The sequence below is a fragment of the Lytechinus pictus genome, chromosome 15 (genome assembly GCF_037042905.1).
Source record: "Lytechinus pictus isolate F3 Inbred chromosome 15, Lp3.0, whole genome shotgun sequence".
Classification (NCBI taxonomy): Eukaryota; Metazoa; Echinodermata; class Echinoidea; order Temnopleuroida; family Toxopneustidae; genus Lytechinus; species Lytechinus pictus.
This window is the reverse complement of record NC_087259.1, coordinates 25,258,056-25,380,158: the sequence shown is the minus strand read 5'-3', so window position 1 is coordinate 25,380,158 and position 122,103 is coordinate 25,258,056. Positions and strand designations below refer to the sequence as shown.

Sequence of the window (122,103 nt, the reverse complement as noted above, 5' to 3'; positions counted from 1 at the left end):
TCTTCAAAGAATGCATTGCTCCATAAATATGTGCAGCTTTGGTGCTTAGAAACATATTCCAAAAGTTAAACGTAAAACATGGATTTTCATTTTACTTTTTGACACATTTATCATATTCTATAATAAAAACAAATACATGCACACACATATCTATTTCAAATTCATTCATAAGAATACTAAAATTCCACGCACCTTTTTTTCATTTCATTACATGGTTCGTTATAAATTATATATCAGAAAACTGAACAACAAACACTGACTGGAAACAATATATATGAGAAATCTTACACAGTGTAATACACTCTCATTACTCCAGAAAATTAGAATGCTCATTAAAAATCAAAATAACAAAGGTAACTACCATAATATCTGCATAAATCAGAACACCACCTTGTTTTGATAGGTAAATCTATAAAATCTATCATGTGATTCATTTAGTACCACTTGGAAAGCTAAATCTGGAGTATATGGAATACAAATAAGGTCAAAGATTCTCCTCCTTCCCCCAAAATGTGACATATAATTCTGCATTTGTATTATTCTAGTGATATCATGATAATATACACATTGTATCTTATCTAGACTGGTAAAAATGCAAGGTGATCAGATCAAGGAAGGAAAGTTATATTGCATTGGAAAATTATCAAAATATACCCTTTTAGATATTTACAAAAACTTTCAGCATAAATGTTCAAGGTGCGAAATACGAAAGAACAATATAATGTTAATTCCATTCAGCGAGAATAAAAAATATCATACAACTCACTCATAGTTCATCATCATCAAATAGTCAATTTAGTGCTGTCGTGTGTAATTCATTTTGTTTAACATATTGCACATTTTTCTAATCTAAAAAGCATGTAATGGCTTGCAGCCACAGTTATTTGTGTACATACACTTTTTACAAGGATGTACATTGCAAGGAAGATCAATATGATCTTCATTGTACATGAAGCTTATCACACTAGAAAAGCAAACTACAGCATCCATGACAATGTGAAACTCTGAGGAAGTAGAAAAAAATGTGGAACAGAACTGTTTGGCAAGAATTCACAAATGTGGTTTTTAAAACCAGCGGTTGAACCCATGGTTTATGCAGATTTCCTGTATAAATTATGCTTATTTACCACTTACATTTTAAAATGCCCAATGCTGATGCGCGCTTTTGTCACATTGCGCCAAATTGATCCCTGTTGCCATGGTTATCCACGCTATATTATTCATGAATCCACTGTTTTTAATCAATGATTCTACTCTTCAAACAGTGGACTCATGATTAAAAAAGTGTGGATAACCATGGCAACAGGCATCAATTTGGCGCACTGTGACAAAAGCATGCATCAGTATTGGACATTTTTTAATATACGCGGGAAATAGGCGTCATTTATACAGGAAATCTGCATAAACCATGGGTTCAACCGATGGTTATAAAAACCACCTTTGTAAATTCAGGCCTTTATGTTTATGCAGTTAATGGCATACACTATAAGCCCGACAGCTCGGTGCTAGTTCACATGCACACAGCCTCAAAATATTGAGTTTGTACGACCTTTCAACAGAACACTTTCAATGTGGGTCATACACCAATGTGCAAAATGGCTGCCAAAGACTATACATGTATGTATATCAATATTTTGTGAAGGTCATCCAGTATTTTGATACAACACAAACAGGTACAATATGTTAATGATATGCACTAGTATCGCATTTGCTGGCCTGCGGGAGCCCTGCTTGCAATCATGAAGAAAAATTTGTGCCATGTAGAAAATTACTTATTTTTAGCCTTATGATTATACTATTTTTTTTCTCTGGAAGGGTGGCATCTCTGTAGATCATGATATGATATTCACTTTATAAAAATGACAACTTAAAAAAAACAACTTTCACCACAGTTTTGTTGGATTTCTGAACCCAAAATCAAGAGCTAAGAGAGATGACTGTCACTAATCAACTGCCAAGTCTACACACTGTAACAAATTGTCTCTAAATTATGATGATGAAGATAGTGAAGTTGTGATGATGATGATAATGAAGACGATGATAATAATATTAATAACTATAATTATAATAATACTAATAACAATAATGATAATAATAGAATAATAATAACAACACTAATAATAATAATGATTTATTCAAATTCAATTGAACAATTTGACAGTGCACTATCAATGACTAATCTAACAAATTACGGATATGTACAAAAAAAGAACAAAATCAATAATCATATTGACTTTTTGAAGCAGAGATAAAGATACTTTTTCCTCACTTGTAATCTATTCATACTGTATTCACAATTCCATTTTCTATTTGAAATTACAATTCCACCAAATAGAAAATATTATAAATTCGATGGAGGCAATTTTATGCATGAAATTTAAAAGAACACCGAGTATAATGGTTCTCAGATCCATTACTACAGACCAACAAAGGTTGTGAGACCTTTATTCAAATACAATTCGACTACATAATAGCAGGGTCCGCTGGGAGAACAGTTTTCGGAACTGAAGTGGCTACCCTGGGTAAATATGCCGCTATTATTATTATTATTACATGCATTATCTTCAAAGTCTACCATCAAACCTTTCCAAATTACTGTTTTAGAAAAGACATCATTGTCTTCATGCAATCAATGATAAAAAATATCAATCATAGATTAAAAAAAAAAATTAGGGAACATATTATACTGGCATCAGCTGAATTTAAGTCCTTTTGGCAATATTATGTGCCAGAGAGGTAAACGAACCTGAGGGCATATATGTTTATTTTTTTTTCTTCCAAACTCATAACGGATGGTGTCAGTTAATATAAAGTTATGCATAAAAATTATCTATTAAATCATAATTGACAAAAATTGGAATGCAGTGCAAGTTACAACTGTGAAAAGGTTTTTTGCATAAACCATAATGTTTGATCACACCATACTTACGCAAGTTTAGCTTTTTACATCTAAACTATGAAAATAATACCAAAGAAATTAACATGTTCATGGCAAAATGTATTAAAAAACTACAATTGATCATCAGAATGGTTGTACTGTTTTAGATTATAAAGTCATTATTATTTTTTTAAATTGCTGGTATCATTATATAAAAAATTCAACAGACTTTATCAACAATAAATCTATAAAAAATGATCACAAATTAAAAAATAATTGGCATTGAACACCATTGCTAAAATAATTATCTAAATGCTTTCAATTGGTAGATTTCATTGAAAATATCATAGAAATTGACTGCAATTTAAAAAAAGTCCCTGAAGTCTATACTATGTGATAAATGCAGTGTTAGCACCAGGTGTTTGAAGTGGCATACACACAAACACTGAACATAACACTTAATTATGGTGTAAATAAACAAATGAATTCAGTCATAATTTCATTGCATCTAGTACAATATCATTCAATCTTTACTCAAAACCTATCACTTGGCTAATCTGTACCAAAGATTAAACAGCATAAATTAAATACCTGAATGCGTAGTGAGGACCTACATGTAATTATGAAACAGTATATTTAACAGATATGACTTCACATCATAATAAAATGACATTCTGGTATTCATTAAAAAGAATAATAGGCCTACTTTATAATGTACATTTAATCCTTTAAAGAAAAGATTTGAAACAAATTTGCACATTTGATTTGCTATGGGGTTCTTTGTTCAGTGGGCTCATTCTCTGTTAACAAATAACATGACAAATATGAAGATAAAATATGAAAATAAAAAAGGAATTAATCTCTCTCTCTAGTTTTTATGTCAAAAACATTCATGGAGCCTGATAAATAGTACGAAAATCTAATACAGAAGTTTAAATCGATTGGAGTCTACAACCAGAAATTCCATAGTGTTGCTTGACTTGTTTTTAAATGCTTCAGCAATGACTCTGGTAGACTGGGAATGAGAGAGGTCATGGAGAGGTCGGTCATTGACCTTTATGATCACATGTCCAACTTTTAGGTTGCTGTTTTGATACGCTGATCCACCAGTCTGAAAAGAAAGAAACAAATAATATAACATATATTACAATGGTATGGCAATGTCCTCTGCCATAGTATTGAGTTGTATGCCGCCCACTTACAGGCTGTGTTATACAGGCTTGTTGATATTTTAAAACGGCGTTAGATGTTTATTCGACCAGCTGTTGCATTGCGTGAGTATGTATTGAATAAATGCTAATATCTTAACCACTGTGACAAGTTGTCTTTAGTATTGTCTTAATAATGTTGTGGTGGCAGCAGGAGGATAAATGAGTGTGTCACCATAAAAGGGTCAAATCTAAACTACAGGATTATGTCATAATAAAATGCTTAAACCTTAACCACTCTGACTGATAGTCTATCTTTAGTATTGTCCTAATAATGCTGCAGTGGCAGCAGTGGGATACATGAGCATGACATAATACCAGGTGGGTGTATCACAAAGCTGTTTGTAAAGTCATGCTTGACTTTACGAACAACTGGAACATGTTCTTAGTTGCTAGGTCAATTACATTGGGATATACTGTACCATTTAGCACAAAAGGGATCAACAACCATACATGACATCGTTCTTCAGCTATATGAACACCCATCAGACTATCTCAGTTCTATAGGCCTCTCAACAGGAGAGGGTCTGATAAGTAACTAACCTGGATTTTGATGATCTTTGGCAATGGCTGTCTGGTTCTTGCGCCTCCTTCGACTGCCAAACCAAGGCTAGATGCAGTTTTCTTCACCAGGATCCTTTCACAGTAAGGCGGTCTGTCTAGTCTTGTATTTACAATGAGGTCTTCACTCTGCTTGTCTGGAGTGGATGAGCCCTACATATATCAGAATGGAATTAATAAAATACTAGTGTAACTTCTAAAGCACCAAATCGACTCTGTAGAGTGCTCACGACGCATAGTGTTAAGAAGAAAATATAAAGGTTTTGAGCGAACACCTTGAGATTCAACTGAGATACATGTTCGCTGTATTCAAGAAGGCTATTCTGCAGAGTGGGGCATGCATAAGCAAGGCATCTTTACTCTTTACCACATATCAATTTTTTTAAACAAAATATCATAACAAAATTCATAAAATCATACAAAGTAAAGCAAATGTATGGAAATGAGGGGTTCACTAAAATGCAAAGCTAAGCTTGTAGAATTTGGTTCCCGCCCTGATGATTATAAACAAATATAGTACTTAACATACAACCAGTCTTATGCTTTGGCAAATCCTGCACGTGTCTTTATCACTATTCCCATTGGATTACATGAATGTGTATGGCCTAAGACAGTCATCAAATAAATTCAAAGTGACCCACCTGGGGTTTGAAGGTATTCAAATTGGCCATTGGAGTACGACTGGTAGAAGTGGATGGAAACGATGACGGATCTGGCAGGATAATTTCATCCTCATCTTCATCCTCTGTCTGAAATTCTGGTGGAGGAGGAGGAGGCGTGGTAGGTGGAAGAGCAGGTGCCTCATCTGAGAATCTATCAACAGGTGGAGAGGGTAGAGGGGATGGTAGGTCAAAGGGCGCAGCGGAGAGAAAGTCTGTAGGAGGAGGGGGTAAAGGAATGTCCTCTATTGATTGAGCTGGTGATGGATGTGAAAGATTCAAGGATAAACTAGATTGTATTGAATCATCTTTTGCAGAAGGCGGAGGAGGAGGAGGCATGTTGGGTCGCGGTCTCCCTCCTACACCTCCCTGAGATGATGACCTCTGGTAAGATGTTTCTTTTGATGATGTTCTCTCTGACTGAGGTGATGTTGGTGTGTTCTTCCTCAGTTCATACAGAGTTTCACTAGCTTTCTTGGTTTGGTCTACACTGCGTCGCTGGTCTTTCGGTGTGTGCTGAAAATATAAATGAACAACAGAATTGTGTATTATCAAATATCAAAATTAATCAAATTATTAATTATTTTTATCTTCTTCTTCTTTTCCTCCTTCTCCTTCTTCTGTTATAGGATCCCACATATGTATAAATGTCTCGTTGGTCACATATACCATGATGGTAGTGGTCATTAAACCCAATAAAGGGAAAGCTCATAATACCAGCATATTAACGTCAAACGGAAAATATAAAAAATAATCAAATTATTAATTATTTTTATCTTCTACTTCATCATCATCATCATCATCATTATCATCTTCATCATCTTCATCATCATTGATCATCATCATCATCGACGATCATCATCATCATCATCATAATATTGTATGTAGACTTACATGGGTAGGATCACTTATCCTCCGGGGAATGCCATGCTCACTGCTACTATTCTGTCTGCTGATCAGTTCTCCAATCTGCAAAAAGATTTTAAAAACAATATTCACATGAAAAAACAAAAACATGCAGCACTCCTTTAAAGAGAATTGGAATTCAGGAATGAACATATAAGCTAAGTCATACCTGTTTACATATGACAATACAAATGTTGCAGCTTTGGTTATGTACGTGCTCGCTCTATATGCTGGATAATTTCATTTGCTACTTAATAATTTCCTTTGTGGCACACTTGCTGTGGAGATTAATGCTTTTAGGCTGACCCTCACTTATTAAAGCCTCAGTTAAAATACAATATTGCAGCACCAGTATATGTATCTACAGTTCTTATACATGTAGTGTTATAGCGCCAGCTTGTGATGGTTCATTGCATGTTGACTAATGTAAACATTTGCCCCTTCTGTAATGCCGTGTCAAATCTTGATATTACTTCAATAAATGGCAGGCACGTATTCAACAAAATGAGATCTTAGCTGTATTTCTAACTATCGTGGTGGCAGCGGTGGGATAAAAATCCATGTCATTAAAATGACTGGTGCCTGCAATATTGCAATATTCTGAACGGGGCTTAGACAACTGCTTACAGATGGGTATTGATGATAGTGCCATAATAATAATAATAACAATAGGTATTTAGATAGCACCATCTATCTAGAAATATTCTATTCCAAGGCGCATATTGTTATTATTATTACCCTGGCTTTAGGTCGAGCTGCCTTCCAGCCCACAGTGCATTCAAGGAATTATTCCTACTGAGTGCAGCACAATGCTGGTAAATTTCTTGCTGAAGGAAAACATGCCATGGCTGGGATTGGAGCCCACATCCCTCTGATTGAGAGACAGGAGTTGTAACCACTCGACCATGGCGTGAATATGAACAGGATACATGATATACTTTCATTTTCCACTGTCGACACCATATAAAAAATGAGAGGGCCATCAGTTGTCTGTATAACATGGCTTCAGATTATATCAAAAGTTGCAAAATTGTATTTTGTTGTCATGATAAGGTTAAGCTGAGAAAATTTTGCAGATCTATAAGCAACACATTCCTGGGTATTAACTTCTCATTGGATACACACTTTACAGACAAATGAGATATGAAATTGAGCATCTGACCTCTGATGGCATTTTTTTTATTGACTTGAATCTGAATTGTAAATGTATCAACTATGGTTTATTTTTTTTATAACAAGTTATGGATAAGAAATATTTACAGTATATATAGAAAAAATCAAAAGTAATCTTAGAGGGCACAATGATTTGCAGTTTTTAGGAAATTCCTTTGTTGAGAAATATAAGTACCAAAATACATACAAAAGTGAATAAAAAATTAAAACAGGTTCCTTTGGTTTGCAGTCATGTTGCCCGTTTTCTGAAGTCCGGTTTCACTGAAGTCCGGTATCACTTTGACCACTGTCTAATTCTATGCTAAAATTATGGGAAGCCAAAAAATCCCTAAATCTGTTGATATTGTATATTTCCTTTGTTTTATTATTTTGCTTCTCCTTGCTTTCATGATGTAGACAAATATTTCAGCTATCATTCCAAGACATGAATGATTTGAGTGTCACATGAGTTGATAGATTGAAATTTTACTTACAGAGATTTGTGCCACAATTGGCTATCCATAGTTAAACCATAACTCTAGACCAGTGTTTGAATTAAACCCGACTTCAGAATACGAGCCATTGGGGCCAATCCCTTCACTTACCAATGAAGCAGAGCTCTCTGTGGACACACTATCTAAACTCATCTTCCTTTGTCGGCTTCCCGACCTATCACTCTGATGATCAATGCTATCATCCTTAGTCTGAACTTTCTCTGTATTTTCTTGCTGCTGTCTGCTTGGCGAGGGTTCTGCACTGCTATCTGGGGTGCGGGGGCTGTCTTCTGAAGAGCGAGGGCTGAAATCCGTGTCACTGGTCATATTGTGGTAGTTGCCATGGGTATTTGACATTTTGTATCTTCAAGATTCAAGGAAAGATAATATGGTTAAGCAGTTGTTTTTGTAATCTACATAGCTTTGGGTGTTTTGAGGAATATATAAGAAATCATGCAATGGAAAATTAATGGTTCTTAAAATACAATGACAGTACGATAAATGTATAATCTAAATTCTAAATTATTTTTTCCTAATAATTTTTCAAGTTCATTTTCCAGATCTCCATTACATGTCTTTATCATTAAGAAAACATATCTCTTTAAAGGAAGAAGCTGAAAAAATTATTAACACAAAATAACACACTATTTAATGTTTAAAAAGTAATGTTTCCATGGCCCAAAACATGAAATTATTTCAGCATATTTTGGCACCCTCGTGCTGTCCTATATAGTCTAAAATAAACAATAACAATAGGCAACATTTATACATGTATAGCGCTTACTACGTTTCTAAGCGCTGCATACTATTACACAATATTCAATGGCAATTAACCCTATAAATGTCATTATGATCACCTCCAAGTATAATTGCAGCAAAATTAGAATTAGTTATAATACATTTAATACAGTCTAGTACACATACTAACTGCAATGCATTTAGCTGGTTAACTACATTTATATCATTTTGATGTCAGAAATATACTAACTATTATGTCAACCACAATCAGGCCATGAATAATTTACCAACATACATAATTTTTTATTGAAATCCATAAATTCATCATATAAATATTATTAATCTTCTGAATCTAATGTTATATCAATTTTGGTTCAACCATGTGTACACCATGCATAAGGAATTATTTTGTTTATTTATCTTTTTGTCAATTCACCACATCAAGTAGTTTGGATATCTGGCATTTCACCATGTAGTCCTATATAGTTTTGTGGAATAGACTTGAAAGCATTATTAGAGATATAGACTGTCTAAAGTAGAGTCTCAAGTATTATCGCAGGCATATTACAGAAGTCTTAATATTTTCCTTATATCTATGTTATGACTTTGATTATGATTGCATCCCTGGTTTTTGTTTCTCATACTGTCTATGTTGCGCCTTGAGAGATGATTCATCCGAAAGTATGTATTAGAAACACATTATTAATAATATCAATGCTGTTATTATTATTATCATTATTTTCATTATCATTTATTATTATTATGCTTATTATTATTATTACTATTATTATTGTATTTATTACTATTATTATTATTATCATTATTATTACTATCATTATTATTATTACCTTTCAAGATTAGCAAGACTGCTTGTCAGGTGCACATCCACACCACTGTCTTCACTGGGACTCTTTGTTCCTTGATACATAGACTCCAAACCAAGCAAATCAACTCCTCTCCTGCTGGTAGAAGGTTCTTGGTTGAAACGGTTATGGTGGTGAACGTCCACAGTCACACGCTTGAGATTCGGAGAGTCAAAACCATTGGTAGGAGTGTATAGAGAGGAGGATTTGAGGATGGAGTGGGATTTGTTCTTGTTGGGGGTGATTGTGCTGTTGTTGTTGCTACTTGGTGAGCCGATAGCATAGTCCTAAACACAGACAAAGGTAAAGAGGTACAATAGATGAGTCTAAATCAACCATTTATGCAGAAATCGCAAGATGAAATTATGAATTTAAAAAAGTATCATAGAATTATCAATGCACGAATAATGAAAAAAGACACATTTCAGAAATTTGCGATTCTCCTAAATATATGTTTACATTTTTTTAAACAAATCATCACAACCAATACCACTGCTCGGCATTAAATACATTGAGAGGCATGCCTGTCATTTGACTAAGTACGCATTTAGTGTTATAAGACATATTTCTTCGTTCTTCTTTACCATACTTAAATATGGAAATCAAATGGATAGAGTGAGGTAAAAGTTCAAAATAATGATATGAGATAATTTATCGATAGGATAATATGGTACTATATTTGTTTTTTGCCTACAGTAATAGAAAAGTGTTTTAAAAAAAATGTGATGTGATGTTAGACATTATGTGTACTTACAGGTAGAGCAAAATCTGGAAGACCGTTTGTATCATCATTAATCTGTCTGGTGTCTATACCCTGATATCTCTCTTCTGTTTCATTGGATACCTGTAAAAAATAAAATCATATAAACTTTACTTCTGCCACATTCTGATGAAACAATGTTTAATCAAAGTACATGATGCTCTTGTCGAATTCCTACAACTTATTGTTTTAAATACCACGTTGCAAGCTCTCAAATAAATCTACAACCAAATATTTTAAACAAGAAACAGTCACGACAATGTGATGTCATTGATTCTTTGATAAAAAATGAGTGTTGTGCAATGACCTGTGTCTTTTCACAACATCAATCAGAAAAACCACAGTACTCTAAAGCCTGACTAACACAATTAAAGCCACATGGCAGGAGGATTTCTTGGCAATATTGAATTATATTTTGACTTTTTTTTCTCTTTTAAATCATTTTTTTCTCAACTTTAAAGAAAATTTTGCCTATCTGGGTATCATAGAAAACAATGACTAGAAGATATAGAAATCAAACTTAATAACTGAGCAAAATATGTATGATATTCCCTTCATGCCTAAGAAAATATGTACTTTCCAAGGCATCACAGTCTACACTAAACGAATAACAGAAGATAAAGATGGGACTGAAAGCACCTCAAGGGTCCTGTTGCAGAAAAGTTATTACCATGGTAACATGTCGGCCAATGGTAATTACCACCGAATCCTTCTGATTGGCTCTTGGGCACTGTTACCATGGTAATTACCATAATATAAATTCTGATTCAACGAATGAGAACACTTGGACTTACCCTGATGTTAGGTGGAAGATGCTGCGGAACTCTAGGAGGAGTAAGGGGCCTGGAGTCAATTGAACTACAGGAGTTATAGCGACTGCTGTTTGATAAGGTATCTGTAAAAGATGTCTCGTTCATAAAATACCCTCGCTGTCTGGCCTGAAATATCAAATAACACAATAATTACTCTATCTCTGCATGATCTCTGTTCACGTTGTTTCATCTAGATAGTAATATCAATTAGCAACACAAAATACATTTTCCTCTTTCACGAGGATGCCATCATTTCAAGCTTAACCATTCCAGATGGAGGTCTCCTGCATTCAATAATTACATATTTCTTTAAAGAAAACTATATACTTACATCCCTATTTTGTATTCTTTATGCATCATGACTACATTGGTAATATATGAACCAATCTTTTATATATATATATATATATATATATATATATATATATATATACATATATATATATATTGTATATGTAACTTCTCAAGGTTTCCATGGCAAAGAAAAAGAGTGTAGTGGTATCACGGTACACCATGTATTATTGGTTGCCCACAAAAAAGTATATTGTATATGCAAACATATAATATACATGTACTCATGTAAATGTTTTAATTATATCATTTGAATGTAGAAATAAAATAAAATAAAGTATAGCAAAATAACAAACATAAAGCTATAATTTGCCATGACATTCATATGTTGCCCTTTATTAAATGTACTTTTTACAAAACTTGACATTCTTTCATCTCCGTATTCAAATGAATATAAGATGAGGTCATTTGTGCAATGAAACTAATAATAACTCTAAAACTCAGCAGAAATTTTGAACTTCAACTATATTTTTATCAAATGTATGCCAGGATACTTGAAGGTAAAAGGATTCTAAGATTTGCCAATAGTGCATAGGAAGTATAGATTTGTCATTTGCACTGATATTGTCTTTTTTGTTGAAGCGGACTTAAAAGCCAGGGGGGGGGGGGGAACTAACTATACTGCTGTACACATGCATAAGACCAGAGGTTTTACAAACACACCCTAAACAAGTTTTGTCCACTTATCAAATTTATACCCTATTCACATATTTTTCCATACTAGTCCAACAATTTGCCCCCTAAAGAATTATAACCTGTAAAACATATATATGTTTTACTCTATAAATTTACCCTTTTACACATACTTTTGGTCGCGTGTGTACAGCAATGTAGTCAAGTTCCCCCCTCCCGGGCTTAAAAAGCATACAAAATGAACTTCAAAATTGATAAAATATTAAGTTTTTACCTTCATTGCCTCAACCTCTCTCTTTAAGACAAGACTATCAAACCTGTCAATGTCTCGGGGGAAGATAAAGGCACGGATTTCAGACAGAAGAGAAAACTGTGAAAAGAAAAGATAATATATCATTCAAAGATAATCATTATGAAACATATTTAGGATAATCGTTCTTTAAATGTGGGATTCTCGATTAGCATCTTGCTATTATGTTAGCTCCAATTACCAAATGTTTTGTTTATTATGTGATGTAGTATTCCATGTAATTGTACCGGACAGTGAAATTTGGTAATAAATTCAATTCAATTCAATTCTAAAAGCACTCTAACATATATCATTATCATTATTAAGTGTATCATTAACATTGCTCTTGTTTTTATTAATTTTAATCTCAATATGCCAATATATTTCTATGAGCAGAATCATTTCCTGAAATTATTCAATAGCAACTTCTTTATGTTTAAAGGCAGACTATAAATAAATTTACATATTAATGCAAGACAATAAAAGGTTGAAGTGACTTAGAATTTAAGATAAACAATACCTTAGCATGAGTATCGAATAACTCAAATAGGGCCATGACAAGACCTTCAACGGTGATTGTATTGTGTTGATATTCCTCTAGGTAATACATCATGGTGCCTCTTTCGTTCTCACTGAGTAGAGTCTTGGATTGATCTTCCAGCATGCTCCAGTTCTGTACTCCAGCCATACTCTTATTGTACATTACTTGAGATCCAATGCCACGACTGAAAGCAGACTGCAAAGAACAATCAGATATAATCATACTCTATACTGCTTTAATCAAATCATCATGCAAACACATGATATCTGAGCCAATGAAACTGCTTAACAATAAACCTTTCAAGATTCATTAAAAGATAAGATTGCAGCTTGACAGCTGGATTGACAAATGTTTCACCAAACAGATTAAAAATACACATGAAATAAACATATAAGCAAAATTATATCTGAATTCCTACACTGTAATGGGTCACTGTATGAATAATTGCATACGTGGTTGCCCACGGAGACATAAGCATCCATGAACCGAAATAAATATGTGATTCCCCCTTTTTCAAATTTGAAGGTTATTGTTTTCATTCCAAAATGTAGCTTATTTCATCCACGCAAGCAGTTCCCCCATATGTCGCATGCCGTGCAATATTTTCTTAAATATTGGAAATGATTTTACCAATGTTTAAAGCATGCTTACAAGTTACATAACAACAAAAAATATTACCAGTCACCTTGAACCACAAACAAATGGAAATATATGATAAATGGGGCATCTAGGTGTATGTGATGTAACAAATTAAAAACTAAAGAAAGTCATAACTTTGATACCATTTGTTTGATTTTAGTAAACTTTTATTGATATGTTTCTGCTATTTACTGTTCTCATCAAATTAGCTTCAGTTGTATAGGCCTACCCCCTCCCCAAATAAAATAGATAATTGGTGAATGGATATTCTGAAGTCACACACTTAACTATGAACTTACCGAAGGCCTCTCTGGGATATCACTATAGATGGAGTCTGTCTCATCCAGTTCATCTCTGCTAACCCGTCTGGAGGAAGGAGGAGAGTTCTTGGCTTCATTCTTGGTTAACCACTGTGTTCGATCAATTGTTGTTCGACCATAGGGTAACTTGCCGACATCCTTGATGGTCATCATCATCAGTTTGGATGATTTCAGTATGTTAACAGCATCCTGATGCTCAATATCAAGGAAGTTTCGAGAGTTGACATCGAGGATTTGATCACCAACCTGAATTCATAGATTACAAAGATTCATTTAGTCTGAATTTCTGGAGATTTGTAAGTACCGAAAAATGACATTAGGTTTGAAATTCAAAAGGTTAGTTCGGGAGGGTAAGGATTGTATAGTTATATTCTCTTATTTACGAACCTTATTTTGTTTTCTCGGACTTTAAACTTTTTAAATTCTTTTTGGATCAACCTTTTAAATAATGCCACATATATGTATAGATCTACATACCTCTTTTCCAAAACCTAGAGAATGGAATTTCAGAATGCACAAAAATTCTATATTTTGATTGCTGCGATTGGAAAGACAAAGAAAAAGCCTTTTAAGCATATATTTAAGACAGAATTCTGATAAAGCTTTATTATTATTCATCTTTAATCTAGCTCCCAAGTGTCTTTCATCTGTTTCGTTTCAGACTTACCTTCAGACCAGCGTGTTCTGAGACAGAGTAAGCATCAATTCCAGTGATGTAGATACCAAGACCAAACTCTTTACCTCCACGGATCATCAAACCTAGACTCTCGCCTTCATTCACTACAACATTAACCTGAAAATAAACAATACAAAATCAACCAGTCACCTAATAATATATCAATAAGTGTTTTGACATGTTCATCATTCTGCCTTGTCTGACGTCTAACCCTTCTATGGTGTTGATCCCACCGCTGCCACCATGCCATAGAAGGAAGAGATGTCAGACAAGGCATGCTGTTAACTCTTTCTTTAATACAACCACAGCAGGTAGGTGAAGCTACCAAAGTACATGAACAACGCAAGCAAACGATACTAAGCTTCCAAAAGCCAATGTGACACAAGGTGGAGCTATAATATATATGACATGTAATGATATTGGAATTGGCAACTGTTGTACGAGGAACAAAGTGAAAAACATTACATATTCAAACTGTTTAAAAATGAATCCTTCGTTTCACGATTTTAATCTTGAGACTTGGTATTTGGACTTTGAGCATGTAATATGAACCTCCTGAATGGAACATTCACATTCATCAGGTGGATAGATTATAAAGGAAAAGAATCAAAACGCTTCTTTAGGCAATTGTGACAGTTTTGGGTATGTATTATGTAATGTACGAAGCCCCAAACCGGACATTTTTGACAACGAAAAAAAAAAAATTATTATTACGTACGTACGTAGTAATTATTACGTACGTACGTGGTATTATTACGTACGTACGTAGTAATTATTACGTACGTACGTGGTATTATTACGTACGTACGTAGTATTATTACGTACGTACGTGGTATTATTATGTACGTACGTAGTATTATTACGTACGTACGTGGTATTATTACGTACGTACGTAGCATTATTACGTACGTACGTAGTAATTATAACAAACGTACGTAGTATTTATTGCGTACGTACGTAGTATTATTACGTACGTACGTAGTATTTATTACGTACGTACGTAATAAGCACCTCGCCGAACCTGTCGAGGAACCTGTATATAGAGTTTGGATTAATATATGGATGTCAAATTTTTCCATTCATTTATTTCGATTTCCCCGCCTTTTGTGACTCCTGGGTGTGACTACATATTCACATTACAGCACATTGAATGATCGCTATGTGAGTTTGCTGGACGATATGGAATCAAAATTAACTATATTGTACGGTCAAAGAAACATCGTCATAAAAATCCAGGGGCCAGCATAGGCAGATCCACTACGTGGTAAAGGGGCCGCCCCTCCTCCATTGGCGACGCGAAAATTAAGAGGGGGAAAGAAAGAAAAAAAAAGGAGAGGGAAGGGAAAGGAAAGAGGCAAATAACAATAGGGAGACGAGTGAATGAAAATAAGGTGAGGGGAAAACTTTGAAAATAAAAAAATCTTGATCATGCAGCTACATAGTATATCATTTTTTTGCTCTTGCTCCACGCTCTCGTTGCCTGTTATGAGATAGGCCTATATATCTTGCTCAACAGGCTGAAATGGAGATAAACAAAACATATTCAGCTCAGACATCGAGATTTATTTATTTTGTGTAATTTACAAATTCATTTTTAAGTGCTCTGTATTTTTTTAATGGTCTGCATCTCGAAATATCTCAGTTCGAGCTTCGCCCACGCGCATTATTCATGTGGGAAAATATATCCTTTTCATGAAAATACGACTAGAGAATATAGGCCTATCCTATTTTGGGATTTAAATTTCAAACTTTGCGCACGCATCAATCTGCCTATATCGTGATCATAATTATTTTAAAAAAGTGCTTAGAATGTCCAGTTTTTAGGTCCGAATATCAATTTTTTGCATTTTTTTCGGGCACTTTAATCTTTAAAAGGGCACCGACAAAAGTTTAAGATTTAGATAGCAGTATAACTAAACAATTTATTGATGCGAGCGGAAAAAGTTTGAGATCGAGATCTAAAAACTGAAAATTATATTTTTTAAGTATGAAAAGGATAGTTATCTTCCTTTATGAATAATGCGAGCGCGAAGGAATACAAAATATGCAACTAAACAATAATTGATGCGGCGAGCGCAAAGCACGAGCGGAAAAAGTGTGAGATTTTAGAAAACGGGATACTCTATTTTGTTACTATATTTATTTAACCTAGAAACGGGACATTCTAACTTTCTAAGCACATTTTGTCATCATATGAAAAGGATAACTATTATTAGTTCCTCTACCCAAGGGCGAGCTGAAAATATTGTTAATATTCCGATCTGAAAAAAGAGACAATAAGGATTATGAATTCATAAAAAGGATTTATTACGTACGTACGTAGTATTTATTACGTACGTACGTAGTATTTATTACGTACGTACCTAGTATTATCACGTACGTACGTAGTATTATTACGTACGTACGTAATATTTATCACGTACGTACGTAGTATTATTACGTACGTACGTAATATTTATCACGTACGTACGTAGTATTATCACGTACGTACGTAGTATTATCACGTACGTACGTAGTATTATTACGTACGTACGTGATATTTATCACGTACGTACGTAGTATTATCACGTACGTACGTGATATTTATCACGTACGTACGTAGTATTATCACGTACGTACGTAGTATTATCACGTACGTACGTAGTATTATCACGTACGTACGTAGTATTATCACGTACGTACGTAGTATTATCACGTACGTACGTAGTATTATCACGTACGTACGTAATATTTATCATGTACGTACGTAGTATTTATTACGTACGTACGTAGTATTTATTACGTACGTACGTAGTATTATCACGTACGTACGTAGTATTATTACGTACGTACGTAGTATTATCACGTACGTACGTAGTATTATTACGTACGTACGTACGTAATATTTATCATGTACGTACGTAGTATTATCACGTACGTACGTAGTATTATCACGTACGTACGTAGTATTATTACGTACGTACGTAGTATTTATCACGTACGTACGTAGTATTTATTACGTACGTACGTAGTATTTATTACGTACGTACGTAATAAGCACCTCGTCGAACCTGTAATCTTAACAGATCAATGACAGTCGGACTATAGATTTTGACTACTTTTGATGGATGTCAATCTTTCGATTTCCACACCTTTTGTGACTATAGATCTGCTGGACACTTAAGGGGGGTCACCCCTCCCATAATAGTGTTGGCATTATAATATTGATACATTATGTGATCGAGCTAAGTCAGTTTGTGGAGTAACAAGAACATAAAGATTAGCATAATGTACGTTCATAGAAACATTGCTATTATCACCAACATCCTAAAAGATTTTTTTTTAAGTGCAGGGGTCAGCAAAGGCGGATCCAAGAGAAAAGGACAGCGCCCCCCCCCCTTCCCCCTATTGGCGGCGCAATAAGAAAACTTCGGGACTCAAAAAGAAAAAAAGGAAAGGATCGATCGAGAGGGTAAAAAGAAATAATGAAGACGGGTCACGAGTGAATAAAATGAGGGGGGCGGTCGAAGACTTTGAAAAAGTAATCTTTCATGTCAATTTATAAAGGTTGATATGGAGCTTAAAATATTCAATTTTAAGTCAGTACACAAACATATTCCATTTCAGACATAGAGCATTCATTATTTTGTCTGATATGCACTCGCATTATTTGAAACGTGAACTAGGTCCTTCTTCGTGTATTCCATAAAGTTCTCAAGATGGTCTATTGTTCAGGTCTTATTGTAAAAAAATATCAACTAGCACTGCGAGCTCGTGTCTTTGTTAGTGAGAATACTTCTGTATGAATTCCAAAATTTCGCGTTCTCATTCGGCCTGTCATTACATTAAAAACTAGGTTAAAAAAATATATAGTAACAAAATAGAGTATCCCGTTTTCTTAAATCTCACACTTTTTCCGCTCGTGCTTTGCGCTCGCCGCATCAATTATTGTTTAGTTGCATTATTTGTATTCCTTCGCGCTCGCATTATTCATAAAGGAAGATAACCATCCTTTTCATAATTAAAAATATAACATTCAGTTTTTAGATCTCGATCTCAAACTTTTTCCGCTCGCATCAATAAATTGTTTAGTTATACTGCTATCTAAATCTTAAACTTTTGTCGGTGCCCTTTTAAAGATTAAAGTGCCCGAGAAAAAAAATGAAAAAAATTGATATTCGGACCTAAAAACTGGACATTCTAAGCACTTTTTAAAAATAATTATGATCACGATATAGGCAGATTGATGCGTGCGCAAAGTTTGAAATTTAAATCCCAAAATAGGATAGGCCTATATTCTCTAGTCGTATTTTCATGAAAAGGATATATTTTCCCACATGAATAATGCGCGAGGGCGAAGCTCGAGATGAGATATTTTGAGATGCAGACCATGCATTAAAAAAAATACAGAGCACTTAAAAATCAATTTGTAAATTACACAAAATAAATAAAAGCTCGATTTCCGAGCTGAATATGTTTTGTTTATCCCCATTTCAGCCTGTAGAGCAAGATATATGTAGGCCTATCTCATAACAGGCAACGAGAGCGCGGAGCAAGAGCAAAAATTGTATATACTGTAGCTGCATGATCAAGATTTTTTTATTTTCAAAGTTTTCCCCTCACCTTATTTTCATTCACTCGTCTAGCTCCCTATTCTTATTTGCCTCTTTTTAAAATCCTTTCCTTTCCCTTCCCTCCTTTCCTTTTTTTTTCTTTCTTTCCCCCTTTTTTCGCGTCGCCATTGCAATGGGGGAGGGGCGGCCCCTTTACCACCTGGATCTGCCTATGCTGGCCCCAGTGGATTTTTATGACGATGTTTCTTTGACCGTACAATATAGATAATTTTGATTCTTGCCACGCCATTAAACTGACTACGAAGCTCGATCACACGTGGGAGAGGTGACCCGGCCCCGCCCCCGCTCTCCCCATATCGTCCAGGGGCCGATTGCACGAAACGGTCTTTGCAAGGACCGTCTTTCGTGTCGCCCATTTTTTATGATGCGCCATGTGAAACGCATTTCAAATAAATTATCTGCAAACATATTTTATTCGTCCGTTAAAATAAACAAAATATTTGTTTATAAAATGATGTATAGCTCATGAAATTGTATAAAATTTGATTTAAAAGCAAGCTTACGAATTTTATTTGTTTATCATAAATTTCAGGAACACCCCGCTTATAGCGCATCATAAAAGATGGGCGACACGAAAGACGGTCCTTGGAAAGACCCTTTCGTGCAATCGGCCCCAGCAAACTCACATAGCGATCATTCAATGTGCTGTAATGTGAATATGTAATCACACTCCGGAGTCACAAAAGCCCTCAAAAGGCGGGGAAATCGAAATAAATGAATGAACAAATTTGGCATCCATATATTAATCCAAACTCTATATACAGGTTCCCCGACAGGTTCGGCGAGGTGCTTATTAAAAATAATATTACGTACGTACGTAATAATACTAAGTACGTACGTAATAAATACTACGTACGTACGTAATAATTACTACGTACGTACGAAATAATTACTACGTACGTACGTAATAATACCACGTACGTGCGTAATAATTTTTTTTTTTTCGTTGTCAAAAATGTCCGGTTTGGGGCTTCGTAGTAATGGCCTTTAACCTTGATACCCTCAAAGTATCCTATTTGCATACTTGACAAAGTTTAAGGTTGATCAGTTAAATGGTTGACTTCAGTTATCACGCAAGAACAAAAACAAGACAGAAAAAACAAAACATCCCCCACCCCAGCAACAACCTGTGGGTGGGGAGACATCAAAATGCACAGGTCTGTATGTCTTTTTTTAAACACATGTCAAAAGCCTATCCAGAGAGTTTGTTTTTTCCTTTAGTTTTAATACACGTGGGTTCATTATGCTTGTTTCAAGTTCATGAGCACACAGTAAGTAAGCGTGTACTGTCTGTCTTGATAACACCTGTTGCATAAATCCTGCTTGGCAAACACTCTGACACTCCATACTCCCTAGGCCAAATATTGACTCTTGAAGTGAGCTCATTCCCTAAAATACTAAGTTAACACCACTGACATATCAATCTTTTTGCTACAATTAACACCCTTGTTACCTCAATCTTTTCCATATTAACACCATTGACACCTCACCTTCTTTTCATCGCCATTTTTGAGGAGGTTAAGGCTGCTCTTCTTGGTATCATTCATCATCCTTCCATCAAGAGGATCTATGTCTGGTGGAGGGGATACACTGCGCCCCTCTGGGTTCACCCATGTATAGGTTTGATGTGAGAAGAATGAACCTGGTACACGCCCAACACTCTTCACATACAGGACCAGCTTCTTGACTGTCTTTAATATCTGTGAAACAAATAAATATTATTTAGTTTTAGTTAAATCAAAGTTGCATCTTTTAAAGTAGTACATGTAGGCTAAAGGACTTTTTTGTCTTTAAGGAATTTATTTTTGTACTCACAGTAATATTGTTTGTAGCTATTTTTCTGTTCTTTATGGAAAATCTTGTTAAAACTTACAAATTCATAAATTTACAGATATATAGACACGTATGTATAACCATACATCCAACATAATATGATACAATTTGATAAAATTTGTCAAATATAAATTGATGAAGAGAGAGAGTAAGACTGAGATGTTTTCTTATTGTTACTCTGTCAATTTTTTTTTCATCCAATGAAAATAACCCTTTAATGTTAACTAACTACAGAAAGGTATTTAAAATATATTTTCTAACAGGTTCTTCTATTAAGTCTGTAATCTGCAATTATTTACAACTGTTTGAAAATGCATTACCACATGGGATCTGGGGCTTGGTCATAGACTTTGTATACAAAGTAAATTGAAAGCCCCCATAAACTACAAAGCAACACGATGGAAAGGAAATAAACATATTCTTTTGTGAATAAAAACCTGAGAATTTGCATTAATATTAAACATGTTTGGGTCATTCTCCTATGGACTTCATGACTATATACATCAGACCATTTTTTCTAGACATAATTTGTATGAATTAGTTAGCATGAATACCATTTGAAATTGAATGTCAAATTTCAATTAGTGTGTAAATACTTTAGACATTGTATTGAAGTTCAATTTTTTCATGAAGACTTATGTGAAAATACAGAAAAATAAAAACATGAAGAAAGACAAAGATGTAAACTGTAATCAGTCTACAACTGAGAGAAAGAAGAAACATTACATGTATATAATGTAGATTGTATGCACAACATTTCTTAATTATACAGTGTACTTTAATAATCTGCATTATGTATGAACTTGTTTGCATCATCTTTATTTATCAAGGATGCCTATGAATACTAATGAGTCAGTAAGCAGCATGAAAGATTATTCAACAAGAACCCACTAGGTAGACCTCTCATTATTCAACTACACACATGTACCACGCTTTGTTAAGTTAGCTATTCTAGTGCTAGATCTTCTTCCATCTACATGTAGTATTGATTTATTTCAGATAGGGGGTCTCTGGATATTGAAGAACAACAATAGTAAAGAGAAACCACAGACCATAACAGGCCAGTTTGCATTATGACAAAAGGGTTTTAAGAATAGGATCCGACCTGTTCAATTTACATCACAATTAAGCAAGGTTTTACTGAGAAAGCAAACAGTTGTGATCTGAGGATTATGATGGTCTGCAAGAGGAGTAGTGATGTCAACTGATCAGAGTTCAGACACAAGTCTCTTTTAAGTTTGGGTAAATCCCCGAAAGTGTCAGTTTATTCCAGTTATTTAATATATGAATATATGTACAAAAATGCTTTGAATTTATCAAATTAAAACACATAATAGAGTGTACATTTTCCATGAAAAAACTTGCATTGGTTAGAACCCTGACCATAATAAAAAAATAACTGCATATTTTGTTTTTCTTTTGGCCTTTTGGGGTTAAACACTTTCTCAATCCTCAATTTTTTGTGCTCCTTTGTCCTCGCCCTTAAAATATCAAAATTGAAGTTAATGAATTGTGTATAATGGATTAATTAATGTGTTTACACTGTCCATTTGTTATTTAAATGTTCAAGTGATTGAACAAAATTGCAGTACTGTTACTAAAAATATTTCATACCGTATCTTAAAAATGACCATCACCCCTTATGCGATCAAGTATTTACATCCAAGGGTGTTCCCTCTTAAAATTTGTTGGCTCAAATTATAGCCGTACATGTTCACTCCCTCACACTTGTTTAAACAACCTGGTTGGTTAAAATATTAACCAACTGTTTGGTAAAACAGAATAGCATGCAATAATTTTTTTTTTAAATCTACAGTTGGTGGGTTCACACTTGAACCAACTTTTGTGTTGTTTAAAATAATTCTGAATGTGTACTGTTTTCATAATAGGTTTTGTTGCGTCTGAACACGGGATGGTCACACCAGATGCTCTGTCTATTGATTCCGTTTTAATGAAATATTTACACAACTGAGGTCTTGTGACTGTATTCATCACTCCTATTGACTTAACGGCAGGCAGATGTATGGAGTTCGAACACAATCCAAATTCACTTATCATCAGTATTAATATTGCATGTAGAAATAAAAAGAATAGAGTCAAAATCATACTGTGAACAATTATATAGGAGTATAACCTAGGGGTGTATCATGGATTTTCAAAAGGGGCATTTTTGTTCCTAAGAAAAAGCCTGACAATAAAAAAAGTCTTTACTTTAATTATATGCCCAACATTTTCCACTTCAAATATTTTCCTGGCTCTAAATGGGAAGGGGGGGCAGAACTGGGTGGATGGTGCCCCTAACCCCTGGATCCACTACTGGTAACATGTCTAAGATACCAACATGTGAAGTGTAAATCAGCCCATTGATTCTACATGAAAAGTGAGTTTGACTTTTGAGATCATTAAGCACACACTCTATGTGATATTTTATTGTAATTTTAAAGGACATTTGAACACTTACAAATTTAGTTTATGTACTTGTATCAGAAAGCTACTAAGATTATAAATCTTTAGCCCATTCCATGACTGAGAAGAGGTTTTATACAAAAAAAAGAAGAAAAGATCAGGATCCTGACCAAATATGTAAAATCACAAAATACTGTACATCTCCGAAACAATGGCCTTGCTTTCTTATTCAGACATCATAACAGTTTTGACATGTACAGTACAAAAAGTAACCTGAATAGTATCAGACACTTTGGGGAGATAAAAAGCAAAATTTAAGTCAATATGTTGACTTGAATAACAAGGGAAAATTCTTACAAGCATAACTTATAAAAGGAATCCATTTTGAATGTAAAATACGAAACTAATAACAGCATTTCTTATATTACATTTTTGTTTAAAAAAAGTTACTAAACTAAATAACACTGTCAATTTCATCATTTTCTGATACAATATACATGGATGTAAACTTAAAGAGAATATTTTGGATTTCAGCTTTGTTAAAGAAACAGTTACACACTCACTATTTCTTACCTTATTTTGTGAAATATGACATTTTTCCTTATTGTCCTATAAAATGTATATATACAAATGGTGTCAGATTCCAGTCAATGAAGGCAAAATTAATTGTTAGGCAAAATGCATCTTTAAGAACCCCTAAGTCTAACTTGTATCTCATCTGTAGGCCTACCTTTGTGTAAATGTATGATGAATAATTATAGACCCTATATTTAAAATGGCTACATGTATGTGTTAAATTTGTAAGCATGCACTTACAATTCAGCATAATTGCAAGGTTTCTGACTGGTATACTTATTGGTTGAAAGGCCACCAATGGTTTATTAAACCATGGACCTACTACATCTATGATTACACACACCATGACTGTGTGGCGGCATCGCCATAGCAACGTGTGACTCATAAAAGGCTACGAGGCTTTCATCATGTCGCTTTGTGTGCAAGCTCTCTACAGTAGCACTGCTGTGTTTTCTTTGTATGGCGGCAGTACACGAACCAGTGAGCAGTGCTGTCTATTTCAAATGATAGTTTCATCCTTGGGTTATTATTTTCTCTGTTTACGTTTGGAAATTGTCCTCTAGAACCTGGCAGGCAGTGACATATCTAATGAATTTAAGCTCAAGTGGCAAATGAAATGGTTTAATCAATTTGATGGAGAGTGTATTATAATGTTTGAGATGAGTTTATAAGCCTTTGTGAAACTACATTTCAAATACTGCAAGAATCTTCAGGATTGAAGGAGGCAGTCAGTGTAGCTTGAAACCTACATTATGAAATTTAAATTTATCAAAACAACAAAAGAGTTGTTTATTGTGCAGTACGATGTTGAAAAACTTGGGACTTTTTCCCCTCAAACATTGATTGTAGGATGTACATGTATGTAATTGGACAATAAAAGTAGTAGTAGTAGTAGTAGAAGTAGAAGTAGTAGCATCTTCTTATATGTTCCAACATTAGAGATAAATTATTATATCATTGTAATAATAATTTTATTTTCACATCTTGATCTGCCATCAAAGAAATTATTTGTAAAACTGTTCTCTGTAGGCTAACATGAACTGAGGTCTATATTTTCAACATTGTCTTGTATCATTAGAGATAAATATACCATTATTTATAACATAATATTATCGTTATTATAAAAACAATATTAATAATAATAATAATAATGAATAATAATAATAAAAACAATAATAAAAATAATAATTATTATTGTTATTATTAATAATAATATTAAATTATGCATCATTGTCTTCATCATTATTATCTTGATGAGATTCTACTTCTTCTTACCATCACCATCATCATCATTACTATCAATAAGAGTAAAAGTTGTAGAAGTAGTAGTAGTAGTAGTAGTAGTAGTAGTAGTAGTAGTAGTAGTAGTAGTAGTAGTAGTAGTAGTAGTAGTAATAGTTGTAGAAGTAGTAGTTGTATAGTAGTAGTAGTAGAAGAAGAAGTACTTAGCATCTTCTTACATTTATTGAAGATTGTTAAAACTACTACTACACTGTACCTGTACTTTACTATTACTACTACATGTACTACTACTACTACTACTACTACTACTACTAACTCTTCTACTACTACTACTACTACTACTACTACTACTACTAACTCTTCTACTTCTACTACTACTACCACCCACCACTACTACTTCTTCTAGACACTAAGGCCTGTATTCTGAAGTCAGGTTTAACTTAGACCACGGTCTAACTCTGTGCTAAAATTATGGGAAGCAAAAAGTTAAAAAATTCTGTTTATATTTTTTTTCTTCTTATGTTTACTATTTTGTTTCCTTTTGCTTTCATAATGAAGAAAAATACTTCAGTGATCATTCCTAGACAATTAGGAAAGATTTGGGTGTCATACATGTATGAGTTAATATATTGAATGTGTACTATCAGTGTTAGGGATTTATGCTCCTATCAGCTCTCCATACATGTACATGTAGTTCAACCACAACTTTAAACCAAGGTTTAATTTAAACCAGAGTTCAGAATACGTACCAATAGGTATAAAACTCATCTTTTTTATGTGAGTTTTCTCAACATACTCGAAATAATTGTGAAAGTTTATGTTTGATACTTGTCTTGCATTACTTTCAAACAATTAATGAATTTGATTGCAAAGTTCTTGAAAGTGGTCTTGTACTAGTACTACTTCTTTTGCACTTCCAATGCTACTTCTACATGCATAATACCAAGGGTGTGGGGGGGGGGGGGGCACAGGTGCCCCCACTTTTTGAAGCACTGAAAACGTGCCCTTTTTAGGCAAGAAAAATACCCCCCCCCTCACGAATGTGTAATGTACCCCTTTCACCTGAGGAGGAACCGTTTTAGGTGTTACCAAAGTGCCCTTTCTCATATAAGTGCCAATTCTTACCCCAAAAGTTTATGTTTGATACTTGCCTTGCAATACTTTCAAACAATTAATGAATTTGATTGCAAAGTTCTTGAAAGTGGTCTTGTACTAGTACTACTTCTTTTGCACTTCCAATGCTACTTCTACATGCATAATACCAAGGGCAGCACAGGTGCCCCCACTTTTTGAAGCACTGAAAACGTGCCCTTTTTAGGCAAGAAAAATACCCCCCCCTCACGAATGTGTAATGTACCCCTTTCACCTGAGGAGGAACCGTTTTAGGTGTTACCAAAGTGCCCTTTCTCATATAAGTGCCAATTCTTACCCCAAAAGTTTATGTTTGATACTTGCCTTGCAATACTTTCAAACAATTAATGAATTTGATTGCAAAGTTCTTGAAAGTGGTCTTGTACTAGTACTACTTCTTTTGCACTTCCAATGCTACTTCTACATGCATAATACCAAGGGCAGCACAGGTGCCCCCACTTTTTGAAGCACTGAAAACGTGCCCTTTTTAGGCAAGAAAAATGCCCCCCCCCCCTCTCGAACATGTTCTGTGCCCCTTTCATCTGACAAGGAACTGTTTTATGTGTTTTATGTGTTAGCAAGTGCCCCTTGACTTCTTGCAATAGCCCTTTCTAGAATCAGTGCCCCTTTTTAAAAAGAAAAGTGCCCCTCACGAACGTGTTCATTCTGTGCCCATTTCACGTAAGAAGGACCCGTTTTATGTGTCAGCAATTGCGCCCTTGCCTTCATGTAGGCCTAAGTGCCTAGCTTTCTTGAATCAGTGCCGCTTTTTAGTTTTTACCCAAGAAAGGTGCCCCTCACGAACATGTTCTGTGCCCCTTTCATACCCATTTTATGTCGTTAGCAAGTCCCTCTGTGCCTTCTTATAGGTGCCCTTTCTCTTATCAGTGCCCCTTTTTACCCAAGAAAAGTACCCCTCACGAACTATTCTGTGCCCCTTTCACCTGTGAGAAGGACCCGTTTTATGTCTTAATGAGTGCCCTTTGAAACAAGAAAACAATATTCTCATTTTAGATGTTTCTACTAATGAAGGAAAAAACTTGTAAGGATAATCCTACATACATGTATCTTATTCATGAGTCATGTGAGTGGGGTAGATAAGCAGTGGCCTAAAGATGGGGGGGGGGGGCTTGGGGGGCTCTCCCCCCATTTTTTTTTTACGACCAAGAAAAAAAGGGAAAAGAAAAGGAAAGAGAGATGGGTAACATATGATATCATTCTCTGAATATTATGTCGAAATCTATCACAAAATTGGATTTTCGTTTGAAAAATATCAATATATATCTAGCCCCCTCAAAATTTTTGGTTCATTACACCACTGTCCTGGCTTTGTTTTAAGATAGTGCCCTTTTGAAAAAAAGTGTCCTTTTTTCCCTGTGCCCCCCCCCCCACTTTCAACTTCGCTCTGCCACCCATGCATAATACCACTACTCACAGGTACCTCTTTTAGTTCTACTACAAAGTATCTAAGTACTACCACTACTACTACTTCTAGACACTTATAAAAATAATCTTTTTATGTGGGTTTTCTCAACTTTTGTCAGTCTTGCATTACTTTCAATTAACGAATTTGATTGCAAAGTTCCTGAAAGTGGTCTAGTAGTACTTCTATACTACTTCCAGTGCTACGTACACGTATACTATCACTACTGATCTACTACAAAGTATCTACAACTTCTACTACTGCTGCTGCTACTATTTCTACTACTACTACTACTACAGATTTCTATATGACTTCTAACTGCTCCTAAATAAAAACATGAAATATTCTCACCTTTACAGCATCAGAGTGGAGCACCTTCTCAAATGGAATGTCGTTGACCTGCATAATCTGATCTCCTTTAACCAAACCTCGCTTCTCTGCCAAACTATTAGGTTCAACCAAAGAAACAAAGATCCCCACAGAATGTTCTGCCCCGCCCCTAATACTGAATCCCAACCCAACACCATCCTGTTCGGACTTCCTCAGAACTATTCTCTTCAGGTCCCTGTTCTGGTCCACGGGAAACTGTGCACCTGATGTTTTCCTTGCAACCTTTCCATGTAACTCCTCACCTCCAGGCTGAAGATGTTGAAGGTGATGATGAAGATGGTTATTTTCCCGGTAGTCCTGGTGGTAGTTTTCATGCTGAAAGCTTGTCTCTGAGTTTTGGTTAAGATTTGATTGATGCTGGTTCTGTAACAAGGAAGGTGACCTTCCTGTAGTCCTTGTAGATTGCTGGTAGAGTCTTGATTCAGGTCTGGACATTGATCCATTCATAGAGCTAGTTACACTTGGTCTTTTGACCCCACCAGGCCCCATACACAACGTATCAACATGTTGCCAAAATAGTGTTTGATCAGAAGACGGAATTACTTTCCCCAATAAAACGAACAGTTGTCTCTTCTCGGGGGTGTTAAGAATACCCCTGAGGTTCTGCACAAGGGTGTAGACATTTCTTTTTGAGTTGTAATCGTTGAGTGCACGAACGAAGTACGTTTTGTCCTGCTCATCCAGGAGATTGGTCAAAGATTCATGCAGGCGAAGAACATTCGCTGACATCGTTCTCGATGCCGAGCCATGTCCAGAAACCCGAGAGCGAGAACGCGGGGGTGCAACGGGCTGATGAAGCGACATATTTTCCCTTCTAATTACGCTGCTTTCACATGCAGAAGACGTTTCTCAACTTTCTTGAGCTAAAGGTTCCCACTACCACGATAACTTATTATCAGAATACGTTGGTATATATCCAATGATAATCCATGATTTAAACAAGATGAGTTACAGGCATTATAACCAAAGTGATAAGTGAAAAGAGACTCCGAAAGAAACCACATAAGTCCAGTGCTTTTATTACCCCTTAACATAACACGTAATAGTATATCGGTATGTTCTTTCGCAGACGGCAGACCATCGCATCGAGAGTCGAGCTGGAAATTTAACGGGCTCTGATTGGTTGACTGAACATCGCGTCCATGACAACTCGGTCCAGCTCCAGCGTAGATTTTGCGATTTTCGTGAAATGTGTACACCATATACCTTTACATGCGGCGTAAGTTGTGGTGTAAATAAAATGTACGTCTATTTCTCTATCTCTTTATTGCAATGTAAATATGAATATCAAACTTTCCTCAATGATCATTTAAGCCTAAAACAGATCAAGCTCAACAGTAAACAGAAACGGTCTGTTCTGGGGATGGTTTATAAATATATGTTTTTTCAAGTGTACTAGGCAGAGGAATTACTGATGCGACGGTAGAAAACCGTATTTCATATCAGCCGATGAGCAAATGAAAACAGATAAACAACAAAAAACGCAAAGGGAGAAAAACACGGTATAATCACCGTGGGAGAGAAAAATCTGAGGTTTTACCTGGGAATTTCTTTCATTCCTTATCTACAAAAAATGGGGTTTAAAACCCCCCATATGTCGTATTTTAAAGGGGATCAAACACAATTCCATATGCATTGCGCTGTCGTCTTATTATAACCAGCAACCAGTCTATTATTGAGTTGGCTAGACTATAAAGAAATCTTATCCTGTAACCAAAGCTTGAATCAATCAACTTGCATGGTCATGCGTTCAGCTCTGGTGAGATCCGGGATGATGTCACCCGTGATGTCATAACCGAACAAAGGGGCAAAATTTGCCCAAGTAGGTGCGCTTTGTTCCTTCCATGACATGCGATTCAGAATCTTTGAGTTTAATTTCAAATTCGGAAGTCCACTGTTTAAGAGGTCTAGTAGTACGGGGGGGGGGGGGGGGGGGGTATAGCCATGGTCCCTAGGAGAAGGGGGTCAGATAGAGAATGAAGAAGGGAGAGGAAAAAGGGAAGAAAAAAAATAAAGAGGAGAAAAGGGGGGAAAGGAATGGGGGAGATAAAAAAAGAATAATGAAAACAGACAGAAGGGGAAAAAGAATAGAAAGACAGAGCGTGAGATAGAAAAGAAAATGGGGGGGGGGGGGTAGAAATGAGAGGAGTTGATTTTACAAATTGATGTTCGACCTGGGAGCACAAAATTGAATTTAAACCGAGGGACGCCATATTTCTCTCTCTCTATACCACTTTGTCACTCTTTTCATCCCTTTGTCATTCTCTCTATCCCAATCTCTCTGTGTTACGCTCCTTCTCATGACTAGGCCACAATGCCTTCCCCATCTCTTCACTAGTCATAATTGATGATAACCACAACTACTAACTTTTGAATAAATACAGCAACATAATACACAGGCTTGAAATTTATTTCAAGGTAATTCATGATCTTCTTAAGATAAATGACAATGTATCTTTAATATAAAAATATATCATCTTGATTAGCGTAATGACCACAGAAATACACCTGCATTTTTGTTTTCTTATTTTTTTATGTCATCTTAACATGTAATAATATATTCTAAGGCCAAAAATATATCGCTAATAATCTACAAAATACAACAAATCCAGTTTCATGCAATTTTACAGCTTACCAGATGGATATTTCTTTGAGAATGTTCCAATTCAAAATCACAAAAATGGGTATCATTATGCTTTTCACCTGTAAAGATTCTCTGACGTCATCTTATGTGGATGGAGTTGTGATGTAGAAAAGTTATATTATTTTCTTTTAATCCAGATTAAAATTCAATTTGCAAGAGAACGTGTTTTGAATTATTTAGTCCATAAACGTTAACCAACAGCTTTGAACCAAATCTTTTGTGGTGATATTTTCTTCTCTTTTTGCTTATTTGGTCACAACTGCTATGTGCGGTAAAGGTCTTAAACTACAAACTCAATGCAGATAATGATGAAAAGCAGCAACAAATAAGCAGCAAATAGAAAATGGCAAAAAATAAGTTCGAGAGCTTTCTGTGCGTATGGTTCTTAAAGGAGAATGAAACTCTTGGAGCAAGTAAGCTTTTATGAAAGCAGAAAAATCAAAGAATAAGATCAACAAAACTTTGAGTAAAATAGGACTAGCAATAAAAGAGTTATGAGCATTTGAATGTCGAGATCACTAATGCTATGGAGATCCTCCCATTGGCAATGCGACCAAGATCTGTGATGTCACACACGTACAACTCTCCCATTCGGACACTGAAAATATACCCCAAAACATCTCTTTTTGCTCATTCTAATCATATGACAAACGATTCATCAATGATATAATGTTGTGAAACCTCTGTACTTGTCATCTCATAAAGAAAACACCTAACCTTGTGATAGACTCTATAAAAGTGAGAATATAAGTGAAATAAGTACTAAAGTAATGAGGGAGTTGTACGTGTGTGATATCACAGATCTTGGTCGCATTGCCGATGGGAGGATCTACATGGCACTAGTGATCTCAATATTCAAATGCTCATAACTTTCTTATTATTCATTCAATCTTCCTCAAACTTTCAACAATATGTTTCTTTGATTTTTCTCTTTAATATGGATTCGGCTAGTTTCAAGGGTTTCATTCTCCTTTAAACATTTCCAATTCATAATTTGGAGAAAAAAAATATTGATTTTGTCTACATAACTATGCAGGTAATCTGAATTGGGACCACATAGGATGTCATATAATTCATGCCATTTAGAAACGATATAACGCCCATTATCAAGAGTATCATATTCAGGTGTTTTATACCTACCTGGTATTGCTGTATTCTAATCATTCACAGCTTTCAAATAATAAATAGTTGTTTTGGCTTCCAATATTGTCATTAAAAGATGTCAAACATAACAAAAAAGTAACTCTCTTCCCCCTTTCAAAATACCCGAACTTTTTTAGCGACATAATTCGTCATGAGAAAACTGTTTGGCAGAAATGTTCCCTAACATCTGTGTAAGAATGTATTTATTGATGGGGGGTCCTAAAGTTACGCACATTTCTTTTTACAAATTATACAAACTATAACAATTTGAATATTTGAACAGATTATCTTACTCTAGTTCATGGTAAATATTCTAAAGATCTTTTTTATCCATAACAAATATCACAGTACTCAACAAAACAAATATTCTAGAGTGTTTTCCAAACACTATATTGCTTAATTATACTTATCAATAATGGAAAGTAACTGGCATTCTTAATATTTGATTGGCTAAGAGAGAAAAAATACATATATATAATTTAGATTTGTAGAGTGCACACACCGTCCAAAGATGCTCATGGCGCTAGCTCAGCAAGAGTTCTCTTGTAAACAAGCTACAACAGGTTGGTGCCCTCCTATGTGCTGCTCCGTTCACCAAAAATTTAAGGGACAAGCCCGGTCAGCTCACTACTCACAGGAGCTCTAGCAAACAAGGGCACAAACCCTACATAGACAGCCAAATAGCCATTCAGTCTAATAAGTAACAAAAACAGAATCAAGATGTGTATAGTATGCTAGAATATTTCACTTCATTCAATTTCTTACACTAGATCTTAGTTTACATGGAAGCAATTGGTACCATAGAAAGTTTTATGAAACCAGACACTGGACTACCTCAAAATATCTTAATTTTTTTGCAGGAGTAAGTCCTGGGTCAGTATTCAATTCAGTGTACTGATATACTACATGTAAATAAATTACTTAGCACTTAACTTGCCTAACCAAATGCTTATACTCGTATTAAGATTTTTCTTAGTATTTTACTTTACCAAGCCAACTTTAAGCATAATACTAAAAACCATTTTTATCTCAAAGTCTAAGCCAAAATCATGTGAAATGAACCTTGCAGAAAAAATAATGTCTCTCTTATTGAGTTGCGATGTCTCCTCCATCTTACTGAAAAGGATAGATTCACCGCTTTAACGCTCTGTTGGTCACTGTGTATACAAACTTGCAGTAAAGACAATGTCTCTCTTAATAAGTTGAGACGCTTCCTCCATCTTACTGAAGAGGATAGGATCACCAACGATTCTAGCAGCATTCCTCACATCACGACAGACTTCATCTAATCTTTGGATAGTCCTAACAATGATCCCTTCAGTAACATCTGTCAGGCTAGTGATCTCTGAAAATTCCTATAAGAACAAGAAAGGAAACTTCAATCTGTAAGAATGATGCCGACTACATGCAGTTTTGTAAAAATCAGGGGAAAAATACATGGGGGCTTGACGCAATATTAGGCAGTAGGTTCTGAAAAAAGTGCCTGGTTAATATCATAGAAGGGAATGTTTGAATACGAATATATGATCTTTCCAATCTTGAGTCAAGGTTTTGTTTGTAGTGTAATGGCTTTGTGCAATTGATTTAGAACAGACTCAACAAGGGCATATGGATTGTATAATGAACAAATGAATGAATGCATCATTTGCCTGAAACGACATCACTTCTTGATTCTGTTTATATGATTTAAAGAGAAAAACGTATGTTATTAACCCACAACTTTTTTCTCTAATGTTAATGCCAGATGGAACATTTTCTTCCCATGTGAAAGCAGCTATTTCTTTCCTTTTAGACGCACAATGACTCAAACATCTAAGCACGTGCGGTCAGCCAAGCAGACTAAAAAGTGGTAAGAAAAGAATGCCATGAAATGAACATTAACTCACCAAGCCTTGAGCCCACTGATAGACCACCTCAGTGAGTCCAAAGCGATACTGTTCAACAAAATCTTCTGCAGGCATCTGTACTCCACAGCTATGTTGCAACACCCCTATCCTAAGAGCTTCTTCCTTGATCCTCTTCACACCCTGAATGTAGAGAATTAGGATAATTATACTTTCTTTAATACTAGTACACAATAATAACAAAGATAATAATAATCATAATGATAATGATAATGATAATAATAATAATGATAATAATAATAATAAAATAATAATAATAATAATGATAATGATGATGATGATGATAATTATAATGATGATGATGATGATGATAACTATACTGATAATGATGATAACTATACTGATGATGATGATAATAATAATGGTCACATTTATATAGCGCTTTCTAAGCACTTTACATGTTCTTATTATTACTCTAATCATAGGATCCATCACTGTTCCACACATAAGTGCGTTATCTCCACTCCCTGGGGAGCATCTTGGCTGTTTTCATACCACAGTACACAAGCCAGTCTAATAGACGTTAACATCCTACCGGGTACCCACTGAACACCTGGGTGAAGAGTGACCAATGTGGACAGGTGCCTTGCCAAACGATATAATCGCAGGGTGGGATTTGAACCCTTGCTTTTAAGAGCTCAAGTGACTTAACCACTACACCACAACATTTACTTTACCAGAAGGTCTCTTACCACTCCGAAATAAAACATCATAATTACCCAGGCCTATGAAAGCAAAGCAGTTGTTACCCGCTCAATAAATTCCTGTCAGGTGCCTGTTCCCTCATATGGGTTTAGTTTGGCACACTGCATATTTATTTCTTGCAGAAGAAAATTAACCACAGGAGTAGAATTCAAACTATTCTTGGGAGATTCCTGACTTTCCCCAGAATCAATTCCGGTTCTGATTCAAGCAATTTGTTCTAGATTAGTCGAGTCCATGAACATGAATTACCACATTACACACTAAGCATTTTTCATGTCAATTCAGTGAACGGAGCTTACGTGTACACAGCATGATATCCTACTCTCTTTCCTTTCCTTTCTCTCTCTCAAGCACAAACTTAATCTGTAGTGTGCTAAATTGGGCACTAAATCTTTGAAAACAGAATTATTTTTCAATGATTAGATTATAATTCCAATGACTGGAATACTCACATTTTCCAGACTCTCTGTCAGCTCTGGTTCGCTGCACCTCCTCTCCTGAAAGACCATACAAGATAGCAATGCAGCAATCTCATCTGGTGGGTACAGCGAAAGGATGTTTTGAAAGACAAGCTCAGTGATGAGTAGTTCATGGTTGCTAATTTCACAGGCTACTCGGCCTTTTAGTTGGATGGTTTTAGACTTGTCAATGTGATTCAGCTCCATCAAGACCTAGAAGAACATAATAAAATTATGGCTGCTCAATAATATAATACACAAAGATCATGATAACTTCAGAAAATAACATTTGATTTTGAAATAACATATAATTTCCAATGATAGTAAGGAAAAGGTTATAAACCTATTACATATAAATGATGTAACAAAGCACAGTAACTCTTTTCATATTGTTCATACATGATGAGATATATTGCACTGGACACTTATGCTATAATAAATATGGAAGACAAAATGAAAGAATGAAGTGTAAAAAAACAGTCCAAAGATGCACAAACGAACTCATAATATTATAAAGATTCAATTATGGTGTCATAACTATATGCACAATGATTTCATTATTCCACACGAGTTATTTTTAACATAATTTTTGAGCTGTCTAAGATGTCTGTATATAGATTTTTGTACACAAAGTTGGTTTTTGCATGCAAAAATTGTTCCTTTGTGGCGGCATGTTTGAATGAATGAGCATTCAGACAACCAAATTCAGCGCAGGAAAGTCATGAAGACCTTCATCCAATTAACATTGGAACAGAACGACTCATAAAAATATCAACTCCACCTGCGTGTTGATGCTCAAGAGTGTGAGTGATCACAAATAAAAATAGGCTTAAAAATGAAGAGTGTTGAATAGGCTGAAACTGAGAGAGCTCTCATACCAGAGCTGTCAAGTTTTTTTTTGCGATTTCAGTATTCTTCCACCTAAAATTCAGTATTTTGGCAAAATAAAATCTGTATTTTTCCAGGTGGCCAAAAAAACCAGAGGCCACATTCCTGTCTTGTTGTCTTTAACAGAGACAGAGGTAAGAAATAAATGGTCTTTTGGAAAATAAATTAAGGTGGATTTAAAATGATCAAGGATTACAACTAGGAGAAAGGTAACACAAAACAATCACAATATACTGGTAAACACGGACATAACACAAGATGCAAAATTGAATTTTTATATTTCTGTATTTTACCACATAAAAGCGTACTGCCGTATTTCACTTTGATTTCCGTACGAAATAGGGAAAATATCCGTACTACTTGGTAGGCCTGCCAAACTGTAATACAGAGGAAAGCTAAAGCTGAAACTGAAAAACCAAAAAGTGAAAGCTATTACTCTCACACCCATGGAAGCTTAATTTTTTTTCACCAGTGTGTACAAATATTGTTGCTTTCTTTATAAATACCAGTTGAAATTAACACTGCATCTTGAGCTAATTATGGCACAATGTAAAAGAGAGACCAACCTGTATTCTCTGATAGTATTCAGGAAGGAGTAGAAGACTTCTATCTGATAGAAGATATCGGTAGTGCTTCAGGTCTTCCTTCACTTTCATCCTATAGCACATGTCAGCATACTGTACAAGGAATAGAAAAAAAATACAACACATCCTGGATCCTGATTGGATACATGGGGGTCACATGACATTCAAAAGAAAATCAGCCATGCCAAAGATCCCCTGAGAATGCTATGTACCTTACACATTAACTGTTTTAATTGCATGTGTATACATGTATATTGTTTGCAAAAACAATTAATTGGGCGTTGTGGCGTGCGCCTGTAATCCAAGCTATGTGGGGAAGTTACAAATTGATGCAGAGATTCGAGGTTCGATCCCTGGTCACGTCTTTCGGATGGTGACGTTAAAGGTCGGTCCCAGACGTAAATAATCATATCTGATTGATACACGTCTGACAAAACTCAAATACACACAATTATTTTCGTCTTTCGGACGGTGACGTTAAAGGTTGGTCCCAGACGTAAATAATCATATCTGATTGATACACGTCTGACAAAACTCAAATACACACAATTCAACAACAATGAAATATAAGTCATAAAGCTATCAAAATATGGTAGAAACAAGAAGAGAGGCACAGTCTGGTGCTTGAAAAAGAGAGTCCAATGTTCTTCTTGAGCACTGGCTTTCAACTGAATTGAACTAAATGGATCCATCAATTATGCCTCTGCCATTGCCAGACCAAAAACTTATTACAAATCCCACTTCTAACTCATGATCTCTATGACCTTTGACCTTTAAACTTATGACCCCAATGTCTAATCAGATAATTGCAATTCTTACATTCAGACAAGAGCTTAGTGAGAATCCGATCCATCCATCAGGTTTTTTTTTTGTTTATTTGGTTAAAGCAAGAAAAAGAAATTTCATACACTGTATGTTAAGACCTATGTCAACTTTAACCCTGTGACCCTCAAATCTAATCAGATCCTCATTCACGAGCAAATTAAGAAATTGATCCCACAAATAGCTCTTCAGTTACTTGCAAGTAAAAAACAACAATATTTTCAGGACCTTTGTGTGGCGTAAATATTTATAGGTGATGAAATAGGGAACTTGAGAAGAATTTGATTGTATATTTATCATCTACATCATGCATGATGATATAAGTAGCCTTTTGTGTAATCCAAGATTAAAAGGATTCACATCATAATTTAATTTGTGAACCCAAATGTAATAATAATCTGATATGACTCACATGCTGCTGGAAGTTGAAGCAAAGCGTACAATTAAATTTATCCACAGTTTTCTCTACATAGTCTCTGGTGGTAAACTTGTCAACAAGATCAATGTCCCTTATATTCAGATCCCTGACCGGGTCAAGTGTATCCAGACCATCTGGATATGTCTCAATCAGTCGAAGAAGTTCCTGGGTGGCTAAGACAGCTGACTGCCCTGGGGGATCATTCCTAATCAACAATGCATAAGATATTTTTGTTTAAGTATGAGTCTACATGTTTATTCAGTCACTATGGCTGGAGTCCCTCAGAGTAGGAAACTTCTTCAACAAAAAAAAAAGTATTCATAGAAGGAACAAGAGTGTCGCTAGGGAGAGCACATAATACGCCCGCCTGTAACACGGAAAATGGAGTTATTGGTCAAGCAAGAAAGGTGGAAGGTGGCGACTTCACCCTTGACCTTAAATCAATAGAATTGCTGGGATCTATGCTAGTATCATACACACCAAATTAGATGAGCCTAGGTTAAGTTCAACTAAAGTTATTGCGTTTATAAGGACTGTAGAAGGGTAGGATGAAAACACACCACTTTGTCCTTGACCTTTAGACTTCAAAATCTAAAGGCTTCCTGGGATCCATGCGAGTATCTTACACACCAAATTATATGAGTCTAGGTTAAGTTAAAATGAAGTTATCGCATTTACAAGGACTGCAGAACGGTAAGATAAAAATATGTCACTGTGACCTTGACCTTTGGACCTCAAAATCAATAGGCTTCCTGGGATCCATGCTAGTATCATACACACCAAATTATTTGAGCCTAGGTTAAGTCAAACTGAAGTTATCACGTTTACAAGGAAAAGTTAACGGACGGACACCGAGCGTGATACCAGAATACATGTACATGTATGTCCCGTCTAGGAAGGGTGTATAAAAAAGGAGTTTATTCTTATGATACATTTCTCTTACTGTAATGATTGCCAGACAGTAGCTGTCAACTGACAAATCAAAATAATATGTGTCTGGTCACTGCATAGGCATTGTGGCTCTGTCAATGATAACCTTAGCAGATTGTGCATAATGCACTGCCATTGCACACACTCCATGCCCAGATATTTATAGTAATAATAATAATAATATATTGTATTTATATAGCACTTAATGTTTCTAAGCGCTTTACAAAACAATTAAGTAACAAATATAATTGACCAATTAAACAAAACATACACAAATTTATTGCCTTATTCATAGGAAAAAAAAGAGGAACAAATATGCAACAACAAAAAAGTTGGCATTTCTGTCTACTGCTACCAAATCAGAAAAAAAGATCAATCAAGAGCTCCCCCCCCATTTTTTTTTCAACCAACCAAGGCCAAGATTATTTAATGACTTTATAGTAGAAATTTAAGCCTCTGCGATTGCCATATCAATAATATATTACACACATAACTTCTAAAACTTTAAAATGACCTCTTTGAACTTGTCACCTGAAATTTTTTTTTTCAGGTCTTCATCACTCATATACGCATACAAGGACCAACTCAGCCAAGTTTGAAGTTGAACCTTCAAACAGTTCTTCAGTTTTCATGAGAGATATTTTCAGGTTAATCAGGTATATGACCTATGTGACTTGACCTTTGATCTTGTGGCCCCAATCTAAACAGATAATTTTTCCTTCCATATGGATGAGCTAAGTTTGTAGTTAATCCCTCAAACAGTCCTTTTGTTACTGGAGAACATAATAAAAAGTTATGTAGTGACCTCTTTAAAGGACAAGTCCACCCCAACAAAAAGTTTATTTGAATAAAAAGAGAAAAATCCAACAAACATAACACTGAAAATTTCATCAAAATCGGACGTAAAATAAGAAATTTATGACATTTCAAAGTTTTGCTTACTTTCACAAAACAGTTATATGCACATAATCCTGGTCGGTATGCAAATGAGGAGACTGATGACATCATCCACTCACTATTTCTTTTATATTTTATTTTAACAAATATGTAATATTCTAATTTCCTCCTCATTGTCAAGTGAAACAACAATAATTCCTTCCTGAACATATGGAATTTTAAAATGTTATAACTTTCTTATTTTACATCCGATTTTGATAAAATTTTCAGCATTATGCTAGTTTGATTTTCTCTATTTATTCAAATCAACATTTTCTTTGCTCTATTTATTCAAATAAACATTTTCCTGTTGTGGACTTGACCTTTAACCTTTTACCTCTTTGACCTTTAACCTTTTACCTCATGACCCCCAAATCCAATCAAATAATTGCTGCTCCTATATGCATACATGAACCAAGTTTGAAGTCAAACCCTCAAACTGTTCTTTAGTTAATACAAGAACATATTTTCGGGTATAAGATAATGATATTCTTGTGACCCCAATATCTAAACAGATAATTGTCACTCCTATACTCATAATTTAAAATTGATCTGTCAAACGATTCTTAAATTATTGTGAGAATGAAAATAAACAGAAAAACAAATAGAAAAAAAACTTCCAGAGGCAGACTTGTTGGAGGGCAAACAATGAACATTTGTGCATCAAACTGTGTCAAATCATTATTTTTCTGGTATGTTGCACCAATTTCCCTTTGTTATGCCCTTCCCTGTGACGTCATCTGAGAACGCTCTACAATGCTTCTGGAAAACATCAACCATGGGTGGGACATAAGAAAATTAGTATTCGTAAAATGGCCTACCTGAATCTTGGAATCTGCCTCTTGTTAAAATTCTCTACAATCTTGTTTGCATCTAGCTTCATTTTGTCTTTAGTAGTGATGCTCAGTATATCATCTGCTAATAAGTCTTTCACTGTATGACTTGGTTCCCCCTCAGGTCTCCAAAACGAGTGCTTCAATATCGGCGACATGTGATGCTCTGTTTCATTGGTAATGGATTCGTCATTGTCCGAAGGATTGCAGAGAATGAGTGTCTTGACTTTCCTGTCATTTGATGTACCTGAAGAGCTTAGAACAACTCCAAGGGTGTTCTTCTTGTAACGTTTGTTCCTAATGATGATGATACGACCTGGTGCCAGAGACTTCACACCAGACGGGTGGGACAGGACAACTTTCTACATCACAAATAAACAATGTACAACTCAAATTACTCTCTGAATTGTACATAAACAATATACAACTCAAATCGCCCTCTCAATCGTAAATAAACAATATACTACTCAAATTACTCTCTAAATCATAAATAAACAATATACAACTCAAATCGCCCTCTCAATCGTAAATAAACAATATACTACTCAAATTACTCTCTAAATCATAAATAAACAATATACAACTCAAATTACCGTCTACATCACAAATAACAATGTAAAATTCAAATTACTATGAAAATGGTCTATTGTCTAATGTTAGTGAGGCAGTAGTGACCTTCACATTTCAGTGAACCAAGGCTGGTGCTACCGGAAGGGAAGGAAGAATATTAACAGGAGTTATAGACTGTATAACTTTATAATACTCCTATTACTTTATGAAGGAAAAAAATGTTCGTCTTGCACTGATCATGCAGTGAAAACTGTCAATGAACATATCTTGTCAATCATATTCCAATTTTGTGCTGGTACCAGTACATCTATCATCACAAATACATTTTCCAAGCCGAATAAATTATTTTACACAGTTTTGTAACTGTACATAATTCATAGAAAATATAGTTGATGTTCAAAAGCTCAAACCCATGACAAGTTGGCCTAATTGAAGCTTGATATTTGATATATTTTCAAAAAGGCAGATTCTCAGCTTTAAAGGTTAATTCCAGTTCTGGTAACGATCTCAAAATGATTTTTTTTTAAATGTAATATAATGCCCACCCAAGTGTCTGTTTGTATGAATAAAAAATATGTGCCAAAGGATTCTGGAAAAAAATTGTGTAATTGCTGAGAAATAAGCAAAATAAGCGCGGATTCGGTCACTTCCGTCGGGTCTTTATTCCAGCAATAATAATACACTGTCCCACGTGTGCCTATCTGTGTTGGCGATCTTCAGTGTGATCGTATTTCAGCTTAGATTTTATGATTTCACAAAGTTCAGTTTATGTAACTGTACCAGATCTAGATCCACGATGATATAGTCATACTTAACCTTGGTTTTACAGACTTTCTCACGAAATTAGTGTTTTACTGCAATTACTGTAATTTAGCTTTAAAATGGTTGATATCTTGCCATTACTAATCACCAATTGGCCAAACAACTACTTACTTGAACGTAGGAAAATTTCAGAGTAATATTCACAGAATAAGGAGAGAATAAAGTTTGAAGTTTGTGGTTCACTCAAGAATGACATGTGAATATGTGCTGCAAGTTCTACTGAAAGTTGCAGCACTTCTTGACTTATATTCAAACTACATGTGGATAGAATAATAATAATTATACTTCCTTTATAGCACTGAACACCTCATTATCAGAAGTCTCTAAAGCACTCTACAATAAATGCAGCTAAATCACCCTGGCTTTAAGCACTTAGCGTTTCAATGAATAGATTCCTGCCAGGTTCCCATTTACATGTACATGTACCTCAACTGGGTTGAGTGCAGCACAAAGTGGAAGAATTTCTTGCTAAAGGAATTTGAAGCCAAGAGTAGGATTTGAACCCATAAACCTCTCATGAAGAGATGGGAGTCAGAACCACTAAACCATGACACCTTGATGCTCACTTTACAGTAAAGCTGACCAACTAAAATAAACCAAACGTCAACTAACCTGAGTTTCTTCTCTGAGTTGATGAAGTTCTTTACAAGTACGGTAGTAGGATTCCAGATCAGAGCACATGTAGCAATCTATGTCACGAATCTTAGCATGAAAACAAGAAATAAACCAAATCATTTGACTTGTTTAAGATAAAATTTATCAATTGATCACTATTTAATTTGAAAAAAAATTTGTTACAATTGAGAGATCTTTTATACACATATATGCGAAACTATGAAATGATTTTGATGTCATGTAATGAAATAAGAAAAAGGAAAGTGGAGACATGACATCATCAAAATACATATTGCATATAATTAATATTCAAGACAGAATGCATATAACAATTTTCACAAATTATCGCTAAATTTTTAAATTCAATAACTTCATTGTTTGTATCCAATTTTGATAGAATTTTCAGCATTTTGCTTTTGAATGTTTCTCTAGTTATTTAGACTCATTTTCAGCCTGGAGTATTCCATTAAAATCCTTAGAAACCTGTTTGTCTTTCTGTTGTAGGTCTTTGATGTGCTTCCTGTGCTTATCTGCATCCTTTCTGGTTGAAAACTCTGAGAAACTCCTCTTCATCATGTCTTCAACTCGAAGCTCTTCAACCCGTAATAGGTTGAGAATCATGGGGTAGGTCAGCCGGAACTGGGATTCTAGCTTCGTTGGACGACCCTGCCAGAGAAAACAGAATAAGAACTTTCAATTCCAATCATGTTTTGGTAATACGTTATGCAATGATGGTATCAACAGGCATGATATCGACATTGATATTGAGAGTTTTTGGTGTTGCCAAGAAGTGGAAGGACAACCTCCCATATCAAAAGAAAAGTTCAAGTAAATAAGGCCAAGCTTGAGCTTAAAGCTAAATGAACGTAGTTGCAGTAAAACACTGATTTCGTGAGAAAGTCTGTAAAACCAAGGTAAAGTATTGGTATATCATCGTGGATCTAGATCTGGTACAGTTACATAAACTGAACTTTGTGAAATCATAATATCTAGCTAAAAAACGATCACACTGAAGATCGCCAACACAGATAGGCACACGTGGGAATAAAGACCCCACGGAAGTGACCGAATCCGCGCTTATTTTGCTTATTTACACAATTTATTCCAGAATCCTTTGGCACACATTTTTTATTCATACAAACAGACACTTTGGTGATCATTATATTAAATTCTGTAAAAAGTCATTTTGAGATCGTTCCCACAACTGGAATTTACCTTTAAACTCACTAGTGTAAACCTGTAAGGTTGATGTGGTTTAATAAAAGTTTACAAAGCTTATAAGGCTAGTAGATACTTCTATCAGCTTTTTCAAAAGATAATCTTCTATTCTATTAGATAGATTGTGGCAGATTAAGTGGTAAAAGATTAAATGACTAAAACCACAGTTGTATTTATAAACGATGACGAAATAAAGAGTAAAGATTAATAAAGATTAAATGACTAAAACCACAGTTGTATTAAACAATGACAAAATAAAGAGAAAAGATTAATAAAGATTGACTGAAACCACATTTGTTTTAAACGATGACGAAATAAAGAGTAAAGATTAATAAAGATTAAATGACTAAAACCACAGTTGTATTAAACAATGACGAAATAAAGAGTAAAGATTAATAAAGATTAAATGACTGAAACCACAGTTGTATTAAACAATGACGAAATAAAGAGTAAAGATTAATAAAGATTCAATGACTGAAACCACAGTTGTTTTAAACGATGACGAAATAAAGAGTAAAGATTAATAAAGATTAAATGACTAAAACCACAGTTGTATTAAACAATGACGAAATAAAGAGTAAAGATTAATAAAGAGTAAATGACTAAAACCACAGTTGTATTAAACAATGACAAAATAAAGAGTAAAGATTAATAAAGATTAAATGACTGAAACCACAGTTGTATTAAACAATAACAAAATAAAGAGTAAAGATTAATAAAGATTAAATGACTGAAACCAGTTGTATTAAACAATGACGAAATAGAGAGTAAAGATTAATAAAGATTAAATGACTGAAACCACAGTTGTATTAAACAATGACGAAATAAAGAGTACAGATTAATAAAGATTAAATGACTGAAACCACAGTTGTTTTAAACGATGACGAAATAGAGAGTAAAGATTAATAAAGATTAAATGACTGAAACCACAGTTGTATTAAACAATGACGAAATAAAGAGTAAAGATTAATAAAGATTAAATGACTAAAACCACAGTTGTATTAAACAATGACAAAATAAAGAGTAAAGATTAATAAAGATAAAATGACTGAAACCACAGTTGTATTAAACAATGACGAAATAAAGAGTAAAGATTAATAAAGATTAAATGACTGAAACCACAGTTGTTTTAAACGATGACGAAATAAAGAGTAAAGATTAATAAAGATTAAATGACTAAAACCACAGTTGTATTAAACAATGACGAAATAAAGAGAAAAGATTAATAAAGATTAAATGACTGAAACCACAGTTGTTTTAAACAATGATGAAATAAAGAGTAGAGATTAATAAAGATTAAATGACTGAAACCACAGTTGTATTAGATGACGAAATAAAGAGTAAAGATTAATAAAGATTAAATGACTGAAACCACAGTTGTATTAGATGACGAAATAAAGAGTAAAGATTAATAAAGATTAAATGACTGAAACCACAGTTGTTTTAAACGATGACGAAATAAAGAGTAACTGGGAGTAAACCAAGGGTTGAGTTAGTATGGAATGCTAACCTTCATCATGTAGTGAAGATCGGATGTTTCTGGTACATCTCCTTTACACAGGATGATAACCATACCGGTGGTATCTAAACCTCTACGCCCCGCCCTACCAGCCATCTGGATGTACTCCCCAGGATGCAGATGACGTAGGTTAGTACCATCATGTTTCTTGATCGAATCAAAGAGGACGGTCCTGGCTGGCATGTTGACTCCCATAGCAAAGGTTTCTGTGGCAAAGAGTAGCTACATGAACAAGGGGGGGGGGGATACAATAGCTGATTCTCTATATGTTATATACATGTACAGTTGTATGCAAAATTATTCAACCCCCCCTCCCAGCACATTGTTAAAATTGAATTGCAGCACCCAATATTTGAAACAATATACCAAAAATAACTTGTGAAATTTAAAGAAACCCCTAATTTCACGTAGGGTATACACTTTCAACGTATACCCTATATTGCCGACCTGTCTTTATATTAAACAAAAAAGACAGTTTCTTCCTGTGTTGGCCAAAGCCAATATACTAATTTAAAAAGTAAATTGTTGATAATGCATGTGCCATGCAGCATGCACATTATCACTTGCACTGACTTAACTTTGTGCACTTGAAATGTTGTAACACATTCACAAACAGCTCTTTGTTTGTATTCTACTAAATGAAAATGAGATATTCTGTATTCTATTTACATGAAATGACCACTGACCTTGATATTGAGATCTCAAAGTAATGTCGCATGATTACTGATACTTGATGATCCTTAATCAAATCATATACCTTAAAACTCTGATGTTAACATTTAAACTATATTTAAACTATATTGTACATTCATGTATGATTTTGTATATATTTTGGTTTGTATATTGATTTTTTAAATGATTGAATTGAATTGAACACAGCAACCGTCAATACCCATGTGTGACTTCTGCTATGCATGTGAGACAAAAACTGATAAAAACACTATTCCATCACAATATCATTAGGGCCAATAAGTTTTGACCTACCACTGCACAGCGGAATTAAGTATACAATAAATACATTGTACCTTGACTAATCCTTTTTGGAACAGCATTTCAACGACCTCTTTGAGAATGGGTAGGATTCCAGAGTGATGTACTGCAATGCCACGCTTTAACAGCTCAGTTAGAAGAACAACCTGATCAACATGATAACGAAAAATCAAATAAGAAAATGACAAAAATATTAAATGACAAGTGGAGCGCCTCTGGCAGTCTCACCTGCATCGCAGGATTCAATATAGTAGCAGTGCTGACTTTGGAAACTACTTTAAAATAATTATTCACAAAAAACACCATTCAAATAATGATACAATTCTACGTTCATTGAATTTTGACTTTGATCATGTGACCTAAAACTTGTCAGAGATACTTGATCACCCCTATATCCACATTTTATATCCACTATATCTATACACTTTGAAAGTTATGACAGCAATCTAATAATTACCTCAAAAATGGCCAAAGTTTAATGACCTTTGACCTTGGTCATGCGACCTGAGACTTGCACAGGATGTTCAGTGATACTTTATTACTCTTATGTCCATGTTTTATGAACTAGACCAATACACTTACATAGTTATGATGGTAATTCAACAAATACCCCCAACATGGCCAAAGTTCATTGACCTTAAATTACCTTTGACCTCGTTCATGTGACCTGAAACTCGCACAGGATGTTCAGTGATACTTGATTACTCTTATGTCTAAGTTTCATGAATCAGATCCATAAACTTTCAAAGTTATGATGGTAATTGAACAAATACCCACAACTTGGCCAAAGTTTGTTGACCTTAAATGACCTTTGACCTTGACCATGTGACCTGAAACTCGCACAGGATGTTCAGTGATACTTGATTACTCTTATGTCTAAGTTTCATGAATCAGATCCATACACTTTCAAAGTTATGATGGTAATTCAACAGATACTCCCAACATGGCTAAAGTTCATTGACCTTTGACCTTGGTCATGTGACCTGAAATTCGCACAGGATGTTCAGTGATACTTGATTACTCTTATATCCAATTTTTATGAACTAGATTAATATACTTTCAAAGTCATGATGGTAATTCAACAAATACCCCAAACTTAGCCAAAGTTCATTGACCTTAAATGACCAGAAAAAAATCATGCTAAAAATCATTATTTAGTGCTTAAAAAAGAGAAAAATATGGCAAGTGAAAACATGATCTTAATGTTACATGATTTTTCAGTCACAGATATCATGAAGGAATCTGCACGAATTTGCCTTTTTCTTCATCCTGGGTGTTTTATTTCATCCATATGAACAATATCAAGTACAACATGAATCAAAGTTCAGTATTTTTTAATAAGACCTTTGTAATGTTAGCCTACGCCTTTACAAAGAGATTAGAATTTCTAACAACTGGATGAAAGTCATGTAGGTTTGGGTTTCAAAAATAGGTACCGACTTAACATGCTTTTTCAAAGTGAATTCCAAATGTGGAAAAGTAGTAAAGAAGCGACAGTTACCTGTGGAAGCTTCTTATCAGACCCTTTGAGCCTATCAACAGACTTCTTGATAAACACGGTGATCTCACTTTTCTCTGAGTTTGTCGTCAGGTCAAGGTTGGACAGCTGAGTTGAGTTATCATTGCAACGTTTCTTCGAGAATGTGAAGCAAACGATGGGTAGCTGCTCTTTCTTTCGAAGCATCTCCACCACCGACATGTAGACATTTTTGTCCTTTAGAAAATAAATAAAGAAGAGAAAATTGCCAATAATCTGTTTTTTTGAAGGAATGCAACAAATACTACATGGACAAAAAGTGTAGTCCAACATTTATGTCTGACTGTTCTCCCACACACATGTAAAGTAGATGTGTGAAAATCAAAGAAATAAATAAGTTAACAATGAATCACAAGCAGCGAGAATAAGAACCAATCAGTATATGCAACAAGCTGTAAGATCCAAGGAAACTCATGAAAATCAATGAAAGAGGAATCTCCAATTTCAGTCTCTCTTTGGCACCAGATACATGTAGTTCTGTTATTTCATTTTTATGATTTTTTTATTATAAATATCATATTTGCTTTCTAATGTTTGCAAGTTCAGACCATTGCTGAAGTTTGATTATATTGATGAAAAGAAGCTCCTTACACTCTTGAAATGCCCCTCTCTGATTCCTTTGGCACCAAAACCAGTGCTGCTCTTTGTTGCTCTGTCTTTCTTAGCTTGGACAGCTTGCTTGTACCTTTATTCATTGAGATAAAGAAAACATAGCTGTTTACATTAACAAATACTTGTGATGCATAATCAGCATCATCTTTACCACTATTATTATCCTTATCATCATCATCATCATCATCACCATCATCATCATCATCATCATCACCACCACCACCACCATCATTATCATCATCACCATCGTCATCATCCTCATCATCATCATCATCACCATCACCACCACCGCTACCATCACCACCACCACTACCACCGTCAACATCATCATCATCATCATCATCATCATCACTATAATGTCTGTTTACGTACCCTTGCTGTAGGAAACTTTTCTTAGCATCCACAAGAAGAAATAGTTCATTACTTGTCTTATTACTGTTTCCTGTATAGAGGAAATGCTCCAGCGGGACAGGTCTCTTCAATGTACTGATAACGTAGATGTGTTTTCGCTTGATTCTCCTACCAAAACAAACAAATGGATGCATATATGATCTAGATGGATTCTCAACTGCAAGCAATCAGATATATACCTCTGCCATTGCCACATCTAGAATATATTACACACCTATTACTTCTATAACTTTTTATATTTTCATGTAGGTCAAGACCTGTGTGACCTTTGAACTGAGGCCCCCAAATCTAATAAGATAATTACTTCAACTTCATAATCACTTCAACATGCCTATTTTAGCAGAGTTAGAAGTGAATCCCTGAAGTAACTCTTTGGTAATCATCAGACGGGCATATTTCAATGCATATGACCTTTCACATCAATTGCTTTAAAATTTAAGCAAAATATGTGTACAATATCAAACCAATTCAATAAACTCTGCATGATAACATTAAATCAAAAACATACTTTAATGATCAGGAATGTAACATGAATGTCTTACCCAACCCAGTCTGCGAATTCCATAGTGTTTGGTACAGTAGCACTCAACAAGATGATGTTAACATGCTCTGGTAGCATGATTAGGACTTCCTCCCAAACCACTCCTCTCTATCACAATTAAAACAATAAATGTTATATACTTGCCGGATCATTAACAGTAATGTATTTCTTAAGGATTGATTGTGCTATATCTATTTTTTTCATTGCATGTGTATGTTTCCATTGAATAAGCAATTAATTCTTCCCCCATTTTGGGGGAGGGGGTTTGGAGTAGAAATTTATCTGAGAAGTGATGGGAGAGAGAAAATATAATTAAGAGTTACATTACATAGAGCACTTGTGTCTCAAAATCATGGTCATGAAAAAAAATCCAACCAGAGAAAATTTGAGCAAAGATATTGAGCAAAGACATTGTTCAATTCATTAAAACAAAATATACATACAGACATGAATTATATCATGTACTCTTGACAAATGTTTAGAAAATTAGAAAAAATCATTAACAGTAGCCTACAGAACTTTTCAGGGCTACTTTTCGCAACTTACTGCCTAAATATGCAACATTGGATAAGCTGCAGTGAATGAGGATTTTCAAATTTCCAAAGCTCTTTTGAGCATTTAGAGAGCTCGATCGCCCCGAGCCCCCATGCAATTTGTTCTCCCTGTAATATAAAAAAAGCATGTACTTAGACCAAATTGATCCCAGTTGAAAATTGCTCTTAGATAGAATGGACATTGCATTACATTAGACCAAATGGTTAATAGAGTAAATAGTCATTAGACCAACTGGTGACTGAAATAAATAATAATGGTTTCTCTAGAGATAGTTGGAGAAAGAGTTGATAATATGAATCTTACCTCTGAATCATTGATGTAATGGACCTCATCAAATATCACCCATTCCAGGTCTCTTATAACATCCGAACCATTATACAGCATAGATCTGTCAAGAAATGTAAGGTAGTCTTGAATCAATGATCTGAAGCCATGGTTTACTCACATCCCATGCATAAATCAAATTTAATTCAACATGTATATAATGAAGCAGTCCAATACTGAATAAAATAATAATAAACAGTTCTTAGAGACGCATAATACCATATAAATAGTCTCTATGCGTGTAGAAGAATTGTTGTTTTCTATAGGGCTAATACATGTGTTTCTTAAGGAGATATGTTTTTAAAACAGATTTGAATCTGTTGAAATCTGTTATTGATCTTATATTATGAGGCAGATTGTATATATCATATTATATTATGATGCATGCTTTTATCACATGGTGCTCAATTCATGGTTGTTACTAAGGTTTAAAGCATTGGTGAGTCAAATGTTTATTACGTTAGTTAACTTTTCATTCATTAATGCCCATGACAAGAATCACAAATCCCCAAAAGCAATTTCTTGAATCACATTTGCTATTCAAACTTAATTCGAAGGGTATTTACAAACTTCCAGTGGTTATGGTATTCAATTCATCTTACTGTAAACGAGTCCATAATTGACTGATGATAGGTACAGACATTCACTAGTCATAAAGTGATGATGATTCACAGCATTTACATTGTTCCATATTTCTGTTTAACACATTCATAGGTGCATGCTCATCCAATTAAGCTAATTACTACACATCTGCTGAAGTAAGTGAGTTTTGAGGGATGATTTGAAGAGTTCAATACTGTCAATTTCACAGAGCGAAGAAGGGAGGGAATTCCAAAGGCGTGGAGCAATAGATGAAAAGGCACGGTCTCCATATCCCTTTAGGTGTGTGAATCCATGAAGAGTGACACCAGTACCAGATGAGCGCAAGCCAGGACGTAGTGTTGTTCTATGAGGGAGGTCACATATTCTGGACCTAAACCATGGACAGCCTTGAAAGTCAGGAGGAGGATTTTGAATTTGATCCTGTACTTAAATGGTAGCCTAGATCCAACTCTGTGAGAACAGGGGTGATGTGGTCATATTTCATACATAATTGATATCAATAAATGGAGACTTACCGTAATATTTCAGTTGTCATTACAAGGCATGAAGCTTCAGGTTTTATCTGTACATCTCCAGTCAGGAGACCCACATCACCAAAAGTATTCCTGAAATCTCGGAACTTCTGATTGGACAAAGCTTTGATTGGAGATGTATACACTGTTCTGTAATAATAAGAATTATATATAGGCTCAACATCAATATTTCTTTAACCATACCTACACGTAATGGCAAAGCAAGAATATCTTGCTGCGATGTTTTATAATTTTCTATTGGTACATCTTTAGACAGTTCTAAATTTCCAAAGTTCAGACTTTGCACTTGCACATTGGACCACAAATTGCTCACATGATTTTCAATGCCGATCAAACACAACGTTTTTTCCAACCAAACTTCTTTTTTTTGTGATTAAGACCAATTAATTTCATACTGGTCATTACAAAAGTATTGATATTGAGTGCAAAAATAGAGTCATACCCAGAAGAAGCAATGATCAGAATGTTTTATATGTTTTCAAATATCTTAGGATAGAGATACGCAATCGTCTTAGACACCACTTTAATCATGGACTGCTTCAAAGTTTCAGAGAGATTACATAGCGTACACATCTAATGCAGGAGTAAACCCAAACTTCAAACCTTTTTTTTCTGGTTATACTCGAAAGCTCTTGTAAATATCATTGAATTTCTTCAATATTCAATCATGTACTTGTGTGAGTTATTATGGTATCATGTTAAAGCTTAGGATGTGCTTTAAAAATGTCAATAAAAATGTTTAAAGCGACATACCAGTAGTTATTGTAGGTTTGGGGATGGCAGGTGACAAACATGTGTTGTGTATCCGGTGGGTGTTTCATAAAGCTGTTTGTAAATTCAGAGCAACTTTACGAACAACTGGTGAACTTTTCTTAAGCGCTATTGAAATAACCACCAATTAACATTTAATGGTGAATATCGTTTCCCAAAAGATAGGATCACCAGTCGTTCTTTAAGTCACTCTTAACTTACAAATAGCTTTATGAAATGGCCCTCCGTATTGTATTACCTTGTAAGATGTCTCATTGATAGTGCGATGGCATACTCAGCTACCACAGTCTTTCCTGCCGATGTATGGGCAGCAACAAAAACACTCTGATGATTCTCAAGTTTGAGAACAGCTTGCTTTTGGAATATGTCCAGCTCAAAGGGGTACTACATGGGGGAGAACAAAGGCAATGAACTCCATCATTAAGATATGTGAAAAATTTGTGTTTAATCTAGGGAGTATTTCATCATCATTTTTGTCCGACAAGTTGTCAGACCTGACATCTTTCCTTGATTTTTATTGGCTTAGGAGCACTGTTCCTATGGTAACTGTTGGATAAAACATCTGACAAGCAATTTCATGAAACACTCCCCAAGTCTGTACATCATTAAGGGGTTTATCCATCTTGGTTTTGGGTGGCAGGTCACATATGGTTCTGTTTTACACAAATCTCATTTTTTCATACTAGCGCAAGCTAGTAGCTGATGATGGGCATGCATTGGAATAAGAAATCACAAATTTGAGGGTCTCCAGAATAGGGGTCTTGACCGCGGCACATACGTATCATACATTTATACTAAGTACCCCCCCCCCCCCCCCCCCCCGGAACTAATGGTGATCATTGATGGGAAGATTGGTAGCAAATATAATGTACCTGGTGAGCCATAACAGGAACTCTCTTGTGAAAGTCATCCACGGGTGTACTGACATCAATGTTGACAGCCCAAGACTTCCCCTCCGAAGGTTCTTTCGTTTGATCAACTTTCTGTTTGATGTCTCCCTTTAAATGAAAAGGAATTGAATTTGAATTTAAACTAATGATTCAATATGTACATGAATACTGGTCTTGTATGATCACGTTTTCGTTCCATTAAAACGGACTCTAACCCAAACAAAAAATATATTTCAAAAGAAAAAAGAAAGAACTAGCACATCATTCAGGTGGTGCTCATCCAACATTGTGAAACCAAATAGACATGGTGACTTATTTTCTCAATTTTTACTACATTTCATGAACTGCCCACTTAAACCATGATACTTAGAAAGCATTACAAAATTTTCAAACAGAAAACAGAGACATATTCATTTCCGGCAAGTCTGCGGATCAGATACACATATTCTATTTAATTGTCCAGCAAATATTAGATTTAATTCCATACTTACTTCAGGTAAAACCTTATCTAGTTCTTCATCCTTGGCAGTTGCGGTTTCCTTTGCTGTCTCCTGTCAAACAACAAACAAAATTTAAAAAAATCAGAATGTTTCTTATTCCTCATAGCAAAATATGAAAAATATATATTCCTCATAACTTGAACCATGGTCAAAGTTTTGACTATCGGTTGCCAATTTTGGAAGGTATCTCTAACAGTAAAAATTCATTCAAAATTGACTGGGACCAATTACTAAAATCATCAAAACATGAGGAAAGTATCATGTAAACATAGAGTACCGAAGTGTGACATTAGTTGCCATGGCGGCTGGTTCTAAACAGAGTCACAGCTGACGATAGTCTGTACACATTTGAATGACTTTGGCTCGTCTGAAAAATAGGTTGCAAGCGATCAAATCCCGATAGCAGCCATTTTCTCCTATGAGAAACACGAGCTTTCATTCGGCGGGTTCGTTTGTTTAGAGACAGTCCGCCATGACACCATGGCAACTGACGTCATCGCTTGGTACTCTATAGAAAACACACACTGTGAACATATTTTTTTTTATTTTTGCTGTAGAGGTGCTGTGGCTCAATCTCCAGACTTTGAATCACAAGGTCCGGGGTTCAAATCCCACCGCAGCATTCGCGTCCTTTGGCAAGGTATTTATCTACATTTGCCACTCTCCACCCAGGTAAAGTAAATGGGTACCCGGTAGGGAAGTATTCCTTGAATGCTCAATTTGCCTGATCAGGGTAGCTTTGCTAAAGCCTGGATAACAGCATGCAGCGCGTATTATAAACATTGTATTAAGCGCTATATATGTATAAATGTCCCAAAAATTTCAGCACAGAGTTAGACCATCAACTAAGTTAAAGTGGACTTCAGAATGCAGGCAAATGTAGAGTAAATATCATATGATCAAGACTTTCCTCTATATGGCTATCTAAAAATCGTATCATTCACTTGCCTTTTGTCTCTCTTTTTCTTTCTCCTTCGCTCTATCCTCTTCTGTTTCCTTCTCCAAGAAGTCAAAACGATCATCGGTCCCCATGATGTCATCAAGGCCAAGCTCTCCAGAGACTTCTATCAGCTTGCTGACTCCTCTCTCCTCGTCTTTGGCCCTATCACTTTTCTTCTGATCCTCAAAGATCATTCCCTCCTCCCATCCTGGTGGTACAGTCAAGAGATCATCAATGTCATTGGCCTCCTTGAGTTTATCAACACCTAAAGCAGTGTCATCATCATCGTCATCCAGGAAAGGTTCGTCAGCGAGACCTCCCGGCATGAAGGGGAAGTTGGTGGTACTGCCTTGGATTGCTTCTGAGAGAGGACCAGGCTGACGAGTCAGGGAGAGGCTGTTCTTTGCTGTCCCACAAGTATCACCTATGAAAACCTTAAAGGTAATCCAACCAAAGTAGGAAATTTGTTTTAATAAAAATAAAGCAAATTCAGAAAAGTAAAAAAGCATTAACCACTATACCTATTGGAACTTCAAGAAAAAAGCTGCATATAGTGTATACGTGTAGGTGATTCATGGTGAGGTAGGATAGGGACAACCCCTTTAAGTGCTTCAATACACAAACAACAAAAAGACCTTTATTTCAAAGTTAATATTGATCGAATTGAAAGAGGGCTCCCATTCTAGTCCCCCCCCCTCCCTCCTACTATGACACAGCTCATGAATAATTAAAGATTTTGCACCAGAGTGTTCAACATGAACTTTCGACTTCTTTTAGCCCCGCTTTTCCTTTATCCCGTTGTGGTTTCAGACAACAAATTTTAGCACTGCAATTACCCAGAAAGTACAATAAGCTGGCTAGCCTTCACAATGCCAGATTTGAAAAACAAAATATGTTTCACTATTGACTTAAAGAAATAATCCCATTGATAGTTTGATTCAACAATGCCATTTTGACAGTACCAGCAACTGGGAACAGGCACTCACTACAGCCCAATCAACAACTAAAACTAACCCTAGATTAATAAAAAAAAAACAATTAAAATGAAATGAATAAATTCAATGAATTTCATCTTCCATTGATTTCATTCAAAGAAGATTATGATATGACTCCCTGATTATCTGGCAAGTTAACTTACTTCTTTGTAGCCAAGTAGTTGCCCTGTTGTTGCATTCCTTTCCACCTGCAGAGTGGTCTGTAATGTGCTTAGGCTCACTGAGTACAGATTAGCTGGATTAGCTAACCTTGCCAGTTTCCTGGATAAAAAGATCAATTGATTTTACTGAAGGGTTTAATATTCTATGTACATTTAGAATTTTACACCATAATTTCTGAGAGTTTGTTCATACTTGATACACATACACTTCGTACAGTATGGAAAAGAAAAGTTAGTACTGGTGGGGCCCCAACTTTCAAATGACCACTGCAGCTGAATCAATTAACCCGTTGCCAACTGGAACCGGGTTATACCTGTACAAAGTCTATGGGAATGACAGCATTCAGTATTCAACGGGTTAATCATCAAAATTCCATGAAACTGGTAGCATTGAACCGAAAATTATTTAAGCAATCTGGAACATGCATTAGAATAAGAGCTTCTTACCTTGATTTTGACGCCATGTTGAAATTCATTAAAAAGTTGATTTTGTAGTATCCCATTTGTTGCTGTACAGGTTTCAGAATATTGAAAACCAAATACCAATTTCTTTCCTGTATTGCAGATACATGGAATATATGTAACATCTTTTCTCCAGAGTTATGAGAATAAGAATATTCAGTCAAATGATTTATAAGCCATGGCTAGCCATTTTTTTAGAGGAATTTGCATGATCAAGATTATTGCTTGTCTCATACATTCATGTAACCTCTCACCTTTGACCCTTGTTGACATCATGAACAGGTAGTTGATTAGGGCAGTTAAGGAAGTCACCTATCCTCTGCGGCAGGTCATGGATAACGGGAGGTAAACCAAAAGGCAACTGTGGGGTAAAAAAAAATGATAATGATAATTATAACATGCAGCATATATATCGCACCTGATACAGTGTTTCTAAGCACTGTATACTATTACCCTGGCTTTTGCACGGCTACCCTGATCGGGCACTTGAGCATTCAAGGAATTCCTTCCTATACCGGGTACCCATTTACTACACTTGGGTGGAGAGTGGCAAATGAAAATAAACGAATTGCCAAAGAACAGGAATACTACAGTGGGACTGAGGTTGCGAAACCCTTGACACCTTGGTTCATAGTCCAGAGACTTAACCGCTGAGCCATTATATTTCTACACCTCTACTTCTTAGAAATTACTTTCATAGTTCTACAAGATGATGTCATGCTTTGTCCAAATATATAGGCCAATATGAATAATTATTTTCTTTTTCTCAGAACAATGGTTCCTCAGATTGGACCACCAAACCTTATCATTTTTAACAAGTGGACCGCCTCTGGCAGTCTCGCCTGCATTACGCGAGTTGATATACCAGCAGTGCTGACTTTAAAAACAGCTATTAAATGATTATTCACAAAAGAAAACACTCATATGATAATAAAATGCTATGTCCATTTACCCAACATGACCTTTGACCATGATCATGTGACCTCAGACATGTGCAAAACAATCATTACCCTTATGTCTATGTTTCATGAACTACATGTGCAATCCACACTTTGCCACTCTCACCCAGGTGCTAATTGGGTACCGGTAGGAAACAACCGTCATTGTGGTTGGTTTAGCAAGTGTGCGCCTAACAGGCTGCTTGAAATGCTATGAATCCAGTGTGCGGGTAATAATAATTGTGAAGCGCTTTGAGCAGTCGTAGATTGATAAAGCACTATATGAATGCCAATTATTATTATTATTTTGTTTAGCCAAGCTTTTCCTTGTCCTAGTTTGGTTTCAGACTTAAGCTCTCAGCACTGAAAATGCCAAGATAGTACCACAAAAAGCTGACTAATGTTAATGGTAGCCATTTTTGGTGGCCGTGTGCCACCGCGTATGTTGACCCTATTGACTTTATATTTCCTGGCCTCATTTAGCCTTGTTCGAATGTAATCCCAAGCCATAGGTCCAAGGCCACATGAATGACCTCGAGACTTGAATCCAAGAGCACAACACTAGACCAATTTAAAATGGACCCTATTCTTGCTGTTTTTAATATAGCAGCACTTTTTTTTAATTAGTCGTACTTACAGTGGTGGTATATGGCAGTGATTCAGGATTGCATTCAGTTACAGGAATAGCAACCGACTTTCCATTTAATCCAAGTCCAAGAAGTGAAAAGGGAGGAACATCATCTGAAATGAACATAAGTAATAATAAGTAATTCATATGGTAAGTCAGGTCCCCCAAGTCTGCATAGCGCCCCTTGTCTGCACACATACGTATAGATCTGCACGAATTTAGTAAAAGATACGCAACGAAGAGAAAATTTACATATGAAATACATAGAAAGATGTTCATTAAAAAATCGGACTCAAAATGATGGAAAAAATAATGAATTTCTGACATTTCATGTGATGGCCTCAAAATGCAGCCTCATCAAAATCCCTAAATCGTATGTAAAGTGAATAGGTTCGCAGGCACCATTGTTTTTCAATCTGAAAATGACTGGTCGAGGTTTCTTCCAAGAAAATCATATATTTCTTTCAATTTTTGATGAGATTTCTGGCACACTTACCGGTACTCATAAGAATATAAGGAACATTATCAACTGATTTTTTTTGTGAAATAAAAAGAAATTCATGTTAAATCTTAAATTAAATAGTTAGGTGCAGGTGCAAAGACACAGGGACCCTCTCAATACTCATCTCACGTTGTTCTTCCCCCAATATTCCAGGATCAGCGATATCCACAGGTTCGTTACTGACTTAAGAGTTTCTCTGAAAAGATTCTTCCTCTCCAACTTAAATGACCGTTAAAACAATTTTTCCACTCAGCACTTTAGAGGACCGGAATGTGGTGTTGCATCATTAATTTTTTTTTCTCAATCCCTCTCAGACCTGCTGGTTGCACGAGTTCACGGTATATCTCGTGCGCAGCCCCCCCGGAGGGGGGGGGGGCTACTCAGTATAAATGTATGATACATATGTGCTGCGGTTGCCAGTCGAGACCCCCATTTTCAGCCTAGATTTCCGTTCCAGAGCATCACCAATTTAGAAAGCCATTGGAATTCCTATTTTTTTCCCATTCCAGAGACCCTCAAATCTTTCTGGACAGTGCGCTACCATAGCCGCTACCATGCTACGTGCGTTCCAGAGACCCCATAATTTGATGTGGTCAGTTCCAGAGCATAACATTTTTAGCGATATTGTTGATCCAAGAGAAGTTCCTGAGACCCCCATTTTAAGACCAAGACTAGTTCCAGAGCCCCCGACCCCTGAATTTGGCGCGGCAAATGGGTATCATGTTATAATTTGAGTAGCCCCCCTGGGGCGCAGCCTCATCTTCTTTAGTGCGGAAGTATAGAATCGGTAAAGGAAATAATCTGTTGTCTCACAATGCGGCAAACTTTTCCGCATCTTCTTTAGTACGGAAGATGTTGATCATCGTGGTAGTATAGAATCTGTAAAGGAAATAATCTGTTGTCGATGCGGCAAACTTTGCCGCATCGTGAGACAACAGATTATTTCCTTTACCGACTCATCTTCTTTCTCATTTATTTCTTATTTTTCCCTTAGTAAACGGCTGGCATGTTGTCAGTGCTTTGGTTCAAAAGAAAGTAATAACATGCCAGTTCGTCACTAAGGGATAAATGAGAAAGAAGATGAGGCTGCACCCCAGGGGGCTACTCGAATTATAACATGGTTATAATTCGAAAGAAAGTACTGACAACATGCCAGCCGATCATTGCAATCAAACTTTAGTCTTCTATCTTTCTTTACACATGTCTATAGCTCTGTGTATGATTGTTAATCATAAATGTTACTGTTGCGGGCTTGCGGTGACACATTCCGGTACTCTGCTCCATTTGTGAATCATTTTCTATGATTATTCTAATGTTTTTTCTTGGTTTCCCTTTTTCAAGCCTTTACTGCCTAAAGTTTAAGTTTAAGTTAATTGAGACACCTTTTTCATGTTTTTCTTTCAGTATTTTTGAAAGAGGTCTAGACTAGGCCTAATCTCATCTTAATGTTTCATGATTTTATATTTATGTTCAAATGCATATATGTATGGGGTTACCACCTGGATTCACCCAGTGGTTGCACCCGACCATCTCAGTTTTTGTTGTAAATTGGTACACATAAAATTCCCCATGGCCCAAGCACAAAACAAAAGAATAAGTCCAATCGGTCCATCAGTTCTCGCACTACAGCCCGCCCTTTTCTCCTTGTTTTGACAAAAATGGGCATGACCTTCAACTTTCAATGGCCATTGCGTCGTAACGTGATGAATTCTTGTTTAAAAATAACAACAAGAGCGTAGAAATGTCGGAAATGAAGTTTTATCCCATGACCATGTAGGCCTAGTACAAACAAACATGATTGGCTAGATGTTTTAGAAATAGAAGGAAAGAAGAAATCTCGGGGGCGAAAGTTTCAGGTTTTTTTGCGGTACACGCAGATGAATAGGAAGGACTCCCTGGCTTCATTGAGAGTAAGCCTACGTTAGTAAATGATTTGTAGTACGCACGTCTGTGCAACTCTAAGCTACATTGTGAGCAAGTAGCAGACAATGCATGGATCACTATAAAAAGTGCTAACGATAGTGCCATCGGAAAGAGCGCCAGCTACGGCAGTGGAACGAAAAGAGTTGTTTTTTCTCATGGCTTCGGATCAAGCAGACGTACCTCTGGAATCGTCGTAAATCCTCGACCCCGTTGAGTAATCCGGACGTTTTGGATAGATATTTGGGCAGCGTGTGTTTGAGTTATCACCACCTGGTCAACCTTTGGCACGTTTTGGGGAGTTTGGAGCTTCAGAAGAACCATATTTTCATCGTACCTTTTCAACGTGCACTTTCGTATTTCGCGGTAGTGCATTACATAATACATGGGCCCATGACTCGTCCATGGCTGTGTTATAGCCATGGACATTGACTTTCACGCGTACGTAATCACCGGACAGACTCGTAGCGTGTATGTTATATAGGGACTTTCGCGTACGTACGTCCGCGGAGCTGAGCCACTGCGCGGTCGGTTGGCCGTAACGCTCCCACCCTGGATCGACTGTACGGAGCTGAGCCCTCAAGTTTTGCCTCGGACTTTGCTACGGAGCCTCCACTTCGCGCACCCCGGTCCCGTCGGCGTGCCTCCCATCACATCGATCCCATCCTTTCCCCGCGTAAGCCTAGAGCAAGTCGGGACTTAACAACTCTGTCAGCCAGTGGACTTGCTCGAAGCCTTTTCTCCCCAACATCCAGGTAAGACTCATTTACCTTGATGGCACGCATTTTCTCAGATAGAGAACTTACTCACTGCTTTATGCACTCTGGCCTTTGCTCACACATAAATTCTTACTTAGTTAGAGAGGCTAATAATAATATTGTAATAATGGTTGCCGACTATTCAGTCATGTCAGTGCAATGTATGATTATGATACCTTTTCTATTCTTGTTGTAAAATATAAACATTTATCGTAGACTTAGCCCAAACTGCGGTCTACGTATACAACAGATTTTTACTCTCAAGAAGCCGCCTGGCTACGCCTACGGTACGGTACCGGTACGCCGCCCCCAGAGCGTCGGCCTAACTTCGCCTCTGGTCCGCTGCAACAAAGCGACAGCCCGAGCACGGATTGTCGGGTTAAGGGATGGACTGCCTAATTGCATTACATTAAATTACCTGATTCTAAAGAGGAAACCTTGGACTCTAACTCTTCTAAATGTGACGAAGCCATCATCAATTCTAATTGGTATTTTGAATCATTGTCGACCTCAGCTCACGTATTTTATTTGAATCAGGGACAACTCGGACCACGGGACAACTCGGACCGGTCGTGGGCCGAGTTGTCTCACCCGTTTCGTGATTTTTTTCCCCACAAATTTGCGTCTATTTTCCCGTCATTTCGAAATTTCTTGTAAATCTTTTCTAGAGATATGGTCTGATGGTAATGTTCTTCACTTTCTATTACTTTTTTTTCGCTGAAATAAATAAAAAAAGTGTAATTTTAGGCGTTTTTCGACAGCTCGCGATTCCCATAGGCGCGCGTGTATTAACTGTGTAGGTGCTCGGCTCGGCCCCGCTCAACAACTGACTTGATTTTGTGATCATTTCTCCTCAAGTTACCACTTTTATCGCAGAAGATGGACTTTCTTGTATTCCATTAACTCCATTTTCTCATCAAAAGGATAAAATTTGGAGTATTTGCACGATTTTCTTAAAGTTTTTCACCTTTTCTCTCTGGTCGTAAGAAGCGAACAACCGATGAACGGTCCGCTGCTCTTCATCGCAATTCTACGTAGCTCGGCCGCCTGAACTGGCGGGGTGGGATTCAGCCCGAATCCCCAATGGAAGTGGGCGTGCACTGTCAAAGAGCTGAGCTTGAGTGAGTGAGAGAGTGAACTACAGCTTGAAGCTTGGCAGTGTCGTATAGGCTCTGCCTTTTTTTTTTGTAAATATGTATATATATTTTTTTATTTTTTCTATATTGATTTTCCCTGGTGTAGAGCTTTAAGATTGTAATAATTTAATATGCTTTAATTTCTTTGACTGAGTATGACTGTGGTGTGGATGTTTGAGTCGCACAAAAAATACTTTTACGTGGGTGGGGGCTCGGGGCGATTTCACTCCTGCCCCCGAAATGTGAAAAAATATTCGCGTTGTAAATGTGTTGGCATGCCGGGCTGAGGGTAGCCATCAATAAAAAAAAATTATTTTGGGGGCTTAATTTTTTAATCAAATTGATTACTTTTAGGCCTTTATATATTTTTTTAAATTTAATTTTTGTTTTTTTATATTGAGTTTAAGTTGCAATAATTAATATGCTTCAATTTCTTTGACTCTGAGTGTGACTGTGGTATGGATGTTTGAGTCGCACAAAAAATACTTATATGTGGGTGGGGGCTCGGGGCGATTTTACTCCTGCCCCCGAAATGTGAAAAAATATTCGGGGTGTAGCTGTGTGGGCATGCTGGGCCGTGCTGAGGGTAGCCATCAATAAAAAAAATGTTTAATTGGGTCTTACTTTTTTAATGGAACTATAATTATTTTTAGGCCTATTTAATTTTTATATAAATTTCATTTTTATATTGAGTTTCCCTGGTGTAGAGAGCCGAGTTTTAATTTGCAATAATCAATATGCTTCAATTTCTTTGACTCTTGAGTGTGACTGTGGTGTGGATTTTTGAGTTGCACAAAAAATACTTATATGTGGGTGGGGGCTCGGGGCGATTTTACTCCTGCCCCCGAAATGTGAAAAAATATTCGGGGTGTAGCTGTGTGGGCATGCTGGGCCGTGCTGAGGGTAGCCATCAATAAAAAAAATGTTTAATTGGGTCTTACTTTTTTAATGGAACTATAATTATTTTTAGGCCTATTTAATTTTTATATAAATTTCATTTTTATATTGAGTTTCCCTGGTGTAGAGAGCTGAGTTTTGGAGATGACGAGAGGGAGGAGGAGGTGAGGGATGGCGATGGTGAGAGGGATGAGGATCTTTGATGAGAGGGGTGCATGGAGATGGTGAGAGGGACGAGGATGTGAGGGATGGGGATGATCATGGGAGGAAATCCCAGGGGGGGGGGACGTGTCCCCCTACCAAAAATAGTAAGGGGGACACAATATCAAATGTCCACCCTACTAATTTTCTTCTTGAATAATGGAGAACAAATACATCATTCACAATCGAAATAATACATGTATTTAGGACTAAATGACCTTATATTTTTTAAAACACTTTTTTTTCTTGTCGATTATTTTTGGGTTAAAAATTGACCCTATATTTTGGGCGATAACCTTTTTTTTTAATGCTTAATTGTCCAATTTTCCAGCCCTTGATCCCCCTACCTTTGGGGACAGATTTCCGCCCATGGGGATGATGATAGGGACGAGGATGATGATAGGGATGAGGATGATGGGGAGGGATGGGGATGATAAGGTGAAAAGCCGGCAGAGATAGATAGATTTAAGAAGAAAAATCCGTCCGACGAATGCCGTCATGTAGATTCCGTCCCACATGATAACCCAAAACTTCACATATGGCTTGATTTTTGTTCTAAATCATGTTATGTGATGAAAAATCATACTAGGCCCTACAAGTATTTGGGTTACATTGAAAGAAAATAAGGGTAATTTTTTTTTCCAATTATCAATAAATTAAATTCTTTATTCAATAAAAATGATGAATTTATGATTTTGAATTTCATTTCTTTTACATATTATGTGGTTTTTCTTTTTGATTAAATTTATTTTATTACTTTTTTTTCATCACTGCATCATGATTTTTGTCTCACCTGGATAGCAGAGTGAGACTATGTAGGCGCCGCTTTTCCGACGGCAGCGTCAACATCAAATCTTAAAGGGATGGTCCGGGCTGAAAGTATTTATAGCTAAATAAATAGAGTAGTATGCACTGAGCAAAATGCCGAAAATTTCATCAAAATCGGATAACAATTAACAAAGTTATTGAATTTTAAAGTTAAACAATATTTTGGGAAAACAGTCGTCATGAATATTCATTAGGTGGGCTGATGATGTCACATCCCCACTTGTTCTTTTGTATTTTATTATATGAAATTAATCAAATGTTTTCCTCCAAGAACTAGAAAAATTGGATTGACAACTGATTTAGTGCATTAGATATTTATTGCTGCAACTTATTTCATTATAAGGGAGACATATTATTCACACAAGTATGAAATAATGAAAAAAAAAATGATTTATGTAATAACATAAGAAAACGGAAAGTGGGGATGTGACATCATCAGCCCACCTTATGAATATTCATTACGACTGTTTTTACAAAATATTGCTAAACTTTAAACTTCAATAACTTTATTATTTTTTAACCGATTTTGATGAAATTTTCGGCATTTTGCTCAGTGAATTCTACTCTATGTATTAAGATATAAGTATTTTCAGCCCGGACCATCCCTTTAACCGAAGGTTGTAAGTTTCTGAAATGACAGCATAACTTAGAAAGTATTTGGACATAGCTCATGAAACTTGGACAATCAAGTATCACTGAACATCCTGCAGCAAGTTTCAGGTCACATGATCAAGGTCAATGAACTTTGGCCATATGGGGGTATTTGTTGAATAACTAATTTTGAATAACTATCTTATAGTAGTTTTCAAAGTCAGCACTGCTCCCGGGCACTGCTGCTATATTGAATCGTGTAATGCAGGTGAGACTGCCAGAGACGTTCCACTTGTTGTATGTATAGGGCTCTCTTTTAACTCAGTTTTTTTTTTTTTATTGAAGAGACCACTTTTTCTCTAGAAAACAGAAATAATAAATAAATCATTTAAAGGGATGCTCCGGGATTAAAATATTTATATATTAATAGATATAGTAACATCACATATTAAAGTGCTTATTTCATAAAAATCTGATAACAAATAGGGGGGTTATTGAATTGAACGTTTAAAAATTAATCATTCTAATTTCATATAATAGAATATAAAGAAAAGTGAGGATATGACATCATGAGCTTGCTTATTGAATATCCATGAAGACACGCCAGACCTGTATCACCAGAATAATGCAAATCATTCTTTAAAATGCAGCGATAATTTTGTTATTCCTTATCTGATTTTGATCAAATTTTCATTGTTTTCTTTGTTCAAATCATATCATTTTCAGCCTGGAGTACCCCATTATCACTTATATATATAACTCATTAATATTGCCACAATTTGGTCCAGTTGTTCAAATTATCTAGTAAATACAATATATTTTATTATTACAGAAGCTTGTCATTTGAGTCATTGAGAAGGTGATCATAGAGCTAATGCTTGTGTCAACAATTTATCAACTACGTGACCTGCAACTTGCATAATTTATGTAAATATATACCAAAAGTCAACATTTTTTTAACTGGTACACCTTAAATGATTACATCCATAATTATGATACCAGGAACTAGAAAATGTAGATTGGAAAACAACACTAGGGCAACTTAGTGTTAGATACAGATTTCAGTTTTCTAGAATGGGTGATATTCTATTCAAAGAAAAACAAAAACAACATCACTCCAAAGGAACTGGAAAAATCATTTGATAAAAACAAAACCCTCTTCATAGTTGCTCTTTGCAATATCGTATTGACCACCCTTCTCCTGTTTTTAAAACCCAGACAAGCATGATTTGTTGCTACCCCCCCCCCTTCCATGTACCTGTCATTTCTTTGTATTTTCCCTCGTTTTCTTTGTTTTTTCTATTGATCGATGTATCAGTGTTTAGTATTGTCTTTTTTTATACCAGTAATAGAATATAAATTTAATTGAAATGAGAGTGATGAACATAATGAGAAAGGGAGACAATGATAAGATAAGAATGGAAATAAAATATTACAATTTACAGAATATAACATATACATGTATATTTCTATTTATTCAAAGTTCACAATTCATTTTTATTCAGGTTTACATTTAAAATTTAAACAAGTTAATTAAGTGATTAAGTGATGCATTTTGGAACAATACTAAATTAAATACATTTTATATTGAATAAACAATAATTGGTAAAAATACAAAACACAAAACTTCTAACTCTATTCTTTCCTCCTGTAAAAAATTACAAACTAAATGAAATGGACATTAGTTCCAGTGGCAAATCGGGGGGGGGGGGCACATTCCGCCCCCCCCCCCCTTGAGAGGTACATGTACTCAAAAGGCAACTGCTTGTCAAATTTTTCCTGGGAAAAAATTATGATTTGGTAGTGAAGACCTTTTGTCAAAAAATTCCTATACAAAATGCCCTCCGGCCCTGTAGGAAAATTTTGGATCCGCCCTTGATTATATTTCAGATGGGAATAAGACCGAGTGGCCCTAAAACTTGATTGAAAAAAATATTCACAACTGCAGGGCAAGGCTTCAGTCTCCAAGCTCACGACTGTGCAAGTACATCCACTTCCATTGGCAATTCCGGCTGAATTCCACCCTGGCAGCCTGACATCCACCCTTACTAAGAAATAAAATTAAAGAAAGTAAATCAGGGAAAAACAAGGAATGGCACAATGAATTGCATCAATTTATTTTAAATCCTGTAAAAAATAAAAATAAGTAATAATTAATTTAATTAAAAATTAAGCCCCCAAATAAAACATTTTTTTACTGATGGCTACCCTCATCCCGGCATGCCCACACAGCTACACCCCAAATATTTTTTCACATTTCAGGGGCAGGAGTGAAATCGCCCCGAGCCCCCACCCACGTTAAAGTATATTTTGTGCGACTCAAACATCCATACCACAGTCACACTCAGAGTCAAAGAAATTGAAGCATATTAATTATTGCAACTTAAACTCAATATTTAAAAAAAAAAAAAAAAATATATATATATATAAAGGCCTAAAAGTAATCAATTTGATTAAAAATTAAGCCCCCCCAAATGAACATTTTTTATTGATGGCTACCCTCATCCCGGCATGCCCACACAGCTACACCACGAATATTTTTTCACATTTCGGGGGCAGGAGTGAAATCGCCCCGAGCCCCCACCCACGTTAAAGTATATTTTGTGCGACTCAAACATCCATACCACAGTCACACTCAGAGTCAAAGAAATTGAAGCATATTAATTATTGCAACTTAAACTCAATATAAAAAAACAAAAATTAAATTTAAAAAAATATATAAAGGCCTAAAAGTAATCAATTTGATTAAAAAATTAAGCCCCCAAAATAATTTTTTTTTATTGATGGCTACCCTCAGCCCGGCATGCCAACACATTTACAACGCGAATATTTTTTCACATTTCGGGGGCAGGAGTGAAATCGCCCCGAGCCCCCACCCACGTAAAAGTATTTTTTGTGCGACTCAAACATCCACACCACAGTCATACTCAGTCAAAGAAATTAAAGCATATTAAATTATTACAATCTTAAAGCTCTACACCAGGGAAAATCAATATAGAAAAAATAAAAAAATATATATACATATTTACAAAAAAAAAAGGCAGAGCCTATACGACACTGCCAAGCTTCAAGCTGTAGTTCACTCTCTCACTCACTCAAGCTCAGCTCTTTGACAGTGCACGCCCACTTCCATTGGGGATTCGGGCTGAATCCCACCCCGCCAGTTCAGGCGGCCGAGCTACGTAGAATTGCGATGAAGAGCAGCGGACCGTTCATCGGTTGTTCGCTTCAGTTGTTGAGCGGGGCCGAGCCGAGCACCTACACAGTTAATACACGCGCGCCTATGGGAATCGCGAGCTGTCGAAAAACGCCTAAAATTACACTTTTTTATTTATTTCAGCGAAAAAAAAGTAATAGAAAGTGAAGAACATTACCATCAGACCATATCTCTAGAAAAGATTTACAAGAAATTTCGAAATGACGGAAAAATAGACGCAAATTTGTGAGAAAAAAAATATCGTAATGGGTGGGACAACTCGGCCCGCGGTCCGAGATGTCCCGTGGTCCGAGTTGTCCCGACCCCTTTTATTTCCATCGGATCAAGGCAAGTGCCTCATCAGCAGCTCCATTCCATTTTTTATTGTATGGTATCGGCAATCAGTCATTTTTGCTGAGATTTCAATATTATTTTTGATGTTTTTATGTCCGTATCGGGACCAAGATGCCCAGATGGAGCGTAGCTGATTGTTTTTTAGTCAGTATAAATATGTTGAAATAAATGAATGAATCAATGAATAGATAGATAGATAGATAGCTTAGATAGATAGATAGATAGATAGATAGATAGATAGATGAATAAATAAAAATATAAATGAATAAATACATAATTAGATAAATGAATAACTAAATACATAAGAAAATCAGAGTCTATGCATCACGTTCGTGAATTAATTAATTTAGCTCTATGTGATTTACTACACCCGGTTGGGGGGTCCTATTGAGCTGAACAATATAGCTCTCTTTTGGATCTTGTAATCAATTTACATTCTTTTCCCCATTTTTCACTACTTGAAAAATCATAGGGGGGGGGGTCGCCCCTGACCCTCATAATGCTGCACCAAGATGTGAATAGACACAAATAATTTGCTTTACTCAACTTTAATTTATGGTTAAGCTTTACACAGTATTTTCCAACTACTAAACATCTGGCAGTGCATCTCTAGATCTGTTGCATATGGTAGCTAACCTATAAGTGGGGGTGCCAGCTAGAGTGCCATTATACAAAAAAAATCTATGTAAGGCGTATTTGGGGAGGGAGGGGGGGGGGGTGGGGAAAGAAGCGGCAACAGCACTAAATTTTTCCGTTTCGTTTTAGTTTCACCGTCTATTTCTTTCATTTTACTAGAACATTCTTTGGTCCACTAGGGGACTGGATTCCTTGATGTATTTCTACTTCGGGGGAAGCACTTCCGTGATACATATTTTGAAGTTCTTCTTTTATCGACTGATAAGAGATACTTAAAGGAGATACTTGAAAAGTGTGAGCTTTCACCTGAGCAAGGGTCTATACCTACATGCACTGTAAAGCACCTATTAAAAAATGTTAAGCATATTCTTTAAGCCTGTCGCTCTAACAACTATTATTCAGAATTTAAAAAAAAAAGACAAGATGTTTCAACTTTTAAACAAGCTAGATGTTTAAACAAAAGAAAATCATTAAAAAGTTAAGTGTTAGAGTGATGGGCTTAAGTGGTACCTGTGATTTTCAACAACTTCCCAGGATTCCTCTTCTCCCTCCAAAGGAACCCCATAATTTCACCCAATTGTAAACAATAATTGTATCTTTGTGAAAAATACATAATAAAGAAGATACCAAGGAGACAACAACAACAAAAAGAATCATAACAAAGTTTAAATCTGAAATTCATTTTAAGCTTTATTAGCGAACAGGATTCAGCATTTTTAAATGTTACATCCTTTGCAAAACAAATCATCATAATCTATATGTAATTAATACCTTATGAGTATACACAATATCTCATACTTCATATTCTTGTACTTTATTATTGACGATACCCTCTTCACTGCATTGCATTATTAATATGGTTTTGCTCCTTCCACAAAGGAACAAGAATTATCATTCTAAATTAAAAGGAAATGTTACACATATTGCCTTTAAATGATGATTTAGGTCCAAAGGTGTCTTGCATGCTTTGAATCTCTTCTTATAATGCCCATGTAATGTCGATAATATATAAATCTGGATACCTGATCCATGACAATCAGAAATATATTTGAACATTTATTTAAAAAAATATATGAGGCAATTCGATCTGATGTTTATTTTTTGTATTAAGAATGGCTGGAAAATGGTAGTGTTAACATTTTGTTTCTGGGCAGGTATCGTTACTTTGTTACAAGACTACATTATCAAAATGTTGCATTGTGGGTTGTATTCAGGGACCTATAGTTTATATCGGTGATGTTCAAATTCTGGCATACGAGCTTTAAATTATCATAACACAAACCCATCACTTTAAATGCTTGTGGAAATATTATCAGGACCTTTATATTCACACTCTCCAACAAAGTAATAATAGCAGGGCCTGCTGGAAGAATAGTTTTCGGAACTGAAGTGGCTACCCTTGGTAAATATGTCATCATTGTACAGTTGTTGTTTTATTTTAGTTATTAGTTGTAAAAGTAAAAGTAGTAGAAGTAGAAGTAGTAGTAGTAGTAGTAGTACTAGTAGTACTAGTAGTAGTAGTAGTAGTAGTAGTAGTAGTAGTAGTAGTAGTAGTAGTAGTAGTAGTAGCAATAGTAGTAGTAGTAGTAGTAGTAGTAGTAGTAGTAGTAGTAGTGGTAGTAGTAGTGGTAGTGGTAGTAGTAGTAGTAGTAATAGAGAAATAAATTCAATTTTTAACATAGTGTACTGGGTGTTTTGGGAAATTCTCATTTCTAAATTCAATTTAAAAATTATCTGTCTGCTGGTATGACTATGGAATCGACTTTACGTTGATCAATATATATCTTCTCTGTGGATAAACACCAATTGTAATATATTTTAAACACAATACATTACCTATCACTGGTCCTTTGATTTTGGTAACAAGGGCAACATGTGTAATACTCCTCACTGCTCAGTTACCAAGCATAAAAATAATCTTCAATTTATCACAAAAATTATCAATCTATCAATGTATAGATCATTTCAATATGAAGGCACATTGGTCACATTAGAAAAACATAACATAATCTTCACATGGACAGATGATATTATTCGTGATAAAAATGTGTTTTTCATCAATGAAAATCCTAAATGTAAATATTACTGCTATTGAAGCATTCAAAAATATATTTGAATTGATATCACAAAGGCATGCTGGTCAGATTTCTCTTCTTTCTGAATTTATTCCTAGAATACATTATATTCAAGATACAAGAGTTGCAGAGCTGCCAACCTTGTGCAAGCAAAAAAAGGAATCATTATGGCCAAAAAAAGGAATTTCCAACAAAAAAAAGGAATGTGTTAAAACGAACCTTTAAACCACACGCGACAAACATCCAATGCAAAAAGTATGTATGCAGTGAACAATTTAAAAAAAGTTAATCTCTAGGCCTAGTCTGGGCTAAGTAACGGAGTGTTACAAATTGGACCCTTAGTCTTGGGCCGTTTGATATAATCTACCAACTTTAATTAAGTCAGTAGCAGGGCTTGAATTAAGAATTGAGAGGGGCAAGGCCATTTTTAAATGGGCACTTTCAGCTTGGGGCAACCGGCAAAGTGGCCTTGAATGCCCCAAAATTTCAAGGGGTATCAAGGCCATTCTAAAGGGCATGAAGGCCACTTTTATTCTAGTCAAATGGGCACCTAGGCAAATTTATCTAAAAATGACAAGTAGCTAGGCCTTTCATTTTGTATTGCAACCTACTCCGGCACTTATCAAAGTGAAGATCTGTCAAGAAAAATTCTTTCAGGGGCACCAAAATCAGTTCTGGTGAACATTTTAAGGGCTCCATTTTTCTGGGGCTTCCTTTCCACTTCTAAAATAATTCATTGTTTTATGTTGAGTTTCCTGACAAAACTACCAAATTGTAGACTAAGAGAGAAAAAAAAAAGTTGACATCAATTCAGACTTCTCTTCCCAAGTAACATTGTTTTTGCCAAACAGTACCCTTTAAAATTAAAGTGTCTTAAAATGGAAGTGTACATGTAACATTCCACAAATATAGAAGAATTATTCATAAATCAATCTAATCTAAAATTCAAATAGATCTATAGATAAGATTAAGAAGTTGAAATCATTCCACAAAAGTCCCATCGTAAATCACTTCACGGTGTGCACAGCTCAGCCTCAATCACACTGCACGCACACTCAATCATCCCCAGCAGTGACAGCACTATAGAGCAGACATCTAGGCCGCCAGAACCGGGGAAGGAATCTTCCCATTCCTGCTAAACTGAATGCTAAAGTGCCGACTTTTTTAATGAATTCCAAAGGCAGAAGGACATCTCTCTAGTATAAATCATGTGAAACTATCAATAAATGTTGAATATCACCCAGAATTATTACTTCAGGGGACAATGAAGAGCTTTCCAGGTCTTTTCAAAGCCGAATGCATCGTATTTGTTTGATACGAGTTGATGAAAATTAACCAGACAGTACCGTTATCCGAAGGGAATTGATATTAATCAATTCAAGAAAATAGCCTCAAAATTTCATTTCTTTATCACTACAATTAATTTTAAAGTATATGAAAAATATCTTTTGATGATTCAATCTTTAATATATATGATGAGTATTTTTGTAAAATTTTGCAAATGGAATAATAATTTCCCTCAAACCTCCAAATCCCCTCCATTACAAATGGACTCTTCTCTTACTACATTTGGGGAATTACCCTACCCAATTCATCGTACTCCTCGCTCTGCGCTGCAAGAACAAACGTTGGCTCCACTCACCTGAAGAGTGTTGGCCCGTACGTAAAGACAACATATTAGCAGTAACGTTAGATCTAACATTCGGCGGAAATCTGATTTTCGGATCGTTTTTTTGTACATAAAACATCACTTTATAGGAAAGAAATTACATGCAAATTTAAGATAAAATATATGAAATTCAGAAATATCGTACCTTAGACCGCAGTTACTGTTATTTCCTTTCAAATGATGATCAAAACATAATCATCCTCGATCATTTCGTTTGTCATCGTAAGTTGCCATCTTGGATGACGTCATCATCCTTACAGACGTATTTACCAGTCACTATACATCGCGATTCGTACCATGCATGCCGCTCGCATATTCAACTAACGTATATGTACGTGCACGCTATCAAATTATTAAAGTGCGTTGGAAAACCGGCCGGCAGGCGACTACGCACGCGCAAGTACCAGGCTCATCTCGGGCTCAACACGCACTCCACATACATACAATTATGTACACACATTATCAAAATTGTCAAAAAACGTAATTTGAAAAGAAAAACCATAATGCCGTAATTTGAATGAAAAAACGTAATGATTACGGCAAAAACGTAATGGTTGGCAGCTCTGGAGTTGCATAAACTTTCGAATTCAACATCATTGATAACATTGCTAAATCGGGTACATGATTATCAAATAATACTCAATACATAAGGCACAGATATACACACATTCACTGAGTTACACAGATAACTTTCAAAGTTCAGTATACTAAACTTTAAAAAATTGCCAGCTTTTATATACAAGTATATTATATGCAATCCATTGGTAAAATGAAATAGAGTGATTTTCTTATATACACATTTACAAGGAAATAAAATATATATTTTTATATCATTACAAATTTAAGGCAAAACATCAAGAGCTTTTAATACAGTACAAGTCATGTCTTTTAATAAATCAACTTTGTGCTAACATCCCAAAAAAGAAATGAGAATACTTTGTGTTCACGGAAGAATCATATGAGGCCTACTATCATGAAACATAGTTGATTGTATTAATTGGATGTATCAACCTCATTCTGTTAGGTTCACCAAACTTGGCTATTAATAATCTAGTCACAAATACATGCAGACGGGGAATACATTGTGGGGGCATCACGGGGGGCATCATGATCTAGCGGTAACGCTTCTCGTCTCTTGAATCAGAGGGACGTGGGTTTGAATCCCAGCCATGGCAGGTTTTCCATCAGCAAGAAATTTACCCACATTGTTGTGCACTCAACCCAGGTGAGGTAAATAGGTACCCAGCAGGATTAATTCCTTGAAATGCACCGGGTGCTGGAAAGCTGCTTGAGCTAAAGCTGGGGTAATAATAATAATAAATCATTTCTAGATAGATGGCGCAATATAAATGCCTATTATTATTAATAATACATATCTGTGTACAATTCAGCCATCTCTTTGTCTTCCTAAAGTCTGTGTGCCTCAGTTTGTTTGTTAGACCTGAATAACTGACTCATCAAACACAGGGCCCTGTCTTACAAAGACTTACGATTGATCCAATCAACCACAACTATGGAAAGCCAGTAACGTCAACATCTTAAATACATGTTTGTTCAAAATATTTTCTAGATATAATGTATATTCATACATTCACGGTTTTCTTGACAATTCAGTATGCTTCTCTCTGTTTTCAAAGGACATTGTGCAAATACCCTAAACCATATTTTCTAGATATAATGTATATTCATACATTCAAGGTTTTCTTGACAATTCAGTATGCTTCTCTCTGTTTTCAAAGGACATTGTGCAAATACCCTTAAAAAAGAATTATGACACTGATGGATTTTCATACACTTGAGGTTGATCGGATGAATCGTAACTCTTTGTAAGACAGGGCCTTGACACCTGATTACATGAATTTTAAGTACACATGCACTTTATTGATTTATTCTTGAATTAAGTTGATAAATTAGAATGGATTTAAAGAATCAAAGATGGATTTATAATGCACATATACAATGATGGTAGTGAAAACAAAAGAATTGTACATACTTTATTTTTATGATGTGCTCAAGTAACCGCTACGATTGAGCTTAACATATATATGGGGTGTAAAAAGAAAATCTAAATCAAACAACTTTTCTAATTTATTAATAGTACCTTGCCTGGTACTATTTAACTGAGGTTCACTCACTTATGTTTATAGTTGTGTGAAGCAAGGAGGAAGTGAACCAATTTTAATTATGCATAAAAAAATGTAACGTCAGTGATGAATGCTTCTAGAAACCAAAATCAAGGTATCATTCAAGTTATATTTTCCAAGTGATATATATATTTTCAATGATGTCATTGATTCAAGATATTTCTTACAACCAAAAATATATAAGTTGAGTTTCAGTCTTTGAGCATTCTTATTTTTTAGCATTCAGATCGTTAAAACAACTCATTACAGAAATAAAAATTGATGGAGCATCTTGATTATTCAGCAATATTGACAGGGGGCACAATACAGAAAAGGGATAATATCTAAAATTGTATGAAAGAAACTAATAAAATCAAAGGAAAATTCGAGAAAATGTCTGATGGCAGAGTTACTTTTGTTTCTTTACAAATATTGAAGAAATACTCAATAATCAAAGAAATAGGCCTTCAACTCTACCGAGGTATTCCAAACTTAAAGCATAGCAGGAAAAAGAAGGAATGTTAATATCAAAGCACAATAATTGATAAAACAATTAAGTAATATAAACTATTGTAACTATAATTCAAAATTTGCTAAATGAACTAACAAAGTTACAATTGCAAATACTATTTATAAAAAATAATATCCCCACAATATTGGAATTGCATATCTGCAAATTTGTTAATGATATTGTCAGTTGTTTTTCATGATTGTCATATTCAAAATTGCAGTAATATAAAAATAAACGGCTCTTAACACACACACATGCACATGAAATTAAGTCATATTAACTGGCAAAATACAAAGTGAAAATGGGAGAAAATAACCAACTTGTGCAGACATTCTGTGGTGTTAAAAAGTAGGAATGGATAAAATAGAGAATCATGAAGAATGTAAAAATAAACAAAATATGTACTTTAAATTTGGTAATAAGAAATTACTGGAATGTCATGCAATAGCTGAATTTATAACTTGCTGTCTCATCACATTTCAGCTACAAAGGGGGGGGGGGGGGGGGGTGGCTGACTATTTTGAGTTCAGGGGGACATTTCACAAAGATTTATGTATGATTTAGATTTGCACTTAAATGCCTAGTTGCGTGCGGTATAAAAAAAGGCGTGACTGCATTGGCCAGATCATGCCAAGAGCACGCGTGCAACTACATATTGATCAATAAGATTGTGCGCTGCATATCATAAACGCATCTGCATTAAAGTGCGACTACATGTATATAGTCACACTTACTTCTTTGTGAAACACCCTACGTGACTGTAAAGTTCACATCACAATAGATTAATGTTTGTTGTTGTTATTCACTATTTAAAGAGGTCTAAAAGCATCAAGTTAATAAGATAGGAAGTTCTACCGTACACATCCAATAGTTTGAATGATAATGTGACACTAATTGGCACCAATTTCATCAATTGCCCTTCGCCAGTGAAGAAGGCGACAGTCCGTCGTCAAAACTGTCACAGGTAATTTTCAAACTATTGGATGTGTATAGAGAACTTTATACTTATTGATATAGCCTCCCGATGATTGTGATGAATCAATTAAGATCCCATCAACAACCCACAAATGACGAGGGGTTGAATTATCCCTTCCCCTTTTTCATTAAAATAAATCAGGTATATGAGTTGTAACCATGGTGGTACAAATCAGTTATTTTTTTCCAATTGCTTTGTGTGATTTGAATTAGAAGGGAATGTTCCTAAACAAATACCTTACAAATATCATCAGATTGAAGAAGAAATACACAGGAAATGACTACAGAAATACATTCATGTATTAAAAAATATTCTGATTTTGGCACAAAATTTGTTAATCTATAAAGCATAATTAGATTGGGAATTGAAATAAAAAGTGATCGATTTGATTAATCACATTTTAAAATCATTATGTACCTTATCTTCATTAAGAGTTGGAGAATTAATTTTAAATGGGCAAGAAAATGAGAAACATGGGAATCCCATTAAAAATTTAAATATTTGAAAAATTATACAGAAGATCTGAAAATGCATTGTCCTAGCTTCAATGAAGTAGTTGTTATAATTCTAATTAAGCCCCCAGTAATTTTAGGAGTAATAATAGCCAAGTATTTTAGGAGCTTACATGTAAGTAAAATTAGTCTTTATGAGTACAGGCAAGAATGGCATTGTAATAAAAACCTAAACATATAAGATGCTTTGCACAATAACACATGACAAAATAACTGTACAGGGGCATGCATGTAAACGTATAAACATTGTTAGATGTTCCAACAAGACATCCTGACTTTCCCGAATTACTCTCAGGAAATGGGTTCAAAAATATATTCATAACTCCTCAAATTTTGCAAGTAATTGAATCATAATAGTAAATGAAAGATCAAATTGACATCTGGAGAGATTTCTTAATCCTAGAAATCATAAAAAGGCACAAAATGATACAAGAATTGTATTCCATTTGTTGAAGTGAATTATTATATAGTTCAGGGGGGGGGGGTGGGGTGGTGTCCAGAAAAATTCCAAACAATGGTAATAAAATGTTGCAATTATAACTTTGAGTGGTAAATCATAAAAGTGATTGATTAATTATTCATTACATGTATATTTGGTCAGAAAGCATATATAACATATAACAAATGTTCATAATCTAGCATTTGGGGGAAAAAAATTGAGCTGCAATTCATATAAAAAAGGGAGTGAGCAAGACTTTCGAAAAATAAACTTTATAGAAAAAAAATCATCATGCACTTAACATTTAAGGGCTGAGTATAGACATTTTGTACACTGTGTCAGTAACATGCAAAGGTGTTGCCTGATATTGCATAATTCTTCTTTATTTAGACTCCTGCACGCACATCTTATGAGACCAAAGTCATGACATCCACATACATAGTTTTGAAGTAGCATTTTTTTGTACTTCGGACAACAGAATGCTTAAAAGCATGATTTGAAGGCATTTGAATCATTATCCATGAGTGGACTCTTTGATAGAATTTTATTGTTAAATCAGATTTTAACGCACTTATATTCTAATGATTATTTTAAAGAAGGCCCTTTGTAATAATTCAGATATTTGATTATCAAATATTGAACGATTGAATACTGCAATTTTCATCCCATTGCATGCTTGAGAAGTCATTTTTAAAAGGAGACAAGATTGATTCTCATCTGTGGCAGTTGAAATCTATGCTTCCTCCATTGCCAAATCATAAACAATATGTTGCCAAAGAAAGATTAAGTAAATTCCCTAATTGAAATTAGGACATTGATGGCTTTCTATACCTGAGATTAATTGGATCAATCTCAATTCTCTGTAGAATGGCGCACAATCATCAAAATAAACTAGATGGCATGGCAAGCACTATCACGCATTCGATGTATAAACCACTTGGTGTCAATATATTCTACACATTGAACCTGTATTTTCTTAATTGCCTTGTTTTTTGCATAGCAAATCTGTATGTGAATCATTCTCTGCACACTGTTTCCCCTAAACCTGATGGAGACTAAGCTGGCATATATGTGGAATGGAGTCTATGGAAAACATGTTATAGAGCAAAATCATTCAGTCTCAGACGAGTTAACACAATATTAATACTCTCTACTTTGAATTCATTATCGGTCACCGTTTCCATAGATCCAATGTCCACTCTTAACACGCATGATTGAAAACTAATGAACATCATTCAAGACCGATCACATCCATGTACATGTCCTGTAAGTTCAGTCCGTCCTCAGCGTCATCGTGCCGTGCAGGAGGGGGGATCTCATCTAGCTTCTTCATGAACTTTGACCCACGACATGCGCTTGATTAGGGGACGTTTCGATCCCTTTTGACTTCCTCCTCGCACACTCTTCTTTTTCTTGCTAGAGTCCTCAGCTTCTACGGACTTACTTCGAAGGAGGAAATTAGGCTGGGCAGCTGTGTTCATTGCATAGAAGACATTAGCATCTCCAGGTATGATGAGTTCTATGATAGTCAAATTAAGGGAGAAAAGGGTTGATAATAAAGGCACTTTTAAGACATTCTTAATGTCCTAACTTTTTAAATAAATGAACATTTTTGCTATATATGATACTGTATGTACAAATCCAGAGATATCATACCGGTAAGTAAATAATTTTTTTGGCAGTATGTGTTTCTCCTTTTTTCTTTTTTTTTGTACTGAGTGTCATCAAGAATTTTTACTCACCAATATACAAGTTTTCATTTCTTAAAGTACTGCTTTTAATAAGGTTAGATTTCAAGCAAATCTTTTATTATTGCTTCCACCAGAGGAACATCAAATCAAATGCCGATAGAAAGGTTTAAAGAGCCAGAACCTTTGTTGGTATCATAAGGAGACCTACTTCACATGTTGTGTAAAATTCATTGTTTGGAAAAAATGACAGAAAATGATGTTGGATGAAAAATATTGGTGTGCAAAATATATCCACAAGACATGCAAATAGGGTAATATATTGAAGGAAACTGAATAACCTTTCAATTAATGCCTCATAAATGGCATTTTAAGATTGTCTTAAGAGGATTAAGTGTGCATCAGCAAAGCTAGAAATACAAAGAATTGGGAGAATGTGATATTTTCAGGTATATGACCTCTGTAACCTTTGAACTGTTGACCCCAAAATCTAATGAAAGCATTGTCCCTCCAATATGCAACCACGAATTAAGTTCAGAGCTGATCCCGGAAAAGGTTCTTCAATCATCATTAGAGCAAAATTGTCAATCTCTGTAATGACCTCTGAAAACTTCGACCAGATGACCCCAAATCAAATCTGATAATTATCACCATATAACGCCTCTGGCAACCACATATCTTAAGCAGAGACATAAAGGCCGGGATTTATGAAGGTGGTTTGGAAAACCGTTGGTTGATGAGCCCATAGTTTATGCAAATTTCATGTACAAATTATGCTTAATTTACCACGTATATTTAAAAATGTCCAATGATGATGCACGCTTTTATCACATTATGCCAAATTGTGGCCTGTTGCGGTGGTTGAACACAATATTTCATTCATGAGTTCTCTGTTTTGAATAATTAAGTCCACTGTTAAAAAGAGTGGACTCATGAATTAAAATGGGTGCTCAACCATGGCAACAGGCATCAACCTGGCGCACTGTGACAAAAGTGCACATCAGCGTGGGAAAATTTCTAATACATACATGGAAAATTATGCAAAATTCATACAGGAATTCTGCCTAAACCATGGGTTCAACCTGTGGCTTTCAGAACCACATTTGTGAAATCGTGCCAGTAAGACTGGGCTCAAATTCTTCATCTACATTGAAGTAAGGAATGGTAATCAATCTGTTAAGCACTTTAGACATTGATGACATGAATTAAAGGGATCGTTTCACTTTGAGAGCAGCTGATATTCTCAAACTGAGATGAAACATGTGTATGAGTGCCTGTATTTAGTTGTCCTTAAAAACCTTAAACAGTCCACAATATAAGATGAAAAAGTCTAATGTAGATACAAGAAGCAATTTATCAGCCTGATTTTGAGAACCATCTGTAAGACAAGTTCAGTTTATGACCAGTTTTCTCCAATTCAATAAGTCTGTTGGCTGTGTTGACTGTCTTCTGCTGTGTGTATCTCCTATGCACACATTACTATTAGCTGTACTGTACATTCAGTGTACCTTGTACACACTGCATGTTGGTCATGCTGTGTTCATCTAGAATTAATGTGTTGTGGTGCACAGATTCGCTGTATACACATAGTCATGGAAACCAACCCCCAATTATTTTCAAACTTTGGTTTACATCTCTAAAATTTTTTAATAATTCCTGTAGATATGATACTTTGAAACTTTTGGGATGGTATTTTTACACTATAAGCCTAATGTTTAGCCTATTTTCAAGAACCAAAATGATAATTTTTAAAATCAGAACAGTTAAATAATCACTTTAAGTGCTATACAAAAGGATAATGTTATTAATTACCTCTATCATCAAGTAGTTGAATGAGCTGAAAATCCTGGTAATCCCAAGGCTCTGGAATGTGATGCTTCATCAGAGCAGTCTTGATGATACTTGGAGTATGCTCTTGGTGAGTGATCTGCAACAAAGTATGGGACAAAAGTTCTGTTTAGCAAACTTTCCCAATTTGTCAGAAACATGTTTCTATACATAATAACAAACCCAATCTGACAGGAGCTTAGAAGAGGAACATGTTTACAATAGTTGGTGAAGACCTTACAATGGTTGGTCAACACGAAGACATTGACCAAAACAATCTGTGCATCATTATTTTACTCTGAATTGAGGGAGTGGACCAGTTGGTGAGGAGAGGCGATATGATAAGAAACCGATAAAATGATTGAGCATCGTAGTTCCAAAGTTGGAGGTGGTAAAGATATAGTTTCATGTTATACTTCATGTAGAATTATTGATTAAGTATTGATTAAGTATTGATTAAGTGTTGATTAAGTATTGAAGTATTGAAAATATGATGTAGGTCTTATAATCATATAACACTACTCACCACAAGACTCCTGTAGATATTTCCATCTCCTTCTTGCTGCAGACTGTCATCGAGACCAACTCTGATGATACGACAAGAATGAGATGGTAAATCCCAACCTTGAGGACCGGTGGACCTCCGTCTTTCAAGGGTAGGGAGGGAGGTCAGGGAAAGAGAAGCCTTCAGACTCTGCAAATTGGAATAAAAAAATATAATGAATAGCCATGACAGATTAGTTCTTTGATATTTCCACATATAGTCTGTTAGCAATGCTCATAATCCCACCTACATGTAGGCTCCATTGCACAAAATTTACCATTATGGTAACTTTGCCATATAATGGTAACTTGCATGAAATCCTTGATTTTGATTGGCTGTTGATCATCGTTGCCATGGTATTTACCACTGGATGGCAAAGTTACTATGATAGTAGCTTTTATGCAACAGGGCCCTGATGTCACACTCTGTGAGGGTTGTAATCAAATCATTTTTTTTTTTGCAATCTATTTTCTTCTCAGCATAAAGAATTATATACAACATGTTCAACAATGACAAATAACATGCATAAGAGAAAACACGGAAACCACAAAGATATTTGTAAAAAACTTGTGAGTAATAAATAACATTGACTCAATAGACCGATATTGCTGTCGTCACGACTCGGGGCAAGACTACTTCTGGAAATGTATATGTGAAATCTTCCTCAAAGCCATTCAATATTATAAAGTTAATATAAAGAAGTTCTCTAATAGGTGGAGGAATGTAGCAAAAGAGGGAAAAAGCAAAGCAACATTTAGACAAATATTATTAAAACAATGTTGAGTACAATCAAAATAAAGAATTCCAAATACACATTCTTATTCTGCTGGAGACAAGTGCTTTACAATTCTCACCCTTTGAGGTTTAATCGGACTGTTCTCAACCGACAACAGACTTGAATCTCTACTACCAGCTTCCGATGAAGACGATAATGACAAAGATGTCGTGCCTGATGCCGCTGAAGACGACGTCGAAGAGGCTGAATGCGTGGGAGTTGGCAGTTGATTGTCGATGCTTGCGATGCTCATGCTGTCGTCCGACGATGGCGTTGAGGACGTGCTACTGCTGATGCTGCTAGTGCTACTGTGATTCTTGGCTTCAGGGCCCGTCCTGACACGGCACGAATCCTTCCCATTGCTGCTGTTTGTATTGGAATATGACGAAGAGTTCATGCTCTCCGTCGTACTGTTTGTGCTTGTGCGATTTTTGAAGTCCTCGGCCGTGAAGCTGAAGAACTTCCTACGGAAAAGTGGGGTAAGCAAGAAACTAGGGTTTGGACAGGATCTTGGAGGGGAGAGGGAGGAGCAGAGGGTAGGGAAGAGAGGTTTCGCAAAGCCCGATATTGATCTCGAGGTCGGTCTGGACTCCTCTGGGCTGCGATCAGGGGATAGGAGCATTGACATGGGGCGGGAAGGAGTGGACACCGGTCGTGTTCGGCTACCAAGATGGAAATTGGGGTAAAGTTTTCTGTTTGTAGCTCGGGGTGACGTTTCTTTTGTGGGTCTAGGTTAGAGATAATTAATATAGCATTGGGGATGGTTAGTTTAAAAAAAAATCATTGTAATATATCATATATCAAGTCATAAATAAGATATAAATTATAGCATGATCTTGTAAGCCTGAATATTGTCAATACCTCTCCCTTATACCTAGTGTTTTATTTCAGTCAGTGCAACATATTGTACTGAATCAATTTTCAGGCATGTACATTCCTATGAATGTACTGGACTAAAAAGCATCTTTAGATGCATTGCCTTTATTCAATAAAGTATGTTTACTCTAAAAGCAATAAAACAACTATAAGAAAAAAAACACCCCCCCAAAAAAAAAAAAAAAAACAACAACAACACACAAGTCAAAGTCCAGGTTACAGTCAATCTGCCAGTAGTAAATTGTGCATGGAGACTTTCATTTGATTATTTACCTGTATGTCCTGGGTTTCTCAGCTTTGGTCATAGTCGGTGTAGTTGGAGCAGAGCTGGGCATCATGTTAGATGACTCCAATTCCTCTGATAATGTGCAGCTGTAATAATAACAAAAGTTATTATAACTATGAGTAGATCTGGAGTTGGTTTGGAGTAGGGTGGGGCTAAGGGGCATTGCATCCCTCTAGACATTTAAATAAGGGGGAGAGGTGTCTATTTTAACAACTTTTAAATATCCCAACTTTCTTATTGTTTGTCCAATATTGTTCAAACTATCACCTATCAACTTGTCTTATTTTCCTCTAAAAACATATTTTACATTTGGGTTGGATTGCCCTGGAGCAATATATTCCTTATGTATACACATAAGTTGTTTGTTGTAAAAGTGGAACAAATAAAATTGAAATTTAATTTGAATAGACTTACCATTGTTGGTATGAAAGAACATTGATGTTATTGAACCAGTCTAGAAACTTCTCATCAGGTAAGATCTGATAGGTCTTACTCGCCATCTGAAGTAATCGAATTTGAGCAACAACTTCAAACTCCTGATTAAAAAAAAACAAAAATTTGCAGTGTTTAGCTGTAACCTTTGAGCAGCTTCCCCTTTCGCTTTTCTGATTGGGTTAAGACAATCAAAATAATAGTACTTTTCTTTAAAAAATGTAAGCAAATTATTATTCTTTAAGGTGGTGGGATTAACTTTCATTTCCAAAGTAATATGGATGTAAGCATCTTTTGAAGAATATTTTAAGAGAAGAAAATACTTTCAATAAATATCAGTAAAGAAAAGATAAAATATATCATATGAAACCAAATGGTTGACTTGTCGCTCACTCTCTAAGTTTGATGCAAAAATTATCTTACTGTTTTTAACTGTAACGAAACCAATATTTATATGCACCGTAAAAAAAATTGTCAAGTGAACGTAAATACATGTATAGGCTTATTAGTGGCTTTCAGAAAGTGATGGCAATTGTCAATTCAAAGAATAAACAGCACCAAATGTCTCATTTATGCCATACAACTGTACAGTTGAGACAAAAACATTGTATTAAAAACAATTAACAGGAACAAAGTACCTTTCTCTTCTTCTCAAAGTTGATGAGTCCATCCTCTATCGTATCAGGATAGGCTGAGTCGATCTTGATAAGATCTGATAGGAATGTTCCTAAATAGGGCACTGTCCCATTCACTTTACCATGCCACTAAAGATAAACAAAACAATCAAACAAAAAAATAAAACCCCCAAGATTACCACTGATTGTTCCAACAATCATTGTTGAAGCATTCCATACGTAAAGGTTCATTCATAGTTAACGCTTTGCATTTCTATTGAGGTGAAAAAAACCCTCATATTTACCCCCCCCCAAAAAAAAAAAAAATATATATATATATATATATGTATATATTATAGTTTGATTTTTTTGTGGAAAGGGGATGGAGGGGACAGGAAAACAATTTTCATGTGGGAAACATCGCATGTCGAAGCATTCCATACGTAAAGGTTCATTCATAGTTAACGCTTTGCATTTCTATTGAGGTGAAAAAAACCCTCATATTTACCCCCCCCCCCAAAAAAAAAAATATATATATATATATATATATATATGTATATATTATAGTTTGATTTTTTTGTGGAAAGGGGATGGAGGGGACAGGAAAACAATTTTCATGTGGGAAACATCGCATGTCTTTCTTTATCACAATATCAATAATTTTATTTCATAAATTGCTGATACCTGTCATATGGGAACAATAACATTTTCCTAATTACAATAAAATCAGGTTTATAGAAACCATAATTAAAACTATAAAATAATAATAATTACTGAATCTCTTCTCGGTACAACCAGCTTATCTGAGCTCATCATTTTGCGCAATGACTTGGTCACTTTTTTGCTGCTCCTTGGTGAAATAGTGGCAAACTTGGCTGTACCTTCCTGCATGAAGATAAGAGCATATCAATTAATTCAACATGTTTTGTTCGTGAAAAATTTTACAAGCAAAAAAATATTCCTCATTTAAAAAAAAGGGGTTGGGCACACTTGGGTCAAAACGGCTTATTTACATTACAAAATTTGATAATGGTTCTCAAAGGGGGGGGGGGGGGGGGGGCACGGGCCGGATGTGCCCCCCCTGGATCCACCACTGTCACTGGGAGAACAGTTTTTGGAACTGCAGTTGCTACCCTGGCTAAAATATGATGATACATATACATAGCAACAGTGAAAAAATAATAATAAATCAAAGCTTGAATACCTTATTGATGATTTGTCTCCACGTTTCAAAGTTGTTGTCATCTACAAAGATATTGGCAAGATCTTCAAAAAGTACTAAGGTAGATCTAGGAGAAAAAAACCCAACACATCCTGATGTAAACAACAGAATACACTATGCAGTATTTATTGTAGAGTGCTTAGAGACTTATGATGAAGAGGTATTACGTGCTATAAAGCAATTATTATTAAACATAAGACACAATCATGTCATAGTAAAGGCTTTAAATGTACAAAGACTAATGACATGTAAAGGACCGATATTAATTTAGATGAAAAGCATGAATGAGGAAACTCTTGAGGAAGTTTAACTCCAGTACCCCTCTTTTTAAGGGCAGAGACAGAAAAGGTTTGGGAAACAGCATAATTTCAGCAACATTTGAAAATATCTAGTATCGATTAAAGGACAAAAACTTTAAATTTCATTCTGATGGGGAGGCAACTGCCCCTAATGCACCCCCCACCAGGGATGGGCCCTTAATTGGATTTTTGATGACTTACTTGGGAACTGAATTCCACGACCTTCTTAATCTATGAATAGGGTGAGATTGAAGGGCTGAGATGATTGCTTTCAATGCTGAAAAATTCTTTAGCTCTCTACATGCCTAGAAAAAATAAAATTGAATGCATTATTACAGGTAATCAAGGCATACATAGAAATTCATACCTCAATGACCTTATGATCTCATGACCCATAAAACTGCTTAGATCATTGTCGATCCTATGTGCCGGCCTACACACAGCATATTGGAAACATCCATCATCTAAACAGAACATTCTCTTTATCATTACATGTATGTTCATCTATAAAAAAATATGACCAAATGTATTCTGCTACATCTAAGCAGTACTCTATCAAGCAAAAGAAATTTAAATGATTCCAAACCATACAGAGTCATTATAATAATATTTACATTTATATAGTGCTGATACTTCATGTTTCTAAGTGCTTTAAATTGTAATTATTATTACCTTGGTCATCCGATCATTGCATGCCTGCACACAATGTATGCACTTTCTCCACTCCCTGGGGAGCATTCCAACAAAAATAATACATACTGATTAATAGCAGATATCTTATTTACCTGAGCCACGTCAATCCATTTGCTGATGACAAGACCTCTCATGATTGGCCTCAGTAATTTGTCTTCCAAGATGGTTGACATGACTTTCATTGTGATGTCATTGAATTGGTCTACTGTTGCCGCAACTGTTGTAGGGTCAACACCATGTTTCTTGTCTCTCCTTGACCAGATGGACCCAAGACAGTGTTGAGGGATAACCTTCTGAAAGAGTGCCTGTAAAAACAGAATGGTCATGATTTAAAGTGTTCCACTCGATTTCTTCTGATAACAAATATACTGCTAATATATAGAAAGAAAATTTTGAGAATCGTATTCAAAACTAAGCCTGAGTCGAATCGATTATTAAGCCGGTGTTCGATCGAAGACGTCGAACTCCGATTTCGTTTTGATGAATTCGATGCATCAACGAAATTACCAAATTGACTAGAAAACACAAAATCTTTTGTTTGATAGTCCTGTTATACACAATTTATCTTCATATTTTCAAAACTTTAATTTACTTACTTGGTTCCTACTCTCTTTTGTGAGTTTTGCAGGTATAAACGCATCAAGAGAACGAACTGGTCGCTCGATGATCGAGCAGCTACTACATACTTGTCTTCGATTAGTTCACTACTACCGTACTACGCAACGCTCCGTATATCGCGCCACATATATGCACGATGACTCGATCGTAGCCTCATTTTAAATCATGTGATCACTCTCGTTTTGAAAGCGATCACATGATCAATGTTGTAGAGGCGCATTTTTTCAAAATGTGTTGACTCAAGACAATGCATGAATTCTTTGCATGATTTTTGACGAGTTTTTTAATGCTTGCAATTAAATTACGGTCATTGTTCCTCCCGATAAGGGGTTTCATCCACATGACCAGTATTATCATTTGTGCATCACATCATGTTTCATCAGCATTTGTCAAGTGAATCATTTCAAATCGAGAAAAAAAATTGTCTAGAAATCATCATATTGAATTCCATGTACATGTAGTTCGTGTTAATGACAGTTGCATCATTTGCATGTTTATTTAATTGCAATTTTGCATTACGAATTTACGATCATTCTTGTCTTTTAGTTTCTATTCATATTTATATTTTTTTTACTGTTTATTCAAAGTTTGTATTCTATTCTAATATCCAGTATTTTGAAAATTGTTGTGGAATGAGTAAATGACTTGAGTTTGTAATTGTTTTTTAGTAAGAAAATTATCGAAGAAAATACAAAAATAAAGTTGATATGGTCATCACATAAGTTTGCCGACGCTGTTTTAGCAGCATCATCAATCTCCCCATGAAGCACAAACCAGGTATGTACTAGTATTATGTACATCAATCTATTGATTCACTATTAGTAAAAGAGTTTGGAGCTACACTTTCCCAGACATGTATCTTATTAAAGTAGAATTTCTATTCCTGTGCATTACATTACTTAAGTACAGTCAGATGCGATGACAAATTAATCAGCCGGACATTAGAGCAAAGACATTTGAAGGGACTACCCCCCCCCCACTATTCCCCGCCTCGTTCCATCACATATTCAAAGGTTGGATTAAATTGACCAAAACTCCAAGTTTATCCCCCTGACGAGCTTGCCTTGAACGTGTGTTTGGCGTGTGCTTTGACGTGTGTGCCTTGAATGGGGGTTTGGAGTGTGTGCCTTATTAGAGGATGACAAAAGGCAGATTAATTGGTGCAAACTCGAACAAAAGACCAAATCTCGTTAATCCTCTCGAACAAGACAGAGGCAACGGGCGATGCATGTAATGGCTAATGACACTATACACAAGAATGATTTAAGGTTACTTTGCGTTTAACCTTCACATCATTAACAGCTCTTCAAATAATTGTTCTGAACTACATAGCAGTATACCGAACGTTTGCCCATTCGTCATACGTCGTTAATTCACTTTAATCATTGTGCGGAGATTAGGATTTAAGAATTAAGTACTTTTGTCATTGGTGTATATTGAATGGGGAAAGCGAGCAAGGTTTGGGAGTATTTCGCTAAGACGTCAGATTCTAGTGTCAAGTGTAAACTGTGTGATGTAGTTTATAAGTACACGGGAGGATCCACAACTACGATGAATAGTCATCTTGTAAAGAAACACCCGAACACCGTGACTGCGCCTGACCAACGCCAAGGACCTATAACCTCCTTCTTCAAGACCCCGCCCACACGAAGGAGGAGTGAGGAAATAACGGAAGGCATTGTATCATTAGTTGCGAAAGACGGGCTACCCATAAGTTGTGTAGAGGGAGAGGGGCTCCGGGGACTCATTCGAACCATTGAACCAGGTTACAGCATGCCCACCAGGTGTACCGTTACTAATAGACTAAAGGCGTTATATGACGTGAAGAGGAGAAGTGTCCGCGAGTTACTTGGAGAGGTGCCCTCCGTTGCCTTGACGACAGATTGCTGGACAAGTGTAGGGACTAAAGACTATATGACTGTCACCGCCCATGCAATTGGCGACAGGTGGGAGAGGCAAAACTTTATCTTGGAAACAAGACCCGTAAGGGGCATTGAAGACGACGATGAGCCTCAGCGCCACACAACCGAGGCCCTACAAAACCAGCTCAGGTGTGTGACAGAAGAGTGGGACCTTATGGACAAAGTTGGTGGCGTTGTCCATGACAACGCTGCTAATGTACGTCGAGTTGGGGAGGGAATCTTGGCTCATGACATCGGCTGTGCAGCTCATACACTGCAGTTATGTGTTAACTCTGCATTGAACTCTGTTCCGAGTATTAGGAACATGTCTGTTGCCGAGACGAGGCTGGTTGGCCATTTTAAGCACTCCGTGGTCGCAACCAACGCCCTGGAGTCCAAACAGAAGCAGATGGGAATTGAAGAACACAAGCTGATTCAGGCAGTCAAAACTCGATGGAATTCAACATTCGACATGTTGCTTCGCCTGAAAGAGCAGAGATGGGCTGTTTGTCGAGTCTTGAGTAACCGGCGTTACACCAACCAAACAGATGCGTGGGCATTAGAACTAACAGATCAACAGTGGCGATTGCTAGAAGGTCTCCTCGACAGCCTGGAACCGTTCAAGGTGAATATACATAAATATTATGTGTAACTGTTTTATCCAAGATACTTTGGATGAAATTTTACAAATCAATTCTGGCTACCATCACTATTTATCATAAATAAAAATATATTTAAAAAATCAACCAATGTAATTAGAAAATCAAATTGTATTATTTTTAAAGTATAATTTCTCATATATTTATGAAGATCGAAGAAATAACTGGAATTAAAAAAAATGTGTATAAAAATAATTACACCAGCCTATATATTGCGATACATATACAGTTGTGTTAAAAAGTTAGTGAACCCCACCACAAAATGCACGACATAACAAATTGACAATGTCCAGCAAGCCTAGAGAACCAAACATTATTGAATGCAATATTTTATCACCTGACTTCACAATTAAATATCTAAAACATGGTTTTAAGCAACTAAGTTTTGAGCAACACTCTATAATGATCATCATGCTTTAGTTTATCATTAAAACATCAATAAATTTTGGAGGAAATTTTGGTTGCATTTTGGTTTTAAAATCACAATCACAATGACCACTTGATTGGAAAACTAGCAGGAAGCATGTAAAACCCTATTTGTAGTTTAGTCAGTTTAAAGATAAATGCCAGTTGTGGAAATGATTTCAAAATCAGTTCGCACAAAATCCAATCATATGACTTCTCATATGTCTGTAGGTATAAATAAATAAACAAAATATGTGCAAAAAGATTCTGGAAGAACGTGTGTAATTGCTGTAAAATTAGCAAAACAAGCATGAGCTTCAGGCACAATGTTGGGTATTTTTCCAAGTAATAATAGTACACAGTCCCGTATGTGCTTATCTGTGTTGGTGATCTCAGTGTCATTGTTTTTTCAGCTTAGATTTCACAAAGTTCAGCCAATGTAATTCTACCAGGTTTACACTAGGTGGTTTCAGACCGCCTCAAAGTTTGTCAGTTCCAGGTATTCTCTGATCGGAAAATTTACCCCGATCAGAAAATACCAGGTATTTTGGTAATGTGAAAGCAAACTACGCGTAATTTCCCCGAAAGAAAATACCCGCTAAATAGTAGGTACTTGGCGAAATTACGAGAACTTTCGCGGGGATTTTTCCAAGGTCGCAGGTATTTTGGCAATGTGAAAGCAATTTACGGGAACTTTTAGCCCAGCGTGTCGTTGGGCGCGGGCGCCGTGGGTGGCTGCTGGGCTAGTGGTTTTGAATCTCGCGCCTTGCCTGCTTATTAGACCATACTGCGCATGCTCCTAACTTCAGGAATTTATCCCGAAGGGTATGTTTTGGGGCAGTGTGAATGCAGGAATAGTCAACGGGTATTTTTTAGCCTAAAAATGTTCTCGTAATTTAACGGGGATTCTTGTGATCGAGGCGGTTTGAAACCGCCTACTGATATAGTGACAATGAACATTGGTTTTACAGACTTTCTCATAGAAACAATGTTTACTGCAACTACTCCCATTTATCTTCAAAGTCCGTTTCATCAGTGCAACTGTTGGGATATACATGTAGTCTCTTTGTTGGTGGGACACAGTTGAAAATAGCCCAGTTGGAATAGTTTAACACCCAAAACCATCATATATGACATAATTATTGTTCTATCACAACAAAACACTTCACTAATCACAGTTATGATTTGTTCCATTCAGGGGCAGATCCAGGATTTTCCAAGGGGGGGAGGCACAATTTCCCTCTGAAAATTTGACAAGACAAAAAAAAAGGGAAAGGTTTTTGCTAAACAATACGAAGGGCATTTGTCCCAAGTAAAATTTGACAAGCAAAAAAAAAATAGAAAAAGGTCCTCCCTTGTGTATGAATTATATATTCCCATTCAAAATAGGCCTATTTACTGTGACTCTCCAAGGGGGGGGGGGGCACACTTGTGTATAAACATCATATTTACATTAAAAATATTGACCATGACTCTCCAAAGGGGGGGGGGGGCATGGGCATGATGTGCCCCCCCCCCCCTGATCCACCACTGGTTCCATTAACCAATGAGTAGTGATCGACCTGTTACATACTACAACAGTACTTACTGATTCCATCTTTGTGATTTGTTCTGCTAACAGCTGACTATCTATCTCCCTTATATCTTGGTATCCTATCGTTGCTAACATCATGAAATCAACTTCATCACAGACAGAAAACTGAAACTTGGGCACCTCGGGTGATAATTCTGTTCAAGGAAAAAGATGAAATACATGCAATTCCAATACATAATAAAACAACTTAAAGGAAATATACCACTGTCACTTCTTGGCCGGTATTCAATTGAAAGCATTGATGAAGTAAGTATTTTACTTGGCTAAGCTAAATGTTTATCATTCTATTGAAGAAAATGACGATTAAATGATTCCATAACATAATAAAAAATTAAAGGCAATACACTATAAAGGTCACATCAAACAGCACAATCATGGGACCAAATTTACTCAGATAGTTCCTATTGTCTTTGCCCAGGATGCAAAACTTTGATCATGTAGTCTTCAAACATGTTTCCCACTAGAATGATTAATAATTTTCATAATTTGGAAATCAAGAAAATAATGGATCTTTTCTATATGTTCAACCTGGGCAATCACAAACCTCCCGACACAGTATGATATTATACAATGCAGGCCAATGAATACATAAAAATATCTAAGCCTGATTACGATTTTGCAAATTTGAGTTTTTCTCAAGCAAAACATACATTGCTATGCTATGTAGCTATTTTTTCATTTTGAATTTTGCTTTAATCTTTGGTTGGGATCTTATAATCTCATAACATACAATTTTCAACAACTAAGCATTACGTTCCCTTGATAAAAGAACCGAAAGTAATTTTTTTTATCAAATGCAAAAAATGAGAGCTCCAGCTACGTAATAAGAAACACATTGTTTATGATACAAAGAGATGAATCATAACACTGCTAGGAATTAAGGGATTGGGGTTACAAAATTCAATACAACATCATACACGTAAGCCTACATAAAATAGATCAACCAAGATTATGATTTGTAAGATGAAAAATTAACAATGATTGAATGATATTCCTGGGAGGGATAAACTAGCAAAGCCTCTTCAATATGTTTTGTTTCAATCACACTGTCTGTATGTACATCTACACTGTACATTGGTTATAACAGAGATTATCAATAAGAACGAAGCTTAAGAACTAGAGATCATACGAGAGAGAAGTAAATGTATGTACACATGTGTAGATTAAATGAATCTTCCTCCATAATTAGTTTCTTCAGAAATACCAAAACTGCACATTGATTCGTTTCATCCTCGTGGAGAGTTAAAATGTTAATCTGATGGGGATGATAGTTTGGACAATAGTCTCCTTTCCCCCCAACATACTTTGTAGGCACCTGTGATGATTTTGGCATACTTCCTGCATGTGCAAGGGAATAACCATGGCAACCATGATTGCGTATTTCCTTCCAACTTTTCAGGGAGGTATATATTTAGTACAAATACATGGGAAGTTCATTGAAAAGAAACAAAAGTGATAGAGTGAGGAGAAAAAGCAATGAAGAAAACGAAATAATGAAAAGGAACATTGCAGTGAATCATTCTTTACTGTCATTTGTGTTGTAATCACAAGGGGATGGGGAAGGGTTTACCTACATGTAGCTGAAAAAGAATCCGATTTAATTTCATGATAAATATAATGCATGCAAACGCATTGTTATAATGATACACAATAACGCAAGGAGAGCCAATGATATACCTCATCAAGGTCCGCAGGTTAGAGTGCAATACATATATTCATTTGCCAAGTCGAGCAGAGTTTATTATTTCTGTCCTTAGATTTACAAGAAATCATGCAGTGTGACGTCACCTGATTGAGGTCATTAAAAAGCTGAAATAAGACTATTGCTGCTTTATAAGCTTTTCTTCTTTTAGCAAAATACTAAGAGGGGAGGCAGTGACTATGTATACATTGTTGTGCTTTGTAGCTTATAGGGTTTCATGCGTCAATTTCACTTTTAGCTTTCTTCTGTACGAGTATGTAATTCAGCGATTAATTTTGTTATGGGATAACAATAATTTTCAAGGTAAATTTTCTTCAATTTTCAGATTTGTTTTACTTTACTTTATCTGACAAAGTGATAGACAAGTGGAATGCCTCTGGCCGTCTCACCTGCATCACGCGATTCAATATAGCAGCAGTGCTGATTTTGAAAACTACTATAACTCGCACAAGATGTTCAGTGATACTTGGTTACTCTTATTTCAACGTTTTATGAACTAGACCAATACACTTATAGAGATATGATGGCAATTCAACAAATACCCCCAACGTGGCCAAAGTTCTTTGACCTTACATGACCTTTGACCTTGATCATGTGACCTGAAACTCGCACAGGATGTTCAGTGATACTTGATTACTATTATGTCCAAGTTTTATGAACTAGACCAACACACTTTCAAATTTATGGCTGTAATTCAACAAATACCCCAATTTGGCCAAAGTTCATTGACTCTAAATGACCTTTGACCTTGATCATGTGACCTGAAACTTGCACAGGATGTTCAGTAATACTTTATTACTATTATGTCCAAGTCTCATGAATCAGATCCATAAACTTTCAAAGTTATGATGGTAATTCAACAGATACCCCCAATTCGGCCAAAGTTCATTGACCCTAAATGACCTTTGACCTTGGTCATGTGATGTGAAACTCATGCAGGATGTTCAGTGATACTTGATTAACCTTATGTATAAGTTTCATGAACTAGGTCCATATATTTTCTAAGTTATGATGACATTTCAAAAACTTAACCTTAGGTTAAGATTTTGATGTTGATTCCCCCAACATGGTCTAAGTTCATTGACCCTAAATGACCTTTGACCTTGGTCATGTGACATGAAAGTCAGGCAGGATGTTCAGTAATACTTGATTAACCTTATGGCCAAGTTTCATGAACTAGGTCCATATACTTTCTACGTTATGCTGTCATTTCAAAAACTTAACCTCAGGTTAAGATTTGGTGTTGACGCCGCCGTCGCCGCCGCCGCCGCCGCCGCCGTCGCCGTCGGAAAAGCGGCGCCTATAGTCTCACTCTGCTATGCAGGTGAGACAAAAATATAAAACTGTTTCATGACCATTTTGATGTGCATACCACACCCATCAACACTGTCTCATGTTATCATTATCTGAATCTGTATAATAATCCAAATGGATACAACATCATAACAGCTGACTCTCAGATAATAAGGGGCCTTCTCATTACAATGTTTCCATGGTTACAAAGAGTTTCTCGACATTGCCATGTTACAGTCCTTGATTTGTCCCTTGTGATTGCTTGGTAGATATCTATTTTGAGTAGAATAGCAGTTTAATACGGATCTTCAATTTGATTCAATTATGTTTTGTTACTTTGTGTTACACATATGAAGAAAAGAAGGAAAGGATAGGATAATACATGTACATGTAGACGAATTCTGTAACCGTTTTCTCCCCCAAAATCATAATTTCTTGGAGTATACACTGTACATGTAGTTGACCTTTAAAGGGACACTCAGGGCTAAAAATATTTATATCTTAATAAATAGAGTACAATTCACCAGAGCTTAATGCTGAAATTTCATCAAAATATGATGTTCAAATAACAAAGTTAGGCCTACTGAATTTTAAGATTTAGCAATATTTTCTGAAAATGGTTATATGCACATCATCATAAATATTCATTAGGTGGTCACTATCCGGGCACAGACATAATTGAGTAGTTGCCGTCAAACAATTTAGGTAAAAAATTTAACTTGTTGGATCAACGGCTGTTGAGCGGTGACCGTAAGGTTGCCCGCCACTCAGATATCGGTCGATGATCTTGCAGCGAATTCAAGATCGGCTGGGCGATTACTTAAAAACAGGCCAGCGGGAGACAGCTCGGGAATCATTGGGTCGTCAACCGATCACTGCTCGGGCGCAAAACAGAAAAGTTCCCCCGATTTGACCAAGATCTGGCATTGAATAATGGGTAATCAACAGGTAATCAACTACTCAGCCATCGAGTCTTTACAGCCCACTCGACTTCTACAAAACTGATTGGGAGATGCCTAAATTCCAGCAGCACCCGAGCAGGCCACTAATCGGTTGGTCGCCGCTCTGAGGTGTGACTGAGGCCTAAATTGGCAGATTTTCCTCTAATAGCATGGTTTTGTTTAATTGGATCTTGCATTGGTTTTCAAGCTATTTGCTGTATTTTTGTGTTGCATTTTAAAAAATCATGGGCCATTGCCCTCATCTCGAATAATAAGTCTCGAAATCCTCTAATAATTTTTTAACTTGTGATGCCCGGGTTTTAAGTGGATCTGAATTTACACATTATTATGTCAGACACTAACACTAAATTCCTCAAACATGTGATTTCATTTTAAAAATTTAATGCAAATTTTGTTTCTAGACAAAATTCATATATTTCCAGCATTCTTACTCTTACTGGAACAAAATCAATAGATTTCATTATTTCATTATTGATAGGGAAGGTATTGCTAACAATTTAAATAAAAATTGAAAGCAAAAGTAATATACAAACATAAGAGATTAAGAAAATAAAATCAAACATGCAAGAAAATGTTTAGACTTCCATTTACTTTTTAAACAGAAACTTTTCAAAAATAGTTTTAGTTAAGTTCTCGGTCTTTATTTACTGAATTAACAGTCAAACAAGCAGACGGATACACTAGAAATAAAATAAGTAGATTTACTCGACTTCTACAAAACTGATTGGGAGATGCCTAAATTCCAGCAGCACCCGAGCAGGCCACTAATCGGTTGGTCGCCGCTCTGAGGTGTGACTGAGGCCTAAATTGGCAGATTTTCCTCTAATAGCATGGTTTTGTTTAATTGGATCTTGCATTGGTTTTCAAGCTATTTGCTGTATTTTTGTGTTGCATTTTTAAAAATCATGGGCCATTGCCCTCATCTCGAATAATAAGTCTCGAAATCCTCTAATAATTTTTTAACTTGTGATGCCCGGGTTTTAAGTGGATCTGAATTTACACATTATTATGTCAGACACTAACACTAAATTCCTCAAACATGTGATTTCATTTAAAAAATTTAATGCAAATTTTGTTTCTAGACAAAATTCATATATTTCCAGCATTCTTACTCTTACTGGAACAAAATCAATAGATAAAAATTGAAAGCAAAAGTAATATACAAACATAAGAGATTAAGAAAATAAAATCAAACATGCAAGAAAATGTTTAGACTTCCATTTACTTTTTAAACAGAAACTTTTCAAAAATAGTTTTAGTTAAGTTCTCGGTCTTTATTTACTGAATTAACAGTCAAACAAGCAGACGGATACACTAGAAATAAAATAAGTAGATTTAGTAGATTACCGGTACATCGTTTTCTAACGTCATGAATTTTTTTTTTTTTTTTTTTTTTTTTTGTTGGGGGGGAATAAGATACCCCAGGACTAGTATGTACCTCATACTCTTGCTACCGATCTGTTTTGTTTACCACTTTTATAAATACCAGCCATAATCCTTGGTGATTCACCACTTTTATACCAGCCACAATCCTGGCCAATTCACTATTACTGGATAATGAATGTTTAATCCCCTATTAAAGCCATGCGGTTGCAATATTAACACCCACCACAATACTAGTTTGTTCATAAAAAAACAATGCAATATACATGTACATCTAACTGCTAAATGCAAGACACAATCTAAAATCTCTTCGTGTTATGAAGTTTTGCCATGACATTGCTTGCTTGTGTGTGTGCTAAAATACATGTACATGTATATTATGCAATCCAACTTCGTGATTGTAACAACATAGAGCCCTTCAAATCTGAACTAAAGACCCACCTTTTCCAGCAAATTAGTAAATAATGGGAAACATCGCTAGAGGGTATTCATTTGTCTCGCAATCTACTCATTTGTCTCGCAATCTACTGTAGTAGATTGCGAGACAAATGAATACCCTCTAGCGATTATTTCATTCCGCAATAATGAACCTATTTAGTACTAATGGGAAACATGTTGGGAGCCAGAGCCTTTGAACTTTTTTTTATATACAAATGTTGTTCATCATCATCATTATCATCATCCATTATCATCATCATCATCGTCATCATCATCATCATCATCGTCATCATCATCTTCACATCATCATCATCATCACATCATCATCATCATCATCATCATCTTCACATCATCATCACATCATCATCATCATCATCATCATCATCATCTTCATCATCATCATCAGCACCATCATCATCATCATCATCATCATCTTCATCATCATCATCATCAATACCTACTCTACTTACCTGTCGGTCAACATCTGGAAATAAAAAACTTACTCTGATTATTTGTCTATAGGCTTTAATTTGAAGCCTAGAATACTATTTTTAGGACAATATATTTGTTGGAGAAGTCTGAAATTAAAGGAATCATTCAAAGCTCAATACAAGCAGGCAAAGCATTTTTTTTGCAAGAGCCATTTTCCTTATCAGTCGAAAATTCACAAGAGCCATTTCTCATTTGCAGAGAGTGAATTTTGAAGTTGGGTACACTGGTGCCCTATTGTGTGGATATATGCCTGCTGAAAAAAGTGGCCTTGACCCAAATTTCATTTGGAACTTGAAACCAGTAAGTCGCAACTAAAGACCAAATGTTCCTCTCACATTAATGAATTATGTTCAGAAGAATTTCAAATTACTTGCTTCACTTCTATTGTCTTTTCAATTAGTATTCATGTATAATATAGTTTTTGAAATGTTATGAGCTTCATCATCATCATCAACATTACCTTCATTATCATCATCATAATCAATATCATCATCATCATCATCATCATAATCTTTCATCTGAGCACACCCGTCATCATCAGTTGGTAGAATGTGTTGCTAAGCACCTATTTACAACCAGAATTCTTCCAAGTTTTCCCCACCATGAGCCTGAAACAAGTCCAGGGCTCTCATTTGTTATGTCTTTAATAGTCAATGTATCTCTATTATTATTTATACACTGTTCCTTTATCACTTTTCACGTAAAACAAACAATATTAAGTTTGAATTTCAATTTTGATTCAAGATTCTCTGGCTGTTTGAAATCAGACTGAATGAATAACAATCTTTATGACTAGACTTACTCTTTGGTGAATCTTCATTCTCAAAGGATGTCATCAGGTATTCAGCGCGCAGCTGGAGTTCTACATCCTGAGACACATCCCGTGCAAACTCCTCAATCATATGAAGGCAAGGGTAGTCAGGCGCTTCTCGGAAGTCGTCCTGGCTCTCCTCAAGCCACATCATCACTACTGACCGGATATTCCTGAACAAGGAAGTTTGGGGAAAAAAAAGGAAGAGTTGTGATTTGCATAAATATCTAAGATGGGAAGTCAATGTGAGCAAAATATGTTGGGAATGTCTTTAACTCTTTGTTCGCTGGGCCATGAACCCCTCTGTGATGAATTATTTTCAGGGAGGGAAACAATGCATTGTTTGCTTGAGCCTGAAATGCGAAGTTCGCACGGCATCAAGTGTGCATTGGTGCGAAGTACACGTGGAAAGGGTTAATAAATCACACCCCATCTACTCCCATCACTGCTCCAGACACGGAATGAGTAACCAATCATGTTTGTCTCAATACTACAGTTTAGAAGAACCATGATAAAAAAATTGTGAATGAATTTGCTCAGTGTAGTCACATATTTACCAGCACTCAGGGGGGGGGGGGGGGTGGAGGTGGTTCATCCTAAAAATTGATGGTTTGTGTTGCAGGTAAGGAGATAGAGGGAGGGGGGGGGTATTGATGGGGGTTGGCTCCTCTATCCATCAAGATAGAGGAGTTGCAATTTTGTTCTAGTTGGATGTATGTTCCTTCTTCTTTGGGCTTCTACCAAAGAAACTTTGTCAGGGCTGACATCCCTTTTAACTTTACACTTGCATGAATGTCCACGAGTCTTTCAAGCTGGTTTTGGCTTTCCAGAACATTACATTTTCTTTATAGTGCTTCTAAATGTTCATTAACATTATTACTCTGATCTTAAATAGAGTTACGCTAGTATGCTGCTTCTGTATGTTTCAGAGGAAATACTTACTTAAGTTGTCTGTCTTTCTCTGGTTTTCTTGACCCCTCCTGCAGTTCTATGTACCTGTAGAACCCAAATTAACAATATTCTTTATTTTACATTTTGAAAATCATATATGACCTGGTAGGTGTTTCATAACAGTTTATGTAAGTTACCAGCGACTTTACAAATGACTAGTGATCCATTCTTAGGCACTGAATCAACATCAATGAAAATTGAGTGTATATAAAAAGAAAGGACCTGCAGTTTGTACAAAGTCACTCATAACTTACAGACAGCTTTATGAAACACCCAACAAGTGTGACAAAACCAACAAAAAGTCACCAAAAATGAATTCCTTGTTAAATATCCCTACTGAAAGAGGAGATTCTCAGCTTTAAAATGATAACTAAAGACTTTTGGGTGATCCTTACACTCATTACAAAGAGAAGAACATTCACTATCATTTTAAACTTCTGAGAAAAGAGGGATTATTTCATTGTGCACAAATAAACTCATACTATTGTGCAGAGGTGACAAAAAGATTATGAGAACCCATTAACGTTTTCTTTATTGAGGGGTCATCGAATTGGCTCCAAAGTTGTCACACTAATTAGGAACATCCTGTTCATGATTACAGACAAGTCTAAATGCAGGAACTTTTCCAGTTTTTTATATTTTTATTCATGGGAGTTCAAACTTCAAAATAAAGGAATTTGGTTTTCAAATGCAACATATCCGGACAACAAGCTCAATTGTACATTTAATATTGAGAGTCTATCTTTATATCAAGAAGTATGATATTTTCAACAAGGCTATAGACAATTAGTAAACAGAATTATTGTACATTTTACAGGTACATGTATTACACTGTGTATAAAATCCAAAGGAAACAATAAGGTGTCAAATTGTGTTTGGCATTTGTATCATATCCCTGATTTTTTAATAAAATCTAAACCAAATGATAAACATCCAGAGATGAAGATTTTCAAAAATACCTTTTGAGGAGAATACCCAGTGCCTCCCGGAGTGAACTAAAGGTTTGGTATGTTGAGAAGAAAACATTGATGTAGACAGAATCCATCTGTTCTACAGCTATTGGCAGGTACTCCACAAGGCGCTGCACGGACGCCGCCTTGATGGTTCGTATCCTCAATGTCTCCCACTGCAGATACGATAAGAATTGAACACTACTTTCCGGAGAGGACTGTGATCGGTTGATGATGGTGGTTGACGTTATGGGAAGGACAGTTGATAGGTTGGTAATGTATTTTAGGTCAGGTATGGAAGGGAGAGGGACAGATGTGGTAGGATTGATGGTAGGATATTTGGATAGAGTGAATGAAGTACACTTGATATGTAGACACATTGTTCATGGGTATGGCCACAGACAAATACAAGGAGATTTTTGGAAGGCATGGATAATACTCAAATGTTGGAAGATATGAATGCATTTTGTATGATATGAATGATTTTACAGCATGAATGTATTTTGAAAAGATGTGCCAATTGATTTTACATAGGATGAGGAATTTTCAGAAATTGTGAATGCATTTTAACATGATGTGAAAACACACAGAGTATGAAAGTAGAATAGGTTTGATTGCGGTGTAGAATGACGTAGTTTTGAAAACAGTGTCAGCGTCATCATTTTATGGTTTGTAATTTGAGACATATTGATGACATAAAAGATATGATTTAATCAGTCATATCCAAACATGATCAAAGTGACACACACAGACAAAATGTGACAAATCATTCCTCATACATGTAATTGCAGTGAAAATTTAGCAAAAAAGGAAATAACAATTAAACAAGTTTTCAAATCGTTTGTTTTCTCAATGGAATATGAGAAAAGTATTTCACAAAAGGATATCACATCAGAAATTACAAAATGTTGGCATTGATACATAAATAGGTGCATGTATTGTTGTAATAGTAAAGTTAAATAAAAAAAATAAAAATAAAAAAAGGCAGTGAATATTCTCCCAAAACATGCAATATTTGAGATTCAAAGAATATGAATACAATTGTCCAAATTAAGGTCAGTGTTTGGGTTTAAAGTAATGGAATATTCCAAATACAGGAATCAGTTTTAAAGGTGTTGTATCATATTATGGGTTGACATTTTGAGGGTTGATGTATCAGTTGGGAGAGGCATCCAAGACAAGGAGGGAAAAGAGAAAATAAAGAAATACAATGAATAAGAATGAAATTCAAATGTTGAGTTGCAGCAGAAGATGCTATGTACATGTATAGACAATGAAACAAGAACAGCAATAACGTTATGACATTGTGCGTGTACATTATTACCACGGCTAATACCGGGGAAATATCATGTTAAGAAGGGTCCGCTGGGAGATCAGTTTTCGGCACTGTTGTTGTTGTTGCTATTATTGCTCATATTATTTTTATTATCATTATCAGTAGTAGTAGTAGTAGTAGCAGTAGTAGTAGTAGTAGTAGTAGTAGTAGTAGTAGTAGTAGTACATGCAGTAGTAGTAGTAGTAGGAGTAGTAGTAGTAGTAGTAGTAGTAGTAGTAGTAGTAGTAGTAGTAGTAGTAGTAGTAGTAGTAGTAGTAGTAGTAGTAGTAGTAGTAGTAGTAGTAGTAGTAGTAGTAGTAGTAGTAGTAGTAGTAGTAGTAGTAGTAGTAGTAGTAGTAGGAGTAGTAGTAGTAGTAGTAGTAGTAGTAGTAGTAGTAGGAGTAGTAGTAGTAGTAGTAGTAGTAGTAGTAGTAGTAGTAGTAGTAGTAGTAGTAGTAGTAGTAGTAGTAGTAGTAGTAGTAGTAGTAGTAATAGTAGTAGTAGGAGTAGTAGTAGTAGTAGTAGTAGTAGTAGTAGTAGTAGTAGTAGTAGTAGTAGTAGTAGTAGTAGTAGTACATGTAGTAGTAGTACATGCAGTAGTAGTAGTAGTAGTAGAAGTAGTAGTAGTAGTAGTAGTAATAGTATTATTTTGATTTACCTGTAAATACTTTCTGTATGGATTTTAATATTTCAATTTGTATCAAAGTTTAGTGCTGGCTGGAAAACAGGGCGATGTATTCATACATTTGAACTCTTTTTTAATATCAGATAAAAAAATAACAACAACAATAACAATTAAAAAAAAGATAATATACAATGTTTCTAAAGTGCCAAATCTACACTGATTAAGTGCTATTAAAGGCATTGAGAAAAGGAAAAAAGAGGGAAGTGACAAAGGATATTAAAGGGAATACAAATTGTCACAATGAAAGGAAACTACTACCTGTAGAAGGCAATTTCAAATGGGTTAAAAAGCAATTTGGAAACAATCAACATTTACAGTTACGAATGCAGTTGATTCTACAGGGAAAAGTCCAGCATGTTCAATTTACCGATCCCCATGATTTCTCAGATTTGGAACCAGAAGGTAGAGGAAGATTGTATGACATCAACAAATTAACATTAAAATAAATGAAAAGTTTTGATACTAACATCATCTTGTTGAACTGCAGCGGAGGCATCTGTTGCAGACTTCTTATAGCTCACCTTCTTGAGAAAGACAGAGTAGATGATATCATCCTCACGCTCCTCACCCCAAAACCTGAAGGCACTCTCCGGATATCCCTCCTGATACGAGATACATGTAGAAAGAATAATAAAAATAAAATCATCATAGCGGCATGGCCGAAATGTGATGTATTTACAAGGTAATAATGATATGAAAATTCTTCAAACATAAACAAAGATAATCAAAGATGAATAAATGTTATGTATTGCCAGACAGGCAGTGTAATGTTCCTGCTTGAGAATGGACCCGACGTTCTGCTGGAATGCCGTGCTTTTTTTGTTATTTCTCTGCAATTACACATTTTGCAAATATATCAACACTATGGTGGTACAATAATGTAACAATAAATATTCATAACATGCAAAGCAAGCCCATATGGTCTATTCACAAAAAGGCCACAAAGTTTTTATTAGAAGTAAGCAACGTTGTGTTGCGGTGGTATTTCAATGACCCTGTTCATATACATGTACAGTACATCATCGGAAAAGAAGGATCTGTCAAAAAGATCACTGATAGCTCACCAGTGTACATGAATGGGGAATAAGGCTACTGAATAGTACCAATAATGGTTTACTTCTTCAAATACATTTTAGATCTCCCTGATAACAGCTAGTCTGCAAACACAGACTCAAATGTGACACTTAAACAAATTTTACCATACCATGTGTAGGGCGGACACTATAAAACTCCAAACCCTGCCTACGTACAGTATGTTGGTACATTTACAATTTGCATATAGTGCATAATATAGAGTCTGAAGTAGTGAGACTAGATTCACTATGTACATGTACTGTGGTTGGCTCTACTACAGACAAAACCTTTGGCATCTAGTCTTCACTCAAGACATGGTTTAATTGGTTAAAGTGTCTATATATGAGTCTGTGCTTGCAGATTAATTCAGGCTCTGTGCATTATGCAAAAGCTAAAGGTCTGGGCATGCAGACTAGCTACATGTAACAGCACAGTAAACATACAGAAGTAGATATTAAAAGAATTTAAAACTCGGGTGGCATGAGAAAACAGCAGAGAAACAGTCATATAGGCCTATCCCTCTCCCATACTAATCACATCTTTTAGAGTGAAAACTACATAGTATGTAAATTTAAACATTCATTTGTAGTATACATGTTCAGCTTTATAATGAAACCAAATTTATGTTAATACCTTTGTTTGAGTGAGATATTTCAAACTTTTTTTTTTTTTGGGGGGGGGGTTCAAAACACATGGCCAAATTCCCAAATATAATCTTTTATGAAAACTAAAATCCAACACATAATTTTTTTTAAAGTTCTCAAAGAAAGTTTTATTTTTGAACTTATGGCAAAAACTGTAGCAAACCAAACTCAGTTCGTGATTCGTTTAAATATGAATATCAGCCTTCTAAAGATATCAAAATTATATTTCGGGGACCATGCATCATTGAACACCCAGTAGTACACTTCAAGGACACATTGAAACTTGAATCTGGTCAGTGTGTGAACATGGACAATTTAAAAGTACTGTAAATACATTCTCAATTGCTAATTTTGCGTTGATAAAGCTGCATTTAAATTGAAATTATGTTCAAAGCATAATTGTGTTGAATAAAACAACATATTGTATTAGACTGTTAAAAAAAATCATACCAGTACATGTATTTCTTTCATTTTTTATTTTCAATTGTGTCCAACTATAGTGTATGAACGAAGAAGAGCAATATGGTACAATCATCACAAGACCACTTGAATGCCAAACAATGTTCTGTTTACATACATGTAGGAAAAAGCTTTTTTGGTACTGCTTTGATTTTCAGGAACAGAGAGGGTAGTTGTGTTTCCACTTTGCTAATATTATTATAATCTTCAGTAAAATTTAGGGAACCGGTAACCCATTCCCATACAATACCAGGTACTCACAATTTTCCACCTACCAAAGTCTACAATAGAAAGTCAAAAGGGGTCTAAGCTTTCGATCCTAGCAGAATCTTCGTCGGAGGCAAAATGACATTTGCCTTCGACGAAGATTCTGCTAGGATCGAAAGCTTAGGCCCCTTTTGACTTTCTAATTTACTCCATTGGCTCTCTTTTATTAGATAAGCAGTTTTCAGCAGCGTCTTTTTGCCAAAGTCTACAATACACTAGGGAAAATTAGCAAAATTATTACCAGTTCCAGAGACAAGTTCAAAGACCAGTTAGGGTGAGATTTTCTGTGACTCAGCATTAGATTGCAGGCATTGTGTATGGCCTGGGAATAGGCTTCTATGTGAGGAGATTTAAGATGAGCAAGAGTCTCAAAGGTGGGAGTCTCGCGTCTAAAGCGCAAGGGACTTGGTACAATGTACGTCTGACCAACTGGAATACTGCCAAGTACATTGATAGAACCAAGTTTTATATAAAAAGATTAATTGTAGACAATCACACTGGAAGGAAACCTTTTGAAAGTTTGAATTTGATGTGGAAAACATTACAACACTTTTTTATACTGTATGTTCCGCAGGGCGCGACAAACCCGCTTGCCCGGGGCAAGTGAAAATGACGGGCGGGCAAGCATTTCTCAAACTCAATTGCCCGATCAGGCAAGTGGTTGTTTTGAAAATAAAATAATAAAATGTCAGTGATAATCACAACTATCTCTCATATATTGTCAAACCAGTCAAAAAACAGTGGAAACTTATGTAAAATCAAATACAGATAATTTATCGCCAGGTACCTCGTTCGAAGAACCGTGCCATCTCATCTTACGTTCTATGTGCGCATGCGCTACTATCTTGCGCAATTTGCCGATGCAACCCCCCTAAAAAAAAAAAAGGCAAAAGTGGCTAAAATTTCACATTTTTTATCTTTAAATACATGAAATGGACGTCTATTTTCCATATTACCTTGAGATTGTTTTGATCTAGTTGGAAACAACCGAAAAAAAATGAAGAATATTCAACTCTTTTTTTACTCTGATTTTAATGATGTTACACTCAGTAAATGTTTTTTCTTATTGTTGTCCCACATGTAGACTTTCATGGTGTTGACCAAGTGTTAATGTTGCAACACCATGAAAGTCTACATGTGGGACCACAATATAAAAAAATACTGACCGAGTGTAACATCATAATACGATGATGAAAAGACAAGAGAGAGGTGAATATTCTTAATTTTCTTGATAGTTTCCAACTAAATCAAAACAATTTCAAGGAAATATGGAAAATAAATGGCATGGATTTAAAGATACAAAATGTGAAATTTTAGCCACTCCAGTTGGTGCACGGTGAAGGCTTTTTTTTTTTTTTTCATCATAAAACGATCTTTTCCAGAGTCAAGAAAGAGCTGAATATTCTTCATTTTCTTAATAGTTTCCAACTAAATCAAAACAATTCCCAGGAGATGTGGCAAAGAGATGACCATTCATGGATTTAAAGATGCAAAATATGAAATTTTAGCAACTTTTGGGGAAGGTTTTTTTTTTTTTTTTTTTTTTTTACCTTAAACGCCCATTTAGATCTACTAGTACTATAGCAAAAGTTTTTTTTCTTCAAAATAAACGTAATGACCCAGGCCTACTTTGCTGAAAATATATTTATAAATGTGTGTTCTTTACTGTACATGATTCTCAATTGTTTTAATTTTATATGACCTTCATAAATAATAGTACCATCGTAAAAAAATAATGAAAGAAAATAATAAAACAAATTGGGCAAGCAGTTTTTTCTATCGGGCAAGCAAATATTTTCATCACTTGCCCTGTCGGGCAAGTGATGAAAATATTGCTTGTAGAGGCCTGTGTTCCGTATATATGTCACCAAACATTGTTATTTCTTTGTCTGCATGGGCATAAATTCTTCAGTTTAGAACTCTAAACCCAAGTCTCCTGAATTATTAACACCAATTCAAAATTTAACAATACACTGCCACTAATCATCAAGACTTCAGGAGCTAATTATGAATTCTATTTGTTTTGTCCCGCTAAAAAGGGTTGAATTGCCTTGGATAGGGCAGCAAAGTATGTACATTTTACATTATTGTAGTTTCCAGAAAAATATATACTGCACCTTTTAGCAGTAACTCAGTACATCCAATCATAGCTCATTGTATTAGGATCTTTGTGTGGGTTTGCACATGCATAAAATGTATTAATATGAGACATTTGAACTGTGACAGTTCTTGTATCTCTTTGTTTATCCACTGCAAGAAGATTGTAAACAGAGTTTGATACCAAAGTCTATTTTCATTATTGTTTACTTTAAACAATGGCGAATGAACTTTTGGCTTCATCACTTCAAACACAATCAGGAGAATTTGACACAAAAATCAATTAAAAGAAACTATGTACATGTATAAAGGATTCAGCATCTTTTAAAAAAAGTTACATGTATGTGGTGTATGGTGAGTCCACTACATATCAACCACCTTGCACGCAATAGGATTACATGTATTGCATACTATTACAAATGATACATGTATATATGCAGTGTCCTTATACCTCAGTCACATTCGGCCGTACGGAGGGTCTAAAACAGCTATTTCAACATTTTTTTTTTACCAAATACATACATGCATAGGTGGTTTGAATAAAAATGAATATTAAGCTGTTTTCGACTCGCTGTACGGCCGCCCTAGAGGAAATATGACTGAGGGATTAGAAATTATAAGAATTTATTATACTGGGGAAAAGAGGAATAAAATGGAATAGGTTGAAATATCTTTACATTTCTTCTGATTTTTGTCCTCCATTTCACCTTTTACATATCACTTTATTGATTTTCTGAAATATGACAAAATACTAAATTGATTAAAACCTGACACCTAAAGAAAATCTACACTAGTGGGATGTTCTAGGAAATTTGCAATCGATTGCAAGTTGTTATTAGGTCCAAATCAGATTGATCACTGGTCCACATCTTTAAAATAACAAAACTGATCAACACTTCAAAATTTCCATCGAAATTTTCAATTGACTGCAAATAATATCTTGTTACACCCCCATAAAACACAGATATTCTATACCTGATAATATGACTTAAAGTAGCTCCACCCCCCTAAAACATAAAAGAGAGGGAAATATCAGGTATCCATCATCGCCCACAAAGAAATATTTTACGCCTCCAGTGATTATCATCAAATTGATTTACCATTGAATGTTAGATCTTTAATTTATAATATATGAATAACAAATTACATTAATATTCTGATTTTTTTTCAAGTTTCTGTTCTGTTTCGATCTCATTACCGGTATTTTGACAAAATTACGAAAGTCAGGGAATTTTTTTTTTCAAATAAAAACAAATATAGTAACACAGATTATATAATTATCTATAATTATATATTTATATAGAAATTCCTGCCAGTGCAATTCCTGCCAGTGCGCGCTGCTGATGGTTATCCTCACAAATTCTTGGCAGGAATGATGAAAGTTATTCCAACAATGTGAAAAAAGTACACATATAACAACAAAAACAATGATACTCACATTATCCTGAAGAAAACTCTTTCAAGTTCTTATATTTTCATACCCATTGCTGACACATATTTCAACTACGACTTCAATGAAATCCTAGCATAATCAACCCATTCATACGTAAGTTCAGCTGATTCCCATTGATCAAGATTTCAGGACCAAAGAATTTGATCTTAAGCGGAGGGATCAGGATGTGAAGGGTATTTTGAAACTCTATTAGCGATGTGATTATATTGCCCAATTTCATTTTTTAAAACCCCATGTCAAAGTGGAGCATTCCAAGTTTATGTCCTTGACAACGAAAAAATCCCCAGGGCAGGCAATTGGAGTATGGAAGACCAGAACAACGCCTATTGTTGATCTAGGTTGATTTATACTAAGATTTCTGAATGTCTAAAGGAACTTTCGTCAATTACGCTTGTGATTGCACAATCCTGATTTCTCACACTTCATACCCAGCAATTTTCATGATGATCTGATAACTTGATCACTCTGCTATTGGAGATAAAAACCAGGTATGCCGATTTCACTTTCTCAGTAACCGAGTCTGCACATTCTCTCGTATGAGCCTGTGTGTTATAGTGAATGACTTCCGGGGAAAAATGGCGACCCGCATTGGCTCACGCAAGTGTCAATTTTATGTGAGGACATGTTTCCAAAATCCATTAACATCGCGAAAATGCCAAAAAATCCACTTTTTCGACCCCTTATTTCTTAATTATGATGTTAAGGAAATGCGATTGTGACATTTTTAGTGCAAGATGCAGTCATTTAGATAAGAAAATTTCACTTTTGTTCGAGATTTTGCCCATGTCAGCGGATGATTTTGTTGTGTGATAGAAAGCCAGTGAATGTGTGGGGTGCATGTATTGTATTGAGTTTGTGTTCAGTGGTATTTTGGAAAGTATGCTGAACGTTTTATTTTATATACGACAATTACGAGTGTTAAGCTGTCGTTTCTTGAGTTACTTTATCAATTTTATTTTATTTGAGGAAAAGTAGTTAACGTTCCAACTTTCAAGGCAAACGGCAAGTACATTGCACTGAATGTTATAAATGATACAACGTACCCCAGCTCAATGATTTTTCTACTGCGCGTGCGCACTTACGTTAATCTGCCGATCCATTTATTGTATTTACACCCTAGTAGTGTGAAATGTTATTGATTTTTTTTAATGAAGTATTCAATAATGAGTGATATAAAAAAGTTTTTAGTATGGATTGAAGTTACATCAATATGAGATTAATATTAAATTTCCTAGTCTTAAGGACCTCTTAATAAATAATATTTCGTATTAAACATTGGCTTTTGCCATTAAATCAGTTATAACTTTAATTAGGCAATTTTCCCATTTGTTATGTACAAATGAATATTAATTTATTACCTAATTTGCATATTATTACATGTATAAGTATAGTCCCAAGAACAACAGATATGAAGTAAACTTAAGAACTCTGCACTCTGTGAAATTTGGTGATTATTTGCCTATCCCTGTTCAAGTTATATTATTTTTGCATATTAATTAGGCAATTTTCCCATTTGTTATGTACAAATGAATATTTAATTACTACCTCATTTGCATATTATTGTATATATGCTCACAAGAACAACATTTATGAATCAAAATTACAAACACTACATCTCTGTGAAATTTGGTGATTAATTGCCTATCCACTTTCAAATTAAGCCATTTTTGCATATTAATTAGCTGGACTTAGTCATTTTTGCCAATTTCCTCTGGTGCCATAGGTGAAAATTTGTGTTTTCCCCATATTTTGAACTCCGTTAATATGAAAACGACATGTAGTTCTGACCCGATTTTTCAGGTACTTGTTGGTGTTTATAACATGTTAGGTGCCCAAAGAAAAAGCAACCTCTATACTTCATCAAGTTTTAAAATTGGTAGCTTTAAAAATGGCAAAAAACACATTTTTGCCATTTTGGCCACTTTTTGGCAGGAAATCTGCCTTTTTTCAAAATTTGAATTGGCCGTATCTCGGCAACCCCTGGTCCAATTTTCATGATCTTGGTGTCATTTTACTCGTGTTTCAGAGCTTATTCCAGTTAAACTATTTAAAACTAGATTTACAACACTTCAATTTTTGGGGTGGCATCCCTATTATTTATTAATAATAGGCATGTAAGTTAGATCTATTGTATGGGGAGGGTTTCCAGGCTTCGTGATAAAAAAGTATATAGCCTAGGCCTAGGCTAGATCTAGGGCGGTCTTAGACCAAAAGCTTCAGTCTCTGTATTTTGGTTGTTCCGCTGAACTACGTTGGCTCCACTCACCATACATAGACTGAAGGGGATGGGGCCCCGTACCTACAGCCAACGTATAGTGAACTAGCGTTTTATAGATCGCGATTTAAAACTGTTTTTTAAGCAAAATTGAAAGTTTCATGGTTTCCATTATCAGGGAAATATAAATAACTTAAGTAATTGCATACCTTGGGCCGGAGTTATTGAAAAAAATCCTCTGGATGATTGAGAAATCTGTCATCTAAGACATTTTCACCTGACCTGACGGTTTTTCTTGCAAGTTGCCATCTTGAATGACGTCATTATCGTTATTAAAGGTCAAGTCCACCTCAGAAAAATGTTGATTTGAATCAATAGAGAAAAATCAGACAACCACAATGCTGAAAATTTCATCAAAATCGGATGTAAAATAAGAAAGTTATGACATTTCAAAGTTTCGCTTATTTTTAACAAAATAGTTATATGAACGAGCCAGTTACATCCAAATGAGAGAGTCGATGATGTCATTCACTCACTATTTCTTTTGTTTTTTATTGTTTGAATTATACAATATTTCAATTTTTACGAATTTGATGATTAGGACCCCCTTGCCTGAAGCACAAAATGCTAAAATAATGGAATTCCACGTGTTCAGGGAGGAATAAAACTTCATTTCACATGACAATGACGAGAAAATCAAAATATTTCATATTTCATATAATAAAATACAAAAGATATAGTGAGTGAATGACGTCATCAGTCTCCTCATTTGCATACCGACCAGGATGTGCATAATAACTGTTTTGTGAAATTAAGCGAAACTTTAAAATATCATAACTTCCTTATTTTACATCCGATTTTGATGAAATTTTCAGTGTTATGTTTGTTGGATTTTTCTCTTTTTATTCAAGTCAACTTTTTGTTGGGGTGGACCTGTCCTTTAACTTAATGTCTCGAATCGATATATCGCGATTATAACTAGTACTAGTACTAGTATAACTAGTATCGTTTATCTTCGGTTTCGTTCGCATATGGAGCAGATCGTATAATATCGAAAGCAATATCGATATCACATTCGTGATTGTTGACGTTCGTTTGTAAATATTTTATAGTTTGGCTGCCATTTTGACCATTTTTATCGTGTTCAACCCAATTAAACATCGGTAAAGTATATTTTTCATGCCTTTTTCATCTATATCGTTTAAAGTATTTAAATATTAAAATATCAAGTTTTAAAAGTTTGTTGTTTATACATCCTTAGATTGTAAATTCGATGTGTAAAATTACATCAAACTTTGGACTGTGAATTGACAAAAGGGAGGGAATGAGAACACATGCGAGCCCACACGTACACCCTACCGTCGGTAAATGGGGATTACAGTAAAATGTCAGAAATTGTTGAATAAATCCCCAGAAACGACGGTTATTCCTGTCTAGGGCGGTCTTAGACCAAAAGCTTCGGTCTCTGTTATGTTGGTTGTTCAGCTGAACTCCGTTGGCTTCACTCACCAAATACAGAGACCGAAGTTCTAGCGCGATCTGTACAGGGGACTCAATGGCCATATGTTTATGTACTTAAGATCGGATAAAACGGGGAAGTGAATTTGCGCGACAGCCGAGGTAAGTCACTATTTTTGTTCCTTTTAACTTGATTTTTCTCAGTTTTTTGGCAATTAATGCCAAGAGGGAATAATTTGCATTTTGGTCGCGTTAATTTTCAAAATTTTTATTCATAAAAGACAAAAATTGAAGAGCCCCGACGGGGGGATTTTGCATTGCAAGTCCCCTAATGGTGGCTGCACGCTAGCGAGCCGTCTGTGTACGAGGAGAAAAAAAAAAAAAAATGTTAAAGAACTCCTCGAAGTCGAAACAGATGGCTGCCAGCTGTCTAGGGCGGTCTATGACTTTGTCAAAACATTAAAAAATATCATCACGGAGTCCTCAAGGCTAGGTTCATGAACTTTTTGGCACCAACTTTTTTTTACTTTCAATTTTAGCATCACTCGACTACGGTAGACCGACTAGATGCTAAGTTACATGTGCAGGTGTGCGTGTGTTATTGTTTGGAGTGTGTGTTCCCTGAGCTGTGCGTGTATCTGTGATCGACAGCACTGTCAGTGCTATTGTCTATTGACAAGCGAGTTCTCTAACTTAGTTCTAACGTTAACTATATAATTATTAACCCTAGTCCCTACTCACCGTTCTTTCCTTTTCTTTACTCTCCATACTTCAGAAAGGATCTCCGCTCGATATCACTAACATTTTCACACATCTACAGATTGTTTTGACAAAAAGTTCCAAGCCAGAATCAATCTCTCATTCTTAAAAGGTTAAATCAAAAACTTAAATTTGTCTTAATTTAGGAGTCAACGAGCAATCACCACCAGGCGTAGGCATAAGCAATAAACGCTTTCCCAAGTCGACCGAAAGATAGCGCTAGAACATTTGAAACACTGATACGCCCATTTCCTTATCTTATCTATTAGTATTTTCAAAAGTTTCCCCGGTTTCCCCTATATTTTAATGACTCGAATTTTGCATGCCTTCTGTGTCTAATATGTATGATTTATATAATGTTTTTACCTTGTATGTTTTTATCACTTGTATATACATGTTTTGTTTTTATGCTTTTAGGGCCCCTTTTGATACCAGCTTTTGCTGAAAGGGCACCCTATAGTATTGAAATTCCCCTAATGTTAGGTTCCCACTGCCGATCTGAGTAACTCGATCAAACTCGATCACCCTTCGTGTCATTCTGTATATTTTTCTTTAAAAACGGCTCTGTCGCTATAATTGTACTCCCTAATTGAGGCTAAACTTACAAAACACATAGATTAGAGTCAGGAATGCCGTCTATGTCCCCTTTATGTCTATGAGGAGGTAAAGGCAATGTCCACAAGTTTCGGCGCGCTCTTCGCGCCAAATCATAATGCAGATTTTTGCAGCACACCAATAGAATTACAATTTTATATGTTTAACATATTTGTATGTCAAGTTTAATGGTTTTTATAGCGCTTTCACATGTTTTTTCAAACACATTTTTGCAATCGATTCATAAATTCTTAATTTTGTCAAAATAATTGGGCAGGATCAAATGGATGCGTTTCCCGCGCGTTTTCATGGCGATCACCCCTTGCCCGTGCCCCCGCTCCATGATAGAAATAATGATTTGACTCTAGTCTCTACATGCACTACTCTATTCTTGTGTTGTACAGGGCAGTCGATCATTGGGTAGTATTATTTTTGCAGCCAAGTGTGCATGGTGAGTATCCCGTTCATTAATTCAATGATGTTGCAGATTTTCCTTTTTTTTTATAAAGTGCTCTAATCTAGGGCAATGTTTCACTTCAAAAATTGTCTCCCTGGTCACCACGTTCCCTCGTAATATTCAGGGGTGTCATTGAAAACCCCATCTCCTTTCATGTTCTATTTCGAAAGATGCCAACCCGGGATGCCAACAATAGGAGGTGGAGATCCAGGGGTGGAGATGGATCGGACATGTATTAAGAAAAGAAGCGGATGACATTACTAGGATAGCACTGCAATGGACCCCCGAAAGGCCCGAAGGAAGGAGAAAACGAGGTCGACCCAATAACACCTGGTATATAACGGACTGTGGAGGGCGAAATACATCCAAAAGAAAAACCCACATTTTAAATTGGTGAATTTCACATAAAACGCAGCCATTGTCTTGTCGACAGGAACGGCAGCGTTTGCAATACTTTGGCATTAATTCCCATAAAGAAACAGCATCATTGGTAAGAAGCAAGAAAATATTCTCATTACTATTATAAAGGAAAAACTTGTAAGAATCATCCTATGTGCCTTAAGTTTCATGAGTCCTGTGAGAGGGGTAGATATGTCATTTCTTCTTTGTTCTATAAGATGGTGCCCTTTTCGAAAGAAAAGGTACAATTTTTTGCCTTTGCCTCCCCCCCCCCACTTTAAACTTCGACCCGCCGCCCCTGCTATTATGAACACTCTAAAGAATCAATTCGAGGGCGAAGCGCGAGTTTATAATTTGTTGATATTCCGACCTAAATATTAAACATTGAAGCGCGATTTGACTGTGCATTTCAACAGTGGCGTAAATACAGGGGGGTCGGGCACGTGCCCTCCCCCCCAAAAAAACAGGCAAAAAAAAAAAGGAAAAGAAACAGGGGAGAGAAAGAGCGAGAAAGAAAGAAAGAAAGGGAGGGAGACATAGTGAAGAAGATAAAGGGGAATATCAGAAATGTATTTTTAATAATTTGATGAAACATAATTTGCTTATCACACCCCATGCTTACATTGTCTGTTAATGAGATACATAATCCCTTTCGTGGGGATTAAATGGCGCCGGTTTCCAGGTCAATATACAACAAATATTTTTTCGCGCTCATAGAGCTTTTTATTTTTTGGTTTTATCTAGTGACATAATACGCATCTTTTTCATGATTGCTTAAAGTGATTGCCACCTTTCAAAGTCTGAAGTGCCCCTTGCCTTCTTATAAGTTCACTTTCTCGAATCAGTGCCCCTTTTTACCAAAGACAAGTGCCCCTTACGGACGTGTTCTGTGCCCCTTTCATACCTGAGAATGACCCGTTTTATGCCGTTAGCAAGTGCCCTTTTGCCTTCTAACAGGCGCCCTTTCTCATATCAGTGCCCCTCACGAACGAGCTGTGCCCCTTTCACCTGAGAAGGACCCATTTTTTGTGTGAGCAAGTGCCCCTTTCCTTCTTGTATGTGCCCTTTATTGAATCAGTGCCCCTTTTTATCCAATAAAAGTGCCCCTCACAAACGTGTTCTGTGCCCCTTTCATACCTGAGAATGACCCGTTTTATGCCGTTAGCAAGTGCCCTTTTGCCTTCTAACAGGTGCCCTTTCTCATATCAGTGCCCCTCACGAACGAGCTGTGCCCCTTTCACCTGAGAAGGACCCATTTTTGTGTGAGCAAGTGCCCCTTTCCTTCTTGTATGTGCCCTTTATTGAATCAGTGCCCCTTTTTATCCAATAAAAGTGCCCCTCACACACGTGTTCTGTGCCCCTTTCATACCTGAGAATGACCCGTTTTATGCCGTTATATAGCAATAAGTGCCCTTTTACCTACTAATAGGCGACCTTTCTCGTATCAGTGCCCAATTTTTTTTCACAAGTAAAGTGCCCCTCACGAAAGTGTTCTGTATCCCTTTCACCTGAGAAGGACCCGTTATATGTGTTAACGAGTTCCCCTTTATAGAACAAAAAACAATATATCATTTTTTATGTTACTAATTATGAAAAGTTTCATGAGTCATGTGAGTGGCGTACAGATGGGGGGGTTGGGGGCTCTTGCACCCCCAAAAAAAATTCACTACCAGAAAAAAAAGAGAAAGGAAAAAAAAGAAAGAGAGATGGATGAAATATGAAGGTCAAAATCTATTACAAAATTGGATTTTCGTTATGAATATGTCAAAATTGTTGCTTGCTCCCTTCGCTCGCTCGCAACTTCTTATAAGTTTAACGTACGACATAACTGGCCGCCTAATTTTTTTGGCTCATTACGCCACTGTAAATAAGTCATTTGTTTTAAGATAGTGCCCCTTTTTAAAAAAATGTGCCCTTTTTTCCCCTGTGCCCCCGCCCACTTTCAAATTCGCTCCGCCGCCCCAAAGGCCTACATACGATTTTGATGAAATTTTCAGTCTTATGTTGTTAGGTTTTTTTTTTCAATTCAATTCAAATTTATTTCCACATCTGATTAAAAACACAAGTACAAATTCATATGCAGATAGATATATACAATAAAAAAACTTTAAAATGAAACATATTCAGTTCGGAATCATAATGTGGTAGGAATTGACAAAGGCCAAAGGCCTATCAGGGTTATTCCCAAAGGTAATAAAATTTACATAAAATGTTTCTTAAATGTATACAAAATATAACACAAAACAACAAAAAAAAGAAATAGACACATAGAATTCAGAAATATAAGTGTAAATGAAATAACAAAGACAACCAGACATCCGAACCCCCCCCCCCCAAGGCAATATTTTGTTAAGTTTATTCTAAGATTCATTTTCAACTAGGTATTTTTTTAGTTTTCTTTTAAACATATTCAAAGTAGGGCATATTTTGATTTCTTGTGGTAATTTGTTCCAAAACTTAGGTCCTGCATAAGAAATGGTAGTTCTTGAGAAATTATAATTTAGGGTTGGTAGATGGAAATTTGATTGACGGGTCGCATATTTACATTCATTTTTATTATATACAAAACAATTAAAAAAAAACTTAGGAAGTACATTTTTGGAGTACGAGAACATATATATGCCAGTCTGTTGTTTATGTTTATCGAAAATGGTTAATATGCTGAATTTTTTAAAGACAGGAGCAGTGTGTGAGTAAAGATGTAAATTAAACATAATTCGTATTGCTCGTTTTTTGAGAATGAAAACTCTATTAAGATAGGTCTTTGCACAGCCACCCTATACTATATTACAGTAATCAAGATATGGCAAGATCATGCTATTATACAATTTAAGAAGAATATGTAAAGGAAAAATTTTCTTTATTCTATTCATTGCACCAATAGCTTTAGATATTAGACATGATACATAAGATACATACTATTTCCATGTCAATTTATTGTCTATTTTAACTCCAAAAAAAATTGTAGAATTTACAATCGATATAATTTGTTGGTTGATATGTATTCTTATACAAGAAGTATTGATATTTTTGTTTTTTGGCTGAAATAACATACAGGAAGTTTTTTCTGCGTTTAATTTTAATTTGTTTGCTTTAAACCAAGTATCAATTTTTTTCTTTTATTCAAATCATCTTTTCGTTGGGGTGGACTTGTCCTAGCTTTAAATATGTATGCTCTTCATGAATTTCGACAAACAGTTCTTAAAACGTCACATTTCAGCCATTTTCCACAAAATTTAATTAATGAGATACGTATCATGTTCATTATTACAAAAAGTTCTTAAAATTGTCTGTATTTAGGCCTAATTCGATATTTTAAAATATCTGGCCCGCACTTCGCGCTCGCATTATTTGACCATCGAGATAACGTTGCTCTTGTGAATTGCTATAAGAGTCCTTGAAGTGTTCCCTATTGATAATTATGTACAATAATTTCAGCTTGGGCTTCGCGCCCTCATTGTTTCCTAAAACGTGACATTCTTAACACATTTTGTAACATATTGAACAGAAACTTGAGTCCCGAGCAGAACACATTGCGCATATGAATTAAAAACGGGGTGTTAACATCTTGAGTAGATTATTATCTCATTCAACTAAATTTTCTATTTTTTTATTATTTCATTAAATTTTTCCTCCTCCTTTCTTTCTTTTTCTTCTTTTTCTCCAATTCGTCCCTTTTTAAATAAAATATTTATGATTCCATTGATAGTCTAGGCCTCACGCCTCCAGCTTGTTTATTTATTTCATTTTTATTTATTAATTGCAAATCTTTATCCAGAGTAGCCTGTTCACCTAATACAAACAAACAAACAGCTTGTATCATGTACGAGCTTGGCTTTTGCAAGTCCTCACGATATATATATATATATTTATTTTATTTTTTTTTTTGGGGGGGGGGTGCCCAATTTTGGGGTTTCTGGGGATCGAGTTATGAGGAAAAACTTATTACGAGAATTTCCAGATTACCACTCCAATAATAAGTGGGTTTGACTTCTAGTTGCATTTTTCGATGTATATGTATTAAATAAATTGTTGTATCTTTGGTGATTTGGAAAAAAATATATATCAGTCACGCACCCATCCTTGGTTGGTGGGGAAGGGGGGGGGGGGCTATAGCTACTCGCGTACTCGCACTCGATCCTGCCCCCCGCATCTCTGATCAAGGTCTTTTCCAACCAGGAGAGCAATGAGCCAAATTTTTAGGGGCCAGGCATAGCGTATGGGGCAACATCACATGCTGCGAGTGAGCAAAGTATATGAGCGCAAAAGAAAGAAAGAAAGAAATTTTAATAGGGCTTTATAAGTAGGCCTATATATTTTTGTGATAGATTTTAACATAGTCTTAAAAATGATATCATATTATTCCCCTTTCCTTTCCATTTCTTTCCTGTTCTTTATTTATTCAATTTGGTAATGATTTTTTTTTTTTTGAGGGATCGAGGGCCGGGGGGGTCCCCATTACCCCCAAGCCTCCTATCTGTACGCCAATATTTCCAACAGGTCTGACTCCATCAGGAAACGTGACGTAAAACGGTAGTTTCTCTCCGTATGCCTACTAATGCTGCGTTTGTTGAGGTCTAGTTCATACTTCCTTTTTAAATACCGGTAGTTATATGAGAATCTTTTTTTTTTAACCCATATAGGACGCGAGTTCGATAATTGATTGCGTAATACCGGTCTTGTGTATGGAAGGCCATCATCATGTGATCATATGATTGTACGATATACGGGTACGTGTACGTACCGTACGTATACGAATCGAGTCAGTGTTCATCAAAATCAAAGATGGCTGCACAGACACCAGGAATCCAACAGCTTTTACAGGCAGAAAAGAGGGCCGCCGAGAGAGTTGCAGAGGCCAGAAAACGTAAGTTTTTATTCCATTTTAAATATAGAAACGATAGAATAGGTTAGTAATTCACTGAAACTTTAATATTCGTGATGTTTTTATAATTTTCATTGGTTTCTTGACCGTGTACGTGTATAAACAGTACCGGTACGACTAGACCAAAAGCTTCGGTCTCTGTTATGTTGGTTGTTCAGCTGAACTCCGTTCACGTACGTGCATAGCGCCAACTTAATGTGTTCCGCCATCTTGCTTGTTGGTTGCCGATAAAATGCGCATTTTCAGATTTTTTAACGCTCATTTATTATCCATGACTGAAACATTGACCAATCAAAAACTAAGATTCTACAAGAAATATGAATATTCATATACGAAAGTATAAACATAGATAATTCAGTTTTATGTGAAATTTAAACCCAATACTTCAAAATATGGTTAGTTTTATGTCTCTAAAATGACCCTTAAAACCAGAATTTTATTAGTAAAAAATAAAGGTTTTCCCAAGTTGCCATGGTAACGCGGTCTGAGATATAAAAGCTTAGCAAACACTTCATTTCAGTGATCGAGGATGTATTTGTTTACGGTATACGTCTACATAAATTATAACATTTTTTTCCAGACCATGGATGAACTTTCAAAAAGAGACATTTTAGGCAAGTTTTTATGATTTCCGGCAATTTTCTGACACAGGCACTTTGAAGAGGTAATTTTTACAGAATTAGAAGAAGACATCATGGATTTTCCTAATTATCACGACGGATATGCAACTTACTTGTAAACAAATCAAACAAAGTCTATGATACATTTTCGATAATGCAAAAAGAGACATTCAAGTCTCTGATTGAGAGCCGCAGATTGAACATTCGCACGGCGCAATGGTAGCGTTTTCGCCGAATTCGTCGGGGCGAAAACTCCAAGAGAGCCGTACCACTCACCAGTCCCGAACGCTGCGCTGTATGTTTGATGATTTATCTGGTGCCATTTCGTGCTTATAAATTTGTTTTTTCTACAATGCCACTATCTCATTAAAATTGTTTGTCATGATAACATTGGAAATATTATCGTTTAATGGCCCAAAGGATCGACCGTAATAAAAGATACTTTGAAATATTGTCAGAGAGTGATTAGTTAGGTGATGTTTATGGTCAGAATTTAGTCATGGCTTCGGGTGAACTTACGCGAACGCGGTCACTTGCTCACGGGGCGAGTCGGCCTGGCCCTTTGGTGGAAGGCCGTTAGGCAACGTGCAGTGCAGCTAGAGCAGAGTTGGGGAGTTATAGGTATAAAAATACTTTGAAATAAGTAATCTGCAAATATTTTTGTCTTATCCCTTTGGATTACTTAGATAAGAAATTCAAATTCTCAAAGTTTAAATCAAATTTTAGACAGTGACAACAAAGAGTGGTGCTGTATGGGGGGGGGGGGGGGGGTCTGGCATGCCCCCAATTCACGAACAAGAAAAAAAAGGAAAAGGTAAGAGAATCTTGCGAAATTGTTCAATTGGATTTTTGTAACCAAAAGTCAAAATTATGCTTATGTCGCTTGCTTGCAACTATATATTTTATAAATTTTGCCTGATACGCCATATCGTAGTACCCTCAATTATTTTCACTTGTTACGCCACTGACATGACTGATATAACATCTACTAGTTTATGATAACATTATTTGGTTGCGGGATCAAAGCATCAGCTATATAGCTAAACATTTATACTTTATGCCTGTTCAACTTCCAATACAGGTTTAGGCCTGTATTTATGAGATGTTAAGATCTATGGGTGCCTTTATTATTTTCATTTTCAATTAAAACAATTATTAATTATGTATTAATTTAGTATTAACCTCGTGATACATTTTATTGTATTAAATCGTACAATTTCTGTTGTATTAAGCCCCTTATTAAGCCCTTTTAAAAACATGCTCAGTAGCAGACCCCCCCCCCCATATATAAAGACAATAGAAGTGTATATAGAATTAATTGAAACCCCCCCCCCCTTTTTGAGGACAAAATGAAAAAAAAATACTCAAAATAATCGACCGCCCCCCCCCCTTCTTTGACGAGGCAGCTGCCGGTGGCCTGATGTCTTCATTGACTTCTTTTTGCTTGTAAAAATAATATTAAAGAAATAGGGGCTACTCTAAGTGTCCCCTGTGAAAATTGATTTGGATCTGCAAGTGCATGAGGCTGCGCCCCCTCCAACGTCATAGCTACCCCATATCTTTAGGTTCTAGCTCTCATATTTTTCAGCTCCCTGGTTTTTTGGAAGAAAAAAAAACGAGGCGAAAGAAAAGAGTTAAATAAATGAAATACGATTAATCAAAATTTGAGTTGTTTGAAAGAATTATACTTATCAGAGAAACTAAATTAAATTCTACAACCATGAAGAATAACAGCAATCTTGATAAATTCTGTTTTTTTTTCAAAATCAGAACCAATCAACCTTTTTCTGATTATTCTGTCACTTTCCATATTTTGGAGAAAAAAATAAAAGTGTTCATCGACGCCCTGTACTGCATGATGAAACTGTATCCCCACTCGGCCCTCGTAACCCCCCCCCTCTCTCCCTCTCCCCCTCCCCCACCACAATGCCCCTTGCTCATTTATCTTATCTCACCTTGACCTTAATTAATTAATCTTAACTATTTGGCGGTACAGTCAAACGTGACTGGTCGCCATCATAGTTTCATCCCCAACAAACAAGGAACAAACAATAACAATTCTGTTTTTCGACCCAACATCATTCCTTTCAATACGCGTAAGGCTATACGTGGGCATGCACAAACAACGTGGGTTAACAAAAACTGACCCGCGTTTGGACTAAAATTGTGATTAAAATAAAAATGTTATAAATATGAAAAAAATATGTGTATAATGAAGGATATCTGATAAACGGAAAAACATCAATCGCTAATTCATAAAAATGCTGGAAAAGATTTGACAGAGGTTTTTAACAACGGTAATCAAGGGGAATTAGTGTATGGGTGAATGGCGTTCGAGCTTTAGCCGAGTGTTAGCCGGAGAGGGCGCGGGCCAAATCTGCCTGAATCTGGCAATATGGCGTCGTCCATTAAGCTGACGTTAGCCAGCGGCGACTGCACGTACGTGCGTTGGCTTCACTCACCAAATACAGAGACCGAAGTTCTAGCGC

General features: G+C 35.7%; 3 protein-coding genes across 4 annotated transcripts; all 3 read right to left on the bottom strand.

Moving 5' to 3' along the window:
• Positions 1-2,229: 2,229 nt before the first annotated feature.
• Positions 2,230-29,787, bottom strand: LOC129277977 (whirlin-like). Its single transcript, XM_054914168.2, has 14 exons — positions 28,056-29,787; positions 20,584-20,793; positions 14,472-14,597; positions 13,784-14,050; positions 12,825-13,040; positions 12,290-12,385; positions 11,014-11,157; positions 10,214-10,303; positions 9,445-9,746; positions 7,970-8,222; positions 6,201-6,275; positions 5,289-5,822; positions 4,630-4,800; positions 2,230-3,989 (listed from the first exon to the last, which is right to left on the bottom strand). Exons 1-14 carry the CDS (start codon positions 28,896-28,898, stop codon positions 3,798-3,800), a joined length of 3,519 nt encoding a protein of 1,172 aa, XP_054770143.2. The 5' UTR covers positions 28,899-29,787; the 3' UTR covers positions 2,230-3,797.
• A 701-nt stretch (positions 29,788-30,488) lies between these two features.
• On the bottom strand, positions 30,489-61,215 carry LOC129277976 (superkiller complex protein 2-like). The gene is made up of 24 exons (XM_064110405.1): positions 61,093-61,215; positions 57,504-57,607; positions 56,183-56,289; positions 55,449-55,566; positions 54,319-54,744; positions 53,362-53,421; positions 52,853-52,978; positions 52,219-52,364; positions 51,192-51,338; positions 50,053-50,137; positions 49,196-49,302; positions 48,615-48,761; positions 48,222-48,315; positions 47,595-47,807; positions 46,129-46,239; positions 45,095-45,325; positions 42,850-43,032; positions 42,364-42,453; positions 40,348-40,721; positions 37,655-37,865; positions 36,403-36,513; positions 34,943-35,161; positions 33,768-33,908; positions 30,489-33,236 (listed from the first exon to the last, which is right to left on the bottom strand). The coding sequence occupies exons 1-24, from the start codon at positions 61,148-61,150 to the stop codon at positions 33,036-33,038; spliced, it is 3,810 nt and encodes a 1,269-aa protein (XP_063966475.1). The 5' UTR covers positions 61,151-61,215; the 3' UTR covers positions 30,489-33,035.
• A 14,942-nt stretch (positions 61,216-76,157) lies between these two features.
• Positions 76,158-112,863, bottom strand: LOC129277498 (ral guanine nucleotide dissociation stimulator-like). 2 transcript variants are annotated; one of them, XM_064110350.1, is made up of 17 exons: positions 112,642-112,863; positions 102,701-102,835; positions 100,243-100,451; positions 99,275-99,328; positions 98,324-98,505; positions 91,246-91,385; positions 86,167-86,379; positions 85,583-85,686; positions 85,065-85,149; positions 84,635-84,745; positions 83,885-84,010; positions 83,229-83,350; positions 82,802-82,900; positions 81,732-82,116; positions 80,860-81,027; positions 80,319-80,433; positions 76,158-78,337 (listed from the first exon to the last, which is right to left on the bottom strand). In XM_064110350.1, exons 1-17 carry the CDS (start codon positions 112,666-112,668, stop codon positions 78,135-78,137), a joined length of 2,478 nt encoding a protein of 825 aa, XP_063966420.1. In that variant the 5' UTR covers positions 112,669-112,863; the 3' UTR covers positions 76,158-78,134. The 2 variants fall into 2 exon arrangements, with proteins under 2 accessions (XP_063966420.1, XP_063966421.1); XM_064110351.1 differs by having other exon boundaries at positions 100,243-100,409.
• Positions 112,864-122,103: the final 9,240 nt, after the last annotated feature.

Excerpts from the sequence above, each read along its gene's own strand:
- LOC129277498 (XM_064110350.1), bottom strand. The coding sequence starts at position 112,668 with ATGGAGAGTAAAGAAAAGGAAAGAACG. Across the intron at positions 102,836-112,641 it reads GTAAAGAAAAGGAAAGAACG|GAGGGATATCCGGAGAGTGC; the intron begins GTGAGTAGGGAC and ends ATCTCGTATCAG. Across the intron at positions 91,386-98,323 it reads GAATGAAGATTCACCAAAGA|AATTATCACCCGAGGTGCCC; the intron begins GTAAGTCTAGTC and ends TTCCTTGAACAG.
- LOC129277976 (XM_064110405.1), bottom strand. The coding sequence starts at position 61,150 with ATGATGGCTTCGTCACATTTAGAAGAGTTAGAGTCCAAGGTTTCCTCT. Across the intron at positions 48,316-48,614 it reads AAAAGTTTCCTACAGCAAGG|GTACAAGCAAGCTGTCCAAG; the intron begins GTACGTAAACAG and ends CAATGAATAAAG. Across the intron at positions 46,240-47,594 it reads CTGATAAGAAGCTTCCACAG|GTTGTTCTTCTAACTGAGCT; the intron begins GTAACTGTCGCT and ends CATGTTGATCAG.
- LOC129277977 (XM_054914168.2), bottom strand. The coding sequence starts at position 28,898 with ATGTCGCTTCATCAGCCCGTTGCACCCCCGCGTTCTCGCTCTCGGGTT. Across the intron at positions 20,794-28,055 it reads TCCACTCTGATGCTGTAAAG|ATATTAAAGACAGTCAAGAA; the intron begins GTGAGAATATTT and ends TTTGTTTCACAG. Across the intron at positions 8,223-9,444 it reads AGTCTTGCTAATCTTGAAAG|ATACAAAATGTCAAATACCC; the intron begins GTAATAATAATA and ends TGAATCTTGAAG.